At 44.4% G+C, this 142796-nt stretch overlaps 4 protein-coding genes and 1 non-coding gene across 12 annotated transcripts in view; 3 read left to right on the top strand and 2 right to left on the bottom strand.

Moving 5' to 3' along the window:
- Positions 1-53238, top strand: part of RFFL (ring finger and FYVE like domain containing E3 ubiquitin protein ligase) — a 65597-nt gene extending 12359 nt beyond the window's left edge. The window contains exons 1-7 of one of the 8 annotated variants that reach the window (XM_043583707.1): positions 2453-2945; positions 35357-35544; positions 42073-42486; positions 45590-45673; positions 46631-46841; positions 48076-48099; positions 50546-53238. In XM_043583707.1, the coding sequence (XP_043439642.1) occupies positions 35365-35544; positions 42073-42486; positions 45590-45673; positions 46631-46841; positions 48076-48099; positions 50546-50727 (1095 nt within the window). In that variant the 5' untranslated portion in view covers positions 2453-2945; positions 35357-35364 and the 3' untranslated portion in view covers positions 50728-53238. Of the gene's footprint in view, positions 1-2452; positions 2946-7487; positions 7769-34913; positions 35254-35356; positions 35545-42072; positions 42487-45589; positions 45674-46630; positions 46842-48075; positions 48100-50545 lie in introns of those variants that run through there. The other 7 variants (XM_043583706.1, XM_043583701.1, XM_043583702.1 and 4 more) reach the window with 7 other exon arrangements.
- Positions 53239-55633: 2395 nt separating this feature from the next.
- Positions 55634-77579, bottom strand: LIG3 (DNA ligase 3). The gene is given in 21 exon segments (XM_043583700.1): positions 55634-56423; positions 57542-57624; positions 58010-58202; positions 58854-59000; positions 59412-59486; positions 59833-59975; positions 60582-60705; positions 61039-61116; positions 61489-61576; positions 61915-61994; positions 62395-62526; positions 64270-64425; positions 65893-66061; positions 66555-66632; positions 66745-66911; positions 67604-67755; positions 68729-68926; positions 70767-70910; positions 74576-74653; positions 74656-75128; positions 77455-77579. Coding segments are annotated over 20 exon segments (2988 nt in total). The 5' UTR covers positions 75125-75128; positions 77455-77579; the 3' UTR covers positions 55634-56189.
- A 786-nt stretch (positions 77580-78365) lies between these two features.
- Positions 78366-78471, top strand: LOC122486186. The gene has a single exon (XR_006298043.1). It is a non-coding gene; the product is annotated as a U6 spliceosomal RNA (small nuclear RNA).
- Positions 78472-93048: 14577 nt separating this feature from the next.
- Positions 93049-94495, bottom strand: ZNF830 (zinc finger protein 830). The gene has a single exon (XM_043583699.1). It carries the CDS (start codon positions 94457-94459, stop codon positions 93341-93343), a length of 1119 nt encoding a protein of 372 aa, XP_043439634.1. The 5' UTR covers positions 94460-94495; the 3' UTR covers positions 93049-93340.
- A 40-nt stretch (positions 94496-94535) lies between these two features.
- CCT6B (chaperonin containing TCP1 subunit 6B) lies at positions 94536-126142 on the top strand. The gene is made up of 14 exons (XM_043583698.1): positions 94536-94774; positions 96421-96484; positions 97299-97433; positions 103343-103516; positions 105622-105725; positions 110895-111005; positions 111397-111556; positions 113805-113887; positions 114714-114810; positions 115113-115260; positions 121768-121901; positions 124010-124112; positions 125369-125441; positions 125958-126142. Exons 1-14 carry the CDS (start codon positions 94638-94640, stop codon positions 126028-126030), a joined length of 1596 nt encoding a protein of 531 aa, XP_043439633.1. The 5' UTR covers positions 94536-94637; the 3' UTR covers positions 126031-126142.
- Positions 126143-142796: the final 16654 nt, after the last annotated feature.

Below are 142796 nucleotides of genomic sequence, written 5' to 3'. Positions count from 1 at the left end.
TACAGAGCCCAGTGTGGGGCTCAAACCCACGAACCATGAGATCATGACCTAAGTCAAAATCAAGACTCGGATGCTCAACCAACTGAGCCACCCAGGTGCCCCTGTAATTGTATTTGGTGTATAAACCAGTCACCCTTAAAAGCACATTTGGCTAAACAGCTAAAGCTTTGGCTTAGAGAAGGATTTATTGATGGCTTTTCATTTTTCAATTATTTTTTTTCTGGTGGGGGCAGTGTCTTCCTGTTTGTCACTAGGCCTCAATAAATTGCCCTCTACATAAGACATGTAGATATTCTGACTTCCTGTCGTAAATGATAATGGAATAAATGGTGATAGACCATTTTCAGGAGGAAGTCCTGATCAGTATGGAAAGTAAAACTTTGCTCTCTGGGCTTGAGACACATGTCCTGCTTCCCCTACGTATGAAACCCTTGAGGACTGGCTTGAAGAATCACAGAAGAAGCATCATTTAATTTTTTTCTGCTAACCTCTCCCTCACATTTTTGGAGAATGCTCCTGAGACTTTTGTAAGGAAAGCTATTTGTAGTAAGAACCCTGTCACATGTGAGGTGCCCTACCTGGTAACCACGTCTTTCACAATTTCTTTGTCTCGTTGCTGCAGTGTTCAGATGCTTTTGATTTCCAGCAGGGTACTTTCGGCTGAATGCTGAGCTGAAACTACAGCAGAATTCATTCTGTATGGGTTACTTCTGCCTTTTGGCTCATTGCTTATGGCTCTGGGGGAGCTCAGACGGAAATACAGGGAGGGATGAGGCACAGGTAATGCCTGAAATGTATTTCAGGTGGTTGGGCCAGCAACTGATCCATGCTTAGAGAATCTTTTTTCTTTTTTTTCTGGCATGGTAGGAACTGCAACATAAGAAGAAATGTGCTTTGCTTTACAAACTTTTCGCCTTTCTGGGTTCCCCGTGGTGATTGGACAGTTGAATGAGTAATTGCACTTTTATAGTCACATCATCCCTAATCCTTGGCAACCAGCGATCTGTTCTCTGTCTGTATAATTTTGTCATTTCTGAAATGTTATGGAAATGGATTCACAACAATATGTGACCTTCTGAGATTGGCATTTTTAACTTAGCACGATGCCTTCCATGCAAGTTGTGTGTTGTAGTAGCCCGTTCCTTTTTGTTGAGAAGTAGTGGATGTGCCACAAGTTTTTTTTAGCGATTCACCTATTGGTTGTTTCCAGTTTTCAGAATGTAAATAAAACTGTCACGGACATTTGTTTAGAGGTGTTTTGTGTATACAAGTTTTAATTTCTCTAGATTAAGTGCCTAGGAGTATAATTGCTGAGTCGGATGGTTTATATATGTTTATTATTTTATTTTATTTTTATTTATTTATAATAAAATTTTTATTTTATTTTATATTTATAATTCAAAAATGTCTAATTTATGCTTATGTATAATTTAAAAATGTTTATTTTATTTTATTAATTTTTACTTATTATTTTAATGTTTCACTTACTTTATTTTATTAATTTTTATTTTTTTAATGTTTTATTTATTTTTGCGAGGGTGTGAGTTGGGGAAGGGCAGAGAGAGAGGGGGAGTGAGAATTGCAAGCCTGACAAGGAGGGGGGGGGACTTCAAACTCATGAACCATGAGATCATGACCCGAGCTGAAATCGAGTTGGATACTTGGGGGCACCTGGGTGGCTCAGTCGGTTAAGTGTCTGACTTCAGCTCAGGTCATGATCTCACAGTCCATGAGTTCGAGCCCTGCGTCAGGCTCTGTGCTGACAGCTCAGAGCCTGGAGCCTGCTTTGGATTCTGTGTCTCCCTCTCTCTCTCTGCCCCTCCCCCATTCACGCTCTGCCTCTGTCTCTCAAAAAGTGAATAAGCATTAAAAAAATTTTTTTTTAAGAGTTGGATGCCTAACCAACTGAGCCACCCAGGTGCCCCAAATTTCTGGTTAGTTCTTTAGAAATTTGCCTCAGTGAAAATATCCTTAAATATGCTGAAAATTGATTTTACAGTGGCCCTACCATCTTATTCACATAGCTGTTTTTTTGTCAAGTGACCTTAGGTACCCCACTTCTGGTAATATTACTTAGCTTATGTCACTCATTTAAAAATACTAAAATAGCACGAGAGTGTAATATAAGGCAGGAGGTAAACCCCATCCTTATCAGAAGTAACTACTATGAAATGGTTTTAAACTTTTGAACTATATGTGTTTTGTATCTTTTTTCACTCTATGTGTATGTATATTCTGTGTGTGTGTGTGTTCGTGTTCCCATAGTCCCCATCTGCTGTTGTGTTAATGCTTTTTTTGTTTTCAGTGGAGAATGTATTATGGGCATTTTGGCTGTGATTTTTTTTTTTTTTAAGTGCTTCAGCTTGGGATAGTGTTGTTTTCCTTTTTCTAACCCCTTTTGTTTTCTTATAAAAGGCATGAGAGGTACCTTTGAAAGACCTAAACAAAATGTATTTTATTCTTCGTTACATGAGTTTGGGTTGAAATAAGGTTGTAGCTTTATTTGCAAGGAAATCAGCAGAATTCTTGATGTTGGAATCTACCTATCCACTTTATTATAAGTAATGCAAGTTTGATTTTATGAACCTTGAGGGAAGCAAGAGCTGTGAGCACAATAATCTTTGGAGAACGTACAGTCCTTTGGGTATTAGCCTACTCATCAGGGGCTTAATCAGATGGAGTGTTTTCTTAAGTGCTACTGAAATGCACAGTTCAGTCTTTATTTTGAAATCTCTCCTGTCTACTGTCTCTCTTCCATTATTTTGATTACCTTGATGGGACATTCAAGCTGTGCAGCCTTACTCTTTTATTTCCACAGCCTACACAAGCCAGTTTGAAGATTAACTGTAGGTGAACAGGTAGTTTTATCTACTTGGCCAGAAATCACCCATCCAGATGAGACACATGTCAACAGAGGCCCCATAGACTTGGGCACCTGCGAGAAGGTAACTTAAATCTTGTGGCATTTTAGTGGAAACCAAAGTGAAAAGTCAGAAAGTTTGACTTATGGGAGGCAGGGCATGGGTATGGGAGGTGGCAGGGAGTAGAGAGAGAAAGAGGAGTGTGTGTGGATGTATTTAAAGAGGAGAGTCCAGAGGTAAACAGTGAAGAAGAATTGTGAATTCAGGAAATCCTCAGAGTTGAATTACAGAATCTTTGGTCCGAGAGGGTGGTTACTGGGGAATAGGACGTGAGCCTACTAGTCACTTCATTATGAAGCTATGGGAGTTGTTTACGTGATGGAGTTGGAGGACAAGGGCCTGTCCCTGCCCTTCTTCTGTATTAACAACTCAGGAGAGAAAATGAAGAAATAGCTTTGTAAAGGAAATTACACTATCAGACGGTTCCCACATTTCCATCGCCAGGTTTCTAAATTGAGCTGCCCAGGATAGCAGATTGGTCACATTGCTGACTTCCTTTCCCCCCATCTTGTTATTAGGGCCTCCCACTGTGTCCTGTCAGCTTAGGATTCTTCCTTTTCCCGCAGGCTTGCTACTTTTTCAATTCCCTGACATTTAGGGATCTAGTATTTCACTGTGACTGAGGTAGGCAGTTGCTGTACCCTCGATATTGGATACCCTTCTGAACTATTACACCGCAGTGGATAATCAAATGCCCACAATTACATTATAGACCAGATTCTGGTCACTGTACCATCAGGGACAGACTCACATCACGTGCCCTCACACAGCTGGTTGGGGGGGGGGGGTGTTGTTTTGCAGCAAAGTGCTGTGAAGCAGGTTCCCACACCTGAACATGAAAGTGGCTCGTTAAAGATTAAAAGGACTGCCTGGTCCTTCTGGCCCCAAGATGGAATGATCCCCGGCATGGCGACAGCCTCTGTCTCCCAGGAGAGGCCATTTTATACAGGAGGTTTGTGCTTCCAAATGTTACAGTAAGCCTGCATTGGCTGATGCTGTGGTGATAAGTTGGCATTTGGGTACTCTCAAGACATATGAGCTATATAGCATCCCATGGTTTGAATTTCTGGGCAAAACTGCCTCATCAGGAAGTCAAAAGCCTCTACTTTCAACCTGTGCCTTTTGGGAGGTTTTATCCTTTGTTTTATTTGACTATTCTGTTGAGTCAAGTGAACTTTAATCTTTACAGCCATAAAAATTCCATTAAGCCCCTTGTACTGCATCCCAGGTGTGAAAGTGTCTCAGTATAACGACTGTGGGTGACAGCTAAAATCCTTAAGAGTAGTTAGGGTAATAATTGTCTCTGGAGGCTTGAAGAAAATAATGGTCCAGTTGACAAAATAAATACAGTTCAGTTGTTGTATACTTGGTGATTCTTGTGGGTAAGAGGACTAATGTCTGTGGCATACTCAGGGAGACCGTGGCTCATTTTGGTGGTCTTTGAAACACAACTTTTCATTTTATTGTAAACAGTGCTCGGGGAACATAGCTATATGACTGGTATCTCAAAATATTTGAGTCCCACCTGCATCAGAATCATGTGGGAGCAGGAGATGATTATTGAAAATTCTGATTCTGGGGCCTCTCCACTTGGGCTAATCCAGAATGTCTGAGGGACTCGGATGAGAAAGAATTATTTTCAGTAGGCACCCCTGTGGATTCTTAAGTACCCCTAGAGTGGATTCTTGAGTATCCTAAAATTTACTCATTTTTCACATTTAATTTCTGTGATTTATTAGACGATAGTTGATGCTCATCTGTCTTTTTTGAAGGGGAGGTACTCTAGTTTTTTAAAAAAGGTTAGAAGATCCTAGAACTCCAAAGATGAGAATTTGGCAATGTCCCTAACACTCAACAAGCTGAGGCAGCCACTGGTTTCTGGAGACTTGGATTTATCAATTCAATCTCTTCTCCATAAGAGAAAGGATATGGACATTAATAAGATTAATTTTGTTGAAAAGAATAAATGTGCAGTATCCTGTAGGATGTTGAGGGGAAAGTAGGTAAAAGGGAGATGATTAGAGGAAAAAGTGAGAAAGGGAAAAGATTAGTTAATAAATGGTAAAACGTTTAACCCAGTTTTAAATTACCGATACTTGGGGTGCCTGGGTGGCTCAGTTGGTTAAGCATCCGACTTCAGCTCAGGTCATGATCTCACAGTCTGTGAGTTCGAGCCCCGCGTCGGACTCTGTACTGACAGCTCAGAGCCTGGAGCCTGCTTCTGATTCTGTGTCTCCTTCTCTCTCTCTACCCCTCCCCCGCTCATGCTCTGTCTCTCTCTCTGTCAAAAATCAACATTAAAAAAATTAAAAAAAATAAATAAATTACCAATACTTGAATACGTGTTCCTTGTTAAAACAAAAAAATTAAAATTCTCGCGAAACTAAAAATACCTCCTGGATCTCCCATTGCAGTTCCCTCCCTGATGTGTGTATCCTCCCATATCTTTTTGTATGTATTTGGTAATTCTCTATGGATTTGGAAGATGACAGAATCCAGAGATGTGAATTTTTTTTTCTCTTTTGACACCTGGCTTACTTAACGTTTGTAACGTTAAGATCTCTTGCAGAAAAAAAAAGGGGGGGCCTATAAATAGCATTCCATATTCCTGTTCAAGAAAAACAGTGAGTGTGATATCACACACACACACACACACACACACACACACACACACTTAATCTCTCCTGTGACCACCCATAAAATGTACCTTTAGGTGAGGAATAACTTGTCTGAGTTTTAACATAATGCATTGAGAGAACTTAATAAGCACAAAGCCACAATTATTATTCTTATTTCTCGTTTTCATATAACCTTCTAGTTTTCATATAACCTCATAAAACTTCAAGTGCCTGAAGCCATTTGTTCAGATTTAGCATCTTTTGAAAGCCCTAAATCAGTGTAATCCTCAGCCTTTCCAGTCTAAAAGAAGGAACTGGGATGGGTATGTATGGTTATATTTTGGGGAAACTGATTGGAACTGTACAGAATCCCAAACCGGGAAATGATAATCTGCCATATTTCTCTTCACCTGCTAATGGTGTTTATTTTAGCAGAATTAGGAGATTCTCATGCTTCTGGCCCCCGTGTTGCTGTTTATATAATTTATATTTACTTCCTGGGTATAGTACCATCTGAATTTTCTCTTCCTTTTTTACAGTTACTAATATAGAATGAGCCAGAAGCCTCTAACAATAATGTTTTTTCCAAAAGAGGTTTCATATTTGTCCATTACTGTACGAACCTTGAGAGTTGCTCCATACCAGAATGTTGTTTATCATCAACTACAGAAATATTTCTTAAAATGTGGTCCATGAGATAATGGTTGTCAGCTGCTGTAAAACGCTTTTATCATTTGAAAAGAACTAATTAACACATACTGTAGGAAAACTTCTTTTAAACAGCCATTTTCTGAAAAAGAAAATGCTGAAAGGGAGGAAATAAAAGAGAGAACATTTTATAAAACCTTATAAAGCCCAGTGTGGCTATCCTACTGGAATAATGTAATTAAGGGGAATTAAGCAAGTTGGATAAATAACTTTTTTTTTCTTTAACTAGACCCTTGAAAAGGAATAGAATTAAGTAGCATAGTTATTAAACCCAAAATCTGACGGTCTGCACATACATTTTAATTAACCTAATAACATTTACTGAATGACAGGCTGGGCTGGTAGTTATATCCAGAGTTCATAGCATGTGGGATCTGCCTTGAAGGATGGACAAGGCTTGGAATGGGAGCCTTGAATGCCCATGCTAAGGAAAAGCTGGTAGCCGTGGGAAATTTTGAGCAGGCAACAGAAGGATCTGATACGAAATCTCGTTTCTTTCTTATCAAATGAGAAAACACAGAAAGCAAGGGCTTAATCTTTTGTTTTCTTGGTATAGCACCAAAGCCCGTTCTAGCTGGTCAGGGCAAATTGAATAATAATTAATAGCTGTTGATGAACCAGTCATTCTAGAATTGATTATTTAATAAGCTGGCCAATAAATGAGAATCGACCTAGATTTAGGGATTTTTAAATGTAAGTGGTAATACAGTTTTCACACACTCCTGTATTCCTTAAGCATCTGGTAGGTGTGATGGTGGATAATGTAGCTTAAGCTGTGTGTGGCAGCTAATTAAACAAAAAAGCCTTCAGTTATTTCTGTCTTAATTTGAGATTTTGAATTGCCTAAGGAAATAGAAAGGTCAGAGAAGGCCTAGTAGGGAAAAAGAAGAGTGAGCCTGGTCATAGCTGACAAATTCACTCTGATGATTTGACCAGCTAAGGATGACTGGGCAAGTTCCAGAGTCCTCTGACCCAGATGTTCTAATTTGTAAATGCAAAGTGACTTCTTTATCAGCCACTCTGGAGAAATCTTCACGGTTGTGAACCTGCTACCTTCTGTAATCTTGCTGCCCTGAGCCCCGGGCTGTTCTCAAATGAAACTTTGGAAAGTGACCACTGGAGCCTTCCAGGTAAGGGCTCCAGAGGCAGCCGAGCGACCAGCAGGAGGGCCATGAGGAAGCTGCCCCCGGTAATCAGCACTGGATTTAAAAAAAAAAAATCAATGGGGCGCCTCTTCTTTTTCCGAGGTTGCACTTGATTGTGGTTGGCTCAGGCTGGGTTGTTTGGGAAAGAGGAGTTTTGCCTAGCATGAGTCAGCACTGCCCTGGGTAAACCGCCTGCTCTGTTGCAATCTCGCTTACCAAAGATACGTCCCCAGGCGGCACCATTCACTCGGCCTGAAAGCTGCTGCTGTTGGCTCCTGAGATGAGCTCATCTGAAATGGCTCCAAGGACCTCAGCGGCAGGAACTGGAGGCAGCCTGCTCTCTGCTGTGGTAATGTTTTGAAACAGGCAAAACCAGGTAACCCCAGACTGTTTTCTCTTAGTTTCATTTTCATCAGCTAGACTGAGCTGCAGGACGAACTGGGCCAGTCCTTTGTCTCAGAAGTTCGTTAATGCCTTAACAATTTGGATGTCTTAAAGTCAGTCCTTCAGTCCTTTGGAGGGGGTCTGAAGGGGAAAAGTTTCACTTCATTTGGGATCTGGATGTGGTTTTAGACCTAATTAGACCATTTATTACAGAAACCTTAGAGAAGCCAAACACATCAGGCTTACAGCTTTATCCATCTTTTGCTCTTATAGTTTCTGTCCTATGTTTTTTGAGAAGCAGTTTGGTCAAACTGAACCGTTATTAAAGGAAGAGAGAGAAGCAAAGGTATTTTATTATCTACCTAATCATTGGGAATATCGAATTATAGGGAACACTGTCTTATCAGTGAGTTTCCATATTTCTGAGGTACTATGAAGCACCTCTCTTCATCCCTAATTCTGATCAGACTACTATTCTCTCTCCCTCCTGCTCTTCACTTCTAACCTTGTTTAAAAAAAATTTTTTTTTAATGTTTATCTGTTTTTGAGACAGAGACAGAGTGCAAATGGGGGAGGGGCAGAGAGAGGAAGACAGAATCTGAAACAAGGCTCCAGGCTCTGAGCTGTCAGCACAGAGCCCGATGCGGGGCTGGAACCCATGAACCGTGAGATCATGACCTGAGCCGAAGTTGGACGCTTAACTGACTGAGCCACCCAGGCGCCCCTCTCATCTAACCTTTTTAAGTCTTAAGTCTCAATGCTAGGCAGTTGCCCCTCTCAAAGTTTGCTTCTGCTCCTTCCAGTTCCCCCCAAGTGGCGCATGTTCTTTTACCTCAGGCCTTTAAGGCCTTTACATAAGCCAGCCGTCTCTAAAACACCCTGCCCCAACTTAACCTAGCTACTGGCTTTAGCCCGGAAGTCACTTCTTCCACAAAGTCAGAATTTACTCTGACCATAGGGTATATCAAGAATCACCGTCTGTTTTCTTAGACTTCTATCCATATTACTTGGCACATGGCTTTTCAGGGTAGAATGAGGAAGAACGTATAGTGTACTTCCTCAGCTCTGATCCTCTTACCAAACCGTTTGTTATTTCGGCTTCTACCCACATTACCTTGCTCGTGTTTTCCTGAAGAACCCAAGTAAACTCCAGATTACCAAACCCAGTGTTGTGGTTTTAGCCTCCACCTTACTTAATCTCTGCTTGGCATGTGGCAGTGTTGAACCATTCCTTCCCTGCCACCCCCAACCCTCTTCATTTGGCTTTGAGGCTACCTTGTCTCTTCTGAGTTTCCACAGTGTTCTTCTATTATTTCTTTGTATTCTCTTTTGACTATCCCATAAATGTTGAGATACTCCAAGGCTTTGCCTTGGGTGTCTTTCCACTCTTCCCCGTAGCTTTACTCCAAGGATCTCAAATATACCCATAAATTCAGCTATCCTCAGTATGTCTTACCAACCAGCTGTCTGTCCCACGCTTCAGATCCTTATTTCCAACTTGATAGACTTTGTCCAACTTGACAAACCTACCAGAGTGTTCAAAAGGCATCTTAAATTGTTACATACATTATCTCCACTACCCAGTATCAGTTATCTGCTTGTATTGCTGTAGGTTTGAACTCTGTTAATGATGTCTACCAAATCTTCCTATTCATACTTTTTAATGCCTCACATCATCTAAATATGCTAAATCCATGGTTGCTTAAACCCTTTTGATTGTATTATTGGAGTACTGTTTCATGTGTGGTTTTCCTTCATTTCCACTGTATTGCATTACTGTACCAGAGGTCAGAAAGTAGCCATTTTGTTTAACCAGTCCAATGGCTTAAAATGTGTGTAAATAGTTTTAGGCAGGGCCTGCACTCTTCAATGATTACAGGTAACTGGGATGCCTGGGTGACTGAGTCATTTAAGCGTCCGACTTCAGCTCAGGTCATGATCTCACAGTTCATGAGTTTGAGCCCCACGTCAGGCTCTGTGCTGACAGCTCAGAACCTGGAGCCTGCTTCAGATTCTCTGTCTCTCCTCCCCCTTCCCTGCTCACGCTCAGTCTCTTTCAAGAATAAATAAACATTTAAAAAAAAAAAAGATTACAGGTAACCCTTCTCCCAGATGTTAAATACTAAAGATATCACATTTTACCTACTTTGCCTCCAGGAATTTGAGTTTATAACTTGTGGTTGAGACCCTTATCATATCTTTTTTTTAAGACTTTATTTATTTATTTATTTATTTATTTATTTATTTATTTATTTATTGTTTTAAAAAGTAATCTCTACCCCCAATGTGGGGCTCAAACTCACAACCCCAAAATCAAGAGTCTCTACGACTGAGCCAGCCAGGTGCCACCACCACCCCTGCCCCCTTATCAAATCTTGACTGGGGTTTGCCACTCTACCATGGGTCTTTCTCTGCTCCTGTCTCCTTCACATTGTTGCCAAAGTTATCATCCTAAAAGCCCAAATCAAATCTTTTCATTCTCAGGTTTTCAGAGTGCCATTGGTTCCCTGTTACCAACTTATTTTGATAGGTGAAATCCTTCACAATTTGACCCTATCCTACCTGTTTTTGTTACCTGTCTCATCTCCTTCCTGTCCGCAGTCATTTCTCTCCAGCCCAACCCCTTCCCAACTTCTCTCATTTTCTGAATCCCTGGTTATTGCACTTTCTTCTAGGACTCTGTGTCTTTTTCTGGTGGCCTCTCCCTCAGACTAGCAAAGTACTCATCCCCCAGGAGACTTACTTCATATGTGAAACCTTCCCTGCCTTCTTCAAGTAGAGTTATTCCTCCTTATTTGGACTTCCACGGTTTATTATTTGGTTTCTTCCAGTAGACTGTTGAATTCCTTGACTGAGCCTGTTCCCTGGCCTAGATCCTGACACCATCAGACAGTGTTTGAAGTGGGTTCCCAGGGTCCAACCACTAGTCCAAACATTTTTATCAGTCTTGGCAGTATTAGAAAATTCATAAGCTTTCTTATTAGGTGGAAGCTTTTTAGTTCCTATTAGATGAACTTGAGCCCATGGTGCCTATTCCATATATTTCACCTGAAACCATCAGGTAACCATTCAAAGTTGATTTGAATATTTCTTGGGCTTGCTGAAACTTAGTTCTACAATATCACCTACCATTTTTATATAGTACTTTACAAAATTATTTCCCTTGTATCATTTTATTTGATACCTACAATACTCCGTTTTGGGTAGGCTTTATTTATCCCTATTTTACTGGTGATTATAAAGCTACATTTGACATTGAAGCCTACATTCATGTGATACTTCAGAGAGAAAATGTGTTTTTACATTGCTTTAAGCAACGGGTTTGTCTCTTTGTAGTTAAATATACCCTGTTGGGTTTTACAAAAAAAAAAAAAAAAAAAAAAAAAAAAGGTGCCTTTGCTCAATAGGCAAGTGCTAAAGATCTTGCCTTTTACAAGACTGCTTTGCCATCAAGGTGGAAGGAGGTACCCTGAGCCCGCCTGACCTACAGAAAGGCCTTGACTGTGGTTAGAGACCTTGACTGAAATTAATGGCGTGCCCACTCCAACCTCAAGCTTTTCTGTTGTGCTTCCTATATCTAGAATTCGTTAAAATCTATTTCAATAATGGAGTGTCAAACCAGGTTGATGAGTGAAGGGAGTCGGCACAAGATGGAGTAAGCTCAACTTTAAGAGCCCAGAAGTTTTCGTAATAATGTCAGCATATGATTGCATTTGTAGGGTAATAACTTCTGTGGTGCTAACATGCCATATTTGGGACTGTGTGGAATTTGAACCAATACGATGAACCATAGAGCAAGGAAATCTCTGTTAGATGCTGGCATGTGACCTCCAATTTTTGTCCCCCTGCCTGCACTGCCCCAATGTTTGAGAGGATAAAAATGATTACAAAGTTTAAAAACAAGTCCTATCATTGTAAGTTTAAGAAAAAAAAGGAATGATTTTAGCCTACTGAAGGAAAAGCTAAGGGATGGCATGATTACCATTTTAAAGTAGAAGAATAGTTTTTGCCAGGGGGGTTTTGATTAATTGTTCTTTGGTACTTCAAAGATCTAAGAGGAAATGGGCTTAAATTGAAGGAGGAGTCATTGTAATGAATATGAGGAAGATTTTCTTGATCATCCAAGTTGGGAAACATTTGAATGATTGCTAAAAGTGTTGAATTTCTGACGATTTCAGTTTTTTATTACCGTGTAGCAAATCATCTTAAAATTTGAGTGGCTTCAAATGGCAACCATTTTATTGCTTATGAATCTGTGAGTTATATTCAGGGAAGAAGGGCATATTGCTTTGCTCCATGTGATTTGACTTGACTGGGGGATCCAACATGGGTTCACTCACATACGTGGGCCTCTCTGCTAGCTGTTAGCTGAGACATCTTGGTTCTCCTCCATGAGTTCTGACACTCTCTTGGTCTCTCATCATTCATTAATCAAAATCAGGCTCCTTTTACATGGTGGTTGGTTTCCAAGGTGGCCATAATGGAAGCTGCAGGGCCTCTTAAGGCCTAAGCCTGGGCATGTTAATCAGTATCTCCTGGAGGGTGTTGGCACGTATGAGACAGTCTATGTCCTTTCTCTCAGATAACCTTAAAATGAGGGTGGGGGTTGAGAAAGGGAACAAGACTGATCCAGATAGGTACAACATAAGGCAGAATGGTGGGTGCCTTAAGATAGGCCTGCTGGTCTCCTCTTGCTTCCAGGACCTGATTGAACCCTCCGCCTGGTATGCTCTGCCCTCCAGTCTGCCTAAGCTAAATTATGTCTCATTCATTCAGCACATCATTTAAGGAATGTTTTTTGAAACCTCGCATATTTTTTCTCATAGTTTCTAGCACCTTTTTCCTTCATAACATTTTTTGTTTACAGTTTTTACAATTTGTAATATTTGTGTGATTATTTGACTGATATACAGTAGACAAAAATATGTCTGCTTTGCTCTCCAGTAGCTAACATAGTACCTGCCTCATAAAAGGCACTCAGCAAGTATTGTTGAATGAATAAGTGGTTGATTGAATGCATGCCTGAATGAAGTGATACTTGAATTCAGTTTTAAAGGGTAATTAGAATTGTGGACAGGTGGAGCAAATGACTGGGAAATTCATGGTTCTGAAGTGGAGGTGTAGGTTAAATTGCTCATGTAATTCTAGAAGATGAGAGGAACTGGTTTGGGTGGAGATGAAGGGTTTGGTTTTGAGGGTATTTGCTGTGCTAAATTTGAGGTATGGATATCTAGGAAGCATTTAGAAGTCAGGTGCTGACACTGAAGGGTGGAACTGATTCCAGATATTTAGATTTGGGAGTTATCTGACTAAAGTCTGTGGAATCCATTCATTCAACACAGACTCCCCAAGCTCCGACTGTGTGTCAGAAAAACTGTGTTACAGGGCAGGTGAGCTCGAGTCTCGCTGAAGAGGAGCCAGCTTGGTGAAGAGAGCTATGGACAATGTTCCAGGTCGAAAAGGAACCACAAGTGGGCAGACCTGGGCGGGGGGGGCAATAAATCGTCCTTTTCTTTTTGAGGACCTGAAAGGAGGATCACCAGGGGATTAGGGTGAGGTGAATGGGGGAACAGGGCAGCAATGGGGGGCGAGGTAAAGCAGAGAGAAAGGCAGGCCCCATATCACACAGGCCTTTGTGGGCTCTATGGGGAGTCTAAGCTTTACCAAAATAAGCATGGTGGTAGGAAAGTCACTGAAGGTTTTAAAGCAGGAGAGTAACAAGCAGTATGTTTTTTTGTTTTTTGTTTTTGTTTTTTTAATGAAAGGTGATCCTGAGTACTGTGTGGAGAAAAGAGAGTGGCAAAGAGGGGACCAGTCAGGAGGTGTTTGCCCTAGTTCTTGAGAAAGATAATGGTACGTAGGACAGGGTATGGCAATGTATAGAGTGAGAACGGGATATTTGCAGGATAGATTTGAAAAGACCCAGTAGAATTCACTAGAGAAGGAAAAGAAGAATGGTAAGTACAGAGTCCTAGGGGACACTTAGGGGGCAAAAAGGAGGAGCCAGGAAGGACTGGGAGAAAGATTGGTCTTTGAAGTCAAAGGGGAGTCTAGCTACTGCACTTTCAGTGGAAACCAAAGGGGAAGAAGGAGCCAGAAGGAAGAACACGGGTAGGTCATTGGTATATGGCGCTGCAGGGAGGTCAGGAAGGTGGAGGATTTAGGGAAAAGTCATTCGTCCAGCCATCAGATCTTTGGTGACCTTGGAGAAAGGGCTTTGGGTAAGATAGTGGAGCTAACAAATGAGTGTGTGACCTGGAGGTGAAGCAGAGCACCACTCTTTTTTGGAGAAGTAGGGAGTTCGAGAGAAAGGGAGACTAAGCGGAGAGCCCACTTGTGCAAACTTGCACAGAGAAGCATGTGTGTGGAAACAGATTTATAAAAACTTTAATGGACCAGTGTTTACCGAGCATCTACTATATGCCAGTTGCTGTGCTAGGAACTATACTGAGTCTGTTCTATTTATCTTTGTTTTTAAACAGTTTGCCTAATAGTGTAGTGACCTCCAAAATGAATTTCTAGATTCTAAGGTATATAAGAACTTCCTTTGGGGTATGGGAAGGAGACATCAGAACTAAGTTTTTTGTTGTGTGTTTTAATTTTTTTTAATGTTTGTTTTTGAGAGCGACAGAGCGTGAGTGGGGAAGGAGCAAAGAGAGAGAGACACACACAGAATCCAAAGCAGGCTCCAGGCTCTAAGCTGTCAGCACACAGCCGGACGCCAGGCTCGAACTGAAGAACCGCGAGATCATGACCTGAGCCAAAGTCAGACACTTAACTGACTGAGCCACCCAGGCGCCCCAGAACTAAGTTTTTAAAAATATTTTTATTTTACTCTTTGAAATTTCTTCTTAGTATTAGGTTTTAGAAAGAACACAGTAGGGGCACCTATATTACATATAGATATATTGGAGATGTGCTAATTTTTTTTAACTGATGGTCAGAAATGGTGCTCTCCTGGTCTACTAAATAAAGGGGAGTTGTTGAGATGGAAAGAAAAGAAGAGGCAGAAAGGGGGGTGGGGAATCAGCATACCAGGTAGTTTGTACGTTGTTTTAAACCTGTCCAAAACCCTGTGATGCTGTTTCCGCCATTTACAGACAAACTGAGGACCAGAGACTAACTTGCCCGACGTCACACAGCTACTTAAGCGGTAGAACTGGAATTTGAAGCCAGGTCTGTTTTGCTTGAAAGCCTTCTTACCTGACATCTTTTCCCCCTCCCCTCGTCTGCTTGATGGCTCTTTCATATTTTTCCATTTAATTCTCACATCTTAAAATACACATTTTGGGTGTCCGTGGGTGGCTCAGGCGGTCGACTATCTGACTTCAGCTCAGGTCACGATCTCATGTTTTGTGGGCTTGAGCTCCCATCGGGCTTTGCGCTGACAGCTCAGAGCCTGCCTTGGATTCTGTGTCTCCCTCTCTCTGCCCCAACCCCCTTGTGCTCTGTCTCAAAAGTAAATAAACATTAAAAAAAACTAAAAATGAAATCCACATTTTGCAGTTGAAGAGTCTGAGGCAAAGGTAAACGGTTAGCACGTGGTCCCATATCTAGGGTAGGGCACCAGCAGTGCGGCGCGCCTGATCACCGTGCTCTTCCTAAGGTACCACCACTGCCTCAAAGTAAATAGAACCCTGTTGAATTGTTTCGGTAAAGTAGGTGAGGCAGTTGCTGGTTATTCGACCAAGCCGTGGAAGAGGGGAGAGGGATTGGTTGGGCTTACACAAAGTAGAAAACAGTAATAGTTCCCACTTTTTGAGCATTTTGTGTTGTTAAGGGCTCGCATTAATTACCTCATTTAGGGATTCCATTTTACAGAAGTGGACGCGAAGATTGGGAAAGTTTAGCACCTTGACTGAGGTCACATAGGAAGACTGTGAGTTCTGTCTAACTCCAGGCCCCATGTCCCAAAACCCTGCCGAACACTGCTCTTTGGAAAGTTCCTGTGGAGACATCAACTAACGATGAATAAAAGATTTCTGAGGCCAGTGGTGGTTTGGTCCCAGTTGTATGAATTTGTGGGGTACCCAGTAAATAAAGTCTTCTGACGTTTCTGTAATACTTGGTAGCTCAGGTGTGGAGAGGTTGGGGAGTTAGAAGGGAAGAAAACCATAGAATAAGAGTTCAGTAAATCAAGAGAGTTCAATAAATCCTGCCTCAGGGTGTAGGACTGGTGGATTGCAATGGATTGTGGTGTCGAAGAAAGTTGTGTTTGAAATTCATTTTTATAATAAATGTGGTTCTGTTTGATGCAAGGTATGTTGGGATATGGAGGCAAGAATGCAAAGATGATAAGATGGGATCTTTGACCTCTAGAAGGTCAGAGAGAGAGAAAGTGTTTGACTGTGGTGCATGATTGAAGGGTATGGAGCGGTAGAAGGGGAAGAAGTATGGGGAAGTATTCTACAGACTGGCTTGTTGCAGATCGAGGGTGGCACTAGGTAGGGCCGGCCCGGCGGGTGCCATCTGTTTCCTCAGGAAGACCCCTCAGGGTTTCGGTCACTACGTCTTAGGTCTGGTTCAAGGCACAACATTTGTCTTGTTTTGTACCTGGAAATGATCAGTCTTTTGGGGACAGCACTGTATTCAGACTTCAGTGTCTGTGATCAGAAAGGAATGACAACTTATTATTTTAGAGTGACTGAGGCCTTTCCTATTGACAGGAATCTGGATTTTGCTAGGGTATTGCTTTTCTATATCAAGAGATCTGAGAAATGAAATTTAATAATACCACGCTTGCTTGATGAGCATGGAATAATAGAATAGTTTGTGAGGGAAGTTAGAAAAAAAACAAGCTAGGATTATTGATTGCCTGGGGCGCTTAGGTGGCTCAGTTGGTTAACCATCTGTCTGACTCTTGATTTTAGCTCAGGTCTTAATCTCAAGGTTTGTGGGGCCTGTTTGGGATTCTCTCTCTCCCCTCTCTCCTGTCCACCACCCCCATCAAAGTTGGTAAATAAACTAAAAAAAAAAAAAAAAAAAAAAAGAAAAAAGATTGTTGATTGCCTACTATACGCTCAGTTTGGTACTGAGTGCTTTTGCATAGAGTAGGACATTTAATTCTCCCAGTGGGCCAATTATCCTCAGTTTATAAATAAAGAAACCAAAGCTCTGTCTCAGCGGGTAAGAGGATAAACTGAGATTGGAACCCAGTCCCTCCAGTTCTAAGAGCCCATACCCCTAACTGCTGCTGTACGCAGTTCCCATTTAAGCTTCATAAACAGACCTTGTCCCACAGGAGAGAAGATGGTGTGCCACCTAGTTGAAGTATTTCTCTACCTTGGGTTATTCTGGACTCAAAATGGCCCCCTCTGTTTTTTTCTAGGTTTTTCTAAGTTTGTTGACCACATTTTGATGTGCTTGTGTTCTTTTTATTTTTAAGTAATCTCAACCCCCAATGTGGGGCTTGAACTCATAACCCCAAGGTCTAGAGCCATGTGCTGTACCGACTGAGCCAGCCAGGCACCCCAAAGTGGTCACATTCTTTATTTAAATATGTGAATACCATCACCCAAGCCCTTTTGTCTTCCTGTCTTCTTGCTTTTAGTTTGGGAGACATTGTATCTCTTTGGAGGTACTAATCTGTACACATTGATTTTGCATTAATTTTATTATCTTAATTTTATGGGTCATGAGATTCCTCCAGGCTCCTAACTTGTCACCCTCCCTCCTTCCCCTTCCTTCTCCACTGGATTTAAACTCAAATTCTGAGTCTGACTTTGGAATACTTGTCTGGCTCCAGTCCAGCCATCCAATTTAGCTGTGGCTCTGTGGATTGCTAACTGTTATTATTACCATCCCTCCCTTCATGCCCACTTATAGCTCAAATCAAATCCAGTTTCTCACTGTACCTCTATGTCCTTGATTTCATACTTGGGTGTCCTTGCTTTTCTGTTGTGCTTTTGGCTTAGAATGTCATTCTTCCTGTGAAGCCTCTTTGTCTGATCCCTCCCTGGGAGTAATCACTCCTTCCTCTGGGTCTCATAGTAGAGAATTCTCTTTTATGGCACAGTACACTTTCTGCTACATATTTCAATAGTTTGTGTACATGCCTTTATCTCTCCTACTAGACCATAACCTCACTGAATAGATTTATCCGGATGACCTTTGTATCTCCTCTAGTGTCTAATTCAGTTCCCTGCACGTAGTAGGCATTCGATATCTGTTGGATGAATAGGTAAATGGAGAAGCAGAACTAAATTTTTTTTTAAATATTTGCTTAGAGAGAGAGACAGACAGAGCCATGAGTGGGGCAGGGGCAGAGAGGGAGGGAGACACAGGATCCAAAGCACAGAGCCTGACGCCGGTTTGAACCCACAAACCGGAGATCATGGCCTGAGCTGAAGTTGGACATTTAACCAACTGAGCCACTTAGGCGCCCCTCCTGAAGCAGAAATTAAGATTTAAGTTTCTGCTCATTGATTTGGATTCTGCCCCCTGCCCCGCCTTTTTTTTTTCCTTTCTCATTTCTTTTTCTTTTCTGTTAAACTTGCTGTGTTTTCCTTTGTACTGACTCACCGAACTTGTCTTTACCACTCCTTTTTCTTACTCAGATTTTGCCTCATTTTTTCCCCATTAACAATCACTGTGTGGGAGTGCCACAAGCTGCTGGTCAGATTGTCTCCATCCTTTTGTGGCTTTATTCTGTACAGGAATCATATGACCAGCATGAGAACCGAGTGGTGACTACATTAAGATTTTAATAAAAAGACCATGTGTAAAGAGAACAGTCCTTAAGGTTTGTTATTTAGCTTGCAAATGGGAAACTTTCCGATCCACATTTCAAGGGAAGGGAAAAGAATCCTTGGGTACTTGAGAGGTAGATCAAGGCATGTATTCACACTGTGGATTTGTGGGGTGTTGGAGGTGTCTTTTTTGACCAAAGAAATAACGCCGAAAGCCACAGAAGCTTCCTCTCTTAGTGTTGAATCCTGGAATCTACAGCTGGAAGAAACATTAGGGATTTGTGTCATTCAGCCTTCCTATTTTCCAGATGAGAAAACAGACCCTAGGAGGCTAACTGATGGGTCCATAAAAACTGGGATATTTGTTGGCCCAGCATTTATTCCCAACACTGAATTGGCTTGTGGGGGACACCACTAACTCTTTGAAAGCGGTGAAAATTTCACTTCACGTGGAGGCTTCAGGTCTGTAAAACCAGAAGGCTTTTGCTGCCAAGTAGACCCAGATTGGTAGCAGGTTGGGTTGGGGGCAGTGTTCACCAGAAGGGCCCTTTTAAGGGTTGTGATCACTCGGGTGGTTCCCTTCTGGGCATCTGCTCGGTGGGGATTCTGGGCCGACAGAAACCTGTTTCTTCTATATTTGAAAAGAGACCCACGTTTAATAATAAAAACATTTCCAATCTTCCTTGCTCTTTTCCCAGCCTTCATATTTCACGTTTTGTTTCAGGCGTGACTTTCTTATCTCAGCGCGTGTTTGTGTTCAGTTTTTATTATTTAGGTCAGGCGTCAGTAGGAAGCGTAGGAGAGACCGAAAGTGGCTCAGGAGCTCATGATTGTTTTTTTGGTGCTCTTCAGGTGAATCTTTTTTAACCCAACTCGTAGAACAAATGTTGTCAGTGGACTGCTGTTCAGTGAACCATTTGTTGGCAGATATGAAAGGTTACCTGTTTTGTGGCTAGGCAGCAGCAGTGTAAATAGATCAGACTGCCCAGAACAGGAAGTCAAGTGCAAACAGGATGTGCTTGTCTTTACTGTAACTTTGTGTATCTGTGTTTTGAAACTTGGTGTGGTTAAAAAGTCAAGACTTCTAGTATTTGAGCTTGACCAAAGATGTCTCTGTTTCTGGTTTGAAAAGGTGGTAAGGCAACTAACTAGTCCTTTACTGCCCTTGCCTGTATACAGGTACACATCTTTCTTCTAGGGATTAAGCCATTCTTCCTGGTGCATGATGGTTTTTCCTCCCTTACACCGTATTGCATCCATATGTTTCATAAAATGAAACCACTGAATTGCCTGCTGATGTGTTACTTTTGGTAGATGAGGGATCCAAGCTGTGCTTGGCTATTTATTTCTTAATAACAGTAGAAAATCTTAGCCTATAATTCCCCAGCCTTTTAAATTACAGGTTCCTTTTGTTGGATTCCAGGATTTCTAGCACACCTTTTGAGTGCTTCCTAAGTGTGGTAGTTTACAAATTACCCCCAGGCCTTTTTAGTCTTTGAATTGAAAATTTCCTTGTATGTTGGAGGCTGGATCTAAAGCTAACTGCTGAACTGTTTTACCCCTGTAGGCATGTTTCTGGAGAAGAGATTAAATAAGCAGTTTGCTTGTTGGGGAGGTCACTCAGCTGGTAAACAATCTTAGGAACCTCTATTTGATAAACCCCTTCTCATTCCTCATTGCTTCCCACTGCTGAAATCTGCTTTATTACGTTCGTTAGGGAACTGGATGGTCTATAGAATAACTCCCTGTGGGAAGTAATCTTGGGATCTTTGTGGATTATCATAACCACTTGAGCTATTTCAGAACAAGTCCATTCTGGTCGTCTCAAACCATAAACTAATGAATATGGAGCAGGTACAAGTCTGGGTAATGTTTTTTGTGCAATCCACATCCTTGCCACATTGCAGACTATCTTTCCACTTTTCTTGTTTTTAAGTTTATTTATTTATTTTGAGAGAGGAAGTGTGCACTTGTGCACGTGAATGTGGCCAGGGGGTTGGGGAGGGGGTAGTGGCAGAGAGGGAGAGAGAATCCCAAGCAGGCTGCATTTAGAGCCCTATGCGGGTCTCAAACTCATGAACCGTGAGATCACGGCCTGAGCTGAAACCAAGAGTCAGGTGCTCAACTGACTGAGCCACCCAGGCACGCCTGTCCTTCCACTTTGTAATTCCAGGAGCAGATGGGTAAAGTGGCACATGTTGGCATCAATGAGAATAGCATTACAGTATCAGTATTATGATAGACCGATATCAGCACAGGTGTCTCTTTTCTTGACTCTCGCAAGGAGTGGTAAATATGAGCCAGTTTGCACTTCATTGTGGGATATACAGACAGAATAAAACCCGAAGACCAGGTTAAGCACAGGTGTTCTTCCCAAGGAGGGAAGGTGATGAGAACATGAAGGATTTCTTTGTGGTATGAGGTGAACTAGAAATCTCCATTTCTGCCTCTTGGGAGAGATAGTGGACATATCACATCCTGGCAGGAGCAGAAAACATTTCAGAGAGTCAGCATAATTTCTAGATTGAGATCAAACATCAAACCAAGCCAAAGGTCTGTGGGAGGAAGGGGGTGGTTAGTCTGAATTTATCCTGGGTTTATCACAAACTCCCATCAGACTTCAACGCACCACAGGCAGTTATGGGGCGCCAGGTGGGGGCCAGAGGGGGGCAGAGGTGTGTGCTCAGTCCTCTGCATCAGGTGGATGGAAGGGTTGAGCTGAGGGAGAGTCTCCAGTAATTGAGCCGTGGGAAAATTGGCAAACTTGTTGGCAAAGCGGTGGACTTGGGAAGAAGTGTAGCAGGCTGGGCTGCATGAAGGGAAAACCACCTCCAGATCTCCTCTGCCCCTTCTCCAGGGATTATAAAGTTAAGAGCTGGTGGGAGGGGCCTGGGTGATTTAGTTCTTGGAGGATCATTAGAAAACTAGACTTTGCCTGGTGAAAGAAAGGTATTAGCAGGTCTTGAAAAAAGCAGATAGGGGATAGAACAGGTAAATTTTGTCCCTTTAAAGAACCTTAAAACAGCTTTTCTTTAAGTTACTTGTAGCCAGCTTTTATTGAGTACCGTTCTGTGCTAGGCTCTGGAGTACATGCTTGACCTGCATTATTTTAATCCTTTCAATTATCCTTTCAACCTAGCAAGCTCTGTTGTTTTTGAGAAAAATAACGTTTAAAGGGATTAAATAACTCCAGGGGCTAGAGTCCTCAGTTGAGTTCACGCCAGTGTACGTTTAGCCACAGTGACTTTTGTGCGGTCCACTTTGGAAAGGCAGACGGGGTCATTTTGACTCTAGACAGAATTCACGCCCTGAAGCGCTGCCTTTCCCCAGGGCTTTGCATGTGGCAGAAACCCTCTCAGTGAATCCCTGGCTTCCTTATCCTGGTGACTCAGTAGTCCCGTCACTGTGATAGTAGCTCAGGAGAACAACTTCTTGGGTCCAGAATAGCCTCTCTGGTAAATCCTGTTTTCTGCACAAGAGTTCAGAGGGATCAGAATCTCTTTATTCTTGATGAGCTCTGTCATCAGTTTTGATGGAAGAAGGATCCTGTGGTAATTAAACCACAGGTCCGTTTATTCTGTTTTCAGCTTGTTTGAAGATCCTCTGAACTGCTTTCTTTCCTGATTGACTCGCCCTTTGGGGCAAAATGCCTGGGCTGAAATTAAATGTGTAGGTTTCTCTGCTGCAGTGTTCAATCTGTCATCTCTCCTGAACGCCACACTAAGAAGCAGCCATTTAATTGGTCAGACCCCGAGGGTGAGATTTTGGCACAAGGCCATTGGTTAGAATTACTTTTCCCTGAACTTCGCAGCAGATGCTGAGGTCCCTCTGCAAGTATTTGTCATAGACTAGTTGAAACGAGGGAGTTTTCAAGAACATTTATAACTTGGATTATTGTGTATGTTTTTCACTTGTTTACAACAGTTATCACTTCAGGAAAAGAGCTCATGTATTACTAGCGAAAAGTGAAACCTCCCTTCTTTCCCTGTCATTTTAACGCTTTGTGTTCCAAGACCCGCTGCCATGGTTCCTTGTGTCCTGCTTCTCCCTCCTCTTGCTTGAGCTGCGCACATTGGTAGCGACTGGCAAAGCTCTGCTTAGACCTGGGTGGATCTGGTAGAGTCTCTTTGATTGTCTAGCATTGCTTTTCTCTGTTGTTTCTCTTCTCCATGTGTTGATTTCACTTTAATTTGTGTTCTCTGCAGTTCTTATCACTGTGCTATTTATTCCCAACCGAAGCCGCTGGGAGGTCACTGAAGGCTTCTGTGCCTTTTGATGCAGGGAGGGGATGGACGTGCCGATCCTGTTCATCCTCGAGGTTTTCTGGCTTTCTAATGTTATCGTAACTGGCAGTTTTAACATGTGTCTGTTACTTCTAGAAACTCAGTCTGTTACCATTCTTAGCAGACACTTTAAAAACTTAATCCTCAGCAAGTGTGAGGTAGGCATGTACCTATTAAGCCTTTCCCTTAACATACTGCTATGGTCATTTGGGTTTAAAACCCTTAATTTGCTCATCACCCTGTAATCAGGATTGTAGAGTTTTCAAGCATGAATTTCTCTCTCATTCTCTCTCTCTTTTAAAGCTCTGTTGTTGTTATCATTAATAAGACTTCAACAAATACCTGGTGATCACGTTTACCTGGCACTAAGGCTGGGAATTAAACTGTAGACTCTTTTCCTGTTTCACTCCCTAACCACGGGAGAAGAATACTTGAAAAAAAATTACACAAATTGTTAGCCAGTTGATTAAATGCAGTGCTGCTAGAATGCTCATCCCCTCAGAATGTAATCACCATGTGGTGAAGGGACCTTGCCTGGTTTTGTTCCTCTTGGAGTCCCCAGCACCTGGAAGAGAGCTCTGCAGAAAGTAGCGCTAAGCAGACAGTCAGGTGAATGAATTAAAGTTCTTGGGAGGTGTACGAGATGCTGTGGGAGCACAGACAGGGTCAGAGGAGGTTTTCCTGAGGAAATAAATGCTGCATGAGGAGGTCAAGGTCAAGGGTATAGCGTGAGGGAGGTTCCTGAAAACCCACATAAACTTGGTCTTTGAGGGGTCGACGGAATAGCGGCGTAGCTGGAGCTAAGAGCAAGGAGAGCGAGGCCCTGATTGCTAAGGATTTACTTTCATTATTATTTAATGGGTACCAGTGAAAACACTTATTAAAAGGAGAGTAATAGAGCATTAGGTAGTTGAGACAATTAACTGAAAAACCCCTCCTCAGCTGGAACCAAGGTGGGCAAGGATGGAAACCGAAACATCTTAAATATTGATTAAGGGCTCTATCTTTAGAAAGTTGGGGGTCTCTTCATAGCGTCAGTACCCCGAAGTTGTAGTGGGTCAGAAATGCAGATGGCCTACTGGATGTATAAATTAAAATTCTGTATTCCTGGGGATGGTTTGTTTGCCATTCCTTTTACAAGGTCCTCAAGTGTTGAAAGGTTGGCTCAGCGGGTAGGTGGTTTCCACTGTCTCTCCTATGGTCAACTCATTTACCTTGCTCTCCAGCACACAGGCTCTGTTAGTAGTGCTATGGGGAGGGAGTTGTGGGTGGTGAAAGCATCGCCCTCTTTCTGTAGGGCCACAGATTAATCACCCCTAGCTGTATGACCCAACCCGAAGGGCCCAGCCTCTTGATTTACAAAAAGAACATTGTAATTTCGATGTTTGCAGGATTATTGTATCAAATGAGACAACAGATGCCGACAAAACAACTCACGTGTTTTGTAGTGTTTTTACTTTTCCTGAAAAAAATACTGTTTTCTAGGATCATCTGAGAAGGGATTTCTGAACCCCTGAGTCTAAATACCTCCTATTTTCCCCTTGTCTACCCCTGAAATAACAGCACAGGAAATTCTTTCTCTCACCTAGAGCTTTGATCCTTTATATTAAAGTAGAACTTGGGAACTGGAGGACATAGGAGTCCTAGTGTCTTTGAAGTCTGACATCTCAGAATGAATAGGGGCTCTGGGAGCTGGTTTGGAGAGAGGCAAACATTGAATCCTCCTTAGCCCCATGCCTTATTATAAGGCCAGCCATTTACTGAATGTCTAGTACCATCTTCTGCTCTTTTTGTAAGACTAAAAATTAGCTCGTAAAGTACGCTCCCTCTTTATACTGAGCACCTACTCTGTGTCCAGCTTGCGAGGTACAGGCAAGTTTATTCCTGTTCCGCCGAAGCTCAGAGAGCCCACTTTCTCAAGTTCATTCCGTTACTCCTTGTTAGAGTTGGATTTAAGGTCACGTCTGACTGAAGCTAAAACCAGAGTAAGATGTAGTTGGGAATTTTTTTTTCCTTTTTTTTGTTTTTGAGAGAGAGTGCGAGCAAACAGGGGAGAGGGAGAGAGAATCTGAAGCAGGCTCTGCGCTTTCAGCTCAAAGCCTGATGTGGGGCTCGAACCCACGAACCCTGAGATCATGACCTGAGCTGAGGTGGAATGAATGCTCAACCGACTTGAGCCACCCAGGTGCCCCAAGAATTTTTTTTTTTAACTCTTGTATTTTCTAAAAATTTAGCCCCCAAATGAAATGCCTAGCTAGGAAATATGCATTATCCACTCCCCACATCCTAAGGACTGCTTGGGAGGATGGACAATGTCTATTAGGATTTAAAGCCTTTGGAAATGTTTTCGTCTGCTGTGTTCCAGCCTTGTGACAGATCCCTTGTTCATGCCCAGCCCAGACACCACTTTACCAGGGCTGCTGATCTGATTCAGGCCTCGGGTGTTAGAGTTCCATAATATACTTGTTTTCTCTGTGACTTAGGTGTTCTGAATTCTTTATCCTAAAGTAAATACCTCAGAAATAATGTCCGTATCACAGAGAACATGCTTCACTCTCCCACGCCCAGCAAGTGAGACCAGTGTGTAATATGGTGCACTTGTGGGTTGCTTACTCACAGATGCAACAGTGGCCCTGTTTCATGCTCATGGTGTTGTCGCCAGCCCTTTAAACCTTCCCCAGCCAGGGTGGTTACCTTAGGCAGGTTTGCTGGAAAATTCAAGTTGTGACTTTGAGTTTGGGTTTTAAATTAAATAGTTTTGAGGGATTTCAAGTTTCTTTTCAAACTTTAGAAGTGAGCAGCCTTCCAAGTTGAGAGATGATTGTAAATTTCAGGTGAGTTCTCAAGATAAGGATTCTTTGTCGTGTGTGTGGTGTGATCAGCTGTGCCGGAGCCCCACCTAACCCAGTCCCTTAGGTGGTAGGAGACTCAAGCTTTGGGGCATCAGAGAGAAAAAGCGTGAGACGTATGGGGCTTTCCGGCCCATAGTCACTGTTAAACATCTAGGCTGTTGCCATTTTAGAATTGTAACTTAAAGTTAAATGATAATTTCTTTTAGCATGTTATTTATTGATCAGTGATCACTTACTGTGGGTTAGGCACTTTCTGAATATTATTTTTCATCCCTACAATTACCTCCCAACACAGGGATTATCCCTTTTATAGAGGTGAGGAAACAGACTCAAAAAGCGTAAGTCACCTGTCCAAGGTTAGCTACCCTTTGTTTTTGATAAAGGGCTTTTTTTTTTCATAGTCCCTTTATGTCACTATAAATATTGACAAAATGCTTTGGGCCCTAAGGAGAGATAACTAGTACTTGCCTCATTGGCTGTATTGATAAAATACTTGAACGTTCTTCTGACCTCTGTTTGTTCATTTCACCAATTATTTGGGTGCCTGCTGCAAAGTGGTACGGTGCTAGATGTGGATAAAAAAGTGAGGACAGGTGGGGTTCCTGCCCTTGGAGTTTCCAGTCTGTGGGTAGATCAGCTGTAAACAAAGCTTTATAATTGCAGATATCGGCAGTGCTCAGGAAGGAAACTAAGGGCAGTGAGAGAGAGGCAGTGTGACTGAGGAGGACTCCTCTCAATCGGTGGTGTCCGGGTTGCATCCTGAAAGATGAGGAGGAACAACCCAGGCAGGGAGAACAAGCGGAGACCTGGAGGCAGGATGGAGCCGTGTGCTTGACCTCCTAAAGGCCACCATGGCTTGAAGCTTAGCGAGCAGGGAGAAAAGCAGCATGACACGAATCAGAGAAGTGGACTGGTGGCACATGCAGGGTCTTTTAACCATGCAAGGAGTTGAGTTTTCCTTTTAAAATGCAGTGGGACTCTGTTCAAGAGCGTGTGTGTGTGTGTGTTGGGGAGAAAGAATTGGAGAGAGGCAAGAACAGAAGCTGGGAAGCTAGTTAGGATCAGTTCTTCTACCCAAGAAGCCCTTCTAGACTCTGGAATTACAGTAGAGTGTAAAATCCCTGCCCTCGTGTATTTTTTAAATTCTAGTTAGAAAAGCAGTTAACAAGTAAGCCAGTAATACCAGTTCATGCTGTTAGGCATGAGACTAGAAAATGACATTGAAACTGAAGAGTGAATGGCAGGAGGGAGCCAGGTATGTGATATCCTGGGGAGAAGAGTCCAGGCAGAAGCAAGAGCAGCAGATTCAACGTCTAAGGAGGGAAGTGTGCCGTGTGCATAATAGATCAGAGATGGCGGTTGAGATCTCTGCCGTATTGGGGGGGGGGGGGGAAGGGGGGTGGTGACAGGGGAGATGGAGATAGGAATTTATGAATCTTCAGCTTAAAAACAGTACCCAAAGTCACCCGACAGGGCTCCTCTCGGGAGACTATGGATGGAGAGGGTCCCAAAGACAGCCTAGGGGCTCCCAACATTGAAGAGCAGAGGGAGGGGAGAGAGCAGCAAATAGGCTTTGAGCTGGGAGGCAAACCAAGGACACGGAGTTGTGGAGAGTGTTTCAAGGAGGAGGCAAGGGTCACTTGTGTCTGGCTCTGCCAGGAGGTTAAGAGGAAGACAGAGAAGTGTCACTTGGATCTGGCCACTTGGGATTCCTTGGTGACCTTGAGAAGAAGAGATTAGGTGGAGTGGTTCAAGCGAGACTGGAGGGTTTAAAGAGTGAAGTTGATGAAGTGAGTTGAGTATTGGGAGAATTTTTTTTTTAAGGTTTATTTATTTTTGAGAGCAATCGAGCAAGGGAGGGGCAGAGAGAGAGGGAGAGAGAATCCCAAGCAGGCTGCATCGTCGGCTCAGAGCCCTGTGTGGGCTCAAACTCATAAACTATGAGATCCTGCCCTGAGCCGAGGTCAAGAATCAGACGCTTAACTGTGCAACCCAGGCGCCCTAGGCTGATTTTATTATTATTTGACTGATTGATGGACTGTGGAATCAGGACTACTTCTTGCAGCCTGCAGAGCACGGGCTTCATGGTATAAGCGATTTAGTTTCATATCTTGGCTTTACTACCCTCTAGCTATGACCTTTAGCAAGTTAAGTTCTCTGAACCTTGGTTTTCTCACCTGTAAATGGGATGCACTAATCTAATTTGCCTTGCCAGAATTGTGAGGATTACATGATAAAGCACTAGGTAGGTAGTCCCTAGCTCAGTGCCTGACAGATCAGAAGTAGTCTTCAAGTGGAGAATGACTACTTTCTTCTCTACTTCTGAAAACATGTAATTACTTATCAGTTATTTCAAAGAGGCATAGCTAAGCCATATTGATAGGCTTTCATAGCATTTCCTTTCAGAGTCATTGCAATTGTACTTTAATTGCTTTTTAAGGATAATATACAAGATGAAGCAAAACCTATTCTGTATTAATGATCCATAACGTGGGATACTTTTCATAATGCACTTACAGCCTAGCTGCTTTTAACAATTCCAGGAATATGGTAGTGACAATAGGCAAACCTCCCTCACGGAACTGCAGACATTCTTGAAGGCTCGCTTCGTAGCCACTTTCTGATTTGCCCTGTCAGAAAGGTACTTCTTTGAGGATTGTGGGCATTGTAATTAGGTTTTCTAAAAAGGATTTTTGTGAAATCTTACACAGTGGTTCACCATAAGTATGTTAATTCCAGGATGTTGCATCTATGTAAAGCCCGTTGTTGCAGAAGTACCTTGGCACACAGAGCATTTAATTAAAATCAGAACAGATTGGATGAGAACCTTGGGGACTTGACTTTACTGCCTTAGATTTTGGAGGTTAGCAAGGTGGTTTGGAGTCGCATTGCAAACTAGCACTTATTTTACTAGGGCACTGACATTCTGACCCTTCTACTCCATGGGTCCATTCTGACCCTTCCCTCCTCCTCGGTAAAGCCCATGACAACCACTGATCTGCTTAAAATTATTTGCCTTGGGCAGGTGAACGAGTGCAGAAGTGACTGTTTTAAAATTACTTAGGATTCTAGGACTTAATGGGGAGAAATCACATTATCTCTCTTCTTGCCTCTAACTACAACTGTACTCAGCCTACCTGGGATAGATCATTTATCTTAACCCTGTTATTAAAACTGTAATTTTCCTGTTCAGCAGAGCTTAGTCTCTCAAGAAATGCCAGCATACTTGTCAAGCTGACACACTCCCACATGCTGACTAGCCTTCTCGGCCCCGGACCACAGGGTTCCTCCACAGGGAGGAGCAAGTTTTCTTGCTCATCTTGGCCTTACACCTCCCGTCTTCCTCCCGGTCCTGCAGAGCGGGAGAGGAGAGCCTCGCAGGCTTCAAACAAGCTTCCTGGGACCGCGATCAGAGACTGTATTTGGGGATTAAATGGTCAAGTCCGTCTTTTCCGAAGAGAGTGAGGGGAATCGGGGAAGGAATTTTCAAACCCTCAAAGAAGATTTGATCATTTTCTTTCAAGATCAGGAGATTTGCAGATCAGAAAGGGAACTTTCTCATGATGGCGCCATGGGCAAAATTCGTTATACACCCACAGTTGGTTCCACTTCCAGCCCTTTGGTAACATGATCAGATGCCAAGTGTGTGTGTCTGTTTAGGGCTGAGGGATGAAAAAATATTGCCAAGAGAAAAGCGTTTGGTTTGTATGGCAATGTTAAAATTACAAACGCTTTCCTTTCACTCCCTGAGGTAATCCTGAATACAGTTGTAATTTAGGCTTCGTATTTTCCGGTTTGGCAAGAGAGTACTTTTAACTGGCCACATTAGGAAATGGTATTTTAATTATATGTCAAAAAGAGTAAAAGCCTGGTCTCCTGACATTGGTGACAGGGTCACCAGTTACTGAAGTTAGCTACTTCAGCACTGGAGACCTCCCCCCGCCCCAGCCCTTTCTGTAATAGTCCCGTCCCCACGTACTCAATATGCCCGGGATAAGACTCCGTTCTCCACCTGCACATGGGGCCGGGGGAAGAACCCAGAGGCAATCTTCAAGTCTTCTCCCAGAGCCAAGACCTCCTGAGCCAGGCCACATACTTGGATAGGCTGATGGCTTTTCTTTCACAGCTCTTCAGAGGAAGCAGTTAAGATTAGAACCAAAGTTGAGAGAATGAAAATACCGCCGTGGAAGATAGATTGTCTTGGTTCTCGACTGAGGAAGACCTTTCTTAGCTCTTCTGTCAGGATGGCCGAGTTGAGCTGTATAGTTGTGCCTCATTGGGCCCAGAGTCCCCTGGGGGCAAGGACCTAGTCGACCTCACTTTTGGTATTCCCAGTGCCCAGCACAGCGCTGGTGCTCCCTAAGTGCTTGGGAAAGCACAGGAATTTAAACACTGTACAGCTGGCTGGCCTTCTGGCTGTTTTCCTGTTGATCACGCCTTGCTCTGCAGGCCTACCCATCGTGTGGCAAAGTCCTTGGCTCTCAGAAAAAATTGCAACGTGCAGATTCCTTGTGCGAAGGAAAAGTTTGTTTTCTTCTTGTGGTTAACATCCCCCCACCCTTGTCTTTTTACTTCATCCGTTCACCTTTGTCTGCTGGCAGCTTATCTTTGGTGACATCTGTCTCCCCTTGCTTCCAGTCTCTGGTGAAAGAGGTGACCTTTCTCCTCCCCGCCCACCCCCAGTCTTTCTTTCTCCTCCTGGCCCTGACTCCCACCTTGTGTTGCCAGCTTCCCTTCCCCTGTAACCTCTTCCTCTTTGGGGGTCTCCTGCAGTTTCTGCATTTCTCTGTCTTGTGTTAGTAACCTGCATCCTCTTTAGCTCTGGCCTTCTCTCTTCCCTTCATGGCCAGAAGTTTCTTCAGAGAACAGTTAATCCTTAGGGCCTGGCTCATCCTCACATCTGACCTGTGGTTAGCCATCAGGTTCTCCCTTCCTTAACTGCTCGGATGAAGAACATATTCACGTTTTCTTGAAACTGGGGCCTGGGTCCATTGGACATTTTGTATTCCATGCGTTCTACTCTCCGGGTCATTTGACAGCATTGATCATTTCTTCCTGAAACACAAGCCTCTTCCAGGTGCCCCCCCCCCTTTGTTTTTATTTGTTTGTTTTGTTTAGTTTTGGTTTTTTGTTTGATTTTTTAAATTTATTTCTGAGAGAGAGAGAGAGACCGAGAGAGACAGAGCGTGAGCAGGGGATGGTCAGGGAGAGACAGAAACACAGAATCCGAAGCAGGCTCCAGGCTCTGAGCTGTCAGCACAGAGCCCAATGTGGGGCTCTAACTCGTGAACCGTGAGATCATGACCTGAGCTAAAGTCAGCCATTTAACCGACTGAGCCATCCAGGCGCCCCCAGATCGCCCACCTTTGAGCATTCTTCCTTCCACTGTTGTGATGGTTTTCCTCCACTAGCCCTTTAGGTCGGGTCTTCCCCGGGGCACTCCCTGGCCACCCTCTCTGACCCCCCACTGTCTAATTCAGTCTTCTGCCCCGTTCTGTCTTGTCATGCTTCCAGCAGGTTGAGGATTCCCAGACCTTTGTCCTCAACCAGGACTGTGCTCCTATGTGCTGTGTCCATCAGCAAGTCCCCTGGGTACAAAACCCCACTTGTCGTCTTAACTGCCCCCTGCCTTCACACAGACACATGCCTCCTCCTGAGGGCCTTGTCCCTCATTACAGTTAAGGATTCTACCGTGTCCTGTTGTTTTTTTCAGAGACCCCCAGGATTCGTCCAAGACTGCTTTCTCTCCCCATTCTCCCACTGCTTCAGTTCACTGACACATCCCACGAGTTTGTCAGAGATCTGTCTGTGCCTTTCTCTTACGCCGGTGTCCTCGTGTCTTGACTGTACTATAGCAGCTTCCTGCTCCTAGCCTTCCCCTTGCAGGCTTGTTCCCCAGGCTGCTTACCGGCAGAGTGCCCACTCTAAAATGTAAATAAGATCAGAAAACCTGCTTGCCTGAACCCCTCACCGTGTTCCATTACTTGCAGGATAAAGTCCAGATTCCTTATCGTGGTCTTTAGTGGCTGCTCGTTTGCCTGCTGCACACCCCACCCTTACTCTTGACCCTACTGAACATTTTGTAGTTTCTTTTTGTATTTTTTTAACTTAAAACAAATGGTTAATGTTTGTTTATTTTTGAGAGACAGAGAGACAGCACGAGCGGGGAAGGGGCAAAGAGAGAGAGGGAGATACAGAATCTGAAGCAGGTTCCAGTCTCCGAGCCATCAGCACAGCTTGCCCATTTCAAGCGGGGCTTGAACTTACAAGTTATGAGATCACGACCTGAGCTGAAGTCGGATGCTTAACAGACTGAGCCACCCAGGCACCCCCATTTTGTGGTTTCTTTAATGCCATGTTCCATGCAGTTTGCTCTTTCTTGCAAATTCCTTTTACTCTGGGCCAGTTACTCTAACAGCAGGATATGTGTGGCGTCTCACTGGAAAAGTCTTCTCTGGTCATCCCTCCACCCCTGGGGAGTTGATTGTATCTTTGTAGCCTCCCATATGCTGTAGGAACCTCTGTTAAAGCACTGAGCACCCTGAAATTTCTAGCTTTGGCTTTACATTTCTGTCTTTTTAAAAAGATTTTAAGTAATCTCTACACCCAACATGGAGCTCGGATTCACCACCCAGAGATCAAGAGACATGTGCTCTACTGACTGATCCAGCCAGGTGCCCCTGCTTTTACATTTCTTGTTCCCCTGCCAGACTGTGAACCCCTCGAGGGTCAGATTTCTCGCTTTACCTGCCTAGCACTGGAAACAGCAAGGCACTGGCTTCCATAAAGGTTGCGTGTGTGGGGGAGTGGAGATTCTGACCAAAGTTGCAGACCACCCACAGCCGGGCTGCGCTGATCCTCGCCTTGCCCCCACCCCCTTCAGTTACTTGACCCCTTCTGCTAATTTTGTCACAGATGTCCATATCCCTTTTTAGGATAGCCCAGAAAGCCAATGGTAATTGTGGGGGAAATCTCTAGGTTTACTTTTTAATCTGAACCTTGCCAGAGAAATCGTGGCTGAGCTATTGTTATAATGCTTGTAGCAACGACTGATTTGTTTAGTGGCTCCCAGCCCAGAGAATGTCCAGGTGAGAAAAAGGAAGAACAGAAAGGTAGGACTTACTAGAGGCAGGTGTAGTAAAGCAAGGCTTTGGCCCAGGTCTTTTGGTTCCAGATCCTGCATTCCTTACATTACAACACATGGTCCCAGATGCTCTTGTCCAGGTGATTGAGAGAATCGTACAACCCCTCTTTCAGAGGGGCCACTCTGCTGTTAGCGCCATTATCTTGCCAACACAGAACTCATTTATTTAACTGTTTCTCACTTTGTTTTTCCATGTGAACTATTCATTGCAGTTAAGACTGTCTTCTAGGAACTGAGAGGCCTTGGACAAGTACTAGGCCGAGACTAAGGTGTTTGATGTGTAGGAAATGGAGTGAATGCGATTAAAGTTTAAATACCGTGTGTGTTTCATCCTGTAGTCTTTGTTGAGCTATCTATCTGCTGGGCACTGGCTGACTGTCATGGTCCCTGTTCTCAGGGGAGGGAAGGGGGTGGGGGGTGGGAAGAGGCGGATGTGAATCAGACATGCCTGCAAAAGGGAATGAATTCTCCATCAGGAGTATTGGGAAATGCTAGAAGCTAAGAAGGCCCCAGAGTAGTCAGGAGACCTAAGGTTATAGCTGTGTGAACCAGGAAGTGAATCCTCCTGCTGGGCCTCTGTCTTTTCCTCTGTGAGATGACCAAGCTTGAACCAGTCGGCTTCTTACTGTTAGTACTTCCCAGCTTAGCACATGTTTGAACTATGATTTACAAAGGCAGTTTGCATGAGTCAGGAGGCAGAGCAGAAGGTACCATTCTTCTGTGTGACCTGATTATTGAGTAGTAACACTAAATGTTTCATTTATTATTTCTGTAGGCAGAGAATTCAGGCTCAAAATGTCCATATTGACTGCCATAGTGTACTAAGAAAAGCACGCTCTTACTTCATCACGGCAATGCTTGGCATTTCAGGGGACCCTTTTGCAACTTTAGGTTATTCTGACATTTGAGGGATTGGATCTTCTTTGTTCTGTGATCTTAAGCATCTGGGTGGTTCAGTCGCTTAAGCAACTTGATCTCAGCTCAGGTCTTGATCTCAGTTGTGAGTTCAAGCCCTGTACTGGGCTCCGTGCTGGGTGTGGAGCCTACTTAAAGCATTTGGGGTGCCTGGGTGCCTCAGTCGTCTGAGCGTCCGATTCTTGATTTCAGTTCAGGTCATGATCCCACGGTCGTAGGATTGAGCCCTGCATCATGCTGTGCATGGAGCCTACTTAGGATTCTCTCTCTTTCCCTCTCACTCTTTCTCTCTAAAATTAAAAAAAACCAGGGGCACCTGGGTGGTTCAACCAGTTAAGTATCCATCCGACTTTGGCTCAAGTCGTGATCCAGCCATTTGTGAGTTCGAGCCCCTTATTGGGCTCTGCACTGGTGGTGTGGAGACTGCTCGGGATTCTCTCTCTTTCTCTATCTCACTCTGTCTCTCTCTGCCCCTTCCCCACTTACACTCTTTCTTTCTCTCAAAAATAAATAAACTTAAAAAAAATCTATTCCTTTGGACAAAGGAGCACCCCTATTTGATATGTTAAATGGGAATAATATTCCAGAATTTCTTAATAAACCCATAGAGGCACCTCTTCAGCAAGGTTACAAACAATGGTTGAGCATCTTCTGTGTGTAGGACACTGCTAGGATGCAGCACACACATGGCTAAGAAGTCATCCCTGCCCTCAAGGAATTTATGCTTTAGTGGCAGAAAATAGAGGGTAAGAATGTCTGTGCAACAAACTGTTTAAGCTGCTGGGAGAGAGGTTTAGGAAGGACTGGAAGAACAAACGTCAGCAGTTTGCTCTGCTGGCCGGCAGAGGGGAAATCAAGGTGGGTGGCATGGTACAGGAAAAGAACGTTAGGTTTAGAGTCAGAAGACCTGGGTTTTCAGAATCTCAGTTCTCTGTATATTAGCTGGGTGACCTTGACTTCTTTGAGCCTGGGTTGCCTCATCTCTAAAGGAAATAATAATAGTTTCTCTCCATGGTCATTGTGAATATGGGATTATACTTGTGTGTGTGTATGTACATGTATGATAAAGTCCTTTCTTTTTTTAAGTTAAAAAAAAAACCTTTTGTTTATTTTGAGAGAGAGAGAGAGAGAGAGAGAGAGAACGCAAGCGGGGGAGGAGCAGAGGGAGAGAGGGAATCCTAAGCAGGCTCCGAGCTGTCCGCGCAGAGCCTGATGTGGGGCTTGAACTCACAAACTATGGGATCATGACCTGAGCTGAATCCGAGTCAGACGCTTAACTCACTGAGCCACACTGGCGCCCCTGATAAAGTTCTATCTATCTGAGCTCTAGGAGCAAATTCATCTTCCTGAATAAAGCGGGTATTAGGTCACTTACGATTGCTAAGGCAGTTCTTTACTTGAAGTCAGGTCTCAGATTAAACCAAAACATAGCTCAGCAACCTTTCAAAGGTAGGGTGCCATCTCGGCTGTCCGTGTCGTCCTGGTAGATCAGGCGTCTGTCTTGTGTGCAATGGCCACTGGTGAAGCAGGAGGTGGCGAGAAACCTACGGCCCCTGAAAACATGTCTTCACCTCGACGCTCGACTCTGGCAGCAGGTGTGGATTGAGTATCCCGGCTCACTTGTGCCCTCGGGAATGGGGGAATGCAGTAGAGGTGTGTCTTAACTCTGACCCTTTTCCCCTTCCTCCCTCGCACCAGATTTTATCATGTGGGCAACCTGCTGCAACTGGTTCTGCCTGGATGGACAGCCTGAGGAGGTCCCCCCGCCCCAGGGAGCCAGGACGCAGGCCTATTCCAACCCTGGGTACAGCTCCTTCCCCTCCCCCACAGGCTCGGAACCAAGCTGCAAGGCTTGCGGGGCCCACTTCGCGAACATGGCCAGGAAGGTGAGTGTTGACTTCACGGCCTGCTGGGCCGCTACAGCCTCAGGTCCTCGGGCAAGCCTGCCGACCCCTCCGTAATGCCTGTCGCCTTGCCGTTGCCTGATCCCATAATCCACACCTGATCCCTTCACAAGATTGTTAAAGAAAAACTAGCCCAAAGCAGAGCATCTCAGTGTAGATTTGGAGCCAGATAGGCCTGAATTCAGATGTCAGCTTTGCTGCTTACAAGCCATATGACTTAACTTTTCTGGAGATTTTTTCCCCACCCCCGTCTCTAAAATGGGGGTGTAATAGTCATACACATCGGACAGTGTCGTGAGAATAAAATGGTTAGGCCACCAGGGGTGTCCAGCCTGATGCTTGGAACGGAGCAGGCACTCAGTGTTACTCCCTTCATTCGCTGTCGTCATAAGAAGCCCGGCCGCAGATTAACTTGTTCTTTTTATCACTCGCAGTGCCGAGGACATCTCAGGTACATCAAGACCCTGACAGGACAAAGACCGGGGCTCCTTTACTGTAGCGACTTCACTGGCCGTGCGCGGTAGTCATCATGTTTTCCAGATTAGCAAGCAGCAGGGGAGACCAGTGGCTGGGGAGTTGTGCCTGGGTGCGGGCGTCCCTGGTGAGGGCTCAGAGGTGGCATATTCTCCTCGGTCAAGCACGGCCAGGGCTGAAGGTGAACCCTGACCTGGGAATTCCTGCATTCTTCTGCAGAGCGGGCGGTTTGCAGCCCTGGATGTGATGTTAGAATGGCGCTGACGGGGACTTTGAGAGGAAGAGCTACTTTTTAAGCCACGTGCTGTATGCCAGGGTCTGCTGTGAGCTGTGTGGATGTTTTGGTTTCATTTCATCCTCACAGTGTCTCTGTGATAGAGGTTTCAGGGTCCTGAAACTCCCATTTTACAAATGAGAAACTGAGGCTTTAGAGTTTAACCGTTAAGAAGGAGACTGTCAAGTTCCTGGCAGATGGAGTGAGAGGGATTTAACGACTCCCGTCTTTTCCCTCCACTTAGATAGTACCCCAAGACCATGTGGTTAGTAGAGGGCAGAGCCAGGATTCACACCCAGCTCTTTGAATTCCCAAGCTGCCTCCCAGAAGACATTCAGCACGTCAGAGAATTCCTGTAGCGCTGACCACCCTTTTGTCCCCATAAGGTGGAGGAGGACTGGCATTTTGCCTCGTAGGTTGTGTTTTGCCTACGCTCCACTGCAGCGAAGGTGGGCCCTCAGCAGAGCTTTGCTGCGATTTGCTTGGCCGCCCTGGTCACTGCTAGAATGCCACCAGAGAGGCCACTGCAGGTGGCCAGGGAGCTGTGGTTCAGTGGCTGCGACGCTGTTCCCCTTACACTTAGACTGGAAGGTCGAGTCCTTGGACGGAAGCCGATGCAGAGACTAGAAGGAGCTGGGAGTCCTCTTAGTGATGGAGACGGTGGGGTGGGTTCGGGAGCCGAAGCGAGATAGGCAGGAGGCCCATGGGCTGCTTGTCACCTGCCGGGCACTGAGCTTGGTGTTTCAAATGCATTCCCTCTTTGACCCCTTAACACAGCCTATGAAACGTGTGCTATTGTTTGTTCCCATTTTAGAGATGAAGAAATTGCTCTCTCTGTTTAAGGTAGTCAGTAGTTTCCAGGATTCCTCAGGTGCAACTAGAGTCTGTTGGATAGTCCAAGACCTTGCTGTTTTCAACGAGAAATGCTGGGAACAACTGCGGGAAGAAGTGGCAAAGTAACTTCCTGTTCCTTTGGAACAGGAAAGACATTTGTTTCAGTGAGGTTGCGTGAATTTGCTCTAGGTTTGTGTGACCTTTTCTTGAAAACATCAGTTATACCCTGTGGAAGGTGAGTGGAGGGGAGCAGAGAGCGAGCGCAGTGATGGTGATCAGCTCGGGCACCAGCACACTAAGCGTGTCGAAAAGCATGTTGAGAGAACCAAGGGATCTGGCGAGTTCCTGACATTTCTGAGCCAGAAAAGAGAATGAGTGAGCAAGGAAACTGCCCCCCGAGAAGAGAGAATGGCGGGTAGGTGAACGTGGGAGGAGGCTTCATTTTTGTGTATGGTGCCTGTTTCCACCTGACGTAAATGTTTGCCCATGGCCCATCTTCAGAGGTGGAGCACAGGACGGGGATTCTGTTGATTCTGTTTGCAACTCTGTCCCCAGTGCTAGTAGAACAGTGACTGACATGCAGTCATAGGCAATATGATTTTATAAATGAATGAATGACTAGGCAGTTGAGTTGCCAACAGTTTGTAAAGGAGGAAGTAGGCTGGAGAGTTTCTGTTTTCATTACTTCGTGGTTGATAATTCCATGCTGAAGATTTTCATTGAGGGCCCAACTCTGCTGCTGCAGCAGTGTGCTCACAGCTAGAGGTTACAGGTTTGTGGAGACGGAGCTGAGTCGGCCTTTCCCTCGGGGAGCTCCCTGGCTGGCTAAGGAGGCCCTCATAGCAACTGTGCAAGTTGTGTACTAGGGAATCAGGCATTGCTGGTAAATTGAGACACCAGATAATTCTAGCTGGATGAAAGAAAGTTTATTGATCTGCAAAGCAGCGGCTGAAGTAAAGACACCAGAGGTGGGGCAAGTGCCAGGTGTGTTTGGGAACTGTGAGTGGCCTGTTTGGCCAGAGTGCAGGATGCTCGAGGAGTTAGGGTGGACCACGCTGGGATCAGATGGTGAAAGGCCATGACTTCCGCTGGAAGGAGCTTGTCACCAGATAGCAAGGAAGCACAAGAAAGATTTTGAACAGAGGAACGAAAGAGATCAAAGAGATAAGGAGAAAGCTTCTGTAGCAAAAAGAGCTTTTGGGGGGTATGAGAGGAAGAAAAGTTCCAGTTTGAACGGAAAAAGATGGCTATTGGTATGATGTTGTCTTGCCACAAAAATAAGAATTAATTTTGTGTAATTCACAATGGATTTTGTGAATATTAAGGATGTTTTCTCCTAAGAGAATTTTTCATTTGTAACTTCCTTCTTAAGTGGATCAGCATTCATATCTTTAGGGCTTGGCAAATAACAACCACAGGCTTTTAAAACGTGTTTTCTAGAAGTTGGTTGAAAGGAAATGATTACGAGGATCCTGCTGTTTTTCTTTTCTTCATTGTGGTCAGTATCTTCTGAATACTCATCCAGTACAATGCACAGATAACATTCAGGACTATCTGGAGAGAACATAGCTTGTACCCCCTGCCTTAGAGTTTTTAGTCCTAGAGAGGGATGACAAGCCAAAGGTTTTGCCCCAAGCCAAAAACCTCCTCTGTATTTGCAATACCCATGTGTAGTTTGGCAGGGGCCCTGACCGTTTTGGAAAGTGGGGTGGGGGGGCTGGTGCTCAGCCTCTTTAGTTGGACCAGTTGGGGGAGGCTGCGGAGGAGGAGGAGGTCGTACTTAGAAACTGGAAAAGATCTTGGGATCTCAGAGTACTGGCAGAAGCTCAGAGATAAGGCAAAGGGAGAAGGGAATAAAAGGTGACTGTGTTACCTTTTTTTGTGAGTGCCCACCTTATGCTAAGGTTTCCTGTGCATGACCTCATGTAATGCTTTCAGTAACTCATAGAGGTGGGTTGACCTTCTGATGTTACAGGTGAGGAATCTGATGCCCTGGGAACTTGTTTTGTACAAGTTCCCTTAGCGAGGAAGGGACCTGCCAGGAATGAATCCTAACTGTGTCACTCCTCAGGCTGTCCTCTTCCCCCCCCAGTGGGCTGCAGGGAGAAATGCCCATAGGAAGGCTGGTGCGGAGGAGGGGCTGTCCCACCTGTGCCTGGGAGTGTGCACGGGGAGTGGGGAGGAATAACAGAAGGGCAGATTAGCCAAGGAGAGCGACCTGCCCTCCCCCGCCCCCCACGCCGGGCATCCCTTGAAGGGCGGTGCCTGCCTGGAGGTGCTGTACTCTTGGCAATTTTGCAGGGATGTTGGCTCCGCTAACTCATCTTTCATGCTTCCTTGTTACTCAGTTGGTTTGCAGGGGTTGCTAGAATTTATACACACGTGTTGCCTTTGCTCATTCTGCCCATGTTTGTTGACAGCCGTTTTCTCCTTTCCCTTTGTTCTGTCCTGGCTCTGCAGGCTGGTATGCTAGCCTGGAGGCTGTCTCACTCCTTGAGGGGGTGTTTCAGATGCCGGCTGACTTGAGAGTCCCCTGCGAGCAAGGGGATATGGAGAAGCTGGGTGGCTGCCTTTGCATTCTGATCTTGCATCCAATAATCCAATAAGCTGGGCACATTTGAAGAAAGAATAGAGAGTTGTTTAGATCTGGCTGATTGAGCAACTCAGGGCTTTTTAATTGCGTCAGGCTAGGTCTTGTCAAACTGCATTGACTTAAGTAATGTTCCACATCAGGACCTGCAGCTTTATTATACCAAAGCCTCGTCATTTCATGATCAGTCATCCTAAACGTATTTCATTTCCCAATAGAAAAGCTTTAGATCTAAATGAACCCCCCAGGACCCCAAAACATCTATTTTCCACCTGAGTGGCTACAGGTTTCAGGACTGTTATGATGCTCATGCAGCCATGTGTCCTTTTAACTTGGGCTCTGACCATTTTGTTTTCTGGTTATGACTGTAGAGAGTGAGGGAGCTGGATATGTGTCCTTTCAAAACGCCTTCTAAGTATGAGTGGTCAAAACTGGGTGGTAGACATGCCCGTTTCCCTTTATGACACAAATGCCACTTGGAGCCTTCTTCAGCCTGCACAGGGGTATCTGATCTCGCCTAGGAGAACCTAAGTCTCTCGGGCATTCTTGCGAGTTTGAATTCAGCTTTCTATATTTAGAAGAGAGGGAACAGAAATGTTTAGTTAATGCTCAAGTCACCAGAGGATGAAAAGTTTTTAATTTCTTTAGAGGACTAGTAGTGTGTGCTTCTAGGGCCATGCCAGCGTGCCCACGGATTACCTCTGCCGTGGGAGTGTGGCCTGCTCTTGGCTGGGACAGAGCTCAGTCAGATGTTGCTGTGCTGGCTCAGCCTGTAGGGCGAGAGGCTGAGGATTTGCTTCCTGTGAGTTGAGCAAGCCCTTGTGTGCTGTGTGGTCTGCCGTTATGGGAGAGGCTGCTGTCATGCAGTACCTCCTACCTGCTAGGTGCTCTCGTCGTGCGGCTGGGACTCTCTGCACTTGAGCAGATGAGAGCTCCTTAATCGCGTCTGGGGGGCCCCTGTAGCTGTCTGAGTATTTGCCTTGGGTATGCTGCCGTGCGTCTCTGGATTGCCAGCACTCTGGGCCTTCCTGGGGGAGGTTTGGAGATGGAGAGCCAGGCCCTGGACTAGGTCCTGCTGTAGGCTTGACCGGGACTGAGTTAGGCAGCATAGCCTGGTGCAATGGGTGTGGCTGCGGACATTCCACATAGACAGGCCTGCAGTGTGAGTCCCAGCTCTGCTGTTCCCTGCCTGCCCCCAAGAACGGTGCTTAATTTCTCTGGGCCTCGCCTGCTTGGTGAAACAGGGAGGCCTGTTAATAATGATTGATTAATGATTATGTACATTAATACATAATACAGTGATACAGTAGTGCTTTGCGGGGTTGCTTTGAGAATTAAATGACAGGCCCTAGCACATCGTGGCCTCTCAGTAAATTTAATTAATAATAGTAGTAACCACCATCATACATATGCATTTGCTTTCTTTTCTCAGCAGTAAAGTAGAAAGAATTGTAGTTCAGAGTTTGAATCCTGGCTCTCAAAATTATCTCCCATTTCCTAGAAATAATTAAAAGAGTTAACACTTATTGAAGAATCATGTGTCAGATATGCTAAATGCATTCTCTCTTAACTATACAACGGTCATATGAAGTAGATACTATTATTGCCCCCATTTTACAGATGAGGAAACTGAGGGCTAGAGAGGCTAAGTTACACACCCAAGGTGACACCATAAAAAATGGGGGAGAGGGGCACCTGGATGGTTCAGTCAGTTAAGCGTCCGACTCTTGATTTCCACTCAAGTCATGATCTCACAGCTTTGTGAGATCGAGTCCCGAGTTGGGCTCTGTGCTGATGGTGCAGAGCATGCTTATGATCCTGTCTCTCTGTGCCCCTCCCCTGCTTGTGCTGTCTCTCAAAAAATAAATAAATAAACTTGAAAACAATGGAGGGGGAGACTAAATAAAAATGTTGGGTTTTTTTCCGACCCTAAAGTTGGTATTCTTAGTAACCTCTGTTTCTCTATCTGTACAATGAAAAAGTAAGCCTCAACTGGAATAATAAACGTAGCGTCCTGTACATGGATACACAGATGCATATGGGGCGGGGGGAGGTCTGCCATCTGGGGGTGGTGTTTAACCTGAAAAAGGGAGCTGGCACCCGCATCCTGGGGCGCCTGGCTGGCTCAGTCGGTAGAGCGTCCGACTCTTGATCTCGGGGACGTGTGTTCAAGCCCCATGTCGGGCCGCGGGGCCTACTTTAAAATAGCCTAAAAAATAGGTAGCTTAGTACAAGTAGGAGTGATTGGGGGAGGCCTTGCTGGGCATGCAGCCGTAGGCCCCCATCCCACCCCTCTTGTCCTCAGTCTGACATGGTTTCCGCTGCCTCTTGCTCTAAGCAGCAGACCTGCCTGGACTGCAAGAAGAATTTCTGCCTGAGCTGTTCGAGCCAGGTGGGAAACGGGCCCCGCCTCTGCCTTCTGTGCCAGCGGTTCCGAGCCACGGCCTTTCGGCGGGAGGAGCTCATGAAGATGAAGGTGAAGGACCTCAGGGACTATCTCAGCCTCCATGACACCTCCACCGAAATGTGCCGGGAGAAAGAGGAGCTGGTGTTCTTGGTGCTTGGCCAGCAGCCCGTAATCTCCCAGGAGGGCAGGACTCGCGCGCCCACCTCGTCCGCGGATGTCCCCGAGCAGCAGGCCTTCCTGACCCAGCCTCGCGCCAGCACGGTACCTCCTACCTCGCCTCACCTCGCCTCTTCGTCCGCACAGGCCACCTCTGTTCCCCCAGCCCAGGCTCAGGAAACCCAGCAGGTATGCACCGGGTCACGGCCGCCCCTGGCCGGTCAGGGGGCTCAATGCGCTCTCCTGCTCGCTGTGTGCGAGTGGGCGTGAGGCTAAGTGTCCCTTCTGCCTACTGATGCAGGCATGTTTTCTGGACATCAGACCCCGGTTTTGTTTTTTTCAGAGACGATAATGCACAGCATCAGGTATTTTTGTGGTTTTTGTATCCTCTAAATACAGACATATATCCCTGTTAGTCAGTTTTTAAAAACTCATTGTTCCAGAAATACTGTGAGAAAGCTGTTAATTCCAAATTTAGTTCTGTGCAGACTGCACCCCTGCTTATCTTTGTTATCAGTCTTCCTTAGCCAGGTGGGGAGCTCGGTGCCTTAGTAACCGTCACAAGGCACGTAGGAAAAGGCACATGAAGAGGGAAGGGAGAACGGAGGAACACTGCGACCAAAACACGGTCGCTGCTTCTCTCGCCAGTCATCGTTTGGGTCAGGTTGTGGTTGGTATACTATGGAATGGGAGGTGGCCTTGGCATCCTCCCAGGGGGCTTAGAAACAGCAGGCAAAGAGCAGCACATTGGTGGAGCTGTGAACCAGGCCTGGGGAGTACAGAGCTGCCCGTGCCTTCAGGAAGCCCCTGTGAGAGGGAAGGTAGATGTGCAAACCAGCTACTGGGTTAGAGCGAGGCCAGTACACTTACCCAGCGTGTCAGGAGTGGTGGCGCCCCAGAGATACACTGAAGTGCCTCGGTGACCCTTTTATTTTTCTGGCATTAGGACCTAGAAGATCTGGTTTCCATATCCAATCTGTCACTGACTCTTTGGTCACCTTGGGCAAGCTTTGAGCCTTCATCGATGAAATGGGGTTAGCGATCCCAGACCACTTTTGCTCTCACCGGGATGTTGGGAGGACTGGCTGGCGTGACAGCGGGTCTGAAGAGCTGGGAGCCTCTTACGGCTGGCTTAGCACTAGTGTTAGGTCCTGTGCAGGCCGTGGCTGGCCGCTGCCTCTTGCTTGTGACCCCCTCCTTCGCCGGGACTGGGCCCCTGATTCAGCTCTGGCAGGCACTGAGGCATAAAGGCCAGGGTGCTGGCTTACTTCACCTGCAGTAAACTCACTTAGCTCTCTTGGGGGCTGTGGTGTGCCCTCTCCCCAGCTGGAGTTTAACTCTTCCCTACACTGGGGCTCTGTCTCCTGGCAGGTTTTACCCCCTAGTATGACTTCCTCCCTTGGCTGGGTTGAGCACTCCTGTTTATGGGGAGCCTGGAAAGTAACTTGAGGAAATTGCTGTTCCCTAAAGAACTTTCAGGTGGGTTTTTCCATGAAAGGAGTAGGTTCTTAACTTCCTGCCCTTAAGCAGAAGTTCCAGGCTGCACCCGCAGGTCACAGCTCACATCCCCTGTTCTGGTGACATCTGCAGTTTTCAAGCCAGGAGAAGAGACATGGGAAGTCAAGTAACTCGTGCAGACTACCTGCACCTAGGATGCAAATCTGCCATGGCGTCCGCTCCAGGCTTCTTTCCCTTCCCCTTAGCACCCTGGCCATCACTACTAGGGATAGAAGTGGGTGGAATAAGCAAAATAGTGGGTAGACACTAGTTACAGATTTTGATTTAGCCAGTGGGCAAACTGAAAAGACAAGAGCATGCTTTGCAGTGTGGATTCCAGTTTCTCTTTCTAGGAAAAAAGGACATACAGAAGCTGTCTACTTAGGAGGTTAGGCTCGGAAAGGCTTTGTAACTCCAGGAGACTGGTGGGTACCACATCCACCTAAAGCTAAGGGAGAACCAGATACTGTGTTGGGTGCATCCCCGTACATGTATGCTACATGTGTGATCTCACCACCACCTGCCATTTTTGGTGGTGGTGGTGATTTTTACTTTTCATTTCCATTGTAGTTATTGGCCTCTTCTTAATTAGCTCTATGTCATGCATCGTAATCTGGGATGAGTGGTTGGGGCCATGGGGGACTGGTTTCCTGGGCTGTCCCTTTATTGTTCTGAGAGTCTGGAGGAAAGACCTGTGAGCTCAGACACCTGTTCGCTCCTGGCTCACACCAGGGCCTTTGCTTGGAGGGAGCAGTGGGTGAAGAGGCTCTAGTTAAGGGGGTTGTGGCTTAAATGGTGATGCGGGGGTGGAGTGGGGTGCCTGCGTGGTTTAGTTGGTTAAGCATCTGACTCTTGATTTTGGCTCAGGTCCTGATCTCCCACTTTGTGAGATTGAGCCCCGTGTCAGGCTCTGCTTACTGACAGTGCAGGCCTGCTTGGGATTCTCTCTTCCTCTCTCTCTGCCCCTTCCCCACTTATTCTCTCTCTTTGTCTCTCAAAATATACATTAAAAAAATGGTGATGGAACTAGGAGGCTCACAGTTTTAACTACTCTTTGACAAAGCCTTTTGAGAAGTTAGAATTCTAAACTCCTTAAGCATAGACATCTGTCTTTATAGTTTTAGGCTAATAGATTCTCTGGTGCATTAAGGTAATTTTTGACCAGGTATCAAGATAGCTCTTAGTAATAGTGTGCACTGCTGGTCGGAGCACATTTCTAGAATGTAAGAGCGGTGACTGGATGGAAGAGAGGGAACAGAGTGATAAGGGTCTAAAAAGTCTCATCTGGGTCAAATGAGGAAGCCAGGGAGATATGGTGTGGAGGCGAGAAGACATGACGTGAACAATTTGTGAGAAGATCGTGGACATTGGTTCCAGGGGTAGAACCAAGGATGGTGGGTAGAAGTTACAGGAAGGGCAGTTTGGGATCAGCGTCAAGGAGAACCTGGATGGCAGTTAGAGAGCAGCCCGCAGTGCAGTGGACCTGTGGTCCTCCCCTCACTTGGACTGTTCAAGCTGAGATCACATTGATGGTGAGTGGCCACTAATGCCACCCTGGTGGTGAGCAGAAGTAATGTATTGCTTGTTTTTTAGAGTTGAAATCTGTTTGTATCGTTTCTCCCCCCGACAGAGTCAGTATTAAAGAGCAGTCTTTTGTAATGCTGTGGTTCGAGACACCAGATTTCCGGGGGAGATGGGAATACGTTTGGATATGATATGAGCTGGGAAGAGGCCCATGCTGTGCAAATCCCTGGGTCGTCTCTGTGGATGTGATGGCACCTTTCTCTTCCCACAGGCCAATGGCCATGTGTCTCAGGACCAAGAGGAACCCGTCTACCCGGAGAGCACAGCCAGAGCACCTGCTGAGGATGAGACCCAGGTGGGGCCTCTGCTCGGGTCTGTGCCTTTGCCTTTGTTCTTTCACTGGTGTTGCCAGGCTGTGATTGGGACCCTCTCAGCGGACTCAGAAGTGAAGAATCAGCCTGTGATGATAGTCTTACAATTCTGTTTTCAGGGGTGGAGCTTAGTGTTAGCGTTCCAGATAAACCTTGGAAGCCGTCAGTTAAGTGAGGAGTTGTGAGGTCACAGTGGAGACCAGGGAGCCTCGCGGCCCCTTTGTTTCTAGTCTCTTGCCTTTCTGTAAGTCGCCAGAGGGCAGGCTCCTGGTGCTGCCGCGCAAATCTTGTCGTTCTTTTCTTCTGCTTCTAGCATACAGTAGCTATTGTCAGGAGAAGGAGGTCAGAAAATCAGGAGGAAAGATGAGACGGAGTTCAGGCTTCAGCCGTGGCGGGGCCAGTCCAGAGGGCACAGCCAGCAGGGCCACGAAGCTGTGGTCGAGGTCGCGTACAGAGGAGTGCTGGCCAGGGAAGTCTGTCTCTTCCAGAGGGAAGCAGAACTCACTCCAGGGGAGAGGGGAAAGGCCAGCACCATGCTTGGTGGTTTCTTGTGTTGCTACCTTTAATCTTCACAGGAACCCTGTGCGGCAGGACGGCAATTTCTCCTTTACGGACGGGAAGACGGGCTTAGAGAGGCGAGCAACTTGCTCGATGGTGTTTAGCATCAGTCGGTGGAGGAGTCAAAATTCGGGCCGTGTGACTCAAACCGGTGCGCCTTCTGTATGACACCGGTTGGTGGGTTTGGGGCTGGCTGTGCCTGAGCCCAGGACCGTGGGTCAGGAAGAGACTGGGGGCTCTTTTGCAAAGCAAAGCACCAGGCCAGGTCCTCTTCCTGCCTCTGTTCCTACTTACTTCTTGAGGTCGGGCCCAGAAGTACGGTCTCTTGGCGAGAGCTTGGGAGGTAAGAGTTGAGCCCACCGATCTCACCGTTGCCATTGCAGTCTGTCGACTCAGAGGACGGCTTCGTCCCAGGCCGGAGGGCCTCTCTGTCTGACCTGACCGACCTGGAGGACATTGAAGGTCTGACCGTGCGGCAGCTGAAGGAGATCCTGGCGCGCAACTTCGTCAACTACAAGGGCTGCTGTGAGAAGTGGGAGCTGATGGAGAGGGTGACGCGGCTGTACAAGGACCAGAAGGGCCTCCAGCACCTGGGTGAGGGGCCGGCTGCGCGGCAGCTGCACACGGACCCGGACCGCTTGCTTGCTCTCACTCTAAAGCCTGACGGCACCGACCTGACTAGATTTCCATGTTTTTAGCCAAGGAAGGAGTCACCTTACGCATCTGCACCGGCCAGTAATAGCTGCCATTTGAAGTTGAGTGCCAGGACCGGGTTAGGCACCGTGTACATTCATTTAATCCTCAGAGCTGCCTGCGAAATAGGCATGATTGGCATTACCCTTTTATTGTAGAGCCTGTATTTGAACTGAAGGCATCCTGGACGGAGTCCATAGCCTTTCCCACCACGTGTCCCCTTCCCCCCCCTCCCACCCCGCCATACCCCGCCCAGCAATACCCTCCTGAGCAGTTGGGAGATGAGGAGGTGCATCTGCACACGTGGTGCAGGGGAATAGATCTATTCTGCCTGATCGTGGGCTTTCCCTGCAGTCATTTCCCAAAGCATTCTACACGGCATCAGTTTTAGGCAGTGCTCAGTAAAATATCTAGGCCTGTGGTTGAATGAATTTGGGGAAAGAACTTCGTCTCCCTATTACCGATTCATGAGGGACGCCATAGGAAAGGCAGAGAAGTCCTGTGGAAGAGGAGTGTGTATTCAGCTGTTTTTAAACTCCTCTTTTCCTAAAATTTCACCCAGAGCCCTCTCCTCCCCACCTGATTTAGCTTCTGCAATCAGCATTTTGATTCCATGCATGCTGTTGGTGGTCGAGATCCGATTTCAGGCTCTCCTGTCCCACTAGTTTATCAGAGTTGAGGATGTCTGACTAGTCGCCTGCTCACAGACTCACTTTCCTCTCTGGGATTGTCCCCAAAATCCCTGTAGAGTTGTGATGTCCTGGGGAATAGGACATGGCCCCATGGGAGTACCTCATCCAGACTCCTTGGCTGACTGTTCCTTCCTTCTTGATGTTAATGCTGCTTCAAAAGTGATAGAAAAGGATACTGTGCCTGTGCAGGGTCCTGCCTACTTGGCAGTGTTGTTCATCCAAACCAGTGGAATCCCTTTTACCAAGACTGGACCGGACACGCCAGTGGGAGCTGTGTGTGAGCTCTGAGCGTGTGAGCGAGGAGGGCGGGCGTCTGGCTGGGCTCTTGGCCAGCCTGGCTCCCAAGCAGGGAAGTGGTCCGAACACAAAGTGAGGACAGGCTGGTTGGAGACGTTCCTCACGCCATCACACATTCAGACATCTTCTTTTTCTTTCCTTTGCAGTGTGTGGTGCTGAAGACCAGAACGGTACGTAGTTGCTTCTATTTGGGACCATGCTTGGACTCTGAGCTCTTCTGTTTTTCCCCTCTGCTAACCCTGCTTCCTCTTAGCAGGCTAAGAATTGTGAGCGTGTTGGCATCTAGACAGCGTAGGGAAAATTTCACGGAGAACCAGGGCTTCTCAGCATCTTTAAAAACTGTCCTTCTCGCCTCCCTGGGAAAGCTGGGGAAGGTGAAGAGTGGCAGCCTACCCAGGGGCAGACTGATGTGCATGTCTCGGGGTTGCCAGAGCTTGGGAGCCAGCATCTGTAAAATATTTACCAAAGCGAGCGGCGGCGCGTGTCGCATTCGCTTCATTTTTCATACTCCTGCTGCTAAGGCGCTCCTTCCCCTGCAGTTTTCACTCTGTTCTGGTCTGAGTGGGGAGGGTCTTTGCGTGTACCTGCAGAGAAATCGCCTGACATGTTTCACAGCTCCTGGTACCAACCAAAAAGAGAGGGAGGTGACCTGAGCCTTGTTCATACAGGGCTGGGCAGTGGCTGGAGCTGCTCTTGGGATGGAGCAGGAAAGGTGTCACATGTGGTGCTCTCTGACCACAAGACTCCTATACCACCCTGCTGCCACACCCCCACCTGGGTGTTAAAGACAGCCACTGGGCCTGCAGGTACCCCAGAAAGCACTACAGAAATCTGGCGGGGCCTGGGCTTCATTCTAAAAATACCTTCGTTCTGCCTTTTGAAAGCCTCAAGGCTGTGCGATTGAGCTCTGCCCCCAAGAGAGAATGTTCTCAGAGTAGTGTTGGGGCCTGCAAACCATTTTAAAACTTTCAGAAGACTCTCCTAAACTTGTTCTTTAGTAAAATGGCCTTTTGCTCAGATAAATCCTCAAACGTTGAGTTTTCGGCCCCCACAAACCCTTGGGGGTTCTAGACTCACCCCCTCTCCTGGTGCCAAGATCAGGCTAATCCACATGCTGTCTTTTTTGTTTGTTTGTTTCTCTGGGAGAATACTGGCAACTGAGTAGATGGGTTTATCGTTGTTCCTAAGAACAGCAATCAGTATGATATTCTGTAGTTCGCTCTAGATCATTTTATGTATATAGTTCAGTCCTTTCCAAACCCCTGTTGGGGCCAACAACTGCTCGAAGGGGCCAGTAGGTTTCACTGCCTTTCACAGCTAGCCCACCTCAAATGTTTCCTGACTTTTTGAATAGTCCAGGAAACAGAAGAAAGTGCAGAGCAGCAGTGGCATGGGACAGGTGACTGGCACGCGACCAGCTCCCTGCTTATGGCTACCTGGTTTGGGCTACCATTTAAAACATGCTGGGGATGGCTGGGATTTTGGACGTGGATTTTCTGTTTGCACTAAACTAGGATCCTGGCCATGCCCACTGCACCTCATCACTGGCCCAAGCCAGCCAGCTGCTACTAGCCCTGTGCACGGAGCAGCTTATACTAATTCCATAGTCCCTGTCCTTGGGCCACTTGCCCGGAAGGCCTGCCTGCTGGGATTCGAATCCTGGCTCCTCTACTTAGCAGTTGTGTGTCCTTGGGCAAGCCACTTAACTCCTTGGCCCCAGGTGCCAAGAGTACCTACTTCCTAGTTTCTAATGAGGAATCAGAGAGTGAAAATACGCAAAGCTCTTAGGACCCTGCCTGGCACAGCATTCCGCAAACGTGAGCTGCTAGCACTCCTTTGGGAGATGTTCATTTATGAGACATTTAGAGAACACCTATCACATGACTGGCATGTTAGGGATTCAAAGAGAAATACCCGACCTCAGAGCAGACAACAAATGCTAAGTGTAGAACTGCAGAAGTTGATGGAATTTGTTGAATTAAGGAGCTCCTGGTGTGGTGGGGGAGATAAACACTGTGATCCAATGCGAGGAGCAGGCGTCGGGGGGTGGGCACAGAAGAGGGAGCTATGATCTCTGCTGGGCTCTTCTGCCCGGAAGTCCCCTCCGAGGAGGAGGCCCTGGGAAGGTCTGTGGGATAGCACAGGGGGCCCCCCTGATCCTTGGCTATATGAAATTGGGGATATGTTTACCGATAAGCCCTGCCATCGTTAACAAGCCGTTCACTACAGTACCATTTAGATCTAAACTTTTTGGAACCAGTTCTTTATCTTTTCAGCATGTTCTGCCTCAGGGGATAATGAGTCCCCAAGTGCCACTTTCTCACCATATTACATCCTCAACTGTCTGAAAATTCTTTTAAGCTTTGAGGACTTGGCCTTATTTAGTTCTCCTGTGCTGGCTTGTGTTTGATCTCCAAGTACTTTATTCTTCAGATCCGTAGCCTGCCCCACAGAGGCGCAGATTAAGCACGCAGCTGGGATTGAGGACTGGGGCCGGGGGGGAGATGTCTGCCTGGAGCTCCAGTTGAGGGAAGTGTGTGGACTGGGGCGTTTGTTCTCTTCCACACTCACAGCCTCCCCTCCCCTCCGCCCGCTTCCTGCCTGGTGTTTGTACAGGGGGAGCGGCACCGTCCAGCGTGGAGGAGAACCTGTGTAGGATCTGCATGGACTCGCCCATCGACTGTGTCCTGCTGGAGTGCGGCCACATGGTGACCTGCACCAAGTGTGGCAAGCGCATGAACGAGTGTCCCATCTGTCGGCAGTACGTGATCCGAGCCGTGCACGTCTTCCGATCGTGAGGGCTTGCACCGGCTTCTTCAGTGCCTTATGGGGACGTAGCTTGAGGTGTCTGGGCTCCAGACTGGGCAGCTCACAGAGGGGCAGGCTAACAAGAAAATCTGCAGTGCTCGTAAGACCGGGGCAAGCAAGGATGCTGTCACCTCTGGGCATGCCTGTCCTGCCGCGGAGGCGCACCTCTTGGCTGGCAGTGCCGGAGGCCGGTGGAAACCGGAACAGACTGCACGGGCAAGTCCCTATCTCAGTGATCTTGGGGTAATGATGGCACCTGATGAAGAGAGGACTTGCCAGAACTTGGACCGCATCTTCCTCCTTTCATCCGAAAGCCTAACAGTTTCACCCTTGTGTACCCCACCCGTCCTTCTGAGCTCCCTGCCTCTGGCCTTCACCGGTCAGAAGTCCTGGTAGAAATGGTTCTCTTCCTCCCCAGCACATTTGGATTTATTTCTGCTCTGGCTTTCTGTGCTTTAACCTACCTTTGCTAACGTCTCTGGCTACATTGCCTAAAATCCATTTGTTTCTTCAGACCAAAAAGATGTTAGCTTACCAGACCGAGAGTGATCCTCCTTGGGACTGAATTTGGACCGGTAAACTTAGCTCTGGTGAGAAACAAAACTCAACTGCTACTGAAAAATTTCAAAGTCATGAAGAGTTGCTTCCTTAAGTGCTGGGACTGGAAGCGATGAGTCTCCTGACCCCAACCCCGGCTCCCAAACTGCTGGGAAGTTTGAGTCCGTTTGCGTGAGACGGCTGACACAGCCTCTCTGCTTCTCTAGGGCCCGCACGCCATCCCTGTTAGTTTGAGAGAAGGGAAAGTGTTGGGTGGAGGCAGGGGCTTTCTGCTTAACTTTGACTTCTCCAGCAGACAGGAATAGCAAACCACTTTCCTCCGAGAATGAAGTCCCACTCTTTTCCATGGTCTCACTGAAGGCAGAGAGCCTTGCTCTCCTGTAGCCACACTTCTCCTGAAGTTCCTGGAGACCAAACCTCAACACCCGAGGGGTATCTGAAGTTACTGAATGAGACTGGAGTCAGCTGTTGAGCAGACAGCTCCAAGTCTTACTTCCCCAGGTTGGTGGGGACTCTCTACTCCCATTTCCTTTCTCAGAACACTGACTTGAGGGCAGGTCAGGAAGAAGCATTCTCAAGGTCCTTTAGAAAGACCATACATTGAGCTAGAGGATTCTTGAGCCCTTTTAGGGTTGTTCTACCACTGGAAGAGCCAAAGGGCTTAGGTTTGCTGGAGAAGCTTAGTCAAGAACCCACACACATGCTATCGAAGAGCCTTGTGTGTGGCCATCACCAATGGATGAACTACACAAACCCTAGACACCGAGGGCCTTGGCAGACCACCGCCCCCACCCTACTCCCCTGCCGAACAGTCAGGTTCTCTCAGACTGGAACCTAGCATGACTTTGGAAGACGGTGGGAAACTCCAAGGGGACCTGTTTATCGGTACAGATGTGCTTAGGCTTTCCCCCATCATCAACCACTATTCCCCTTCAGAGGAGTGAAATGATTGCATAAGGTGGTTGCCAGTTGAACCACTGGGCCACTTACCTGGACATTACACCAAGCCCTGGATGACTGGATTCTGGGACTCAGCCTTTGTAGGAATTGGGGGAATCAAGAGGTCAGTGAGAGGACCTTTGACCTTTCTGCTGGACAGTAAATATTATGGTTTACAATGCGTACCAGTTTGGCAGAGAATTCCACCACTTCTCGATTCCACTGTGAAACAGGTCTATATTTATGCAACTCAGTTAAGATCTAGCAATAACTTCAGGGCAGATGCTGGCTCTCTCCCTAAAACTTGCTTTCACTGCTGAGGCCTTCCCTCTCCCCACCTCCCACAGTCCCTCTTCCTAGACAGAAGTTACGAATAATGTCCTGAAGGTTAGTAACCTCCGTAAGAATTATAACTGGTATCGTTTCATTCTGGAGACAGAACTTGCCTTGGAGTCTTTTTATCTATTTTGACGAAGGTTTTCATTCAGGAAAAATGGTGTCAAACCACCCCGATTTGTCGTCATCCATCATTATCATACCAAATAAAGGCTGGGAATTCAAGATCCCATTTCAGTTACTATCTAATCTAGGTAGAAAACCTGATTTTTCTGAGTAACCACCGCCCCCCCGCCCCCGCCCCCACCCCTCATGGATCCTTGGGTCTTAATTATCATGAAAACCTCTAATTCTTCCAGTTATTCCATGGCTTTTGCTGTGATTGTTCTGAGATTTCATTTGAGACTTGTTTCAAGACTTAGGAGAGCTGACTGGTTCATAATATATTGGAATAGTTGGATCCAAGCTAGTAAGAATAAGCTGTACAGGAATTCATGCACAATATATATTGTATAAATTGGTTGAAATCTTGGGGACGTGAATGTGTTACTTCAAGTGGCTTATATTAAGAGTCTTCAGAATTACTTGGGTGTTAAAGCAAACCCAAATGTGTATTTTTTGTTACAGAGCTCTGCTTTATAATTTTGTAATAAAATTTCACTATAGAAGCCTGTCTCATCTGGTGGGAGAACACCAGAGGTCTGAGAGTTAAGACTGACAGAGTTGATACACCACAGGCTAATCCCAGGCTGTGTGCACACAGGCATGCTCTTGAGAGACTGCATTATTTGTGGAGATGCTTGGGCCACTGTGGACTTATTGATACTCCTGTTCAACAGATGAGGAAACTGAAGTTTGGTGCTGTTTTGACTTGTTTGAGGTCTCACAGCTAGAGTATGGGAGAAGCCATGGAACAGCCTACGAGAGGACGGGAGCTGCGTAGCAAAAGAACCAGCCTTAAGACTAAATAGCAAGAAACACCAACTGAGTTCAGACACTTGACACTGATCTCATAGAGATGGGCCTCGAAGATGTGGGCAGAAAGGAATCTGAGGACAGCCAGTGTGCCCAGTCAAGACTTCAGGTGACCCTGGGAGACAGAAGGTAGTTTTTGGATACAGCTGTAGTAGTTATGGCTCAGAGGTCACTGAGCCTCGTGGGCAGATGGCTGTGTGCACACAGGCCTGTGTGGGGAGAGCTGGATTCCATGCACATCTACCCTGGGACTCGAGGAAGCAATCTTGCCTGGTGGATGTAAAGGCTGGAGGCTGAGCTGCAGCTATCCTCCTTATTCTGGGGGACCGGCTTGCTGAGCACCCAGGACAACCTCCTGTACGCTGCCAACCAGCAGCATGTAAACAGTCTCCAAGGAGGGCAGGCCTCCAGCACTGTGCTGGGGAGGTGTAAGATGTTGTTGCCCGGGGTCTGGGAAATACGAAGCTGTGTAGACAGTATAATCTCAGCGGCAGAAAAAAAACATGCAGGAGAGAGACTAGAAGGAAACAGACATAGTACCTTGAACAGCGAACTGAAAGAACACCCAGCAAGACCGGGAAGGGCCAAAAAGGGCCAGGCTCATTACTAAGATAATCCCCTGTGGCTGGCAGGGCCCCTCTGCCATGAGGGCACACCTGGAGTCTAAGTGATTGGTAAGGGCAGGTAGGTTGGGTCTAAGTCAGCTGGGCCAAAGGGCAGTGACAGTGTCCTTTGGCAGAATCCCAAGGGGCACACTTTGTTCTGCTGCCCTGTCTGGCTGCTTGGCCCGAGGAGGCTAGAGAAGGGGGTGGAAATTTATGTAGGTCAGCGCTCAAAGGAGCAGCAGCTTTTGTCTCCACAAAGGACAGAATAAAGAGAGTCTTATTCTCAATACTGATGTGAGACTGAATGGTGCCTATTCAGAAACACCAGTGTGCTGGATTAGAGTCAGGGTGGTACCAACCCCTCCTGTCCCTTCCTCCCAACACACTTGAACCAGCAGGTAGACACCCAGATGAGGTTAGAGCTGGCCTCCAGGCCGACTGGCAAGCAGCCTCCCAGCGGAATATCACCTTAGTTGAACACACTGGAGGGGGTCTGGGGGAGGCAGTGGTCCTCAATCCTAGAGACTCAGACACTCCAGCATGTTCCAGAGGTTGAGGCTCATGAACTTAGGAGATGGACAAACAAGCCTGACGACCTGTTGATAGTAAGACAAAAAAACTCACTCTCTGGAGTCTGCAGAATGGAAAACGTGGAAGCTGGTCTGTAAGGAGAGGGCAGCCTGATGAACCTGCGCCAGCCCAGAGCGTGAGCTGCACACACAGACCCGAGGCTGTGGGAGTGGTGTGACCAGAGCTGGGAAGTCAGGGGCTGGGGCACCCTCTCCCAGGTCCCAGGCAGGGAGTGGGCACGCGTGCAGTCCCTGCTCCAGAAAACTGTGGACTGGGCGCTGTGCTGAGTGCTTCACACAGGTTATCCTGGATCTGTTTACTCTTTGCAGCAGCCTAAGGACACAGGCACAAGTCCTCTCCTCACTCCTCTGGGAGGAAGCGAGGCTCAGACGTCACAGCCTCGGAGTCTCAGCTTGGATCTGAACCAGGCCCATCCCTGCACTGTCCAATGTGGTAGTTATTAGCCACTTGGGACCATTTAAAGTTGAATTAAAATGAAAACTTCAGTTCCTCAGTTGTGTTAGCCACATTCTAAGAGCTCCATAGCTAAGTGTGCCTGATTTATTTTGGCTGGTGAAGATTTACAGGGTATTTCCATTGCCAGAGAAAGTTCTACTGAACAGCACTCCTCTACACTAAATTGCTTTCCTTTTATTCAAAGAAACCAGCCTCAGTGGCGCAGGAGCCTTTCTTGGTAAGGACGCTGTGTAGGTTTTGTCCTTGGGTGGGTTTCTGACTTTCAAAACCAGTCTTGCTTCCAGATTTGGAGGAGGCAGATCCTCCTGGAGCCCTGTGTCCCCCAGAGGAGTAGCTCACACAACCTCGCTTCTATAGAAAGGCCCCATTTTCCTACCTGATCCTGGTGCCCTCCCTTCAAACCAGGACCCATACCCTGGAAGAGGAGAACACAGAGAAGTCATAAAATTCATTTTGTTTTCTTTCAAATAAGGATTCATTCCTGGCAAAAAGGGCCAAGTTGAATACAAGTTCCGCCAAGTATAAGAAGCGTTTCCGAAGGCAATCTTTTAAATACAACTTTTAAAATGAGCCTGCAAGTAAAAGGGGCAAGTGGCTTTGTGGACGGCCTTCAATAGCCTTAATCGCTAGGGAAGTTACAGGGGATGGGGGGCAAGGCCAGGGATAACTGCAAGAGATTTTATTTATGGGGGGGGGGGGAGGCGTGGGGAAACTGCTTTTGAAAGAAAACAAAGACAACCAAACCAGCACCCAGATCTGAAAGATCTATGTAAACCAGCAGGAGAAAGTGATTTCCCTGGAGGGGTGCCCACAGCAAGTCCATCCTGGTCGGGAAGAGACCAAGCATGGCTGGCGTGTTCTGAAAATGCACCGCTTGGAGAAGAAATGCCACCCGCCTCCCCTGGTTCCTGGGGCCGCCTGCCTGCCCAGCAGGAGCACAGGCCTGTGGGGAGGCAGAAGAGTGCGGCCAAGGGAGACGGAGGGCCGCGGTCCTAGCAGGGAGCTACCAGCCTCCGTTTCCGGATACACGCCCAGATCCACTCCGGGGAGACCTGCTGGGCCTCAGGGTTCTCATCCCTGCTCCCCAGCACGTGCGTGGCTGAAGCCATGTCAAATTCCTGCACCAGGTCCCCATCGAATGCCACAAAGTAGCGTCTGAGACGGCTGAAGTCCGGCGTGGAGGGTGGCAGGTAGAGCCGCACCCCAGTGAAGATGTCCAGCAGCACCTGCAAACGCACAGGGGTCAGTGCGGTCAGCAGTGGGACCGATGGTCCTCCACAGAGACGAGCACAGGCCAGATACTAAGGGGACTTGAGACACAACAAGAGCCAGAGATGAAGCCTAGTGGTCAGGACACCAGCACGGAGAGTTTAGTGGAGAAAAGGAACAGGCACTGAAACCCATGTCCTCCAGCCACTCTAGAGGAAGCACCCCCCTCCCTCCCTGCCTAGAGGGAAAGGAGGAAGACAGGGTGGGTCCCCATGCGGGGACCTGGAGAAGGGGGAAGTACATGTGTCTGAGAACCATCCGGCAGGCGGGACCAGTGGCTCTCGGACTCCGGGATGCCAGCTGATCGAGCAGTCCACGGTGCCCAACTAGCTAGGCTGCGGGGTCAGGAGCCCTCCTCGGCCATGGACGGATTCAAGGGCTTCGCGCAGGGAAAAGACAGGAACGGTTCTACACATCTTCCAGGGACGGGGCTCAGGGCCTGACTTGCCAAACTTCGGTGCTTGCTTTGGCTAGCGGGGAGGACTGTGTGGCTCCGTCACACGGTACAGAGATCGGGTGTTTACTTCCCACGTCCCCCCTGGGCCAGCCTAATCACTGGCCTCAGTAGGTGCTCAATAGCTGTTGTCAAACCAACGACCGAGAAGGGGCTACAAAAGGCGAAGGGCTCTCTGGGGGACAATCACCAAGCCAGCGCCCTCTCCCCACTCCGCTCCTCGTGGGCTCGGTCTGCTCTGGCCCCGAGCACAGACAGCACAGACTCACACGGCCAGCCGCACTCCACCCAGACTGGGCTTCCTCCCCTTTCTTTAATGTAAATTGTGACTTGGGAGCGGCAGCCCGATGGGTCCCTGCAGCCTCTCAGCGAGGCCCGGCTGTTCTATCTCCTGCCTGCGGGCACAGCTCTCCTTCCTCTCTGCTGGCTGGCCGGCCGCCTCTGCAAGGCAACGAGAGGGCACAGGGTGGAGCAGCGGCGCTGGCAGCCGCGGCGGGGTGGGGTGCGTGTCTGGCCATCAGTCCCCAGACATCGCTCGTCTCTCCGTGTTCCAGTGCAGGGTCGGGAACGCACAGCCCCGGGCCAAGCCGGCCGCGGGTACCCCGCCATTTTCCCCCTCACCTTTGCTTGGCCTGGGGGCTCGTCGGGAGCTTTCCGCTTCTCTCCCACTCTCACGGGGGGAGGCTTCGCTGTGGGCTTGCTACCTGCGGGAGAGCTCAGGGTTAGAACTAGGCGGTGGGGAGGGGAGCGGACACGGACCCCGGAGGTCAGGGCAGCACGCAGAAGGGCCAGGCCCTGGCTCTCCTAGGAGCACGGCTGAGACGGGAGGGGAGCTCAGAGGGAGCTTATCCAAAGGTCAGGTGGGCTCTCCCGGGGTCCCGTCACTCAGGTTTACTGAGCAGATGGAGGGGGCCCAGGAGAATGGCTTCTGGCCCGCGGCTGGACACACAACAGGAACATGGTCAACGTCTGCCACGGCGGATGCAGAGAATCACATGATCTCAGAGCTGGAATGTCAGACCAGGTCCCTGTCCTTCGATGTCTGCCTTCACACCACACTCATAGCCCCAGCCCCTCCCTTCTCCTCACCACCTTGGCTGTCGGGGCTGCTCCGCCTCCCTCCTGCCTTCTTGGCACTGGTGGAGGGCTGCTTCGGGGAGGACCTGGAGGCAGGCCGCGAGGTAACCTCGTTCTCTCCGCTGCTACCCCCAGTAGTGGAGCTTCCCTCGTCTCCGGCTGCCACAGTGAAGTCTGCCCTCTCCTTGGACAGCTGGTACAGTTCCTGAGGAGAGGCACGGAGAATATCAGGTGTGATCCTTCCCTTACCTTCCCAGCCACTGGCCTCTGAGGTGTGTCTTAGGTCCGTGTGGCTAAGGAACAAAGAGGGGAGACAGACAAATAAATGGCAGGGAAAAAAGCAGCTGGCTTTCTTGGTGTGTGTGTGTGTGTGTGTGTGTGTATGTTTTTAAGTTTATTTATTTAGAGAGGGAGGGAGGGACAAAGAGAATCCCAAGCAGGCTCCCCGCTGTTAGCACAAAGCCCAGTGCAGGATCCGATCCCACGAACCGAGAGATCACGACCTGAGCCAAAATCAAGAGTCGACGGCTCAACCGACTGAGCCACCTAGGTGTCCCTCAGTGCTTTTCTAAACTCCATCCCTGTTTCTTAGGGAGTCGGTACAAATCACTGTTCTCTGTCCCCCCGTTCTTCTCAGCAGCACAGACCACAGCCTGGGGCCAGCCCCCGAGCAGGAAGCGGGAGAGCAGCACAGCATTCTCTCTCAGGGTGCTGCAGCTCCTGGCCCTGTAACAGGTGGTCTCCCTCCACTGCCCTCCTGGTCTCAGGGGAGAGAGAACATGTGAGCGGGCCAGACAGCTGGGGTGCCAGGCCAGGACAGCAGGGCAGAGGACACACATGCAGCGTAAGCAGGCACCTTGAGTTTGGGGAGGTCAGTGGCAGATTTCCAGTCCTTATCATCACGGATCCGGGTGCAACGAGGGAATCGGATGGAGATTCCGTCGGCCGTGTGAGCCTCAGATTTGGAGAACTCAGCCCCTGTGATCTCCCACACGGCAGCTTTCTGTCAGGGGTTAAGTCAGGTCACTCGCTGGTGAAGCAGGGAAGCCTCTCCCAACCAGCTAGAAGCAACACAGACCCGTTAAAACCAAAAAGCACTGGCTAACAGGTGCTGCTGACGCTATGTGACCTTAGGGAAGTTCTGGCTCTCCTCCGGGGTCTCAATTTCTCGGTCAGTGCACAGAAGGAACCGGGCCCGGTCACTTCGAGCAAACCCTCTGTCTAGGGGATGGTCAGTGTCATCCTCCCTCTATTGAGGATTACTCAGAGCCGACTGGCCCATCACTTGGCTGCCCGGTCTAGACCCCCATCCTCAGGTGGGCTGTCCGCGAGGTTGAAACGGCATCTCTGTGGCCCTATGGAATCTGCAAGCTTGTTCTGTGGGCTGGAGGGCCTCGGGCCACTGGGCTGATACCTTTGGGTCTGGAACTATGAAGTCCGGGTAGTAGATCTTGTTGATTTTCAGCCAGCTGGGTATCTTGCTGGGATCCTGGAAGACAAAAGACGCTGTGCTGGGCTGTTCCCACGCCAAAACAAGAAGCAGATGCTACTCCCCTCCCCAGTCACAGGCTTGTGCAAAGAGGTGACTGTTTACAAAAGGCTGACCCTCACCCCAGGGGATCCTCCCTGCCCAGAGAGAGTTTGGCCCAAGGAGCAGGCGGGCCGGTCTGCACAAGGTTGGCACTCAAAGACTCTGAAGGCCTAATACTGCTCCCATGGCCAATCAGCAACTCTCTGTGGAGACAGATCAACGATCCCCGCAGTCCCCCAAGCACAGCCAGTCTCAGTGACGATGGCCAGTCCAGAGGCCCGGGCCAAACAGGTCCCTTCCTCACCTTACTGATCTTCACCATGTCCAGTTCCTTCTGCAGGCGGGCAAGCGTCGCATCATCATGGCCTCCCGAACACTTGGTGACCGTGCACCACTTCTGGCTGCCTGGGTCATAGCAGCCCATGAGGAAGATGGACATCATGCCACCTGAGGGGGGTGGCGAGTTAAGTTGCGGATGGAGGGAGCCATTGCTGTCAGCCCCACGTGCCCAGTGAGGGGCAGCCTGCTGGAGGGGAAAGCCCTGGGCCCAGGCATCAGAGCGCCGAGTGCCCCTCCTGGATCTACCTCCTCTACCTCTTACTAGCCGCACAAGTTAAACCTTTATGAGCCCCAATTTCCTCTTTAGTCAATTAGGGACAATCATAGAGAATTTGTCAGATTCCGGTGAGTAAAACAACTTGAACAGTGTCTGGCACATAGTAGATTCATTCCTCAGACCCCAACTTCCCCTCCAGTCAGGAGATTTTGAGATTTTTCTCTGAGTAGAAAGTGGCCAGGCCCCGAGGAAGTAGTTGATGGTGAGCTTCTTAATGCCAGGTAGCATAGGGTACTCTTGCCTGACCTCTCCCTGCCCAAGTCTATAGCTCTCACATAGATGTCCCCACCTGAGGTGACACGGGCCAGTCTGGGGCCCTTGATCCCAGAACCGTGGAAGTCATGATGGGCCGTGCTGGTAGATTAAGCCAGCAAAAAGGCCAGCCTACACCCTGAGTGGTGCCTGTCAAAGAAGTCCCATCCAGAGGCCGCCCTGACCTTTGCTCCCTTGCCCATAGAAGGCCCCAAGGACCACCAGGTCAGCTGTGTCAGCCATGGCCCCCTCATTCAAATAGTCTTTCTTGACTTTCAGCCAGTGCCGCTTTCCAGGCTCATATGTACCCTGAGAGGAAAAAGCAAGAAAGATTCAAACTAGAATGGAACCTGCAGAAGGGTGGGATTCACCTCTTCCTTTGACATTTCAGCTCTACCACAATGCCCGGCCCACTCTGGCCAAGACCCCCCAGCTCGCGGCCCAGGAAACATACACAAACCCATCCTCTAGACACAGAACGGAGCTGTGCGGACCCTGGAAAGGGCCCTGCTGCAGCCAGCCCCGGCCACCTCAGGCTGACGCCGCCCTCTGCTGGCCAGGGCTGGAGAGACCGGGTGGGTGGGGGGGCCCACAGGAGAGAGAAAGAAGGCCGAGGGTGTGAGTGGCTGCTGAGTGGCTCACCTTCACGTCCTTCAGCACCAGCCCTTCCAACCCCTCTCGGATGACCCGGTTTATCATGTCGGCCAAGTCCGAAGCTTTCTGAAGGATAACAGAGAGATGCTGAGGTTAGCGTGAGAACAGACACTGCTGTGGTGGGGAGGTGGCCGCGGTTCCCTTTCGCACACTAGTGCGGGGCCCACTGGAAACACCCCGACTTGAGTACGACAAACCAAGGTCTTACAAAGCAGGGATTCTCCCAACCAGAAAGCTACTGCGGCTGTGAGACATGGGGAGCCCATCGCAGAAGAGTGTTTCATGCCGTGTCCTCCCGGGGGTGACTAGTGGACGACATACGCACGTCAGCAGCCCCCATAAGACAACTAAGACTCGTTCTCCCAGTCACATCTGACCAAGGGGCTGTGTGCCCTTTCAAACCACTAGGCGGCTGTCTGGGGTGTGGTCTTTGCTCACAGTGACTTGCTTCATTTCTGAGAACATGATCCGGTTGGGAATTTCAACCATGTTATCATGAAGAAACTTCCGCCGCTCACACAGAGGCCTAAGGGGGATGAGAGAGCTGAGGTCAGGGTCCTCCGACCCCCATCAGGAGTTCTGAGGAGGGAGGGACTCAGCGACGAACTGCTGCTTCGTGAGAGGGACTGCCATGGCTCAAAGCCTCTCTCGTGACCGAGCTGCGGCACAAAGGCCACTTTGCCCTCGCAGGTCCCGTTTCTGCTTCGTGGAGCACTGTGCGTGTAGCAAGTGTGCTACTTCTTAGCTCCCTCCTCCCCAGCTCTGGGTACAAAGAGGCACAGGCTCCAGCCCCTTCCCCTCCCTCCTTCCCAAGGTGAGCGAGCCCTTGCCTCCCTACTCAGGAGCCAAAAAGAGCTCCCTCACCTGTCCATCAAGCTGATGTCATTGAAGTAGATACAATCAAAAACAAACAGGCAGACGTTAGCATCCTGGAAGGCAGCTTTCTGTAAAGAAAAATGAGATAGGAGATACATGAGGGACAAAAACAAGAGGGCAGAAAAAATGGGGAGTCCCAATCCACTTCTGGAGACCCTCTAAAGCACTGGACAGAAAAGTCTTGACATGCTCTGAAGCCCTGGGCCACAAGGGCACTTAGCACATGGTCCTAAATGGAAATCAATCCAATTCTAAGTTCCCTGTACTAGCTCCTTTTATGTAAAAAAAAAAAAAAAAAAAAAACACATCTAAACTCAGGGCTACATTCAGAAATAGTTCAGAAACAAAGAATAAGCCTAACCTTGAGTGAGTGACAGATTCCCCTCCATTCAGACCAACAGCACGCATACGTCCACGTCTACATGCGCACACATGCTCCTTCCCACACGTGTGGCCCTGAGCCAGTACCTTGTGCACCCCAAGAGTCCCAAAGGGCAACGGTTTGCCTGTCTTAGTGTCGATCAGGAGCACCTCAGAGTCCAAGATCATGCTGTGGCCCCCAGGGAAAGCCTGGGGGATATAGTCCTTAAAGTGGGCCACCTGGAGGCAAAAGGGTGACTTAGGTAAGGGACAGAGGAACGGGCAGCAGTGACCTACAGCCGAGCCAGAAAGCAAAACCCAGGCCCCACAAGGAACGTAGAACATCAACACGGGGAGCCAAACTTATGTGCAAAACAGACCTAAGCCTTACCAGCCATTGAGACCAGAGGAATGGGTATTTCGGACCCAGGAAGAGGTGGGCCTGGGTTGAGTCCCCTGAGCCACGGAGGAGAGTTTGGAGGAAAAAGGAAGAAAAAGGGCGTGGAGTATGCGCAGGAGCAGGTGGGGGTGGACAAACATGAGAGGAGGGAGTGCGGCCAGGCAGACACTTGTGGGGAGAACAGGTCAGCTACAAAGAGGTGGATGGAAAGGAAGAAATGAACCCTCTTAGGAGCAGCGAGGAAACAGGAGGGTCTTCTCTGAGAGCTTGAAATCCACAACCATCTTCAAAAATGAGTAAGAAAGGATGTTTGGAATTAGAGTTTTTCCTGATAGAGGTAGAAACCTAGTCTCTGATAGTTCCAGAGAGGGAGGAGTCCCACCCTTGCTAGCCCCTGCCAAGTGATGCCAGCAGTGAGGTCCAGAGAGCATGACTGCGGCCCGATTCCTCCCCTGGGCCGGGCACGCAGGCCCTTGCTACCTATGGGGCTGGAAGCTGGGACAGGAGAGGCCTGTATACCTGTCCTGCTCTACTTCAATCCCCAACCCACTCTCCACAAACCCGAAGTACAGGAGAGACAAGGAACGAATGAAGCTTTGGAAAGGGCTCTACACTCCGAAAAGCCAGGCTCGAACTTCTTCCTGGGTAACAGAGGTGCCCACTGAGCAGCTGCTCCCTGGGAACAGTTCCTCGGCGGCTTTACTGGGTCCGAATACGCCAGTGAGCCTGCGCTCATCTCCCCAGGGAGGGCAGTGCTGAGCTCTCCTCTGGACATCTGAAATGAACAGCCCGAGGCTCAGGGCTCTAGCAGGAAGGCAAGGGGAGGGGAGCACGGGAGACACCCAACAGGTCCCCTTCATCCCCGGAGCTCTGAAAAATGGAGTCTGAGCAAGGAGAGAACGGGTAGCAAGGACAGGAAGTCCATCTACTCACAAGCTCCTGCGGCCAGATGTTCCAGGTGCTTTCCCCTGAAGAGAGCCCCAAGGCTCACAGAGGCCCTGGTGCTGAGAAGGACTGAGGGGTGAGGTTCTTAACGCCCCTGAATGAAGGACAGGAGTCTGGGCTCCCAGATGTCCCCACTGGACTGTTTCCGTCAGCATGTAAGCCTCCAGGGGGCAAGAACCTTTGCCCATTTTTTTACTGCTGTATACCCACTACCTAGAACAGTGCTCAGCACAGACAAAACACTCGATAAATATTTACCAAACTCATGAACGACAGGTCCACAGCCTTTTGTACCCGACCTGTAATTTAGCTCTGAGAAGCACACGGGCATGGAAATGTAAGAGACAAGCACTGCAAGTCACTTGCAAGGTGAGCTCACTGTCTCAGTGTCACAGTGGGCAAGGGGAGCATCGCTGTCCCCTGGGGCTCTGCTGACTTATCCAAGTCTGGGCTCTTTGGCTGTCCCTACTGGGCAGCCCCTCGTTAATGAGACTCCAAAAACAAACACACGTTCATTCAACAGATACGAGAAAACCCCTGTTGGGTACCAGAGCTGAAATGACTATAGAACCCTGCCCCTGAGAGTCTTAGAGGCGGGAAGGTTAAGAAAGTCCCGGCAGAAAAGAAGGAACCTATACCTTGTGAGGCAGGACAGGCTTGAGGCTGCGGCTGAAGTAGCTGAAGTGGTCTCCGTTCTTATGCACCTGGACTCGCTCCCCGTCATACTTGATCTCAGAGAACATGCCATTAGGACACTTCTTCATCGCATGTTCGATGGACTTGCAGGCCTCGGCCTTGGGGTGAGGAAAGACAAGCCTGGAGACTTACAGGTGCTCTCCCACTGGGGGCTGCTCAGCAGGGACAGCCCCAGAGTCCAGGTCCCGGGGAGTGAGGACCAGAGGATGCCCTCAGGGCTGGCACGGAGCTTGTCTTTTGAAGACTACGAATGTGATTCATTTTAAAAGAGTAATAAACTTCCACTGAAACAGCATTTCATTTTCTTCTCAATAATTTAAGATCTTGCAGGGTCTTGGCTTATTGTTAAACACACCGGTCAGCAAAGGAGGTACGCAGAGGTAAGATAAGGGATGCAGAACGTTGACAGGGGCTGGCAGGGCGGCAGCGGTCAGGGACAGAGGTCAGGACAGGTCACAGAAGTGCTTCCTCACATACCAGGGCCACCCTGCCTCACACAACACTGACTGACTGACTACCATTCTGGGGCTATTCACGGGTATAGATCAGACATAGCCCCGCCACACCCTCCATGTGCTATCTTACATGAGGGACGCTGTCTTAGCTTCATGGTTGAGAAAACAAGACGTTCAAAGAGGTTGAGTCCTTACTTAAAGCTATATAGCTGGTCAATGGCAGGGCTGGTGTTTGCAGCTAGCCCCAACTCCAAAGCCTGTGGGGTTAAGCACTAAGCTATAGAACCCATGCCACTCTTCAAATAAGTGACAAGTTGTACAACAGACTCTGGACAGAACTCTTATAAAAGTCAGAAAGGCCACTACTGCCGGTGACAAGAGTCCTGTCCCCGGGATGGTGAGCTCACAAATTTGGAGCTGGCCATCCCACATTCCCGGGAGGGAGAGAACACTTCTGCGAAGGCGTTAGCAGCACACACAAAGCAGGTTCACAAAAGGCACTGCACCGGCTGGAGCAACCCAGGGACCACAGAGTAGGCCCGGCAGCATATGTGGAGGGGCCTGATGCACAGAAAAACCAATCCCAGAAAGGAAATCCCACATCTCGTGAAATGAACAGAGGCTCAAGATGATCTCGGTCACACCTGGTCTTCATTCCTTGAGCTGTGCTTTCCAGAAGAATATGAGGCCAAGCCACCCTGTCATAAGCAGCTCGGCTCTGCCACTAAGTCTCAGAGCTACTTTGGGGTAGGTCACAGAATCTGAAGAGTTACTTAATACATCCACCTGTTTTCAGGAAAGATGACCGACAAACCATTCTAAGTAGATGCTTCAGAAGATTTCATACATCATTTGTGTGAGGGAAGGAAAAAACTAAGAAGGGCCAAGTAACTCATTCAAGATTCTACAGCTTGCTGGCAGAGTCGGGCCTAGAATTCAGGTATTTCTGCTAGATCACGCCGCCTTCTCTGTTACCTCTAATTCCCTGCGGAAACATACCCCTCCGCAATTCCACTGTTCCCTCCCCAAACCCCTCCAGCATCATACCCTAGCAGATCTCACAAGCACGGGGAGTATCTGGAGCACGTGGGGCCGGAGCAGCATCCTTACCAGCATGGGCTGCACTGGCGTCATCAGTGAAGCCTGGACACTCAGAGCTCGTCTCCGGCCTGGCTCCTTCTCCACCTCCTGCTCATTGCGGAGGACTCGCTCCACCACGTCCTGCAGGTTGCGTGAGGCTTTGAAGGCTTCATAGGCATTGGGGTCAAGGGCATCTAACCTGCCAAGGCAGATGGGAGCAAGGAAACAAAACCCACTGTCTCTGACCTTACTGCTTTAGATAGCAGTCAGTTCTCAGAGAGAGAGCATCTCTCTGAATGCTTCCCCCTCTGAATGCTTCCCCCTCTGAGGGGAAGCTGACGCTCTATTGTCTGAAGGCTTTCACAGGAAAACGAGCTCTTGGAAAACTCAGCATTTTGAGATACTGGGCCTCCATGGGTGCTGCCATGGCAAAGAGGGGGCCGGGGCGGACAAAGAACTCATATTCTATTTTTTGAACATGCTCCATACTTTCCATTTTAACAACTGCGTGAGAAGGGGATCCTTACATTTTACGTGAGAAGACGGAGGCTGAGCTAGGTCTAGTGATGGGTCCCACACGAAGGAATAAGGCAGGATGAGGATTTAAATCTAGATCAGGACTCCAAGGCCCTGACCCCACCTGGCAACAAAGGAAGCTGGCAGTTCAGGCCATCAGAGGGGCTGGGACTTACACGTGTTTTGCACCTGAGTTCATCTTCAGGTCATGTTTGATCAATCTGATGATGCACTTAAGGTCGTTGGCTGTACACCTAGGGGTGAGGCACATTCAGCTTGGTCTCTGCAGAGCTGTGGACCCCCAAAGCCTCCTCTCCTGGTGATCGCATCTCCCCACGCCCAGCCCCACGAGGCAGCTCCCCTGACCTGGACGCGATGTCCTGCAGGGCCTGCTGTTGCTCATCCTCCTTGGTGAGCTTGGAGAGGCGAAGGAGGAACGCATCTACCTCTTGGATGGTGAGGAGGCTCTTGGCAGCTGGAGGGAAAGACTTGCTCTGCTCAAAGAAGACTCTGATCGTCTCTGACACGTCACCCTGTCTCCAAAAACCAAAATGGCTCTGCTGCAACCCCAGAGTGGCCGAGCGTATCTCCCAACCCCCCAGCACTAAAGGTGAGTCAGGGATTTCAATCATCACTCCTATTCCCAGCTCGCACATATTGGGCTCACTTCTTGGAGACTCTATCCCACCCACAGTTCCTGGAAAGGGCACCTCTACCCGCCTTAGGATCTGGCCATCTGCCTTGGCTGAGAAGTGACGCAAGGAAGGACTAATCCAGGATGCAGCCAATTGGGTTCCTGGTAGAATTTGGACCAAGAAACAAATATGGTCATCAGTAAGGGCAGCGCTCGGTTAGAAACTTTCTATGGTGCCAAAGCTGGAGTTGTGAACAAACAAAAGCTGAATGTTATACCAAGTTACGGTGAAAAAAAAAACAAGAAAAAGGAGGGCCCAGAATGAGAACCCAAGGAGAGCCAGTGGGAAGTCTCAAATGCCGTTGCTGAGATCTAGGCCTCTCATGGGGTCGCAGTCCAATTTCCGTCCTCAACCTTGTGACACTAACGGCTGTGGCCTCTAGTAAAGGAAGCTCTCTCGAAAAGGAAGCTTGCTCAAATGGGTTTCAGTTTCCTAAAACAGTATATGCCCCAACCAGAAAAAAGAGGTTGCAGGTGCCTAGCTCGGCAGAGCCCCACCTGGAATGCCGCCCACCCTCCCCTTCCTCTGACCTGCTCTAGGTCTCGTGCCATATCATCTGGGTTGCAGTTAAAAATGCGGCTGAAAAGCTTCACAATCTGCTTATCGTTCAAGTTGTAAACACTCTTAATAACACCTGGCAGCAGCAGCTTCACTGTTAGATACACGTCACCGTGGAAACCATCTGGAGGCAGAAGAATAGAACCCTTCTTGAGAAATGGGAGCTTAAACAAACACATACATAAACTCAAGGAACTGAAAGAGATGTCTACATCGCTGTCTGTGCTGCCACAATACCCCGTGTACTTCATCACAGAGGTAGAGGCTACCGCATCTGGTGGCTCGTGGCTTACGCATCTACCTCCCCGGATGAACTCCCACAGGGCGGAGCCACTGTTTTGCTTTAGTGTCCCCAGTGATGAGCACATTCAGATGCTCAATGATCATTTGTTAGATGAATCGTTCACAAAAACCTTATCCAACATGCAGGATAGTGAACTTTCCTCTTGGTCAAATGCAATAGGTCCTTTCGGCCTTCTGGGGATAAAATAAGGGCAGCAGAAGAGTGACGCCACTGTGCCCCAAGAACAATTGGCTGTGCTCCCTGTGGAGCCTGTAAGAAGTAAAAATGGGGGTGCCTGGGGGGGGCTCAGCTGGTTGAGCATCTGACTTCAGCTCAGGTCATGATCTCATAGCTTGTGAGTTCGAGCCCTGCACTGGGCTCTGTGCTGACAGGTTGGAGCCTGGAGCCTGCTTCACATTCTGTGTCTCCCTCTCTCTCTGCCCCTCCCTGCTCACGATCTCTCTCTCTCTCTCTGTCAAAAATAAACATTAAAAAAAAGAAGAAGTAAAAATGCAGGGCTCCTTCTTCAAAATTATTAAGAATTTCAAGTGGCATCTGGCTGGCTCAGTGGGTAGAGCATGCAACTCTTGATCTCAGGGTTGTGAGTTTGAGCCCATGTTGGGTGTAGAGGTTACTTAAAAATGAAAAATCTAAAGAAAAAAAAGAGAATTTCAAGATGGTATTAACAGAAGATTACATCAAAGCAAGCTCCCCCACTCCCCCCGTGAAACCGTATAGTTCATATGCCCATGAAACCAGTCACGGCTCTGAGCTCTTCAAAGGAAATGCCCATCCAGGATGTTCTAGGCCCCACCTCCTGCTGAACCTTTCCGAAGGAAGTCCTGTATGATCTGGGTCTTCGTGTTGTAGCTAGGATTTTCAGCCACCATGGCACACAACTTCCGAAACTCACGTAGCAGACAATCCTTGTGCTTGGGGTCACATCTGCTTGAGGACAGGCTTGCCTTAGGGGTAGGGCTTGAGCGGGCTTCCCCAGAGTTGTTGGGCTTGGCTGTTAGAGAGAGAAACATGAGGGAGGGTTCACTGGCTTTACTGAGAAAGAAGAAAGGGAAAGTGACAAGCCATCTGCTGGAGCTTCACTTAATCCCCCAAAATAGCCCTGTGGGGGGATACCATTATTCCCACCTTACAGGTAAAGAACAGGCATCACAGCTATTAATGGGAAAGAAACACTGGCCTCACACCCATGCAGGTGCCCAGCTGACGCGCATGTGTTTATATGAGTGCCGCACAGAACAGGTCACCTTTGTGCCGAGAGCAGACCTCAGCAATGGTAAAGCTGACCCCAGAGAAGCAGGGAGGAGAGCAGGAGAAGAAACCAAGTGACATATTAGTCAGTGGGAAATCATCACTACCTCAGACTGTTGGGGCTGGAAGACGCCTTAAAGATGACCTAGTTCAATCTCCTCATACTGATGAGGAACCCAAGACCAGGGAGAAGGTGTTTCCAGCCTTTCGCCACTCCCACCCGCCCATCACCACTCCCACCCGCCCATCACCACTTCTTTATTCTTGCCAAAATAACAGGTATTTGGCTAAATGAGCAAGACTTTCCTCCAGACATCCCCAGATGGTCCTCTCTTACTTCCTTGTGGCTATTTACAAAGCAAATTCTGTTCTGCAAGCTTGCAGCAGATCCATTAGCAAGCAGACTGCTGACGTAAGCTTCCTCTTGTCTGGGGTTTGTAAATTATGAACCCATCCCCATCTCTGACCCGGAGTCTAAAGAGGATTTTAGGGGACAAACTCTCCAAAGTGTCGATGTTCAGCAGGATGTGAGAATTTAGAACACCCCATTTCTCTCAGTTCCTCCCAAATTTCCCTCCCTAGGACCAGGGCCCTTCCAGAAACATGCTGTCCTTATTGCTACCTGAACTCTTCTGTACTTCCATCTCTGGCCTACCACCACACAAAAACCAAATCTCAGAGTTTTAAAACAATAAAACCCCCACAGAATCAGGCACTGTTTTTGCAATCTTTTCTCCATTAGTGCTCATGAGAATACCGGGTGGTAAACAAGGCAGGTGTTACAGTTCCCACTTCACAGATGAGGCCACAGAAGCTCAGAGGTAGAGCGACGTGCTCCCCCGAGCGAGCTGTCACATGCTGGGACTTCTGACTTCAAGCCTATGCTTCTTTCACTCACAAAAAGCCACCTCCGCGCACAACTTCTAAGGCCATGTGTTTGGCTTTACTTTCTTTACCTGAGTCACAGAAATGTCTCCAAATGATAGAGGCAGCAGGGTGCAGGGAAAAGAGCACAGGCATTGGAGTTAAACAGACTTTAGCGTAAATACTAATTCCATAATGAACGCTGGACGTCAGCTTTCTCTTTCATAAGACAGGCCTCGTAAAAGTACTTCGTAAGGTTAACTGAAGAACAAACCAAATTACATGGACAAGAGTCCCTACCTAGCCCAGTGCTACCTGTTACACAGGACACACATGCCACCTCCCTTCTTCCATACTTTCAGCTCTGGTTTGGGCAAGGTTAGGGATGCAAGTTCTCAAACTTCATTCAGTACCAAAAAACAAGGAAGCTTTAGGGCAGGGTATAATCATCTCCATCCGACCCAGGTGACTACTTCAAGGGCAAAAAGTCCTGCCAACACAAAACCTCTTTAGGCTGTCACAGAGAGTCACATATACAAAGAAATGGTTGCTATACAACTAGAATGCTGAAAATTAGCCATTACCTGCCTCTGCTCAGAGGAAAGCGAATTATGAAGGAGGCCAGATAGATAGCACAGAACTTCCACTCTTAGCCAGAATCCCAAATAGGATTCCAAACTAAAAGAACCATAATGGCTAAAGCAGCCCTAATCTCTCACCTGCAAAACCAGAAAATTTCCGAGGATTGGTATTGGTGACAAATGAGGCACCTTTCACTGGAGACGTCACCTGGCCAGTGGCTGTCAGCTTAGCCTGGACAACAGCTTTCTTCTTTGGTGTGCTTGTTGCCTTGGAAGACAAATCTGTAGGACCCCAAAAGAAGGGAAAATATGTTTCAGTGAAAACTCCCTGAGAAAAGCTTCCAAAGAACCTCACAACCGCTCTTACAGCCTTACTTGGTAAGTTACTACCATGGCATTACAAAGGTTGGCTGTGGACTGATCTGGTTTTGTTTCAAGTTTATTTATTTATTTTGAGAGAAACAGAGGGAGGGAGGAGCAGAGAGAGAGGGAGAGGGAGAGAATCCCAAGCAGGCTCCGTGCCAACGTGGAACTCGAACTCACAAACCATGAGATCATGACCTCAGCTGAACTCAAGAGTCAGACACTGACCGGACTGAGCCACCCAGATGTCCCTGGACTGATCTTTTTGAGTGAAGCTAGTGGGTAACAGAATACTGGGGGCAGGGGAAGAAGGAGCAGGTTCTGGTGACAAAAGACCCCATTACTCTGCCTCTGTTAGTAACTTATGTTTTCATCAACACTCTCTACTTCTTATCCCATATATAATAATCTCCAGATTTGGGGAAAATCAGAAATCACATCTTCACAGATAAAACTTGGGGACTCAGCTCCATGGAATTAGCCCCCTGATTTATAGATGAACAGGAAAGTAAAATAAAGATGGAAAACAGAGCAGGTCAGGTTGGCACAGGCAGGAAAAGCCCCAGCTGCTGAGTTTTTTGAGCTGTGTGACAGTCTGACTCCACCTTGTATTTCTCTTCCTCTGAAGGAGATTAGTTAAGAAGTGACAAAGGCTAAGGCCAATGGCCAAGTCAGGACAGGATGGGGAACTTGAGAAAAGAGTATATGTGAAGTAGCTTTCTCTCTTGGAAGTCTTCTCTCCTCTCCAAGAACAATGATAGATAGATGCCCACTTTTTTTTTTTTTTTTTTTTTTATCTTTTTGCCCATTTTTAGAGCCACTGCTATAGTTCTCCTTCGGTGACCAGAACTATACTTAATTGAAGATAGGATTACTTTAAAAATGAACACATGAAGAGTGCCTGGGTGGCTCGGTCAGTTAAGTGTCTGACTCTTGATTTTGGTCATGATCTCATGATTTGTGGGTTTGAGCTCCACATGGGGCTCTGCACGGACAGCACCGAAACTGCTTGGGATTCTCTCTCTCCCTCTCCCTCTGCCCCTCCCCTTCTTGTATGCTATGTCTCTCTCAAAATAAATAAAGTTAAAAAAAAAAAGGTCAAAATGAGCACAGGAAGGTCATAAAGGACTAAATGGATTTGGAAATACCAGTGTAAGATTTCTAAAATATGCACACATGTAAATATGTACGTGTGCATATAGATGTATCTGTGTATGTATGTGCAGGCGTTTTTGCATATGAACATACATTTTCTAGTTCTGTCTGCTAAAAGAGCTTAAAAGCAAAGATACCTCATGGTAACAAGGATACAGAGCATCTAGATTTTGTTCTTTAAAGCCATTCCCCACTAACAGAACCAGGACTCTTCAGAGAAATGGCAGATTCCAGGGTTATGGTAGGATACACATGAGGTAAGCCTAAGAAGGGCACCTGGGTGGGTTAGTCTGGTGGAGCACGTGATTTCTTTTTTTTTTTTTTTTTTTTTTTTTTGAGAGAGAGGCAGAGAGAGAATCCCCAGCAAGCTCCACACTGTCAGCACAGAGCCAGATGTCAGGCTCGATCTCATGAACTGCGCAATCATGACCTGAGTCAAAATCAAGAGTCGGACACTCAACAGACTGAACCACCCAGGCACCCCAGAGCATGTGACTCTTGATCTTGGGGTTATAAGTTCAAGCCCCACACTGCGTGTAGAGATTACTTTAAAATCTCAAAAGTAAGAGCCGCCTGGTGGCTCAGTCAGTTGAGCATCCGACTTCAGCTCAGGTCATGATCTCACAGCTCCTTAGTTCGAGCCCCGCGTCAGGCTCTGTGCTGATAGCTCGGAATCTGCAGCCTGCTTCAGATTCTATTCCTCCCTCTCTCTCTGCCCCAACCCACTCGCATTCTGTCTCTGTCTCTCTCAAAAATAAACAAACATCCAAAAAAAAATTAAATAAAACCTTAAAAATAGTAAGGAAATAAAATAAAAAAATAAAGTAAGCCTAAGAGCATTATGCCAGAAAATTAAGGAAGTACTTTAAAATATTTTATTTTGTTAATATAATTTATTGTCAAATTGGCTAACATACAGTATGTAAAGTGTGCTCTGGTAAAATATTTTTAAAAACAGGCACCTGGGTGGCTCAGTCGGTTGAGCATCCAACTCTTTTTTTTTAACTTTTTTTTACATTTATTTATTTTTTTGAGAGACCGAGAGAGACAAAGCACAAGTTGGGGAGGGGCAGAGAGAGAAGGAGACACAGATTCCGAAGCAGGCTCCAGGCTCCGAGCTGTCACCACAGAGCCCGACACAGGGCTTGGACTCACAAACCGTGAGATCATGACCTGAGCCAAAGTCGTACGCTCAACCGACTGAGCCACCCAGGCGCCCTGCATCCAGCTCTTGATTTGGGCTCAGGTCATGATCCCAGCATCATGGCATCGAGCCCTACATTGGGCTCTGTGCTGAGCGTGGAACCTGCCTGAGATTCTCTCTCTCCTTCTGCCCCTCCCCCCAACACGTGTGCATTCTCTCTCTCAAAATAAAAATAAGTTTTTCAAAAAACATTTTAAAAAATGATGAGGCATCTAGGACACAGAAACCAGCTCAAAGGGGTTTCCCAAGTGGCCAACTATGGGATAAGTACCAAATTAATAAAATACAATAAAATTACAAGCCACCAGGAAAAAGTAACCTGTGAGTCCATAGGATAAGAAGTTGAAAGATAAGAGGGTGTGATGGTAGGTACTCTAGTCTTTAAGAATATCAATGGCATTTAAAAAAAAAAAAAAAAAAAAAAAGACTACTGAAATGTTCCACATTAAGGAGGACAAAGAGACAACAAAATGCAATACTGGATCCTAGAGTGGGATTCTGTACCAGAGACAAAAGCTATAAAAGATACTGTTTGAGGGGCGCCTGGGTGGCTCAGTCAGTTAAAGCGTCCGACTTCAGCTCAGGTCACAATCTCGCGGTCCGTGAGTTCGAGCCCCGCGTCGGGCTCTGGGCTGACGGCTCAGAGCCTGGAGCCTGCTTCCGATTCTGTGTCTCCCTCTCTCTCTGTCCCTCCCCTGTTCATGCTCTGTCTCTCTCTGTCTCAAAAATAAATAAACATTAAAAAAAAAAAAAAAGATACTGTTTGACCAACTGACACAACTGAACACAGATGGTGGATGAAAGTATTACATAAGGCATCGATTTACTGGAGCTGATAACTGTTACGGTCACATAAGAGAATATTCTTATTCTTAAGATAAACACACTGAAGTACTTCAAGGCCAAGGCCATAACGTATGCAACCTACTCTAAAATGGGTCAGGAAGAAAACTGCGCGCGTGGACAGAGAGAGTAACAGCACAGGAACACAAATGATAACGCAAAGACAACGAAATGGTAACAACAGGTATGTCTGGGGAAAGGGAATAAGAGCTTTCTTTTTTTCTTTTTTTATCCTCACAACTCTTCTGTGAGTTTGGAAATGTTTTCAAAAAGTTAAAAAAAAAAAACCAAACACAACAAAAAAGAAGAAGGCAGGCAGGGAGGAAAAAAAATGGGGTCCTACTCTCCCCCCCCTTTCTCTCAGCACCAGTTCCCCACCCACCTGCAATGTGCTGGCTTATCTGTTCCTTCTCATTATCTTCCAGCTCTTCCCAGCCTTCCAGCTCGGTGAGGTCCTCAATTTTTTTGTGGTGGCCCGGGCCCGCTCCAGTTTCTCGAACATGCATTTAATGTGATACCACTCTTTCATATCACCCCCGGACTCTGAGAAGGGGTTGGGCACCACTTTGCCGATCCGGCATACGCCCTTCACGATCTTTTCCTTGCACTTTTTGCAGCCGGCCGTGCCACGCTTGGCGTAGTCCACACAGAACCGTTGCTCGGCCATCTCACAGGGGCCACTGCAGAGTCCCACATGCGACCCTGGCAAGAAAACAAGGCGGGTGGCACGTGGTCTTAGACCGCCTTTCTGGGATGACAGAACTGCCTTTCTTCTCTGGAGGAGGCCGTGCCCATGAAACAGCTCTGTTTCTGACCAATGGCCGAACTGTCTTCTGTCAGGCCAGCGATGTTGTTCTCCGAAGAGGCAGAGTTCTTTTCGCCCGAGTGCGCGGAGGGTTGGGAGGAAGAGGATCTTTAAAGTCAAAGTCATACAGCTGCATGAAAAAGAGGCAGGAAAAGTGACATATAAACCAGAAGCTAGGCTTCGACTGTCCCCAGAGGCCAGAGTCCTAACACAGTCCATGCTGACTAACTAAACATTTCCCAAAGTATTAAAGATTTATTGCCTACAGGATGAAGACAAGTTCAAAACAGGAAAATTCAGTTTGCAAAAGGGTGTTCAAGTATCTAATGCACACATGTACATCTAGTAAATCATAATCAAGGGGATCAAATCCAAATAACATAAAAGCTTTTCTCAGGCCATCAGCAACATCCGATACTCGTAATGGATGATGACTGGTAAGTATTACAAGCTATCCTGAAGTTTCTTTTTAATCACCAAGAAGAACTGCATTAGGTTTGTGAAGGTTTTTTTTTTTTTTATTAAAAAAAAAAATTTTTTTTTTTCCAACGTTTATTTATTTTTGGGACAGAGAGAGACAGAGCATGAACGGGGGAGGGGCAGAGAGAGAGGGAGACACAGAATCGGAAACAGGCTCCAGGCTCTGAGCCATCAGCCCAGAGCACGACGCGGGGCTCGAACTCCCAGACCGCGAGATCGTGACCTGGCTGAAGTCAGACGCTTAACCGACTGCGCCACCCAGGCACCCCAGGTTTGTGAAGTTTTTAATGTGAAGCATAACATATATGCCATCCTCTGAAAATAATTCACTATATAGATTTGTGATGTAATCAGATGACCTACTTTGAGAGGCCATTAAGTGGAGAGCCTAGAACCAGACTGCTTGGGTTCATATCCCAGCTCATTAGCTGCGTGACCTTGGTAGGTCACTTAATGTCTCCCTTCCTCAATGTCCTCAACTGTAAATATGGAAAACGATAGCACCTAACTTGTCATTCTAAGAGGAAGGCCCAAAGAACAGAGCTGGGCACACAGCACAGGTTCAATACCCATTGGAAGCACTTATTCTTTAAGGAGAGGCTCCCTCTGTGCAATCAGCCTGTTCATAATTTATAGCACCTCGAATCAGGGAATGTTGAAGCAACTGGACGGCAAGAATCAAAGGAACTGATAGATCAACCCGCATGGAAACAAGGGATTATGTCTACCTGGTATCCCCCCACCTTTTTATATTCACATTTTCTAAAGTATCTTCATTGTTCTCATTTTAAATATCCTGGAAATTCTTTCCAGCCCGCACATGCTTTGCAAAAGGGAAATAACGTTAGCTGTTTACAATGACAGGCAGGCTTTACTTCCTGTAGTGCAACACGAAGCAGAGGAAGGCAGGTGGATCGGGATCAGGGATGGGAGTGCGACTGGCAGTGTTCAGTTGAGTGACTATATTATTTTTGAGAAAACCCTAAACTCCTTGGTGTCCCAGTTTCTGTTCTTTCCAAAGTAGGGAAAACAATACCTACTCCACAGGATGACTGGGAAAATTTAAAGGAGTCCATGGATGGGCTGGGGGAAGGGGCTCTGAACTCCCTGAAAACGTACACAAAGTGCGCAGATTCATCAAGGGGCATTCTCTTGGAGAGGAGGTCTGCAGAGGTGAGTTATGTGGGCAGGGCAGGCCCATCCGGGGAGCCCAGGCCGAATTAGGTCTCCACGCGGTCCTCAGAAGAATGTTTGGGAGGCGCGCCCCCTCGCTCCGCACGGAGCCGACCGGAGAGCGCGGCGCAGCACCCCACCCTCCGCGGGGCCCAAGGCCCAGGGCGAGCTGGGCCACGAGGAGGCACCACGCTGCTCGGAGCAAGCCCATGTGCTCGCAGCCCCCAACGGCCGCCGCGCAGCGTTTCCTCCAACGTGGTGGAGAATGAAACGGCTGGGGTCCGAACGCAGCCCGGGCCGGGAAGCGAGCGCGCTGAAGCCGCTCTTCCCGGGGGGCCTTCCCCGACGCCTTCGCGGGGGTGGGCTGAGCGACTGGCCGGTGCGAACGCCCGGGGACGGCCGCGGAGGAAGCGGGGAAGCGAGTTCCTCGGTTCGGACCGGCCAGGGGCGCGAGGACACGGCCCGGAGCTGGGGAAGGGGACGCAGCCGGCAGAGAAAGCCTCCCGACACGCACGGACGGGCACGGACGCACACCGGCCTCGGCGCGGCCAGGGTGGTTCCGCGGGGGCCCCGGGGGACCCTCCCGCGCGCGGAACCGTGGGGGTCCCCGGGAACGACGGGCCAACCCCCGTGGGTTCCCCGGGGGCCGCCACGTCACGGAGGGTGTGCCCCGGGGCTCGGCGGGCGGGCGGGGGAGGAGCCGAGGGGGCTGGCTCCCGGGCCGCGCCGAGCCCCGGGCCCCCGGCCCCCCGGGCCGCCTCCCTCCCCGCTGCCCGGCCCCGCCGCGCCCGCCGTTCACCTACCTTCCCCGCTCCAGCGCACACCGCAGGCCTCGCACCGGGCGCCCACAGGCCGCGCGCCGCCACGACGGTTGTAGCGCCTGTCTCTTTAAATCCGGGTCCTTGAGCCCGCGCAGTGCGCAGGCGCAGAGGTCCGGGCCCAAGGTGCTTTACGCGTCCCCGCCCCCCCTGCCACGTGGGCGGTGGTCAGGTTCCGCCGAATGAGGCTTTGGGAATGGTGTTGGGGTTTGCGGGTGGTTCCCCGCCTGCGGTGGAGGTCAGGAAAAGTGGAGGTGCCGGGGGCGGGGGGGGGGGGGGGCATGGTGGTAACTGGGGTCGCACCCTGGCCTGACCTTCAGAGGACCCCCCCCCCCCACCGCCCCGATGCGTTCATAATGTTAGAGATGCTCCAGTCCTGAAATCGAATGGTTGAGAAACTGTTTTGTAATGAGCTTGGGGAAGGCAAAGGAATGCGTCATTCAACCTCTTTTTTTTGAATTTATTTTTCTATATTCCCTGTGTCTTGTGTCCTGCACAATGCCTAGCACGTTGTATTCAATAAATAGTATTGAGTTGAAAAGCACTAGATACGTGGACACACATTAAAAGTGTAAAGGAGTGTTGGGGAGAGTAATCCCTTGTGTTGCTTAAACCTCAGGTCAACTTTTTGAGGGATTAGGATGGCTAGTTTTACAAAAGAGCAGCAGGCTCAGAGAACCTAAGCGAACTTGTTCAGGGTCTAGGAACAGCAAACAATCGGGCATTATTAGGCAAACTAAAATCAGATTCTGGAGGGAATTCTGTGCTATGTGCAAAAGAGCTTGACTTTTACTGTGTAGGGGATGGGCAACCATAAAGGGCCTTAGGGAATAGTAACTACTTTTGAGGCTGGGTCAGGGAGAGACTGAGGCAAGGGAAGAATTGAAAGGTTCTTGGTGCTTGCTGAGGCAGCACGTAGACTAAAATGGGAACATACAGAGAAGATTAGCATGGCCCCTGCACAAGGATGACACACAAATTCATAAAGAGTTCCATATTATTAAAAAAAGACAATTTTTTCTTTTTTTTCCCCTTTTTTCTTTTTCTTTTATGTATATGATGGTGGATGCTACCCAAACTTACTGGGTAAGTTTTATAAGTTTCGCATTCATTTCATAATATATAGGTCAAACCATTATGCTGTGTACACCTTAAACTTCTGTAGTAATGTATGTGAATTACATCTCAATAAAGCTGGGAAAAAAAACAAAACATTTCTGGTAGTGACCCATGTGAGAAAGTGGCCTGAACATGCTCAGTTAGTTGGGATGGAGAGGAACAGGCATTTTTTGAAAAATAAATATTCGGATTTTACTTTTTATTAAAAAAATTTTTTTTTGAAGATTTTACTTTTACATAATCTCTACACCTGACGTGGGGCTGGAGCTCACAACCCTGAGATCCAGAGTTGCATGCTCTACTGGCTGAGCCAGCCAGACGCCCCTAAAATAAATACTTGGATTGGATAAATAAATACTTGGATACAATGCTCATTTACCTAAAGATGAAATGAGAATGACTTGAGTGAGCAGGAGATAATGGTGCCATCAACTGAGATACAAAATGAACAGGGAGAAGTAGGTATTTGGGGTAAAAGGATGAGTTTTGTTTGGACATATTTGATTGGTTGAGGACAACCACAATCCCACTGTTTGGAGTGGGGCAGTCTTTAGTGTGCTGCAGAATGAGCATGGTTTTGGGGTTTGGAAGGTCACTGCAGGCTCAAATTTTAACGGGCAGTTGAGGAATCCTGATTTCTATCACTGCATTTACTACATTGTTTTGAGAATCCCCTTGACTATACCTTTTTCCCAGGCCCTGTGCTGTTGGCTGCTGTCATTGCTAGCCACATGTGGCTATCAGGCTCTTGAAGCATGGCCGGTCCAAATCGAGATGTGCTGTAAGCATAAAATACACACTGATTTCAAAGATGTGTTGCCAAACAAGAAAGGACTGTAAGATATCTCATCAATTATCTATTTGATTCCATGTTAAACTAATCTTTTGGATAAGTTGGGTTAGTTAAATAAAAATATATTAAAATTAATCTCAACTGTTTCACTCTTTTGAAAATGTGACTAGAAAATGTAAAACTGCATACTCCACTCACTTGATACTTCTGTTGGACAGCACTGCCCTGGACTTCAGTGTTTGTGGAGGGTGACATCTGTGCCTTATGTGTCTTTTTATCGTCACTGTGGAGAATTATACTGGGCACATAGTAGGCACTCAGCAAATATTTATAAATACATTAATGAAACCCATGAGTGAATGCAAGGACTTGAAACTCTGACATTGATCAGCTCCCTCAGAAGAATGTTTTATTACATTGTATCTTTGGCAATGTTTGATGTAAATGTGCAAAAAGACTCAGGCTCTTAATGCTTGTTTTGCTTGAATACAGCTCCAAGGAACCCCTAATCTCTTTGATTCACCCTCCATTCCCCTGTCCCCCAGTATAAAACAGAACTAGGTGTGAAAGCTGGCAGTTGCATTTCATTAGAGAAGTGGGAACTGTTACCAAGGAGGGTGAAGTAACGTGTAGTGGAAATAGCAGGGCTTTGGAATAACAAATTTAGGTTTGAACTAGGCTGTGTAACTATTTTCTTAACTTCTCTGGGCTTCAGTTTTCATGGTGAAATGGGGCTAAAAATACCTTCTAGGATTGTGTGTGACAGTTAAGTGATAGGATTTATATTAACTTGCAAACTGCACTTAGAGGTATTTCACTAAATGTACATTCTCCTCCACTCCCCAGCCTGGATGCATCCATCCCACTGCGAAGCGGAATCAATCAGGCAGGTATCAAATGCCTATTCTGTGTTCGGGACTATTCCAGGAAGTGGAATACAGCAGTGAAACAAAAAGGGGGAGGTAGAAAATAAATAATAAATAAAATGCATAGTATGTAAGGTGACATTGAGTGCTCTGGAGGAAAAGAAAGCAGAGGAGGGGGATAGGAGGTGCCAGGCAAGGTGGGGATGGGGGTGCAGTTTTAAACACAGTGGTCAAGCAGCACCTGAGTGGCTCAGTTAAGCTTCTGACTCTTGATGACTCAGGTCATGATCTCACAATCTGTGAGTTTGAGCCCTGCATCGGGCTCTGCACTGACAGTGCAGAGACTGCTTGGGGATTCTCTCCCTCTCTCTGCCCCTCCCCAGCTTGTCCTTTCTCTCAAAATAAATAAATAAACTAAAAAAAAAAAAAACCCCACAGTGGTCAGGAAGGCCTCACCCCCAAAGCGACAACCGAGTAAAGACAGGAAGGGTTGAATGAGAGCCACGTGGTAGTCTAGGGTACAGGGAATAGCAATTAAGGCCCAGAGGCCAGAATGTGTCAGTCAGGTTATGAGATCAGCAAGGAGATGGGCGTGCAAACAGCAGCAGGAGTTAAGGTTGAGGAGCTGGAGACAAGGTCAGGAGGGTATCCGGAGACAGATCCTATAGATCTGGTGCCTTTTATTGCAGGTAAAATGGGAAGCCAGTGGATTGTATTAAGCAGAGAAGTAACATGATCTGACTTAGGTTTACCAGGATTGCTATCATTCTGGCTGCTGTGTGGAGAAACTGAGAGATGAGTTAGTTGGCTACCATAAAAATACAGGGGAAGATGAAGGCAGCTGGGGTAGTTAACAGTGAAAGAGTAACCAAGTATTCATGTAAATTTTTGTAAGTGCACTTTTCTTTTTATTTATTATTGAGAGAAAGATAGCAAGCTGGAGAGGGGCAGAGAGAGAGGGAGACAGAATCCCAAGCACTCTCTGCGCTGTGAACACGTAGCCTAATGAGGGGCTCGAACTCACAAACCATGAGATCATGACCTAGAGCAGAAACCAAGAGTCAGAGTCTGAGCCACCCAGGCGCCCCTGTAAGTGCATTTTTCAAGGGAGTGCTTTTATTGAAGTCCTAAAGCAATTCCATGATCCAAACCAAAAATGACCTTGGTGACAAATAACCAGGGTACCTCCTACCTGTTCCTAGTTATTCAAAGTCCACATGATTAAATCCTCCCCTTGGATGTTGCTGCCAAACCCTCCAGGGCACCGATTCTGTTGCTGTCTCCCAGAGCTTCTGCCACCCCCTTTTAAGACTGTAACATGGGGTGCCTTGGTGGATCAGTTGGTTAAACATCCGACTTCGGCTCAGGTCATGATCTCACAGTTTGTGGGTTCGAGCCCTGCATCGGCTCTATGCTGACAGCTCGGAACCAGGAGCCGACTTCAGGTTCTGTGTCTCCCTTTCTCTCTGCACCTCCCCTGCTTGTGCTCTGTCTCTCAAAAAAAAAAAAAAAAAAAAAAAAAAAAAAAAAAAAAAGGGGGCTCCTGGGTGGCGCAGTCGGTTAAGCGTCCAACTTCAGCCAGGTCACGATCTCGCGGTCCCGGAGTTCGAGCCCCACGTCAGGCTCTGGGCTGATGGCTCGGAGCCTGGAGCCTGTTTCTGATTCTGTGTCTCCCTCTCTCTCTGCCCCTCCCCCGTTCATGCTCTGTCTCTCTCTGTCCCAAAAATAAATAAACATTGAAAAAAAAAATTAAAAAAAAAATTAAAACAACTGTAACATCCCTGACTTCCGGTTTAAGCTCATTAGGATTGTTAAGGAGAAAAAAAAAAATCATTGATTCTGTTCATTTTTTATGCTACTCACTATGGAAGCTTGGCAGTCACAGGCAGGAGTAGGGAAAAGGCTTCGCACCTTCCGAGAGACAGTGTGGGGCACTCATGAAGCTAGTTTACACTCAGTAGATTCCCTTTTTTAATAAGCTCTGGTCTATGAATCACATAAATCTCAAGCACTGAGAGCCAATTTTACGGTTTGGTTTGCTTAATAGTCACACAATTAAAATAAGTTGTAAAAAACGGTGATGGTGTTTGCCAGGATAAATATTTAAAAGGGAACAGCTGTGGGAAGATGTAATAACTCACATCAGCTCATGGCTTTTTATTTTCAATAAAGGCTGTGGCGGTTGGTTCTTAACCAGTGGGGTTTCTTGGCCTCTCCTTGGGATAGCTTTGTGTTGTAGCTGCCAGGTTGAGGTAGGACAGAGATGAGTGGAGTCAAGTGTCTCGTGTGCCTCCGGGAATAGCTGATCATGACACAGAGACAGGGGCAGGGTTTAGGACGTTCGATCCCGACAGTTGAGGTCACAGATACGGAGTGAGGGGCCTCAAAGTTGCTACGTCTTCCCTAAACTTCAGGGGTGGGTTTTCTAGTCACGATTTTTAGGAGGCAAGTTAATAATTTTCAAAAGGGAAATTTATAAAGAGATGAGCCTATCTGGGAAACAAACCTAAGTTCTGTCTCCTCCAGTGGACTCTAGGCTGGCTGAGAGGTGGCCTTGGTGCCCATTGATTTTCCAGTTTGGGTATGATGGTACAGCTTGAAGATCAGGTCGAACGCTTCCTTCCTCTCTCGTGTCTCATGCCATTCCCTTTACATCAGGAGAGGGCCTACCCCTCTTCTCTCTTCTGGGAGCTTCCACCCATGCCCTCTTACTGAACCTTCTGACGTGCAGCCTGCTGTGCTCTCCCTCTCCCGCCTTCGGCTTCGGTCTTGGTGTTGGTGATAGTAAAGAAAAAAACCCCAATTGCTTCCACTTGCATTACAGACGATACTCTGAAGACTACTTCACTTGTGACACCAGACATGGGTTTTCTACATCCAGCAATGAAAGGGTTTCGGGTAAGGGCTCAGTCCCACGAGACTGCTCCCTGCCCCCACTTCAGATGCCAGTCCCAAGGCCAAGTTGTCACCTGGGCTTCCGACTGACCACCTGCAAGTCAGAGCTTCCCAGACCCCCCTCTGTGGGTTTGATAAATGTGGTAGAGCAACTCAGGAAAAGTTTACTTCCTGGATTATCCGTTTATTATAAAAGGATGTAATCCGGGGCACCTGGGTGACTCAGTCACTTCTGACCTCAGCTCAGGTCGTGATCTCATGGTTTGTGGGTTCGAGCCCCATATCGGGTTTCTTGCTGGCAGTGTGCGGTCCGCTTGTGATTCTCTCTCTCCCTCTCTCTCTGCCCCTCCCCCACTTTCACTTTCTCCCTCGCTCCTAAAAATAAATAAACGTTAAAATAAAGAGAGAAATAAAAGGATGTAACTCAGGACCAGCCAGGTGAAAGAGATGCGTAGGGCAAGGTGTGCGAGAAGGAGTACAGAGCCCTCTCTGGCCACGCCACCCTCCCGGTATGTCCACATATTCACCGACCTGGAAACTCTCAAACTCCATCCTTTCGGGGTTCGACAGAGGTTTCCTCACAGAGACACAATTGATTAAATCATTGGCAGTCGGTGATCCAACTGAATCTCTAGCCCCCTCTCCCTTCCCAGAGATGGGGGAGGGGTGCTGAAAGTTTAACTTTCTAATCGCAAGCTTGCTTCCCCTGGCAAGCAGCACATAACCTTAGGGGCTGCCCAGAAGTCACCTGATTATCATGAACCCTGAGGTGGTTGAAAGGGGCTTGTTTTGAGTAACAAATGACCCCTTTGTCACTCTTACCACCCTAATCACTTAGGAAATTCCAAGGGTTTTAGGAGATCTATGCCAGAAATGGGGACAAAGGCCAAAATATATGTCTCTTTTTTTAATTTTTTTTAGCATTTATTCAATTTCGAAAGACGAAGAGAGAGCACGAGCAGAGGTGGGGCAGAGAGAGAGGGAGACATAGGATCCGAAGCAGGCTCCAGACTCTGAGCTGTCAGCACAGAGCCGGACGTGGGGCTCAAACTCACAGACCGAGAGATCATGACCTGAGCTGAAGTCGGATGCTTAACCAACTGAGCCACCCAGGTGCCCCAAAATATATATCTCTTATTTTGAATCACAATATCACAGTGATAGACCGATGTGGGAGGGGTCTTAGGGAGTACCCAGATAGCATAATACCCAGAGATGGTAAAACTGAGGCTTGGAGAGCAAACTGACTAGATAAATAACACATAACTAGTCAGTGGGAAGAGTCAGACTGAACACTTTTGATTAGCTCTCTTTCTACTGCCTATACCAGTAGTTTAATAAAATAATTGGATCCTGCTCAATTTCTTTTTTCTTAAAAAAATTTTTTTTAATTTATTTTGAGAGAGAGAGAGCACGGAGGAGAGGCAGAGAGAGAGGGAGAGAGAGAATCCCAGGCAGGCTCCCCGCTGTCAGCGCAGAATCTGCTGCGCTGATTGTAGTTTTCTTGAATCTAAGGGTCATGTCTTCACTCATTTATTCAAAAGCATTATGTAAAATGCTTTTACATTTTAAAATAAAAAAATAATAAAAAAATTAAAAATCTATATGTAAAAGCATGTACATGCCTTGAAATTCACTTAATCCTCTCAGTAATTCTAGGAGGTAGGAACTGTTACTTTCCCTGTAGTTGTGGAAACGAAGGGTGAGATCACTTACCCAAGGTCGCATAGTTAAAAAGTGGTGGACCACAGGGCATGCTCTGTTATTTCCTAGTTGAAATGTCTGGGAACTGAAGTCATTATTCTTGCTCCCATCAGAGACCACTAAAGAGTAAAATTTACTGGGGCGCCTGGGTGGTTCAGTTGGTTGAGCATTCATCTTCTGGCTGAGGTCATGATCTCAAGGTTCGTGAGTTCGAGCCCTGCATTGGGCTCACAGCTGTCAGCGGGGAGCCTGCTTTTAAATTCTCTGTTCCCCTTTTTCTGCCTCTTTCCTGCTTGTGCTCTCTTTCTGTCAAAAGTAAATAAAAGATTAAAAAAAAAAAGGGTAAAATTTATTGCTGGTGAAATGGAGGAGGGTGGGGCAGTGTGGACAGTCTGTTAACAACTTCAAAAAATATAGCTTCCAACCCAGCCAAGGTCTCTGAACAGTGCTGAGTTCTCTTAATGTTGATAGCAAACTTCCCTAGTCTTAATTCTTGCTATTTTGGGGGATCTTCTCCCCTTTTCCGCATTTCTCTATTAAATAGTAGAGGGAATCAAGTTACATCTAGTCTTACTTTAGCAATTGCTGAGTGACCTTGGACAAGTCATTAGATGTCTAAAATGGAGGCGATAGCAGTTGTTTTACCTCCGGGGGGCATTGAGACTTGAAGAAAACTGATGTGAAGGCAGTGAATAAAAGATACGCTCACCATGTAAATGTAAGGTGATGTTAAATAATAATGATGCAGGGTAATAGTGAGGACTTTGGGATTGTTGCCCTGAGCAAGTTCCTTCACTTCTGAGCATCAATCTCATTTGTAAAATGAAGATATTACATACTTACAGGGATGTTGGGAGGATTAGAGATAGTGTATGTCAAACCCTAGCACAGAGCCAGACACATGGTAGGAATCCAGTAAACGGTAGCTATTATTAATAATAACCTGACAACCTGGCTTGGTCGACACTCTCTTATAACCACATTCGGCACACACGCACACAACGAAAACAGCAATAACCCCCACCATCAACCACCCCACCAGTGTGGTCCTCTGTGCTCCCCTAAAGGTGACGGCTGGCTCCCAAGTGCATGTGAAGCTGGCCAAATGCCGTTAGCAAAAGGGAGGTCTAGCCAGATGGAACTCCTTTTCTCCTCTGAGAGACTGGGGGTGATTTTAATGAAGGATGGCTGAGTGCAGACTCACCCTGAAATAGCTTTGACTGCCAAGTGACAGGAGGAGGGAGCCAAATGAAATGGCGGTGGCAAACAAGAGCACCGAGGGCTGAGAGCAGCTGGGAAGCAATGTGTCCTTGCTGACTTTTTGATCGCACTCTGCTACAGAATCACTTTACTCCTCCTTTCCTCCACTTAAGGGGCCTCTAGGCAAAGAGGGCTGCCCACTAGCTCCCGCTGACATACGGACATCTCTGGACATCCCTCTTTGCTTGTTTGGTGCCATGAGGAATTCTCATTAGCTGCTAAATGCGGGGGTGGCCCATCGCACTCCAGAGGCTCTTGTGGATACTTCTTGTACGGCTGCTCTCAGAGTAGGTAATGACTTCTTGTGCAAGACAAGGGATACACAAGGTAGGAAAAGATTTCTCAGCCCTTTAGGCCTCTGAATTGACTTTTGTTCTGGTTCTGGCTTCCATGAGTTAGCTTGGTCTTCTCACCACGTTTCCGAGCAACTTCCTGCTATGTGGGTGTTATTCATTCAGTGGATATTTATTGAACTCTATGATTGCTTGGCATTAAGTTGTGGGCAACACAGATGAGTCCCCTGCCCTTGTGGAGTTTACATTCTGGTTGGGGAGAGACCTAATTCATGTGCAAATAAACAAGCTAATTCAAGATAATGGTAAATTTAATGAACCCATAGAATGATGTAACAAGAGGTGGAGAGATGGCTGTTTATATCATCTGAGAAAGAAACATCAGGGCTGAGAACAGAATAAGATTGCCATGCTATTTGAAGTCAGGTTCTAAGCAGAGGGTCCTGTGAGGAGGAGGTCCTAAAATGGCATGTCTGAGGAACAGAAAGTTAGCCACCAAGAATGGGGACATGGAGAATAAAGGGGGGAGAGTGTAGCAAATGAAGTTAAAAGACAGGTCACAGAGTGAGATCCTATGGATTACCTTTAGCCTACAAGATGTTTTTGAGATTTCACTAAAAACAAAAACAACCTTGACTTGTAATTTCTCCAGATAATTAAAAACACATGGCCATGCCAGCCCACTATTGGAGGACAGTTGATTTCGACATAGAGCAGTTATGCTCTCCTGCCCTTTCCACCGCCCTTTAGTGGGGCTTGTGGCCCGTCATTAGTTCATAGGCAGTAGACATTCAAATCAGCAAAGCTGAGCACCATTTGAGCTTAATAAGGACCCGGACTGTTTTCCCCCAAGTGTAATGGAAGCATGCAATGAAGGGTTTTAAGTGACAGTGACTCGACCTAAATTCAATTTTTTTTAAATGTTTATTTATTTTTGAGAGACAGAGAAAGACAGAGTGGGAGTGGGGGAGGGGCAGAGAGGGGAGACACAGAATCCAAAGCAGGCTCCAGGGTCTGAGCTGTCAGCACAGAGCCCCATGCCAGACTCGAACCCACGGACCGTGAGATCATGACCTGAGCCGAAGTCGGACGTTTAACTGCTGAGCCACCCAGGCGCCCCATGCCAATTTCCTGTTAATGAAACATGCTATCTCCATTGAGATCATCTATTCCATGTTCATTAGAAAGTGGTTTTTCTTCTTATAAAAATTTTAGGTGAGTATATATACCTCCAGAAAAGGCCAGCATTGAGGGTGAAGGGTAGGTGGGGGGCACTATTCATATTATGCCAAGACAAACAGGACTATGCTGGGCAAATCTTGTAAGTAAAAGCAACAGTACTTTAGCCATCTGTCTCCAGATGATCAATTGAATGACTTTAAAAATGTTTAAAAGGTGAGATGCCACTTGTCTCATGGCAAAATTAAACATCTGGAGTTAAAAAGAAATCTCAAGTAAATCATTACTCTAATTACCTCAGTTGCAGAGAAGAAATTAAGGGGCACTAAATTATTAGCCTAAAATGAAGTTAGCATGGGACAGGGTAAGACCAGTCCATCTTCCTTAACTTAGGATGGGTTTATTAGGACGTAACTCCATGGTAAATCCCAATAAAGACATCATAAGTTGAAAATAACTGTAAGTGGAGGGGTGCCTGGGTGGCTTAGTCGGTTAAGTGTCCGACTTTGGCTCAGGTCATGATCTCATGGTTTGTGAGTTTGAGCCTCACTTTGGGCTCTGTGCTGACAGCTTGGAGCCTGGAGCCTACTTCTGATTCTGTCTCCCTCCCTCTTTGCCTCTCCCCCTCTCATGCTCGGCCTCTCTCTCTCTCAAAAATAAACATTAAAAAAAAAAAAAGAAAAAGAAAATACTGTAAGTTGAAAATGGATTTAACACAGCCAACCTACCGAACATCATAGTTTAGCCTAGCCTACCTTAAATGTGATCTGAACACTTACATGGGCTCACAGTTGAGCAAAATCTAACACAAAGCCTATTTTATACTAAAGTGTTGAACATCCCATATAATTTATTGAATACTTCAAAGTGAAGGACAGAATACTTGTAGGAGTACAGAATGGCTGTCAGAGTATTGGTTGTTTACACCCACGATCATGTGGCTCACTGGTAGCTGTGGCTCACTGCTCATGCCCAGTATCACGACAGTATCATACTCCCTATCACTAGCCCAGGAGAAGATTCAAATCACAATTCAAAACAAATTTTTTTTTTCTTTTCTTTTCTTTACAGAGAGAGAGAGTGTGTGTGAGCAGGGCACAGGAAGAGAGAGGGAGAATTTTAAACAGGCTCCACATTCAGCACAAAGCCTGATGCAGGGCTCAATCCCACGACCCTGGGATTGTGATCTGAGCTGAAATCAAGAGTCGGATGCTCAGCTGAGCCACCCAGGTGGCCCACAGTTCACAATTTGAAGCAGTTTCTACAGAATGTGTTTTGCTTTCCCACTCTTATGAAATCAAAACTTCATGAAATACAACTTCATGTAGGTGGGGGACCAGACACTTATTGCACTTCAATTTATAAATCCCTGTCATATGCGTGCGTCATTTGACCTGTAAATGATGTATCGTCATTTGACCTGTAAATGATATATCATCATTTGATGTAGGGTGTACTAAGGTTTAGAGATGTGACTTGCCCAAGATTACTAACCATTAAAATGTAGAGTGGGAACTTGAACCTCAGTCTTCTGTTCTCTTGCCAATTTCTCTGTTCTTTCTATTGTTCCATAGGAATCTAGTGAGTTACTACTAAAGGTTTTAGGCCTAAATTATTTTTTTTCTGGAATTCTCATTCCACAGCCTCTTGTTTCCTTGTGTGTAGTCATTACTTTCATCATTATGTGAAATACAAATGTGAAAGCATTTGGAAAGTTGTAAGGCACTGGGCAAATTTACACTTGAAAGCTAATTAAATCAGCTTTTTTCCCCCTCAACCCAGGGGAACTACAGTAAATTGGCAAGTGAATTGGTGAAGAGGATTACCTCTGTAGCATTTACAGTAACTCTGATATACTGTTGGCTAAATTAGGAGGTTCTCTAAAAAAGAGAACAGTGACTGGAAGAAATCTGTGGGACTAAGTCTTAAGATTTGGGAACTTCAGTGGATTTACAGTCTAATGCCAGAACCTCTTTGACCCAGTTCAGAGAGGCATAAAGGAGCTCTCCAACGTGTGGAGGATCTGAAAGGATCCACTAACCCCTATAGCTATTTACATTGATCTCGGACCCAACAAGGATTCCCTGGATTTTGTTCAGGGCCCCACCACTCATTCTCTGGGATGCAGAGCATTGGGAGATTTTGAGAGCTTCCGTCCCTCTTGAACACCCAATGCTATTTACATGTGTAGTAACACATACCTAGCACTTTTTTTTTTTAATTAAAAAAATATTTTATTAGGTTTCAGAGAGAGAGAGAGAAAGAGAGAGCACGCGAGTGAGCACAAGCAGGGGAGGGGCAGAGAGAGAGGAAGACAGAATCTGAAGCAGGCTCCAGGTTCTGAGCTGTCAGCGCAGAGCCTGACTCGGGGCTGGAACCCACAAGCTGTGAGATCATGACCTGAGCCAATGTCAGACGCTTAACTGATTGAGCTACCCAGGCGCCCCTATACCTAGCACTCTTTAACTGTGTTACAGTTAAGGCCTCAACAACCTCAAAGATACTCAATTGTTAACTTAGAGAAAGTTCCAACTCCTTAGAGCATGGCATTAAAGACCTTCCACAACAGTTCATAATCTAGCTTTCCAATCATAGCTTCCACTGTTGTCTGAAATGAACATTCTGCTCTATACTGGTCTGCTTGCTACCTCCTGTGCATGTTTTATTTTTCTACCTGCACACCTTTAAGTATGTACTGTCCTTTATTGTAGCCATCCATCACATATGGCTCACACTTGAAATGGAGCCAGTCCAAACTGAGATGTGCCAGGTTTCAGAAATGTAGAACCCCAATTGTAAACTATTTCATTCATGGTATTTAAATATTGACTATATATTGAAAAGTGAATGTTTTGGGTATAGTGTATAAAACAAAACACATTGATACTAATTTCACATTTTTTACTTTCATGTGGCTCCTAAGTAATGTAAAATATATATGTGGCTTACATCTTTTTATTTTTTAAAAGTTCTATTTATTTAATTTCGAGAGAGACAGAGACAATGCAAGTGGGAGGGGGGGAGGGAGAGAGAGAGAGAGCGAGAGAAAGAATATCCCGATGTGGGGCGTGAACTCACAAAACCGTGAGATCGTGACCTGAGCCGAAACAGAGTCGGATGCTTAACCGACTGAGCCACCCAACCACCGCTATATCGTATTAAAAAATTTTTTTTAAACATTTATTCATTTTTGAGAACAGAGAGAGACAGGCTGCGAGCAGGGGAGGGGCAGAGAGAGAGGGAGACACAGAATCTGAAACAGGCTCCAGGCTCTGAGCTGTCAGCACAGAGCCCAAGGTGGGGCTGGAACCCACAAAATGTGAGATCATGACCTGAGCTGAAGTCAGGCACTCAACCGACTGAGCCACCCAGGCGCCCCACTACACCGTATTTTTAAATGGACAGTGCTCTACTAAATCATCAGCCTAGCCTCTTAAGCCAACATAGAACAGGACCTTCTACTCAAGCCCACCTTAGTATTTCCTCATTCTAAAATAATAAAGTGATGGATGATAGAAAACTGTGAGTACCTGTGGTTTTATTCATTTAAGGCAGGCATGCGCTGTTATCAAATCGAAGTTGCTATTACCAGCTGACAGCTCAAGAAAACACTCTCTGGCAAAGACAGCAAAATAGTTAACATGTTCAGTAAGTGTTAGATTGCCTTTAGTCACCCACGCTAAAAAAACCCCAAATCCTTGAATTCCATCTTTATCCCTGTTTTTCTTCTATATCCAGTTACTAAAATGTTAGCCCTTCCTGTGAAGTTTTTCAATTTTATTCCTTTTCTCTCGTAACTAATCCAAGTCTTGCTCACCTTGCTTTTAAAATTCAGTTTCCAAGTAGTCTCCCAGCTTTTCTCCCCTATCCACATTTGTTCCATTTTAAAGTCTATTTTTTCTTTTTTTTAGAGAGCACAGAGTGAGCGTGTGAGCGGGGGGTGGGAGGGGGCGGGAGGGAGACAAAGAGGGAGGGGGAGAGGGAGGGAAGGAAATCCTAAGCAGGCTCCACACCATTAGCACCGAGCCCCACGTGGGGCTCAAACTCATACGAGCTGTGAGATTGTGACCTGAGCCGAAATCAAGAGCAGCTTAACCGACTGAGCCACCCAGGTGCCCCTCGTTCCATTTTATATATTGCAACAAAATCATCTTCCATAGTATTTTTTTGCAAATATAATTCTCTGCTCAAAAACGTCCACTTTTCCTACGTTGCCCAAAGGAAGATTCCTTCATCTAGCATTCAAGGCAGGCTTTTTCATTCCTTATCTTTTGGTACTATCCTCCATAAAACCTGGGCTTTAGAGCAACTAGACTGACTTTATGTAAAGCACTTAGAACCATGCCTGGTTTATACTGTAATAACTATATATCTTAGCTATTATTATTATTGCTGACTTTCATTTGAGTAAGCTGTATGCATTTCTACCTCTGGAACACTGCTAAATCCTTTTTCCTATTTGAATAGGTCTGTCTGCAAAGGGAAAAGTAGTGATTTAAACAATCTGATTGGCACAAGCCAATTGTTAACTCCTTGAGAAAACAACTTCTCTTCCTGCAATAGATAGAAACTGTGAACAATAATTTTCTTTTCTTTTTTTTTTGAGAGAGAGAGAGAGAGAACGAGAACCAGTGGGGGGTGGGGTGCAGAGAGAGGACAGAGCATCTGGAATGGCCTCTGTGCTGACAGCAGAGAGCTTGATGCTGGGCTTGAACTCACAAAACGCAAAATCATGATCGGAGCCAAAGTCAGATGTAATAACACTTAAGACTAGATGAGATATAAATAAAAGGTAGTATTTCTTGGGGTGCCTGGGTGGCTCAGTTGGTGGAGCATGCAATGCTTGATCTCAGGGTTGTGGGTTCAAGCCCCATGGTGGGTGTAGAGATTACTTAAGAAAAAGAACATCTTTAGAAAAAATAAAAAGCGGTACCTAAAAAACAGGCTGAAAAAATATGTGTTCTGGATCTAGGGCCAGATGGCTCTCCAACTTCGGTGTATATTAGAATAACCTGGGAAACTTTCAAAACTAATTTAAATGCCTGGGCCCCACTCCAGGTTTATTGAGTCTCTAGCAGTAGGCCTCAGGCACATGAATTTTTTAAAAGCTCCAAGGCGACTCATATGCACCTTTTCAAAAGCTTGGCGGGTCATCTTCCTGTGCACCTACACCCAAGAATCATTGGTTTAAACAAGAAAAACTTTTGGGTTAAGGAGGCTGGTCATGTTTGGCATGTTTTCACCATGTTCCCCTGGCACATTTTTGAAACAGAAAATTCAGAGAACTGATTTGCCCTGACTTATGTGTTTGAGTAGTGTTCTTAAAATAAAAAACATCCTCCACCCTTGAGTTGATTTAGGGGATCAGAAAAGAAAAAAACCAAATACATCCCAAATACTACACTTGATTTTTACCTAAAGCCTTCTCTGCTAGCCCGACTTCTATTAATTTATAAATTTCAAAACAGAATTACTTAAGTAAATATATATTTAACTATGTACATTTACAGCTTACAGACTTAACTCAAAATTATACACTTGAGTAAATGTGTAAAAAGTTGGCAATATAGTATGTAATACTTGAAAAGTTTCAAAAACAACTTTACCTCAAAAATATTTTACACCAACTTTCCAAAGTGCTATCTTCACAGGTTCATTGTATCTTAACAACCCAGTTAGGCATGAAGTAACCAAGATCATATCCAGAGACAGCACTTTTGGTACCACTGTAGAGGGTGTAGAAATCTTGGGTCTTTGAAACCCTATAATAAAGCCCCTTTTACCCTCCAATCCTGAGACAACAAATCTTGTAGTTCTCCCTCATCATCGCTGTCAACATTCTCCTCTTCCTTTTTCTGCAGTTCTTTTATAGTCAGAACCTCTTTAAGCTTATTTTTAATTTCATCCTGGCGATTCCGAAGCTTTTCCACCCGACGGTAACATTCTATCTGCTCATCGATCTCCCCAATTTGCCGGTCCAACCGTCCCTCCTCATCCTCTTCAGCAACTATGGCTTCAGAAATGGTATTGACCTGTCTCATGGCCTTTTGAAATTCGTCCCACTCTTTGTCCATCTGATCCTTTGGGGCATCAACCTTTCGAACCCTAGCGTCTATTTCAGGGTCATCAAAAAAGCCTTCGGGTAATGCTTCCGCTGTGTTTTCTCTCCTTTCCACTACTTTTTCATGTATTTCTGCTTTCTCAATGGACCCTGAATGAGGAATTAAAGGGGCCTTGGGAGGATTTGTATCCGAGAAGCCGCTTGGCAGCATACTACTTGTTGCCTCCCTCGAGGAGGAAAGCGAGTGTTCCTTGCCCTGTGCATCGGGCGGCGGCTTGCCGGCGTCTCCCCTTTTCCCTTCTCCTCCCTCCTCCTCCTCCTCCTCCTCTTCTTCCTCATCTTCATAATCAGGGAGTAAACCGAGTCCTGAAACCTTAATGAGGGTCGCTCTAGTGGACTCCTTCCCTGCTTTGTCAAAGTTGGTGGACAAAGCGGATGTGGAGGGCTGTACCTGGGGCAGCGGGGAGGCCTTGGGTCTTTTGGCATCTTGACCGTCCGCCTCCGACACCTTCCTCTTGGCTGACTGAGGCACTGAGCTGGCGGACGGACCCTGGGTGGCTTCCTTCGCGCCTTTCAGCTCGGCCACTTTCTCCCGGTGCTGCTTTCCCAGGACGTGAGTCTGCCACAGGAGCTCGCTCTTCACCGGGGTGTTGCACAGGGCACAGCTCAGCTGCCCCAAACGGTTGTACTTCGCAAATGGAGATTCTATCCGTTTCCGGTTGGTGCTCAGACGCTGCTTCTCCTTCATCAAGCGCCGCAGTTCGTCCTGATTCACCACTCGCTTCCCCGCCGGAGTGCGAGCGGAGGCGGAGGACGCCATCTTGGCGCCCTGACCCAAGGTGATTCTGGCTTCCGTGCGGGCGAGGCCTGGTAACGTCACTTCCTGTGCTGGCGAGGATTGGCTGAGGGTTCGCGAGCGCGGGCGGTGGCGCCGGGATCTCCCTCAGGATCCGCGCTAAGGCAGTCTTTGCCGGCCGGGTCGCACGCTCAACGGTGCTATGGCTGCGATCGCGGGGGTGAACTCCAAGGCAGAGGTGGCGCGGGCCCGGTCGGCCTTGGCCGTCAACATATGCGCCGCCCGAGGGCTGCAAGATGTGCTACGTACCAACTTGGGGCCCAAGGGCACCATGAAAATGTGAGGCGGCGGTTAGGGAGCCGGGGGCTTGTAGGGTGTCGCTGCGCGCTCTAAGGCCGACGTTCTATGAAGGGCCTGGAGCGACGGGACGCACCTGTGGGCCTGGTTGTCCTCGTTCTCATTCTTGCCCTGAGGTCATCCCTGGCCTGGGGCGGGAGGAGCCCGAGGAAAGGGCCCCCAATGAAGCTGTGACACCCACTCCCCACCCCCTACCCCCCGCCCACGTTAACGCTCTTGTGCAGTTGGAAAGTCATTTCATCTGGTGTCTCTTTAGAAACTTAAGCGGTTTAACTCCCCTGCTGTTTGAGACTATATGCCCTTAGGTTGGTTTGTGTTTGGCAGTGTGTTGTAGCGTTAAGGGCACAAAGACCTTGCGGTTGCAAATCCAAGTTCCCCTTCCAGCGTGCGTCCTTAGGCAACTTAACTTGAACGCTTCGCGCCATCAGCATGCATTTACTTAGTATCACAAGTTTCTTTAGAAGAGTGAGGAAAAAAGAGCAAAAAATTTGTAAGGGGGAAAGATGCATTCTAAGAGGAATGAGCAAAATTAACATTAACGGTAAAAGAGAATGCTTGTGTACTAATTGGGTGCTGGGAACACAGATGGTGAAGGTATCATATATGTTATTGATCATATATATCGCAAATATAATACTGAGGAAAGGGACTAATTACTGATGGTGGTAGGGAGAAGGAAAAACCTCCCGAAAACAGATTTTTGATCAGAATCTTGATAAGTTAGAGTTCACCAGTTGGAGAAGGGAGTAAAGGCCTCCTGGTAAGTTAAGGAATGAGAAAGTCCAGTGGTGTAAATCCAACAGAAGTGAAAACAAGCATGACGTATTCAAGGAACCATAGTATTTTCCCACCAGATCTCATTTGGTAGATGCCAGGAAAAATGGACATAAACCAGTTTGGGAAGGGTGAACTAGGTCATTGCCAAATAGTCTGGATTTTACCTTGAAGGTGATGGAGAACATGAAATTCATTGAAAGATTTTTTCCCCATGTTTGTAAGAATCATTGAAAGATTTTTGATCAGAGAACTGACTGAGCCACATTGCCTTTTAGAAAGATAAATGTAGTGTGGAGGGTAGATTCAAATTCAGAGATATTAGGATGCTGCTTAAGTAGTCCAGGCTAGAGATGTTGACAGTTGAACATGGAGAGGAGGGAGTAGATTCAGGAAATACTTAAGTTGTACAATTGACAGAACTTGATGATCTAATCAATGTGAGGGATGAGGGAAGAAAGTAAGTTGAGTAAATGAATGGTAACATTTCACACACACACACACACACACACACACACACACACACACAAAACCTACAGCAAATTTACAAATTTGTGGTTTGTAGACTTACAAATACTCTTCTTGGACCAAACTGCCATTCATAACTCATCAATTTCTGTTATCCTTAAACTTGTAAATGCTGCATTTGGAATGAAATTGCTATAGCAGTCCACATGGGGAGAAGTGATTCTGTGGGCTGTACATGGTGGTGGTTACCATGGAATCTCCCTGTGGCACATAGATGTTTTGAAGCCCAGTTCCTGATATCAAGGATTGTACACTGGGAAGAACTGAGAATATCTTGCTTGACCCTTGCCATCTGAGGTTTAATAACATCACTGTTTTCTGAACAGGCTTATTTCTGGTGCAGGTGACATCAAACTCACCAAAGATGGCAACGTACTGCTCCATGAGATGGTGAGCTGATGCTACTGACTCTAAGAAACCTTAATAAGCCTAGAACATAGTACAAATTGTATATCCTCAAAAAAAAATTTTTTTTAATGTTTAGTTTTGAGAGAGAGAGAGAGAGAGAGAGACAGAGCACGAGTTGGGGAGGGGCAGAGCAGAGAGAGAGGGAGACATAGAATCTGAAGCAGGCTCCAGGCTCCCAGCTGTCAGCCCAGAGCCCGACGCAGGGCTCGAACCCATGAGATGTGAGATCATGACCTTAGCCGAAGTCAGACGCCCAACTGATCAAGCCACCCAGGTGCCCCACAAATTGTATATCCTTAAACCAAGGCTGTCAGCTTGCTCATACTGCAGTCATGAGTTATACTTGCTGGGTTAAACCTTAATAAAAGATATTTTTGGTTGTTTTCAAATCTTCATACAGATCAAGTAATAGCTTAGAGATACTTCCAAATTAGTTCCATCTTTTAAAGCCACTGTGTTATGTTCTTTGTAATCATGAAAATATAAAAAATCCTTTGCAATTTTAGTAAATATATTCATCTTAGAGATTGAAGGATTTAATGTTATTTTGGAAATGTCATTGCATTCTAAAGCAAAGACTCTTCTAAAATGTTCAAACCTCATTAGTTCTCAATTTAAAAATTTTGGGTATTGACATTTATTAAGTATTGATACTACAGAATTTGTGAACGTGTAGAGTGAGGCTTATTTCATTTCTTAATTTTACTGGTGGCCCTTAGGTTATCTTGTTTGCATTGGACTGTTTTTTTTTTTTTTTTCAATCTCATTCTTTTAATCTGTTGCTTGCTTTTTCCAGCAAATTCAACACCCAACAGCTTCCTTGATAGCAAAAGTAGCAACAGCCCAGGATGACATTACAGGAGATGGTACTACTTCCAACGTTCTAATTATTGGAGAGTTACTAAAACAAGCTGATCTTTACATATCTGAGGTATTAGCATATTACAGAATTCACATTCATGTAGTACTTCACTGTTTTAAATGTTTGTTTATTTTTGAATCGGGGGGAGGGGCAGAAAAGGGGGGATAGACAGAGGCTTTGTCGCCAGACTCAAACCCACGAACTGTGAGATCACGACCTGAGCTGAAGTTGGATGCTTAGCCGACTGAGCCACCCAGGTGGAAATTGTTGTTTTCACTCGTACAGTGGTTTAATTTTAGAGGGCAAAAGTTAATTTTTATCAAGATACTTAAAAAAAATTTTTTTAATGTTTATTATTTTTTTTTTTTAATTTTTTCAACGTTTATTTATTTTTGGGACAGAGAGAGACAGAGCATGAACAGGGGAGGGTCAGAGAGAGAGGGAGACACAGAATCGGAAACAGGCTCCAGGCGCTGAGCCATCAGCCCAGAGCCCGACGCGGGGCTTGAACTCACGGACCGCGAGATTGTGACCTGGCTGAAGTCGGACGCTTAACCGACTGCGCCACCCAGGCGCCCCTAATGTTTATTTTTTAAATTAAATTTTATTTTTTTAATTTACACCCAAATTAGTTAGCATATAGTGCAACAGTGATTTCAGGAGTAGATTCCTTAATACCTCTTACCCATTTAGCCCATCCCCCCCTCCCACACCCCCTCTAGCAACCCTCTGTTTGTTCCCCGTATTGAAGTCTCTTATGTTTTGTCCCCCTCCCTGTTTTTATATTATTTTTGCTTCCCTTCTCTTGTGTTCATCTGTTCTGTGTCTTAAAGTCCTCATATAAGTGAAGTCATATGATATTTGTCTTTCTCTGACTAATTTCGCTTAGCATAATACCCTCTAGTTCCATCCACGTAGTTGCAAATGGCAAGATTTCATTCTTTTTGATTGCCGAGTAATACTCCGTTGTATATATATACCACATCTTCTTTATCCATTCATCCATTGATGGACAGTTGGACTCTTTCCCTTCTTTGGCTATTGTTGATAGTGCCACTATACACATTGGGGTGCATGTGCCCCTTCAAAACAGCATGCCTGTATCCCTTGGATAAATACCTAGTAGTGGAGTTGCTGGGTTGTAGGGTAGTTCTATTTTTAATTTTTTGAGAGACCTCCATACTGTTTTCCAGAGTGGCTGCCCAAGTTTGCATTTCCACCAGCAGTGCCCAACAGATCGTCTCTCTCCACATCCTCGCCAACATCTGTTGTTGCCTGAGTTGTTAATGTTAGCCATTCTGACTGGTGTGAGGTGATGTCTCATTGTGGTTTTGATTCGTATTTCCCTGATGATGAGTGATGTTGAGCATTTTTTCATGTGTCGGTTGGCCATCTGGATGTCTTCTTTGGAGAGGTGTCTATTCATGTCTTTTGCCCATTTCATCACTGGATTATTTGTTTTCTGAGTGTTGAGTTTGATAAGTTCTCTATAGATTTTGGATACTAACCCTTTATCTGATTTGTTGTTTGCAGATATCTTCTCCCATTCTGTCTGTTGCCTTTTAGTTTTGCTGATTGTTTCCTACCCTGTGCAAAAGGTTTTTTTTTTTTATCTTGATGAGGTCCCAATAGTCCATTTTTGCTTTTGTTTCCCTTGCCTCTGGAGACGTGTTGAGTAAGAAGTTGCTGAGGCCAAGATCAAAGAGGTTTTTGCCTGCTTTCTCTTCCAGGATTTTGATGGCTTTCTGTCTTATATTTAGGTCTTTCATCCATTTTGAGTTTATTTTTGTGTATGGTGTAAGAAAGTGGTCCAGGTTCATTCTTCTGCATGTCACTGTCCAGTTTTCCCAGCATCACTTGTTGAAGAGACTGTCTTTATTCCATTGGATATTCTTTTCTGCTTTGTCAAAGATTAGTTGGTCATACGTTTGTGGGTCCATTTCTGGGTTCTCCATTCTGTTCCATTGATCTGAGTGTCTGTTTTTGTGCCAATTTTTATCAAGATACTTTAGTACAATTGTAAATTTTCTTTTTTTAATGTTTATTTATTTTTGAGAGAGACAGAGACAGAATGAGAGTGGGTTGGGGCAGAGAGAGAGAGGGAGACACAGAATCCGAAGCAGTCTGCAGGCTCTGAGCTGTCAAAACAGAGCCTGACGTGGGGCTTGAACTCACGAGCCGTGAGATCATGACTTGACCTGAAGCCGGACGCTCAACCGACTAAGCCACCCAGGCACCCCGGTTTTAGTACAATTGTAAATGGAAGTAATAATGAACTCTTTTTTTTTGCCAAAATAATTCCTTTCATTGGAATGATATCCCTTTTTAAAAAATGAAATATTTAAGGTATATAAGAAGGTAAAAAATTAGCCATATACCCATGGATAATGACCTAAAAAAGAAAACATCACTGATGAAGTCTAAACCAAATTATGCACCTTTTAAAAAATAACTGGGGAAAAATAATTGAAGGTTTTCACATTGTGAATTTACCTACCTTTCTATTTTATTTTCCTTATAAACCATCTACTCTAGCCAGACTCCTCCAGTCTACTCACTAGCCTCTGAAATCACTACACACATTTCTATGTCACTGCCTTTGTTCAATCTGTATCCTTTTCTTGGCATTATTTATCTGTCTAATCTAATTAAGTATTTGGGTTTTTTCCTTTCTTTCAAGAACCATTTCAGCAAAGCATTACCTGGCCCAAGTGCTAAGATTAGTACTTCTTTGCATTTCATTTAGTATTGGGAATTGTCTAACAATTCAGTACCTGCAACGTACCTCATTTAGGATGCCTTTGGCTGTAAGCAGTAGAAACTTGACTGAAAGTCACTTAAACAGTAAGTTATCTCCCATTACAGAACATCCAAGTTTGGTTGATTGAAAATGTCTATTAGTCATCAAGTACCCTGGTCCTTTCTGTGTCTTAGCTCTTCCATTTATAGTGCTGTTTCATGATAAAGCTTATTTCTGTCCTGATTATAAGACTGTCAGAGAAAAGTAGGGCTACTTGCTTCCTTTAATAACACTCAGCAGGAGAGGGAGGATAAAGCTATTTGCCCAATTATGGAGTTTAACTCCTTCCTTTATAATATAATTGGGCCAACCTTGATCTGTGTCCATCCCAAATCAATAACAGGTTTTAGGGGAATTGACTTAATCCAATCAGGATCCACCCCTTGAGTTAGCTAGAGAGGGTAGCTTCCTCTGAAGACCTGAGGAAGAGATACCTAGACAAGATTAGGGTTTGGTTAGGGAAAAAAAAGTTTGGGAAGGGGGAGATGCTGACGGGCGTTGACACAATTGTGAAACTGTGGCAGTATAGTGATAGACCTAAGTACCAGATGTGATAGAAACACTGAGGAAGGAGTGATAGCCTAAACTTGCCCGAATTAGGAAGCACTCTTTGGAGAAAGTAAGACCTGGGTTAATTCTTTAGAATGAGAGGCAGTGAACCAGTGGAAAGAGTGAGGAGCAAGGAGAAAGACATTCCAGGCAGAAGGAACAAAATTAACAGAGGCAAAATTAACAGAGAAGAGAAGCAGCATGGTATGTGTGTAAAGCTGCAAGCATTTTGGTGTTGGCCAGACTTTAAAGTGCTGTGGGAGGGCAATGAAAGGCAGGAGAAGTAGGTGGAAGCTGGATTACAGAGGGCATGTGGTATACTAACCACGAAGAATGTTCGTGTTAACATATTAATGACTGATCTGGTCAGATTGGCATTTTAAATATTCGAGGGACAGCTTTAAGGGAGTCAAGACTAGAGGATCATAGTCCGGGTGAGAAATTGTGAGATCTGAGACTGAGGAAGTGTTTTGAAAATGTTTAATAACATCCAGGGTCTGGAGTCAGGCTTTGTAGGTTTAAATCCTGGCTCTACCACTTAATATCCTGGTGATCTAAAGCAAGTTACATTATTCTTATAAACCTCAATTTCCTCATCTGTGAAACAGAAATAATACCCACTTCGTAGTGTTGAGAGGATTGAATGAAATAAGCCTTTTAGATTAGAACCTGGCACAAATCCTTAAGAAATGTTAACTTTAAAAAATTATTGTAGGACTGATGTAGAGGAATGGAGGAAGGGAATAAATTAGACCCAGTTCCAGCTTTCAATAAGTTTATATATTTTTCCAGAAAAGACAATTAAAAAAATTATTTTGTTGGGGCACCTGGGTGGCTCAGTCAGTTGAGTGTCCGACTTCGGCTCAGGTCATGATCTCACGGTCCGTGGGTTTGAGCCCCGCGTTGGGCTCTGTGCTGACCGCTCAGAGCCTGTTTCAGATTCTGTGTCTCCCTCTCTCTGTGACCCTCCCCCGTTCATGCTCTGTCTGTCTCTGTCTCAAAAATAAATAAAAAAAAGTTAAAAAAATTTTTTTAAATAAAAAAAAATTATTTTGTTATAATATCAAGCCTATAGAAATGTTTCAGGAATATTCCAAAGAATAACATTTCTCTCTTTCTCAGATATAAACGTATATATGGTGCATGCATATATGTATGTATGTACATATTTTTTTTGAATGGTGTAAGTTGCAGACATGATCATCTAAATATTTCAGTGTATGTTTCTTAAAAAAATTTTTTTTAAAATTTTATTTATTTTGAGAGACAGAGAGGGAGAGAGAGAATCCAAGCAGGCTCCAGTGCTGTCTGTGCAGAGCCTTATGTGGGTCTGGATCTCACAAACTGTGAGATTGTGACCTAAGCCAAAATCAAGAGTTGGACACTTAACTGACTGAGCCACCCAGGTGCCCCTCGGTGTATATTTCTTAAAACCACGATATTCTCTTATGTAATCACAGAATAGTGATCAAAACCAGGAAATTAATATTAACATTGATACATCGATACAGTAGTATAATCTATAGATTTTATTCCTATTTTATCATTTGTCCCAGCAGTGTCCTTTATAGCAGAAGAAAATCTACGTTCATGCATTACATTCAGTTGTCCTATCCTTATAGTCTTCTTTATTTTTTAATTTTTAACATTTTCTCAAAAATTTTTTTTAATGTTTATCTGTTTTTGAGAGAGAGAGAGAGAGAGAGAGAGAGGGAGCGCGCATGCCGGGGAGGGGCCAAGAGAGAGGGAGACACAGAATCTGAAGCAGGCTCCAGGCTTCATTTATTTAGGGGTTCCTGGTGGCTTAGCTGGTTGAGCGTCTGACTTCAGTTCAGGTCATGATCTTGTGGTTTGTGAGTTCAAGCCTCACACCAGGCATGTTGCTGTCAGCCTATCAGCGCAGAGTCCACTTTGGATCCTCTGTCCCCCCTCTCTGTCCCTCCCCTCTTGCACTCTCCCAAAATAAATATATCTAAAAAAAAGTCAGATGCTTAACTGACTGAGCCACCCAGGTGCCCTCCTTTAGTCTCTTTTAAACTGGAATTATCCTGAGCTGTCTTTTGTGTTTTATGACATTGCTACTTTTAGAGTACAGCCAATTATTTTGTACAAAGTCCTCAATTTGGATTTGACTATCACAATTAGACTCAGGTAATAAACTTCTGGCATGAAATACCATAGACGTGTAGTAGTGTTCTTAATGCATTGTATCAGGAGGCACATGATGTCTATTTGTCCCATTGCTGTGATGTTAACATTTGGTGAAGGTGGTGTTTGTCTGTACTTTCCTCCAAATCAGCGTTGGTTCTTTTCCTCTGCATTAAAGGAGTCTTTTCTTTTGTGCCCATTCGGAAGGGTACCACATGACAGTGTGTCATAATTTTTGGAAATAAAGAGGAGTTTTGTAGTGTTTTGTCCTGGACATAAATTTTTTTCTGTAAGTTTGAGGTTGTTTTAAATATGAAGCACTGAAAAATTACTTTCATAAGTTATGTACATGCATTTGTCTTGAGTGCCATTGATGTGGGTAATATTACTTTCTTTGGACATACCTATTAACAGTAGAAGATGGTTACTTTTACTTTGGATGACTTACTTTATGATTTTTAGTTTTATGTTGATGTGACAGGGCCTGCATCCTAGAATAATAGCTGAAGGATTTGAAGCTGCGAAGATAAAAGCACTTGAAGTTCTGGAAAAGGTTAAAATTAACAAAGAGATGAAAAGAGAAATCCTCTTAGATGTGGCTAGAACATCTCTACAAACTAAAGTTCCTGCTGAATTGGCTGATGTGTTAACAGAGGTTTGTGATTAAACTTTTGCATTCAGAACAAATATAGACTAATGCATGATGATATTTTTATTTTTCCTATAAGAATCAACTATCGTATGTGGTTCTTTTGAACATGAAATAAAATACAGAAGGCAAACATTTATTCACTTAGTTATAGTCTATACTTGATTGGTCAGAACAGTATGTGTAATTTTTCAAAAGTGTCATATTAAACCTTCTTTTAAGTTAACATGAAAGTTAATGAAAGGGGTCTGGCTGCCTTCTTAAACCTTCTTTTATTTTTATATTAAATATAATTTATTGTCAAATTGGTTTCCATACAACACCCAGTGCTCATCCCAACAGGTGCCCTCCTCAATGCCCATCACCCACTTTCCCCTCTCCCCCACCCCCCATCAACCCTCAGTTTGTTCTCAGTATTTAAGAGCCTCTTATATTAAACTTTCTTTTAAGTTAACATGAAGGGAGCTTGGCTGCCTGTGGATCAACCCTTGTGGACGTCATTGGGGTGAGGTGCTGGTCTCTTAAAACCTAGAGGTCAATATTTATTATGTGAGGTGACACATAGGTTGTTAAGGTTACCACTTTAATGAAGCGTGATTGATTTGACAGATAATCTTCACATCTGGGAAATGCGTATTTGTTTTGTTTATTTCTAAAGGTAAAATGTATGTAATTTAAGGAGTAGATTGGGTATTTGGGGAAGGCTTTTATCAGGTGGCTATAGTTTGATATCATCATTGTTCCTCAGCTTTGTATTTTCTGCAACTTGAATATATTGGTTTATCAGGAATGATGAATTCATAACCAAAATCACAAGGCATTGATATATAAATCAGAATGCTGTCTTGCTAATTTACTCTGAGAAATATAAATGACAAATGGACTAGAACACCTGATTTGTTTCTGGTCAATTCCCCTTACCAATAGGAAAACCTACTTTGCAAATCAGATTAAGATCAGACAATTTCTTGCTCAGCAGAGTTCAAATAAAGACTACAGTATTTTCTCCTGTTGGAGTACATATATCAAGTGATCCAGAATCTTCATGTTATCTGGTTAGTGCGCCCATTCTCTTTTGGAGTTGTAGAAACACTGATACTCTCATTATCCTGTGGTCTTTGTCATTATTCCCTGTTAGGTTCCAAAACCAAGTATTATGTTATCTCAGGTAAACTAAGGTATAGTTTTTTGCTTTATTTATATTTTAGGGTGGTTATATTGTAATACTTAATTGATGTAATTTCATATTACTTTCTTTAAAAAAAATTTTTTTTTAACATTTATTTAGTTTTGAGAGACAGAGCATGAATGGGGGAGGGGCAGAGAGAGAGAGGGACATACAGAATCCAAAGCAGGCTTCAGGCTCTGAGCTGTCAGCACAGAGCCCGATGCGGGGCTGGAACCCACGAACCGTGTGATCATGACCTGAGCTGAAGTCGGACATTTAACCGACTGAACCACCCAAGGTTTCTGAGCTAAGCAATAGGATATATTATTGTACCATGCTATATATCCCTGGGGCTATGTGGCAGAATAAATAGCACATGTCTTTCTGGAGTATCAATTTCACGCTGCAATTTTGGGGAAAAGCATTACTTTCACATTAAAACAAATGTATATCATGGCATGATGTAGAAGCTTTTCATGATAAAACACAAAATTTAAGACACTTCGTGTTAGTGTAACCAGAAAATTTTAGCTTTTACCTCAAATTGCATTTCCTTCTTTTCCATTAAATATGTCTTTTGGTGGAAAAGTTTGAGTAGTGTTGGTAGTAGAGCAGTGGCTTGGCAGTTAAAGAAAACGGAATTCTAGGTCTGGCTCTGCTTTTAGACCTTGTGTTAAGTCTGTAAATTCTTAAAAGTTTCAGAGTTTACTTTACTTAACTGTAAAATGAAGGCTTTGGGCCTGATGATCTCTGAAGTTCCTTCAGGGTCTAAAGTACCCACTGGCATTGATTATTACTAATGTCCATGACAGAGTGGCCTTTGTGGCCTTGCCCTATATTTTGGGGCCTGAAGCCCTTTATCTGTTTAGTCTGATGATTACTTGGGCCAGTGATTTCTTTTAATAGACCAGTAATTTACTGTTCTCATTCACTTCTCTTTCAGGCTGTGGTGGATTCTGTTTTGGCTATTAGAAGACCAGGTTATCCTATTGATCTCTTCATGATAGAAATCATGGAGATGAAGCATAAATCAGAAACAGATACAAAGTAAATTACATACACTTTTTTTTTAAGGTTTTATTTTTAAGTAATCTCTACACCAACATGGGGCTTGAACTTACAACCCCAAGATCAAAGTTGTATGCTCCTGCGACTGAGCCAGCCAGGTGCCCCTAAATTACATAAACTTTGACAATACATGGATTCTAGAATATTTGGTGTCGTTCAGATACTTTTTTTTCATTAATTTCATTAGTTACTTTAATTCAATATCAGTCTATTTTTAAAAAAATGTTTATTTTTGAGAGAGAGCACAGGTGGGGGAGGAGCGGAGAGGGAGGGGAACAGAGGATCCGAAGCGGGCTCTGCACTGACAACAGTGAGCCCAATGTGGGGCTTGAACTCATGAACCATGAGATCATGACTTGAGCCGACGTTGGACACTCGACTGACTGAGCCACTCAGGCGCCCCTCAACATCAGTCTGTTAATTCAACATATATTAAGTGAATACTTACCCTGAGGCAGTCATTGTTTTGGGTGCTGGGAATGAAGAGTAATACAAAACAGAATTTCTTTCTCTAAGAAGATCATGTTTTTAGTTGTGGGAGATAATAAATACATAAGTGATAATAAATGCTGGGAAGAAACTAGAGTGAGAGCATGTGTGTGATTTTGGAGTGCTCAGGGAAGATCCTTGTGATTGGAAACTAAACTCAAGAGCTAAGGAGGTGTCTGAAGAAATAAGGGAGTTAGCCATGTGTATATTTGGATGAAGAGTTCTAAGTCAAGGGAATGACGGTTGAAAAGGCCCCAAGGCACCAGTGTGCTGGGGTGTCCCAGTGTGCCTGGAGCACAATAAGTAAGAGGAAAAAAGAGTAGGATTTGAAGTTGGAGAGGAAAGAGAGGTCAGACAATTGACATGGTCTGGGTAAGTATGTAGTCAGAATATGTAGCATGTTGTTGATTTTGGACTTAATGAATTTTAAACTTTCTTTTATGGAAAATTCTAAACACACATAAAAGCAGAAAGAATAGAATAGTGAACTCTCACATACCTGTCACTCATGTTTATCAATTTTCAATCTGTGGCCCATTTTATTTTTCCTTTTATTTCCCCTTATAAACTCCTCTTTCTCTTCCTCATCCCAAACCTGGATTATTTTGAAGCCAATCCAAATATCATATTTCATTTGAAAATACTTTAGTTTAATATATGTGTGTGTTTGTGGATCTCTTTATTTACTTATTTCTTGAAGTTTTATTTGGTTTTTCTTAGATTGGCCATTGCACTTTTTATGGTGTCTTATTCCCTGCAGATCTTTCCAAGCCTGCCTTTTATTATTAAAAAAATTTTTTTTTAATGTTTATTTATTTTTGAGAGAGAGAAAGTGTACGAGCAGGGGAGGGGCAGAGAGAGAGAGGGAGACACAGAATCTGAAGCAGGCCCCAGGCTCTGAGCGGTCAGCACAGAGCCCAGCGTTGGGCTCGAACGCACAAACTGTGAGATCGTGACCTGAGCCAAAGTTGGACACTTAACTGACTGAGCCATCCAGGTGCCCCTGTGTTTTGTTTCTATATGTGCCATTCATCATGTTTGAAAAAGGTATTTGTAGAAATTATTTGACACCTAGGATGAAGGTGCATTTCTGCACAGAGGATTTGAATTTGTTGTTGCAAGGAGCCTGGGGAATACTTTAAATTAAATCCACAGCTTGAGGGTTTTGTTTTTGTTTGTTTTTAATATCTAGTTGTGTTTAAAAATTTTTTTTAATATTTATTTTTGAGAGAGAGAGAGAGAGAGAGAGAGAGAGAGGCAGACTGCAAGCAGGGGGAGGGGCAGAGAGAGAAGAAGACAGAATCAGAAGCAGTCTCCAGGCTCTGAGAGTCTCCAGGCTCCGTCAGCACAGAGCCCGATGCGGGTCTTGAACCCATGAACTGTGAGATCATGACCTGAGCCGAAGTCAGTCACTTAACCGACTGAGTCACCCAGGCGCCCCTAGTTTTGTTTTTTTTAATGTTTGTTTATTTCGAGAGAGAGAGAGAGAGAGAGAGGAAGCGTATGATCAGGCAAGGGGCAGAGAGGGGGAGAGAGAGAATCTGAAGCAGGCTGCTCGCTGTCAGCACAGAGCTCCACACAGGGCTTGATCTCATGAACCATGAGATCATGACCTGAGCCAAAACCAAGAGTCAGACACTTAACCCAGTGAGCCACCCAGGCATCCCAAATATCCAGTTGGTAGTTCTAACTGCTGATTCATATGAGGACTGCTTGCTTCTAGTTCATCCTTCTGGTTTATGCCCTGAGTATGTAGCCCTTTGGTGTTCCTACTTAAAGTGAAGAGTGTCTCCTATTAGACCCTCTACCTTCGATGAGCCCTGAGCTTTTCATTCTGTCCCCCTCTCATAGTGAGGTTGTTGAAACCCAAGTTCAGATTGATCTGAATTGTCAAGTGACTTTAGGATAAGAGTACTTGCAGTTCTTTTCTTATCCTTTGGAGTTCATGTTTTCTTTACTATTTTAAAGCTCTCCAGTGTTTTTAAGCATTTAATTTTTTAAATGTTTATTTATTTTTGAGAGACAGAGACAGAATGTGAGTGGGGGAGAGGCAGAGAGAGCGGGAAACACAGAATCTGAAGCAGGCTCCAGGCTCTGAGCTGTCAGCACAGAGCCCGATGCAGAGCTCAAACCCACGAACCTGAGCCAAAGTTGGACGCCTAACCAACTGAGCCACCCAGGTGCTCCTAAGGTTTTTGTTTTTAACCCAGCATTTTGCTTTTGGTAGTAGGTCCAAATTAGTCTACTATTGCTGAGGGCAATAGCAGTTCTGATTTATATTTCAGAAGTATCTCTGTGGTTATTGTGGGGAGAATGCACTGTGAAGCAGGGCATTTCCCAGGGCAAGGGCAGAAGTGGAGCCCAGTCAGGAATCTGTTGTAATACGGGTGAGGGGTGAAAACACTTTAGATCAGGGTATACTTAGAAGGAGCAGTAGGATCTGTTGATGGTTTGACATAGAATGTGGCAGAAATAGTGTCAAGGATGTCTCTTGGGGCTTTGCATGGAGCATCTGGAGAAGGGGAAATGCCATTTCTTGGGATGGAAAAGACTCGGGGGAACAGATTTGGGGAAATAAATCAAGAGCGCAGTTTGGGAAATGTTATGTTTTAAGATGCCTGTTAGGCATCCATGTGTGAGTAGGGAGTTGGAGAGGTGTGTCTGCAGTTCAGAATAGAGGTCTGATCTAGAAAAATATTTGGGAGTCATCTGTGTATAGATGACTTAAAGCTTATGAGAGGTAGTGAGATCAGCTGAGAAGTGAATATAGATAGAAGTTTAAAGTTGGTGCCTGGAAACTCAAATGTTTAGAAATTGAGAAGACAAGGAGTGCCTGGGTGGCTCAGTCGCTTAAGTGTCCAACTCTTGATTAAGGCTCAGGTCATGATCTCATGGTCTGTGAGTTTGAGCCCCATGTCAGGCTCTGTGCTGACAGCATGGAGCCTGCTTCGGATTCTCTCTATCTCCCCCTCTCTCTGCCCCTTCCCTGCTCACACACACTCTCTCTGTCAAAATAAATAAGCTTAAAAAAAAAAAAAGAAATTGAGAAGATGAGAAGGATTCAGCACCAGAAGGGATGGTCACTGAGATAGGAGGAAAGCCAAGAGAAAGTATTGTCCCAGAAGCTAAGAGAGGAAAATGTTTCAAGGGGAGAATAATCAAGTATGTCATATGCTGCTGAAACTTAGAGCAAGTTGTTGTGGATTGAAAATTGACCATTAGATATGGAAGGCATTTAATGTTTTTGGTGACTTGGATGGGAACTGATTCAATAAAGGAGTAGGTGTGAAAGTTGGACTGAAGTGGGCTTGAGAGAGAGAAGTGGTTAAGGAAGAAGTGAGGGTGCAAGCATACACAGCTCCAAGGAGGTTAGCAGAGAAACGGGCAGTAGCTAGAAGGGAGGATGGGAAGGGACTTGAAGGAGAAGCATTCTTTGTTTTAAAGATGAGAATTTTCATGGCAAGTCTGTGTCCTGACGAGAATGCTCCTGGAGGCAGGAGGAACTGACATGGGGGAAGAGGGGATGATGCCGGAGCAGAGACCAGAAAGGGAATAGAGTACACACATGCAGGGGTTAACCTGAGAGAAGAGCATGGACAGTTTGCTCATAGGAACAGGAGGTTCAGGGTCAAGTGCAGGTGGACTGGTAGAGGTAGTGATGGGACAGTGTATTTTCTCAAAGCACAAGGTCACTTGCTGAGAATGGGGGGAGGGGGGGGAAGAGTAAAGAGACCTGGAGAGTGACAAGTGTTGAACATATAGTTTGCTTGTTTTCTTCCTAAAGAAAAGCTCTGCACTTTCAGCTGGGAGTTGGATAATTAGATTAAAATGTTGTAGTCAGATTAAAATTAGTAGTTAAATTAAAAGTTTGAAAACTTCCTTATAATTGTGTTTAACTATTTTAACAATTATTTCTTTTATGTTTATGTATAACAAATATTGGTTATAAAAGATTTGTAAATAGAAATACCACTCCCTAATTGGGTATAAATGAAGTTTTAAAAGTTATAAAAATATTTACTCTTGAAAGAAAATTTCAACGATAGGAAAAAAGCGTCTCCCACTCCTGAATTATCTGTATTCCTACCACCCAAGCATAACTCTACTCTTAATTTCTTTTCATTTTTTCTTGTCAGTACTGAGGTGCTTATTTTCTGAAAGAGTAGTTATAATCATGCTTTATAGGTAGTTTGCTATTCTGTGTTTGTTTATCAGCTACCACTGTAAATATTTTTCCATGTCATTACATAGTTTTCACGACCACGAAATAGTTGGGTCATTTATTTGCTGAACAATGCCTTATTATTGGACATTTAGGTTAACAATGTTTGGTGGTTCCATATAATTATTTTGAACAAATGTTCCTAAGAAACTCACTGTATGCCTACCTTTCAATACTTGACCAGCTGTGTCATACGTGTGAGCCACATAATTTAGAGAATAATTCTGGGTTGACTTTTCATTGTGACTTCCCAGTCACACTGTGTTAAAATAAATTTTCTTTTCTAATTTTGCTAATTATGTGTTAGGCTTAAAGTTGGTGCAAGGAAACAATGTGTGCCCCAGTAGTTCTGTTACAATTTTAAGAATACAATCCTTATTTTATAACAAATTTTAGAGTGTATATTCAGAGGAAGAAACATTACATATTTTTAATAGGTTGATCAGAGGATTAGTTCTGGATCATGGTGCCCGTCATCCAGATATGAAGAAACGAGTAGAAGATGCGTTTATCCTTTCTTGCAATGTATCACTAGAATATGAAAAAACGTACGTGTCAGTTACTCTTTGTGAATTTTGAAATTGTATTTTCTTTTTAAATTTTCTTTTAACATTTATTTATTTGAGAGAGAGACACACAACAGAGCGTGAGCAGTGGAGGGGCAGAGAGAGAGGGAGACACAGAATCCGAAGCAGGCTCCAGGCTCTGTGCTGTCAGCACAGAGACCAACACAGGGCTCGAGCTCCCGAGCTGTGAGATCATGACCTGAGCTGAAGCCAGATACTCAACCGACTGAGCCACCTAGGCACTCCTGAAATTGTATTTTCTAAAAGTGTTTTTTTAATCTCTTGCTTCCCTGCCAGATGTTTAGTGTAAATGCCTTCTGCCTTTTCCTCCTCTCTCTTCTGCCTTTACTAGCTTGTTTTATTAATCTTTTAGAGAGGTGAGCTCTGGTTTCTTTTATAAGTCTGCTGAAGAGAAAGAGAAACTGGTAAAAGCTGAAAGAAAATTTATTGAAGATCGAGTACAAAAAATAATCGACCTGAAAGACAAAGTCTGTGCTCAGTCCAGTAAAGGATTTGTTGTCATTAATCAAAAGGTGAGAAAGAAAATTTTGATTTTAACTATGTGTAAATGTTTTTCACCTTTTCTCAGAGTGTGGTCTGTGGATTCCCGGGAGTCCATAAGACCATTTCAGGGAGTCTATGAGGTCAAAATTATTTTCATGATAACAATAGTAATAATAATGCCTTTTACGTTGTGCTGACATTTGCAATGATCATGCAAAGGCAACGTTAGGTAAAACTACTGGTGCATTAGTACAAATCAAAGCAGTAGCCCCAAACTGTACTAATAGTCATTATATTCTTTTTCCCATTCTACCGTACACTTGCGGTTAAAAAAAAAAGTTTCATTTGAGAATATCTTGATGAAGTGGTAAAACTTATTAATTTTATTGAATTTTGATCCTTACATAGGCATCCTTTTATAATTCTGTGTGACGGAGTGTGAAATCTGCACATCAGAATATGGTTATCTTGAAGGAAAACTCTTGTATAATTGAGTTGCAAGCTGACCTAGCCACTTTTTTCATGGAATGCCATTTTTACTTTAAAGAATAACTGACAGGGGCAGCTGGTTGGCTCATCGGGTAGAGCAAGTGACTATTGACCTCAGGGTTGTGAGTTCAAGGCATACGTTGGGCAGACAGATTACTTAAAAAAAAAAAAGTAACTGACAAACTATGGTTATTTAGATGTGGGTATTTGGCAGGTTTTTCTCAAAAAGGAAGAAGTGGTTCTGTCACTTCAAGGAAAACAGTTGACAGTATTTGTTGCCAATAAATTTGAGCTTTCAAGCAAAAATTAAAATTTTGGAAAACTTGTATCTGCCATTGTGAATGTCACAGCTCTCCAATACTTAAAGGACTTTTCTGATAATGTTAATGGTGATATTAGCAAATGTGATATTTCTGATATTGTAGAACTATGAAATGTATCAGCATTTGGAAGCTCTGCTTAACATAGTGAACCAATGTTTTCTTCTTTTTTTCTTTTCAGAGTTTTATTTAAATTTTAGTTAGGTAACATACAGTGCAGTATTAGTTTCAGGAATAGAATTCAGTGATTCATCACTTACATACAACACCCAGTACTCATCACAAGTCCCCTCTTTAATACCCATCACCCATCTAGCCCATCCCCCACCCTCAATGTTTTCTAAATGACAAAAAAAACCATATGATTTAACAAAATCATGCATGGGTAAATAATACACTCGAAGTATAAGACAGGCAAGTGGATTTGATTTTATTATTATTATTATTTTAAAATTTATTTATTTTTGAGAGAGAGAGAGAGAGAGGGAGAGAGTGAGTGAGCATGAGTGAGCAGGGGAGGGGCAGAGAGAGAGGAAGAGAAAGGATCTCAACAGGCCCCGCACTGTTAGTGCAGAGACCTACACGGGGCTTGAAATCATGAACTGTGAGATCATGACCTGAGCCAAAATCAGGAGTTGGGCGCTTAACTGAGCCACCCAGGTGCCCCAGACAGGTGGATTTTCATATGAGAGAGTATGGAAATTTTGTTGAGGGGCCCATGGGTGGCTTAGTTGGTTAAGTGTTGGACTTTGGCTCAGGTCATGAGCTCAGGGTTCCTTAGTTTGAGCCCCGTGCTGGGCTCTGTTCTGACAGCTCAGACCCTGCAGTCTGCTTTGGATTCTGTGTCTCCCTCTCTCTCTATCCCTCCCCCGCTCACACTCTGTCCCTCTCTCTCTCTTAAAAATAAACATTTAAAAAAAAAATTTAAAGAAGAAAAGCTTATTGGTAAGTTCCATATTTCACCTCGAAACTAACCTTTAAGAAACTATTATTTATTGAGTTTTGGTGTAGTATCAAAGAAGAACACCCACATTTATCTGAAAAGTTATTAAAATATTCCTCTTTTTCCCAGTATGTATTTGTGTGAGGCCAAGCTTTCTTCATATACTTTAACCAAAACAAGATATCACACCATATTGAAGGCAGAAGCAGACGAGACTCCATATGTCTTCTGTTAAGACCGACATTAAAACGATATAAAAAATGTGAAACTGTGCCATTACTTTAACCTACATATTTTTTTGTTTATGAAAGTATAGTAAGTTTTCACTTAAAAATGTTATTTATGTTAACATAAAATGAGTTTACTATTATTTTGAATTTTAATTTATGATAACTTAGAGTCCACATAAACAAAAGTTTTTTGGGTTCTTAATTTTTAAGAATGTGAAGCAGTGCTGAGATAAAAAAAAGTTTGAGAACTAGTGGCTTAAGATGTGCTTATAACTTTTTGCTAATTTGATTTTAGGGAATTGATCCATTTTCCTTAGATGCTCTTGCAAAACATGGCATAGTAGCTCTTCGCAGGGCAAAAAGAAGAAATATGGAAAGGTAAGCTTGCAGATAATTATGTATCCTAAGTTTTTAGCAGATTAAATTGAAATGATTCCATGATATTCCTTTTAACTTGCATGTAAACATTGTTGAACAGAGTAGTAGCATACATGTTCCAAATTTTGTTTTTAATTTCAATAAATAATGGAAATGTCAAAAATCAAGATTGTGTTTTTTTTTTTTTTAAATTTTTTTTCAACATTTATTTATTTGGGGGACAGAGAGACAGAGCATGAACGGGGGAGGGGCAGAGAGAGAGGGAGACACAGAATCCGAAACAGGCTCCAGGCTCTGAGCCATCAGCCCAGAGCCTGACGCGGGGCTCGAACTCACAGACCGCGAGATCGTGACCTGGCTGAAGTCGGACGCTTAACCGACTGCGCCACCCAGGCGCCCCAAAAATCAAGATTGTTAACCTACGTCAGAACTTTGTTGCAGGACAAAGGTTTTCATCTTCTTAAAACAGATTTTAGGGGTGCCTGGGTGGCTCAGTCAGTTAAGCATATGACTCTTGGTTTCAGCTCAGGTCATGATCTCATGGTTTCGTGAGTTTGAGCCCCACATTGGGCTCTGCACTAAGAGTGCAGAGCCTGCTTGAGATTTTCTCTCTCTCCCTCTCTCTCTGCCCCTCCCCTGTGTGCTCTCTCTCTCTCTCTCTCAAAAATAAATAAATGAACTTAAAAATTTTTTAAAAACCCAGATTTTAAAAACAGTACAATAAAGTGACAACGCAGTCTTCTGTGTTAGGTATTTTTTCACCTTTGAGAAATTGAGTCTTTCATGCTTACCATAATCAAAGCTACGATGACCTCTGTAATTTCAGACTCTCTCTTGCTTGTGGTGGAATGGCTGTGAATTCTCTTGAAGACCTCAGTATACATTGTTTGGGGCATGCTGGTCTTGTACATGAGTGTACATTAGTGAGTATATCTGTGGGCAGTGGTTATAAAGTGAAGAGTAAACTTTTTTTTTTTTTTTACATACTAAATCTTTTCATTCAGGCTTTACCTTTTGATATCTGAATAATCCCCAGGATGTATTTTACAATTTATCTTTCTAAATGTTTGTTAAGAGTTCAAATATAACTTAACTGCTTTTAGTGTCTATTTAGTTATGTTTGATGAGAAAAATTTGCAAGATTGGATTCTAATATTATAAACTAGGACTTCACTTCATAATGACATTAAATATTAGAGTTATATCTTCTTGGATTACCCTCTAGGGTGAAGAAAAGTTCACTTTTATCGAGGCCTGTGTTAACCCTCGTTCTGTCACCTTGTTGGTTAAAGGACCAAATAAACATACTCTCACACAAATCAAGGATGCTCTAAGGGATGGACTTCGTGCCATCAAAAATGCCATTGAAGATGGTAGGCTCTTTTTTATGATGGATGTGAACCTTATGTATTTTAAAAGTGGTACTAAATCTGTCATGGTACACACAGTATTTTAGAAGATATGACTGATTACTCTTCTTTATTTCACTTTGGACAATTTATAATTTGGATTGTGAAGATTTTTCCTTTGCATTATTTGTAGTGAGTTTGCTGCCCTTTTAATTAGCTTCTGTTTATGAAATGAAAAAGCACTTAATTTAATGCTATAGTATCTTTTTTTTGATACGTTATCTTAGTTTATTCAAATACCAGTGTGATTACACATGGTCCAAGAGGGCTCAAATAACAAACCAAATGTAAATAGATGTTAAAGATTGGTCTTCAAACATTATAGCCAATGATGCCGTGCTTGCCTATGATCTTACCGACATAAAACCACATCCACACCTCAGTGGCCTCCAAACCAGTCAGCGAGATTCCTTAACTGTGAACCTTTTGAAGCTACCAGTTTGAGTGCTTTTGGCTATTTTTTTCAAGCTCTGAATAGCTGTAGGGATCTCAGCAGGAATTGGAGGAGCCAGTTTAATTTGGCATAGCGCCAAAATGTGGCCAGTCGGGGCTTCAGGTAAGATGTGACCTTACCAGCACCAAATGCTGGTGTTCATTCACCAGCCCTGGGGCCTTCTCTGCAAGGTTATGGACAAACTAGGCCATAGTTCCAGGATGGAAAGACTGTTACCCCACACTATAATAAAGTTTTTTTATTTTTAGAAATTTATTTTTAAAACCATGAAAAGGATTTAATAGCTTAGAACTCATTCTGTTACCTTAGATGTAGTGTAATCTTAAGAATGATTAGGACAGGGGCGCCTGGGTGGCGCAGTTGGTTAAGCGTCCGACTTCAGCCAGGTCACGATCTCGCGGTCCGTGAGTTCGAGCCCCGCGTCAGGCTCTGGGCTGATGGCTCAGAGCCTGGAGCCTGTTTCCGATTCTGTGTCTCCCTCTCTCTCTGCCCCTCCCTCATTCATGCTCTGTCTGTCTCTGTCCCAAAAAATAAATAAACGTTGAAAAAAAAATTAAAAAAGAATGATTAGGACAGAATATTAGCATTTATTATTTATTGATAATTTATCAATTATCAATTATCAATTATCAATTATAATTGATAATTTATACCTTCTAAAAGGAGTTGAGGTAGATAATTCAATAAAAAACAGACATTTAAAATAGAACGATAAGCACATGGAAAATGCTCAACATAGTCATTGGGAAAATGAAAATGAAAGCCATAAAGAGATACCATTTCACAACTGTTAGGATGGCTATAAATCAAAAAACCTGGATGATAATAAATGTTGGCAAAGATGTGGAGAGATTGGAGCCTTCAACATTGCTGGTGGGAACTGTTGGAAAATAGCTGGGAGTTCCTTAACAAGTTAAACACAGAGACAGGGTGCCTGGGTGGCTCAGTTCGTTGGGTGACTGACCAGCTCAGGTCATGATCTCATGGTCCGTGGGTTCGAGCCCCGCGTCGGGCTCTGTGCTGACAGCTCAGAGCCTGGAGCCTGTTTTGTAGTCTGTGTCTCCCTCTCTCTCTGCCTCTCCCCTGCTTGCACTCTGTCTCTCAAAAATGAATAAACATTTAAAAATTTAAAAATTAGGGTCACCTGGGTGGCTTGGTCAGTTGGGTGTCCGACTTTGGCTCGGGTCATGATCTCACGGTTTGTGAGTTTGAGCCCGCGTTGGGCTCTGTGCTGACAGCTCAGAGCCTGGAGCCTGCTTCAGATTCTGTGTCTCCTTCTCTCTCTTCTCCTCCCCACCTTGTGTTCTATCAAAAATAAATAAACATTAAAAATTTTTTCTTTTTTCAAAGTTAAACACAGAGATACTATATGACCCAGCAAATCAACTCTTAGGTATACCATAATATACCTTTGATCAAAGTTTTCCAGCTACGTTTGTTGAAAAGACTCTTCTTTCACCAATGCGTTGCTTTTGCATCTTTGATGAAGACCATTTGTCCATATTTGTGTGGTTTTATTTCTGGGTTTTTATTCTGTTCCACTGATCTGTTTGTCTGGCTCAATATTAATATACTATCCTGATCACTGTAACTTTATAATAAGTCTTGAAATCAGCAATGTTAATCCTCTCATGTTGTTCTTTTCTAAGTTATTTTGGTTATTTAAAATCTTTTGCATTTCCATATGAATTTTAGAATCAGCTTGTCACTACTAAAAAGACTGCTGAGATTTTGATTAGAATTTCACTGAATCTGTGGGACATTTTGGGAATAATTGATATCTTGATATCTTAACAATATTGAGTCATGGTATATCTATTTATTTCAGCCTTCTTTTTTTAAAATAAGTTTATTTTTTTAAGTTTATTTATTTTGAGAGAGAGAGAGAGAGAGAGAGAGAGACACGTAGGGAGAGAGAGAGAGGTGGAGAGAATCCCAAGCAGGCTCCACATTGTTAGTACAGAGCTTGATGCGGGGCTGGATCCCACGAACCAGGAGATCATGACCTGAGCCAAAATCAAGAGTCAGACTCAACTGACTGAGCTCTCCAGGTGCCCCTATTTGGGCCTTCTTGATTCTGTCTCAGCAATATATATATATATATATATATATATATATATATACACACACACACACACATATGTATATGTATATGTGTGTATATATATATGTATATATATATATATTTTTTTTTTTTTTACCCCAGCAATATTTTGTGATTCTTCGTGGCATATATTTTTTTCAGATGTATCTATGTATTTCATGAATTTTGATCCTATTATACATGATGTTCTTAAAATTTCAATTTCTGATTAACATATAGATACTGCTTTTTGGTTACTGATCTTGAATTCTGCAACCTTGTTAAACTCACTTATTCTAGTAGCTTTCTTACAGATTTAATTGAGTTGTCTGTATAAATAATCATGTTGTCTGCTAATAAAGACCGTTTTACTTGTTTCTTTCCAATCTGGATATCTTTTATTTCCTTTTTCTCTTTATTTCATGGGCTAGAAGCTGCAATACACTGTTGAATGGAAATAGTGAGAGTGGGCATTCTTTCCTTGCTCCTGATAATGGGGGGAAAATATTCAGCCTTTCTCTATTATGTATGATATTTAGCTGTAGGGTTTTCATAGAAGCCCTCTGTCATATTGAGGAAGTTCCCCTCTCTTGCTGAGACTTTTTATCATGAATAGATGTTGGATTTTGTCAGTTGCTTTTCTGTTGATCTATTGAGATGATTACATGTTTTTTCTCTTTAAGTTTATTAATGTGGTAAATTACATTGATTTTCAAATGTTCAACCAAACTTACATTCTTGGGGTAAACCCTACTTACTTATGATGTATTATTTTCTTTAAAAATGGATTACAATTTTTAAAATTATTTTTTTAAATTGTGGATATAAGTATATAGTTTGTCATTTTAATCGTTTGTACGTATTACAGTTCAGTGGCAATAAATCCTTTCTTTCACACTGTTGTGTAGCCATCATGATCATGTATCCACAGAACATTTTCCATCTTAAGTACTGAAACTTTATACCCATTAAATAATAACTCTCCATTCCCCTCTCCTCCCAGCTCATGGAAGCCACTATTCTGCTTTCTGTCTCTATGAATTTGACTATTCTATGTACCTCATTTGAGTGGAATCATCCAGTATCTGTCTTTTTGGGCCGGCTTATTTCACTTAGCACGATGTCTTCAAGGTTCATCCTTGAATGATGTGTCAGAATTTCCTTGCTTCTTCGGGCTGAATAATACTGTATTGTATGTATAAACCACATTTTATTTATCTGTTTATCCAGTGATGGAAACTTAGATCACTTCATCTTTTGGGTATTGTAAGTAATGCTGCTATGTATTTCTATATATTATTGGACTTGATTTGCTAATATGCTGTTAAGAATTTTTTTAAGTTTTATTTATTTATTTTGAGAGAGAGAGGGAGAGAGTGCAAATGAGGGAAGGGCAGAGAGAGAGGTAGAGAGAGAATCCTAAGCAGGCTCCATGCCCAGCGTGGAGCCCAACGTAGGGCTAGATCTCATGAACTTTGAGATCATGACCTGGGTGGAAGTAGGACTCTTAACCAACTGAGCCACCCAGGCGCCTCTATGCTGTTAAGAATTTTTATATCTATGTTCATAAGGGGTACTTGTGTATTTTCTTTCTTGTAATGCCTTTATCTTTTTTGCTGTTAGAATAATGGTGACCTCATAGAATGAGTGGGAAAGTATTCTCTCCTCTTTAATTTTCTGAAAGTGTTGAAATCTTGTGTAGAATTGGTATTTATTTCTTAAATGTTTGGTAGAATTCACCAGTAAAGCTATCTGGGTCTGGAGTTTTCTTAATGGGAAAATTTTACTATGAATTCAATCTTTTTAATAGAGACAGGGGTATTCAGGTTATCTGTCTTTTTTGAGTTTGTGTCTTTCAAGAAATTTGTCCATTTCATCTGTTAAGATGATCAAACTACTGCCCATGAGCTAAATCCTGTTTGCTGCCTGGTTTTGGGAAATAAAGTTTTATTGGGGTACAGCTATACCCATTCATATATGTATTGTCTGTGGCTCTTTTTGTGCTATAGTGGCAGAGTTGATTAGTTAAAAAGAGATGGTGTGGTTCATAGAAACTGAAGTATTTATATCTGATCTTTTATAGAAAGTTTGCTAATCCCTTAACTTTTCAAATTTATTAGCATAAAATTGTTCATAATATTCCCTTACTATTATGCTTCTCATGTCTGTGGAATCTATAGTGATATTACCTTTTTCATTTCTGGCATTGTTTATTTTTTTTTGGACACTGTTCATTTTTATTTCATTGATTTCAACTCTATTTCTTTTTTCTGTTTATATTAGGTTTTATTTGCTCTTTTCTAGTTCTTAAGGTGAAAGCTGAGGTCATTGGTTTGAGACCCTTCTTTCTAGCATAGGTGTTTAGTGATATAAGTTTCTCTTCAGGTATTGCTTGAGTAGCATCCCACAAATTGTGATATGTTGTGTTTTCACAGAATGGGATCAGGGAGGTTTTCAAAGATACTGGCAATGTTCTGTTTCTTAAGCCAGGTGAGAAGTACATGAGTACATTTATTTGTGCATTTATTCTTTGTACTTTACACATATAAATATTCTTTTGTGTATATTCAATATTTCACAGGAACTTAAAAAAGTTTTTTAAAATTATGTTTTAATTCCAGTATAATTAACATACAGTGTTACACCACAGGGAACTTTTAACTTAAAAAAAAAATTTTTTTTTTAATGTTTATTTATTTTTGAGACAGAGGGAGACAGAGTGCGAGTGGGGGAGGGGCAGAGAGAGAGGGAGACACAGAATCTGAAACAGGCTCCAGGCTCTGAGCTGTCAGCACAGAGCCCAGTGTGGGGCTCGAACCCACAAACTGTGAGATCATGACCTGAGCCGAAGTCAGGCACTCAATAGAGTGAGCCACCCAGGCACCTCGGGAACTTTTAACTTTTTAAAAGTGTGAATGGGAAGCAAGGATGCAATCATTTTGTGGGTAGACAACTCTTTTGAACAGTTTTGTTGTACAGAGAAGCAGACGAAGGAGCTAGTAATTAAAAAATGATGTGGGATAGGGACACCTGGGTGGCTCAGTCATTTTAAGCATCCTACTCTTGATTCCGGCTCAGGTTATGATCTCACGGTTCATGGGTTCAAGCCCTGCATCGGGTTCTGTGCTGACAGCGCGGTGCCTGCTTGGGATTCTTTCTCTCCTTCTCTCTCTGCCCCTCTCCTGCTCACTCTCTCTCTCTCTCAAAATAGATAAACAAATATTAAAAAAAATGATGTGGGACAAAGGAGAGATTCTTCTTGTTTTGTTTTAAAGATGGGTGATTCCAAAACAAATTTGCTGATTCAAAGGAGAGTCATAAACTTTATAAAACCATACCAGCAGGTATAAAAGTCATATCCTGTTGTGAAAATTGATGTTTTTAAACAGAGCTTTTGCCTTAGAATAATGAAAACACCTATATTTTTTCCTTAGGTAGCAGTTTGGGTTTTGCTTCAGTATAGAAAACAAATACTTCATTAAGTCCCAAGAATTCCATACCAAAATGGTGGCCAAATCATCTTGGCCTAAATTTTTTTCAAATCGGATGTTACAATTTGTTACCTGTCCCTATACATGATAAATAATTACCTTTTGCATGTAGTCATAAAAGAATAAGATGAAGGTGGGAAGAATGTCTACTTTTACAAACAATTAAATAAACTGGTTGCAGCCAGTTGTCTGTACCATGCCTAATTTTTTAATGGTATGTAACTTCAGGATGCTTCATAAGACATCTAAGTAATCACTGAACTATGCAACTTACTTTATTTCTGTGTCTACTTAGGTATATTTTAGATGTAGGCCATATAATAGGTAATAGAACACACCTGAATAGCTAATTGCTTTTTTTCTCTATTTTTTTTTGTTTGTTTATTTTGTTTAATTATTTTTCCCTGTATGGAATGCCTTGCCAATCTTTTTTCCTCCAATAGGTTGTGTGGTTCCAGGAGCAGGTGCAGTTGAAGTGGCAATAGCTGAAGCTCTTGTTAATTACAAGCATAGTGTAAAAGGAAGAGCTCGTCTTGGAGTACAAGCTTTTGCTAATGCCTTACTCATTATTCCTAAGGTACAACTATCCTAATGGCTAAAGAACAACTGGTTAGATCTAAGGGTGTTGGATTACAAATTGCCCACATTATCTAACACCAGAGTAGAGAGAGTTTTAATTTGCATTTCCCCACACAGTTTTGTCTAAGATATTTTACAGCAAAAGCAGGGAAACTTTTGGGATAATAGCTCAGAATCCTTGTCAGAGTTTCCTGAAATCACTAAGTTACCCCCTTGCTAATCTCTGAGCTCCAAAAGTGGAAGTAAGTCCAGAAATTTCCTTCAAAAATGGTTTATGATTAATCATAATGAAAAAGTTTAGAACTTAAAATTTAACCAGACTTTTGCGTAGATTTTTGTTTTGTTGGTGGTATCCAAAGTATTAATTATTATTTTAAACTGTGGGAATGAGAACTCCAAATACTAGCATGCTTTTGTCATTTTCATTATAATTCCTGGAAAAGGAGAGATACCAGGTATTTTTTCCATGTGTTAACAAAGGAAACAGACTACATTCCTTTTCCTTTGCCTTAATCTGGTTGTGAACCACTTAGAAACACAGAAGACCATGTCAAAGATGTTATTACCATGAATTAAAAACATTAAGAACAATGCTAGCGGCGCGCCTGGGTGGCTCGGTCGGTTAAGTGTCTGACTTCGGCTCAGGTCATGATCTCATGGTCTGTGAGTTCGAGCCCCGCATCGGGCTCTGTGCTGACAGCTCAGAGCCTGGAGCCTGTTTCAGATTCTGTGTCTCCCTCTCTCTCTCTGCTCCTCCCCTGTTCACGCTCTGTCTCTCTCTGTCTCAAAAATAAATAAACATTAAAAAAATTTTTTTAAATAAAAAAATAAAAAAAAAGAACAATGCTAGCAAAGTCTCTTTGGTAATTGCTTTAAATTATTCACAATTTGTGGAATCTTTGAGAATCAGATATCTATTTTTCTCTTTCCCCAAAACAGCAAAGTCAGTTAAGTAATGATCCTGTAGTTGACACAAACTGGTAAGCCTGGTATACAGTGGTGGTTCCTTACTTATCAGCTGTTGGTTTTGTACTACTTGGAAATAAACCTGGTCTGGAGTGCTATTAGCTCCATTCCTGTTGTCACAGGTCATGACTCTCTTCATGTTGGTGAGGGACACAAGCATCCTGCAAATATGAAGGGTTCTTTTAAAAATTTTTTTTTTCAACGTTTATTTATTTTTTGGGACAGAGAGAGACAGAGCATGAATGGGGGAGGGGCAGAGAGAGAGGGAGACACAGAATCGGAAACAGGCTCCAGGCTCCGAGCCATCAGCCCAGAGCCTGACGCGGGGCTCGAACTCACGGACCGCGAGATCGTGACCTGGCTGAAGTCGGACGCTTAACCGACTGCGCCACCCAGGTGCCCCATGAAGGGTTCTTTTAGCAGGTATCTAGGAAAAGCTGGAAAATGTGTGGCTAGAGGGACGAAAAGAAGCCATACCATTCTACTTCTTTACTTTATCTATCTATCTATCTATCTATCTATCTATCTATCTATCTATTCTCTACACCCAATGTGAAGCTCTAACTCACAACCCAGAGATGGAGTTACACACTCTTCCAACTGAGCCAGCCAGGTGTCCCTCTTTCCATTTTTTAAGAGATCTTTTGCAAGGAGGGAAATTACTGTAGTGGGGTGGGGGTGGGGGTACTATAATGTCCTCAGAATTTAGTGTGATGTACATATGGAAAATGTTTAAGTAAATATAAAAACTGCTAGAGACATAAAATACTAATTTGTTTTAGATTAAGGACAGAATTCTTCAAGGGTACCTGGGTGGCTCAGTTGGTTAAGCATTAGACTCTTGATTTTGTCTCAGGCCATGATCTCACAGTTGTGAGATTGAGCCCTGAGTTGGGCTCTGTGCTGGGCATGGAACCTGCTTAAGATTCTTTATTTCCCTCCCCCTCTGCCCTTTGCCCGCTTGCTTGTGTGCATGCACTCTCTCTCAAAGAATGGAATTCTTTAAAAGGAGGGGATTATTGTATTATAAGTGTGTTTTCACAAGACTAGAGAGCAGTGCCTTATTTATTATCTTTGATATTCAAATATATGTGTGAAGGTATTTCATACATATATTTATTATTATTTTTATTCCTAAAGGTTCTTGCTCAGAATTCTGGTTATGACCTGCAGGAAACTCTAGTAAAAGTTCAGGCTGAACATTCAGAATCAAAACAACCTGTTGGCATAGACTTGAATACAGGTAAGAAAGTGAAGAAAAATTAGCTGCTCAGTAAAGAAAGAGGTTATACTCCAGTGACCCAGAAGTTTGCAATTTAAAAAGAGAGGGTGGTCAGGGTAGAGCTAATTGAGAATATGTCTGTAGAAAGAAATCAAAGGAAGTGACGAAGTAGCCATGTTGGGGAACTGGGGAAAGAATATCCTAGGCAGAGGGAACAGCCAGTGGAAAAGCCAGGGTTTGAAGTTTTTGAGGAGGAGGAAGGAGATGAGAGAAGTAATAGAAAGATCATGCAGGGACATGTGGGCCAGCCCAAGGACTTTGACTTTGACTGTAGTGAGATAGGGAGCAATTTTTAGTAGAGGTGGGACATGGCCTAATTATGTTTAAAAGGATCACTGTGGTTGTTCTGTGGAGAAAAGTCCACTGAACAGCTGGAAGGTTGAAATTGCCATTAACCTCATTGAAGAACTGTGGGTGCAGCAGGCTGTGTGGGGGGAGGTCAGCACTGAGTTTTGGCAAAGCTAAGTTTGAAGTGTCTTTGACTTTCAAGTGAAATAGACAATTGGAAGTATGAGTATGGAGCTCAAGAAATAATTCTGGGTTGGGGGCACTTGGGTGGCTCAGTTGGTTAAGCGCCGATTTCCGCTCAGGTCAAGATCTTCTGGTTCGTGAGTTCGAAGCCACCCTGGGCTCTGTGCTGACAGCCTGGAGCCCGGAGCCTGCTTCAGATTCTGGATCTCCCTCTATCTCTGCTCCTCCCCGCCTCGCACTCTGTGTGTGTGTGTGTGTGTCTCAAAAATCAATAATTAAAAGAAAAACTTAAAAAAAAAAAAAGAGGTCTGGATTGGAGATAAAAACTTGAGAGTTGCCAAAGTGCACATGGTTTAAATCAAGAAGACTGGATGAAATCACCTAAGGAGTGAGTGTAGAGAGAGAAGGAAAGAATCCAGGACTGAGCTTTTGGGTATTCCAAAATTAAGGGAAGAAGAGGAAAATCCAGGAAAGTCAACAGAAAAGGAGCCACTAACAAAAAAGAAAAAAGTCAGGCTGAACATGGTGGCCTGGGAGGCAAGTGAGAAAGAGTAGTGAGGAGGCCGTGTTAAATGTTGCTTATAGATGAGGCCTGAGAACTGGCCACTGGATTTGATTTGATACCATGGAGTTCATTGTGACCTGGACACTATAGTTTTGTTGGTACATTAAGTACTGTTAGAATATATAACCAGTATTAACAGAATATATCAAGATTGTATTGTTAACATTGTTTTTATTTGCAGGTGAGCCAATGTTAGCAGCTGATGCAGGAGTTTGGGATAACTATTGTGTGAAAAAACAACTTCTTCACTCTTGGTAAATTCATATTAATAAAAATAAAGACTTTTAGGGACATAATAACATTAAAACTTGTCTATTATTTTTACCACTCTATAGTAGAAAAATGGTTAAGTGTATGAAAAGGTGTGGTATCCAGTTACTAACACTAGCTTCCGTCATTTTTCAGTCCCTTTTCCATTTTAATTCTAGTAGTGTGATATATAAGAAATGTTTATCTTACTGTTTATTTGAGAGGGAAGGGAAAGAGGGAAATTAACTAAAATAGTACCACATGCATAGGGGGGAAAGGCAAATGATGTGCCAAAAATGAGCTCAGTTTTGCTACAATTTAAAATCAAACTTTTACTTTATCAGCAAAGGAGTTGAAATTACAATACAAGAGTTGATGTTTGTATTTATAATAGCTTTGTCTCATAAGATCTCATACCAACATCATTGATGAACAAAGTACTTTTAGTAGCTAAAGATTGCCGGGGGAAAAGATGGGAGTGGGTTGGTAGACTCTACTCACCCTATTATCTTTTTCCTCAGCACAGTGATTGCCACCAACATTCTCCTGGTTGATGAAATTATGCGAGCTGGTATGTCTTCTCTTAAAGGGTGATTGAGTTCAAAACCAACTCTTCTGGAAGCTGAGATTTAGTATACCTTATATCCAACTACCGTTATATACTGAGCCATTCTCAAGTTCTGTAAAATAAATCCAGTTTATATTTGTTGGTCTTAGCAGTCTCAATAATACTTCATCAAAGTATAAAGAATACAAGAAATATTTTCACAGTAAAGGAATAATAGTGAAAATATTTGTTCTTAAGAGTTCTAACATTTGGGGCACTTGGCTGGCTCAGAAGAGCATGTGACTCTTGATCTTGGGGTTGTGAGCTCGAGCTCCACATTGAGGGTAGAAATAACTTAAATAAGTATATATAAAAAAAAGATTTCTAACTTCTTACCCTTTATTGTATGTATAATATTATGAAATAGTAGAAATATGTATTTGGTCTTCATCCTCAGTTCCTGGCACAAGAGCTTTTAAAACTGTAATTTCCTGAGGAATAGGGGTGATAGGAGCTTTTTTTTTTTTTTTTTTGGTTATAGTATTTGGTCTTAGTTTCCACTTCCCAGCCTGGAGAGCTTCTTTTTTTTTTTTTTTATTAAAAAAACTTTTTTTAAATGTTTACTTATTTTTGAGTGACACAGAGAGAGAGAACTAGCAAAGGAAGGGCAGAGAGACAGAGACACAGAATCCAAAGCAGGCTCCGGGCTCTGAGCTATCAGCACAGAGCCCGATGTGGGACTTGAACACAGAAACCACAAGATCATGACCTGAGCAGAAGTTGGGTGCTCAACCGTGGAGCCATCCAGGCACTCCCAGTCCCAGAGAGCTTCTAACACCACTGGAATCTCTGAAATTAATGAGTGGTTTTTTTGTATGCTAATGAGTGACTGATGGGCCCTTAGGAGGGCAGTTGGATGCCAGAGGGACCAACCTTGTGATGGGAGGGTTAGAACTTTCAGCCTCTACCCCACACCTCCCACTCTACCCCTCTACCTCTGGGGTAGGTAGAAGGGCTGGAGATTGAGTTGCTAGGTCATAGGTCATGCCTATGTGATGAAGCCTGTGTAAAGAGAGTCAGTGTGCTCCAACCCTCCTGGGAACAGAGGCTCCTGGGTCTGGGAACCTTCTGACCTCACACCATGGACCTCTTCATTAGGTTGTTCATTTATATCTTTTATAATATCCTTTATAATAAGCTACTAAATGTAAGTACGTGAGTTCTGTGAGCTGCTGTAGCAAATTATCAAACATGAGGAGGGGGTCATGGGAACCCTGATTTCTAGCCCTGTTGGACAGAAGTGTGAGTTACATGGGTACCCATTACTTGCAATTGGTGTCTGAAGTGGGAGGTCAGTCTTAATTGCTTCTCGGCCTTTTGGCTAAGATCAGGTGAAGTGGGGGGCAGTCTTGTGGGAGTGAGCCCTTGGTCTGTGGGGTCTGCACTAACTTCAGGTAGTTGGTGGTGTCAGAATTGTTTGTAGAACACCCACTTGGTATCTGGAGAGTTGTAGAATTGATTGCTGTGTGAAAACCCCATACACATTTGGAGTCAGAAGTGTTGTGAGAAGAGGAAACAGTTTTCCTTTCATAGGCTACTGTACTTTTCATAAAATAGAATCCATTATGATTCTTAGACCTTTTGACAACTTTTAGTGAACAAAATAGGGAGCACAGGTTTTCTAGTACCCAAGTCAATTTCCAGTTTATCAGAAGATATAAATATAACAGGCAAACATTTTATTCTCTCTCGAAAGTCCTTCAGTAACTTCTTGCTGCCACTCGTTTCTCTTACAAATATGACATCACTTTGTGACTATAGCTTTGGATTTCACTGATACATGACAGTTTATTTTGATTGTAGTATGTTATATTTTACCTGGGTTTTTGGTATATATGATCAGCAACTTATGCTTCTGTGCTAGTTCTCCGACTGGATGGTTAAATAGAGCAGGTTTCATCTGCAAAGGTGGGGATTGTTGGCACCAACATTGGGAAATAATTGTTTTTGGCTTTGAATGCAGCTCTTCTGTTTCAGTATTATAGCAAAAGCTTTCTTGTTTGAAACACTGGAATGAATCTATTGTACTTCTTATTATCATTGGGCTGCTTGTAGTTCATTTCTTTCCATGGACACAAGTTGATAAGGAGATTAAAATATGGCAGGTGCGTTAGTGGGACTTGGGCCTCTGTTAGTGCATATGGGAGGTTTGTTTAACCATTTCCTGACTTTTTTGAAAACCTATACTTTTGGGGCACCTGGGTGACTCAATTGGTTAAATGTCCAACTTTGGCTCAGGTCATGATCTCATGGTTCATGGGCTCCAGCCCTGCATTGGGCTCTCTGCTGTCAGCGTGGAACCCGCTTTGTATCCTCTGTCTCCCTTCTCTCTCCGCCCCTTTCCCACTTTCTCTCTCTCTCTCCAAAATAAAACATTAAAAAATTTTTTAAAAAGAACAAAAACCTATATTTTTATACCCCTTTTCCCCCTGACTTGGTATGTTGTCAACATCTTTCTGGGTTAATAACCGTGCTTCTGAGCTATATAATTTTTTTGTGGTTACATGACATTTCATTGTATGGCTATTCTGTGATTATTTAATTGAGTTTTCAGTTTTTTTTCCCAGTAAAAACAAACATCTCCTCCTTTAGCTTCTATCCTTGTTTTATAGGATAGACCTTTTAAGATGTGTATATCATGCATACTGCCAGACTTTCTCTTTTCTATGTAAAATGTTTAAATTATGGAATATTTCAAATATATTGAAAAGATTGAAAAAGTATGATTAACACCTTTGTACCCTCCACCTAGCTTTAACAAATAGTAACATTTTGTCATGTTTGCTTCAGATTTTCTTTAAAGAAATAAAGTGCAGATGCTGTTAAATTGCCACTCTTTCCCACCCACACCCCATCATTTGCTTTTCCCACTCTTTCTCCCTAGAAAAAGACTGCCTAGAGGTAGTCTTTGATCTTTGATATGTATCATCCTCATGCACTTAAAAAAAGCCTTTTTATATGTATGCATATGCCTGTAGCAATGCAAATTTTTCTTTTTGGGTTTTAAAAGTGTATAAAATGTATATACTTTTACTGCTTAAATTTCCTACTTGACATATGGTTTTGCGATTTATCCATTCATTCATTTATCCTTTCATTTTAGCTGTTTTCAAGTGTGTTTCTATACTATAATGTACTTATCCATCAATGGACCTTTTGGTTATTTCTAATTTTACATCATTTTAAACATTGCAGCATTAAATTTCTGTGTACATGTCTTCTTGGGCACATATATGAGAGTGTTCTTGGAGATTATGCCTAGAAATGGAATGGCTTGGGTTTAGTGTTCCTCATCTTTATATTTACTAAGTGATTATTTCACTTTACATTCTCCCCAGCAATATATAATAGTTACATGCCCTTATAACCTTACCAGGTCTTGGTATTTTTAAAGTTGTAATTCTTGCCCACCTGAAGGGTATAAAATTATATCTTGTCTTGGGATGTCTGGGTGGCTCAGTCGGTTAAGCGTCCGGCTTCAGCTCAGGTCACGATCTCGCAGTTCGTGAGTTTGAGGCTGGCATCGGGCTCTATGCTGACAGCTCAGAGCCTGGAGCCTGCTTCAGATTCTGTGTCTCCTCCTTTCTCTCTGCTCCTCCCCTACTCATGCTCTATTTCTCTCTATCTCTCAAGAATAAATAAACTTAAAAAATTTTTTTTAAATAAAAAAAAATTTATATCTTTGTCTTAATAGGGATTGCTGTGATTACTAGTATAATTGAACATATTTTCATAAATCTGTTGGCCATTTTCAGTTCTATAAAATTGCCTATTCACATTGTTGTGTATTTTTTCATTGGATTTGTCTTTCAGATTGGTATATCTATCTGTCTGTCTATCCATATTTCACAATATTTTCTCCCAGACTGAGGTCTTCTTAGCTTTGCAAAGTACACAGAATAATTTGACACACATATTTTTATTCTTATATACTGAATTTTTTGCACCTGTACTTCAGCAATAAAGATATTTTCTTATATTTTATGAGTTTTCAAATTTTATCACTTTTAGGCCTTTAATTCATTGGAATTTATTTTAATTTTTGTATGTGTTGTGGATCTATTCCCGCCCCCCCCCCCCCATAGCCAACCAAGTATTCTCAGACTGGCTGATTTATGATATCACCTCTATCATACATTGCATTGCCTTGAATTGATCAAATTTTTAAATTTGTGTTTATTTCTGGTTTAAATATTTTGTTCCCTTGGTCTGGTAGATTTTTAATTCTTAAAACTTTATAAAAATTCTTGATATGTGGTAGGATGGTCCCCCAACCCCTTCTTTATTTTCTTCAAAATTGTTTTGGCTCTTCCTGGATCTCATCTTTTCTTTCTTTCATATGAATTTTAGGATCAGTTTGTTGAGTTATGTGTTTTGATTAGAACTTTAATTATTTTATAGATTTTTTCAGGTAGAAATTAATGTAGAATATATATACACACCTCATAAATATTTGATATCACTTCATTTATATCTTACTAAGTGTTTCAGTTGTTTTACATTAGTAAATGTTTTGTTTACAATAAAGCTTTAGATTTTCCATATAAAAATGTATCTTTGGTTAGATTTATTCCTATGTGTCTTATTTTGGAAGCTATTATGAATAGGATGTTTAAAAAAATGTACTTTTAATTGTTTGTCACTGTACTATTGGCCCTTTATGGAGGTTTATATATTGGCTTTTGTATTCCACAACCTTGCCAAACTCTTACTATTGCAGTAGTTTTTCTGTAGATTATTTTGGATTATTTGGGTTGGTAATAATAGTTCTTTTGTGTTACCAATCCTTGTACTGCCTCTGCTTTTTTTCTGTTGCACTGAAGTTTCTGAGACCTTACATGTTATAATATTAAATGGAAGCAGTGATGGCAGTCACTTATATTTTGTTCTTGCCTTTAGAGGGGTATGTTTCTACTATTTTACTAGTTTTGTTTGTTTTTGCTGTGAAATGTTGGCAGGTAGCTAGCTATAAAGGCTTAAGTCTGTTCCTTTCTATTTCTGTTTTGCTAAGAGGTTTTTTTTTTTTTAAAGTTATGCTTATTGAGTTTTATCAAATGCTTTCTGCATACATTGAGATTTTTTTCTTTAATCTGTTAATGTGGTGACTTACTTTAATAGTTTCTAATGTTAAACTATTCTTGTATTCCTGAGATAAATCCTGTTTGATTTGATATACCACATTTGTTGATTCTGAGATGCAGATTTTTCACATTTCACATTTCTGTCACATTCTGTTAGAATATATTTCACAGTCAATGGCATCTTCTAATTGCTTTTGTTTGAACTTGGTCACCTGTAATTCTTTAGTGTTTTAATCAGCAACCATGTAAGGATCACCTGAGGAAGAAATATGAGTCCTGATTATTGACTGAAAACTTTTGTTGTTGTCTTCTGGTACGGTAAAGAAACTTTCAGCATCAAAACTTTCAGAATGTGTGCCAGTGGCTTAGAAGAAAATGCCAGAAATAGCAGTAGAGTATCTTCAATGAAATGTACCACCACCTCTTGATGGCAAGAATGAATATCAAAGACTGAGTTTAAAAGTGATTTAGAGGAGCTAGACTGTAAATATGGGGATCTTACCTTTTTTTTTTTTTTTGCTTATGTTTTCCTTGTTATGGATGCATGAGAATGATAGATGACAAAACCTATGTGAGTCTAAAAAAGCTTCTTCAGTTAAGTATGGAATAAAATGTATGAGTGATAAGAAAGCATTATGTTATGGTTGAATGGCAGCAGATTTTCTTTCTTAGTATTTAAAGTAATGGTGTATCTTACAGTCAGTGACATTTTGGATTCAATGAAATTTTGTATTAACTTTTTGTATGTTGCTGCACTTGATGCTAATATTTATTTAAATTTATGCATGTGTTCATAAGCAGTATTGGTTCTACTTGTTCACTACAGCCTTTCCTTGACTTATGATGGAATTAAATCCTGATAAACCCATCATAAGTTGAAAATAAGTTGAGGTGTGTCTGGGTGGCTCACTCAGTTAAGCGGCCGACTCTTGGTTTCGGCCTGGGTCATGATCTCATGGTTCGTGAGTTCGAGCCCCGATTTGGGCTCTGGTCTGATAGGGCAGAGCCTGCTTGGGATTCTCTCACTCCCTCTGTCTCTGCCCCTCCCCTGCTTGTGCTCTCTCTGTCTCTCAAAATAAACTTAAAAAAAAAAAGAAAAGAAAAGATCCTAAGTTAAAAATGCATTTGATGTACCTAACCTACCTAACACCGTGTAACTTAGCCTAGCATACCTTAAACATGCTTTTGCAGCATTGTGAAGTCAAAAAATTGTAAATTGGACGATCGTAAGCTGGGGACCATCTGTATCCTTGTTTGGTGTAAATGACATATTAACTTCATAAAATGAGTTGGGAGTTATTTCTCTTACTCTTTTCTTTGGAATAGTTGAGTCATTAAAATGGAGAGTTCTCTCTGGATAATTTCTGGACAGTTTTTATTTATTTTTTTATTTTGTTTAAAAAAATTTTTTTTTCAACATTTATTTATTTTTGGGACAGAGAGAGACAGAGCATGAACGGGGGAGGGGCAGAGAGAGGGAGACACAATCGGAAACAGGCTCCAGGCTCTGAGCCATCAGCCCAGAGCCTGACGCGGGGCTCGAACTCACAGACCGCGAGATCGTGACCTGGCTGAAGTTGGACGCTTAACCGACTGCGCCACCCAGGCGCCCCTCTGGACAGTTTTTAAATGGGAGGAATAGATTTTTGACTACTGATTTTTTTTTCATTGTTATAGGTCTTAAGTGTTTTCTTTTGAGTCTGTTCTGATAATTTATATTTTTATAGAAACCCTCTATAAATTGATGCTTTTTCCTTTGAAGTCTTGTTTTGTGTTACTGTAGAGATTCTGGCTCTTTTAGCTATGATGGGGTGGATGGGGTGGGTGGAGAGAAGTTAATATTTTTCTTTTTCCATTCTTTTACTTTCTTTGTTATTAAGTTTTAAGTATGACTCTAAAAACAGCCTATAACTAGATTTTTATTTTTAAAATTCTGACATTAAAAAAATTTTTTTTAATGTTTATTTTTGTGAGACAGAGAGACACAGACTGCAGGCGGGGGAGGGGCAGAGAGAGAGAGGGAGACACAGAATCTGAAGCAGGCTCCAGGCTCTGAGCTGTCAGCATAGAGCCCTGTGTGGCACTTCATCTCATGAACTATGAGATCACGACCAGAGCTGAAGTCGGACGCTTAACCAACTGAACCACCCAGATGCCCCTGACAGTGTCTTTGTAAAGTTTATCTATTTACTTTTGAAAGAGAGAGAAAGTGCAAGTGAGGGAAGGGCAGAGAGAGAGAGAGAGAGAGAGAGAGAGAGAGAGAGAGAGAATCCCAAGCAGGCTTCACATTGTCAGTGTGGAGACTGACACGGGGCTCAAACCCACAAACTATGAGATCATGACCTGAGCTGAAATCAAGAGTCAGATGTTTGACTGAGCCACCCATGTGCTCCTCTGACACTTTTAACTGGCAAGTTAATTTTTTATGATTATTGATATATTGGATTTATTTCTTCCATATAATTTTGGTACTTTCTGCTTACCTCTCTTTTTTATGCTTTTCTTCTTTTACTTCTCTTGGAATGGCACAGTTTTATAGTTTATTCCCCCTCTTTTACCTCTGCTAGTTTGGAAATCATCTATCTTATTATTACTTTAAAAATTTTAACTTGCATACTTAATGTAGTTACTAACTTTCTGCTCCTCCCTAGCATTATAAACTCGTTAAAACATTTTAAATATAGTCATCCCCTCTTGTTTTACATGTGTTCTTATTCAGTATTTTGTTCCATCTTATTTTTTAAATCCCCTTAGTTAGTCATAATAATAATTATTGTTTTATATAGCCAGTTATTGTTTATAATTTCCATATGCTTACTCATTTCTTTGTTCACCATTCTTTCTTGTAACTATCTTTTTCCATCTGGGCTCACTTTCTTTCTTACTGATGCATATATCCTTAGTCCTTGTCGTGTGAGTCTGGCAGCGATATTCTCGGTTTTGCTTCCCTCAAGAGGTTTTTTACATTGCCCCCCTACCACTGAGTGGTAATTTAGCTGAGTGGAGAATTCTAAGTTAACCATTATTTTCCCTCAGCACTTTGAAAATATTATTTCCTTATTTTCTGCTATAGTATATGCTTTGCAATTTCAACAATGTTTCCAAATTCCCCTCACTAAGGGTTGTACCAGTTTGGGTTCCCATCACCAATTTATAGAGCATGGGAACTCACTTTTACCTTTTTTAAAAACTCCGGTAGCATAAAGTTCTTTTTTTTTTTTTTTTTTAACAGTAAGCTCTATGGCCAATGTGGGGCTTGAACTCATAGCCCTGAGATCAAGAGTCACAGGCTCTACCAGCTCAGCCAGCCAGGTGCCCCATCAGGTAGCATAAAATCTTCATCCGAGCCTGAGCACGGTGCAGACTTCGGGCTTCAGTTTCTTGTAGGACCCCTGAGCGGAGCAAGTTCCCTTACTGCTTTGCGTGGCAGTAAGGTGGGGAGAGTTTGTGTAGCATCACAGAGAGGTGGCCTTTCCAAGGCCCTTCTCTCACTTAGGGCCTGGTATCAACTCTGTCCTTCGAGGATGGCCATGTTTCTGTGTGGGCATCAGAACTTGACACCTGGACTGGATCTTATGTCTAGTTTCTTATTTTCCTGGGCTTCTATCTACTATTCATCTTTAGAGTTTATTACTCTCTGTGGGTTTTCTCATGAGGCAAATATGCCTCTCTTTTAAAGTTCAGTATAGTTTTTATTTTTTGTTTGTTTGCTTGTTTTCTGCTATTATTCAAATTGTGTAAAATATGCATAACATAAAATTTACTATTTTAATCATTTAAAGTGTACAGTTCGGTGGCATTAAGTCATTCATATTGATGTGCAGCCATTACCACCATCCATCTCCAGAACTTTTTTCTTTCAAAACTGAAATGCTTTACCCATTAAACAACAACTCCCTGTTATCTTCTCTCCACAGTCTCTGGCAACCACCATTCTACATTCTGTTTCTATGAGTCTGACTACTCTAAGTACCTCATATGAGTAGAATCATATCGTATTTGTCCTTCTGTGACTGGCTTATTTCACTTAGCATAATGGCTTTAAGATTTATCTCTATTATGGCAAGTGTTGGAATTCCCTTCCTTTTTAAGACTGAATAATGTTCCATTGCATAGGTACACCACATTTCATTTATCTACTCATCTGTTGGTGGGCACTTGGGTTGCTTCTACCTTTTGGCTATTGTGAATAATGGCTATGAACATGTGTATATAAATATCTCTTTGTGTCCTTGCTTTCAGTTTTTGAGATATATACCCAGAAGCGGAATTGTTGGATCATGTGATAACCTGTGTTTAAATTTTTGAGCTATCACCATACATTTTACATAACTACCAGCAGTACACAAGGGTTCCAATTTCTCTGCGTCCTTGCCAACACCTGTTCTTTTCTGTTATTTTTATTTTGTTTTATTTTATTTTATTTTGTTTTGTTTTGTTTTATTTTGTTTTGTTTTGTTTTATTTTATTTTATTTTATTTTATTTTATTTTATTTTATTTTATATTTTATTTTATATTTTAGAGAGAGAGCGAGCAAGCAGGGGAGGGGCAGAGAGACAGAGACAGAATCTGAAGCAGGCTCCAGGATCCAAGCTGTCAGCACAGAGCCCAACATGGGCCTCGAACCCACAAACTGGGAGATTGTGACCTGAGCCAAAACCAAGAGTTGGATGCTTAACCGACTGAGCCACCCAGGTGCCCCTGTTATTTTTTTTCCATAATGGCCATCCTAATGAATATAAAATAGTATATCATAATGTGCTGTATAGTTTCAAGTATGCTGCATTTTATCTGGCATTTTTTTGTGTTTTTGAATTGACGGGAGGTCATCCACATCAGCTAAATCTTATATGTGCTACAACTGCCAGACCTATCCTGTTTTAATGCAAATAGCTTAACTAATTTTCTGTCTTCTGTAGAGTAGCCAACTTTTAAATATGTGAAAATTTGTAACAATTCCCTTAAAAATAATTTAAAAAAAAGACTTTATCCCAAGTTTGTTTCATAAACCTCTCAGTTTCAGTTAAAGTATCATGAGCCAAGAATGTTATCCCCCTGTCTGCCATTCTCCTAACAGTTTGTTTCTTACCTATCTTTTTTTTTTATAGTCCATTCCGTAACAATAACTCTTTCTTTGAGATCACTTTATTGGTGCCATCACTATTGCTTTATGTTTTGATCCTGTCTGATAGTCATACATTACTACCCTCCCAACCTCCCACAATACACTGCCATCCCAGGGTTTTGGCTCTTGAACATAATTCAGTTTAATATCTCTAAGTATTAAGGCCTTGTAACAATCCATTCACTCTTCCTTTACAGCTGCCTATATAATTGTCAAAGAGATCTAGGGGAACAGGGATACAATCATTAAGGACATCCCTAGTGACTCTGTAAATAGACTTGCTTTCCTTATCCTATTCTAGATTAAGGTCTTTAAGCTTATCAACCAGGAAATCAGGTGCCTCATGAATTAGAGTTAATCTTCAATCATACTTTTCCTGGCCAGATGTTTAGGCTATATGGGAAAGGGACAGGAATGGGAAACTGGAAGATCAGTGTTTTAGAATTTAGAAGATCAGTGATTTAATGCCTTAGTGAAACACAAACAGCTGCTGCTAAGCTATTTCTTTTTTTTTTTAATTTTTTAATGTTTATTCATTTTTTTTTTAATTTTTTTTTCAACATTTATTTATTTTGGGGACAGAGAGAGACAGAGCATGAACGGGGGAGGGGCAGAGAGAGAGGGAGACACAGAATCGGAAACAGGCTCCAGGCTCTGAGCCATCAGCCCAGAGCCTGATGCGGGGCTCAAACTCATGGACCGCGAGATCGTGACCTGGCTGAAGGTGGACGCTTAACCGACTGCGCCACCCAGGCGCCCCATGTTTATTCATTTTTGAGAGAGTGAGCAGGGTAGGGGCAGAGAGAGAGGCAGACACAGAATCCGAAGCAGGCTTCAGGCTCCAGGCTGTCAGCACAGAGCCCGACATGGGGCTTGAACCCAGTCTGTGAGATCATGACCTGAGATGAAGTTGGGTGCTTAACCAACTGAGCCACCCAGGCCACCTGCTGCTAAGCTATTTCTAAAGATTGCCTTACAACATACACTTGATTATGAATTCTTGATTACACTGCTCTTTAGTTTTTTCATAAATATTAGCCTTTTAAAAAGGAGACTTGGGCATCTGAGTTGGAGTCTTCACTGAGCCTTTACTGGGCATTATGTTTGAGGACAGAGAGAGAAGTACCAGAGTGCTGATATTTCCCCAGAGCCTACAAATGGTAAGAATGGTTTTCCCATGATCAGGTTTGCCATGTTCTCTGTGCTCTTGATGGTACAGAACTGAGCTGATGACAGTCACAATGAGCAATGACTGCAGTTTCCTTCCTTCTGAGACTTTCTTAACATTTTTCAGTTGCTTTGTCCCAGAGTCAGCTGGCATAGCCCCGTGTCTGCTAGTTCCCTGGGCCAGGATGGAGCCAAGTGTCTTGTTGGACAAATAGCCTGTGGGCCTAAATCTGGCTCCTGCCCATGCAGGAGATAAATCTAGATGCAGAGGTTGAAGAACAGGTTCGGGCCATATGCTTGCCTGGCAGGTACTTCACAAAAGCTCAAGATGCATAGGGTAAGGCTGTGAAAGCAGTGAGCTTAAAAGGACCTTTCCTGTTGCCTCTTTCTTCTCTAGCCCTGGAGTTGTATGCAGTGTTTGTTAGTGGGGGGTGCTGTTGACATATGGGAGTCACCATTCGTTGTGCTTGACTGTCCTATCCATTGGCGATGTTCCACATTCCTAGCACTCAGGCAGTACACCCCCATTCCTTGTGGCAACTATGAATGCCCTTACATTTCCAGATGTCCTCTGGAAGATGGTACCACTGAAGGAAACTTTCTTCAGGAATCTACCCAATTGTATATCATTTGTATTACCTGCTTCTTTGTCTTCACTAACAGCCTCAAGAAGTTCTCTTTTCTCCCTCACCCCCGATCTGGCTCAGAGAATGTGATGGGCTATCCTATGGGAAAGAAAGTGTTGGAGACTCTTTCTGTCATGGAGTTGTCTTTGTAGAACTGGGTTGTGCTGGCAGTTAAGAATTCTGGCTCTGGAACCAGAGTGTGTGGGATCATATTCTGTCTCGACCATCTATTGGCCGTGTAACCTGGGGCCAGTTAACTAAAATTTTCTCATCTGTAAAAGGGGGACAGTATTGTACCTATCTTACAGGATTGTTGTGGGCATAAGTTAGTATGTATAAATTGCTTTACAGAGTTCTTGGTTCATATTTTGTACTTAACAGCTGTTTAGCTATTATTTTAATTACTATCAATGGTATGCATAAGAGAAGTGTTAGGGGCATAGCTGGTGACATAAATAGAGTAAAATCAACTAGTGACAATAACCCTGGAAGCTTCTGGCTTTAGCTGTTGGAGCTCAAGAAGGGTCAACATTGCTTTGACTGTGGGACCAGGATCATGCTGCCTGGAGACAGGTTGGGTGCCTGAGAATATGCCAAAGCGGTGAGTCAAATGAGTGTTTTCTTTCCTGTTTCCCCATTTGACATGCTGTCAGTCTCTACCCTAGACTATGACTGATGAAACTTACATAGTTTTTTTTTTGGGGGGCGGGGGCCTAATATTGCTGAAAGACCATAAGGCCTGTGAAGCCATTTTCCCTACAGTGTAGGGAAAATATTTCTGCTTAAGCACTGTGTGACATGAGTTGGGAGTTCTTTTCTGTTGCTCCAAATTAAATTTTCTGGAGATGCAGGCTTGATCTTACACACACATGTGGGTAAGCTGAAAGAGTATGGTCTCAGGGTACCAACAATGTCCTGACACTCAAACTTTTCTACCTCCTGTGGGTAAAATTCCAACATCAGCATTTAATTCTTTTGTATTAAGCATTATCAGCTTTCTGGGTTTTTGTTTAAAAATTTTTTTTTCAACGTTTATTTATTTTTTTTGGGACAGAGAGAGACAGAGCATGAACGGGGGAGGGGCAGAGAGAGAGGGAGACACAGAATCGGAAACAGGCTCCAGGCTCTGAGCCATCAGCCCAGAGCCTGATGCGGGGCTCGAACTAACGGACCGCGAGATCGTGACCTGGCTGAAGGTGGACGCTTAACCGACTGCGCCACCCAGGCGCCCCATCTGGGTTTTTGTTTTAAATGCAGGTGTGTAGAGGGGTGCCTGGGTGGCTCAGTCATTTAAGCATCTGACTTCAGCTCAGGTCATGATCTCACCGTTCGTGAGTTTGAGCCCCACATCAGGCTCTGTGCTGACAGCTCAGAGCCTGGGGCCTGCTTCCGATTCTGTGTCTCCCTCTCTCTCTGCCCCTCACTGCTCATACTCTGTCTCTCTCAAATATAAATATAAAAAAAAATTAAATGCAAGTGTGCAGAAAAGAGCTAACATAGCAGGCCTGACTCCTTTCAAAGGCCTGCTTCCAAGATTTGTTTCTAGTCAACATCCAGTAGCTTGGATTTGGGGGTGTTCCCACCACCGTAACTGGTAAGAGTGGCTCACTGTGCCTAAGATAAGCTGTCAATAATATGGTTTATGCTGAACATTTGCTTTCCTTTTGGGAGTCTGGAACTTGGGTTTATCTCAGGCATAGGGCACCCACGTGACCAGCCTCCAGTAAAAACCCTGGTCACTGAGTCTCTGATGTCCTTCCCTGGTTGGCAACACTTCACAGGTGTCACAGTTTTTTGCTGGGAGAATTAAGAGCATACTGACTGACTCCAGTGAGAGAGGGCCTTGGAAAACTTGCACTTGACTTCTTTTGGACTTAGTCCCATGTGCCTTTGTTGATTTTGCTTTGTATTCTTTTTCTGTAATAAATTATAGCCATGAGTATGACTATATACTGAGTACTTTGAATCTTCTTAGTGAATCAATGAAACTGAGGATGGTCTTGGGGGCCCCCAACACAATATTCCTGATATCACAAGAAAACTATAGAACAATATCTAAGCAGAAATCCTCAATAAATATTAGCAAGCTGAATCCAGTATCACAAAAAAGATTATGCAGTATATGACCCAAGTGGGATTTATCCCAGGAATGAAAAGTTGTTTTTATATTAAAAAATCAATTAATATAATATGCCATATTAATAGAATAAAGGGCAAAACCCATACAATTATCTCAATATGCACACATAAGGAAGATCATTAACAAATTTCATGGTACAACTCAATAAACTTAGAGTAGAAGGAAACTTCCTTAACCAAAGATGTCCACTCACCTCTTTTTTTTTCCTTCAAGTTTTATTTATTTATTTATTTTGAGAGAGAGAGAATGTAAGCAGGGGAGGAGCAAAGAGAGAGAGGGAGAGAGAGAGAGAGTCCCAAGCAGGCTGTGCAGAGCCCAATGCTGGGCTTGAACCTATGAACTGTGAGATTATGACCTGAGCCAAAATCAAGAGGGGGAAGCTTAACTGACTGAACCATCCAGATGCCCCCGCTCATCTCTTCAATTTAACATAGTATTAGAGGAAGAACTGTGTTCCCAGACAACATTGTCTGGTATCTAGAAACTCTAAGGAATTAATAAGCACAAGGTGTCCTAAGAGAAGATTGTCAAGTTTGTATGAGAATGGGTTTGGGGACTTTCTTCCTGGAGTCCTGAAGAACCTGGCAACTTGGGACTTGGAGACAGAGGAGGTATTGAATGGGAAATTAAAAATCTGCCTGCTACCTGGTATGTGGTTAATTCATCTACTAGAGTGTACGGGTAACTGGGAAGACAATCTGCTCTGGTGTGTATCTCTAAGACAAGAACAAGGGATGTAGGGATGTTGGCTGTTTAAAATCGCTGTAATGCCTGTGCCTTCTCATGAATTACTGAGAGTGAACAGGGAGGGCTCTTACCAAAGGGACGGGAGGGGCGTGGCTTTTGGAAACAGACAGATTCAACTTTGAATCCTGTTTCTTTCCCTTACTTGGCTGTGGGATTTGGGACAATGTGTCAGCCTCAGTTTCCAGATGGGGATGATGGTAATAACCATTGTATCTGTTAAGGCATGCATTTGACTGCCAGCAAATGAGATGAGGAATAGTAGTAACTTGATTAATAATAAAGAAGTTTATTTCCGACCCATGTTCAGAGACAGGGAGATCAGGCTTGTATAGTGGTTCCTCACTATCATCTGGGACCCAGGACCCTACATTTTTTGTTCCACTATTCTGAACATAAGATTCCCATCCTCAGAGTTTCCTTTATGATCCATGATGTCTATTAGATATTCAGTCATCATAACTGAGTTCCAGGCAGGAAGCAGGAGAAAAGGAGAAATAGCCCAAAGGGCCTACCTCAGAGTCTGTTCGATTTAAGGATCTTTTCCAGAAGTCTCACACAATGACTTCTTTGACATTTTGTTGGCTACAACTGAGTCTTATGGCTATACCTAATCGAAGTAGAGACTTTAAAACGAGTCTTTAGGCTCATTGACACTCTCTGTAAAACCAGAGTTCTCATTCTCCAGAAGTAGGGAAGCATGACACTGGATTGGCCAAGCAGCTCCAGCCACATCTACCTTGCTGAGCTAGCTGATGGAAGGACTTTGTGATGTAATACACAAAAAACCAAGCTCAGAGCAGGAACTCACGAGTGTTTTTCCCCTATCTACCCCAAGGCTGTCACTTGCTTCAGCCAGGAATGAGATGCATGTTCCTTATGGGGCCGAGTGAAGGATGTAGGAGACGGGCACAAACCAAGGGATCCTTCTGAGAGAAGCACCTTTCCCATGTTTGAATACTTGGTTCAGTGCCTGCCACTACGTAGATGCCCATAAGTGCTTTTGGATGAATGAAAGAGCATGGGATTTGGAGTCAGGCAAAGCTCGTACTTGAATCTTGTGTTTGCCACTTCCTGGTAAGGTTACCTAACCTCTTGAGTCTCAGTGTCCTTGTCTATAACTTGGGCATGATGATGAGTTTCTTCACAACCCATGAAAGGATCAAATAGGAAGAAAAGCACTTTGTGAAATTCTCAAGTGCTGAATGGATAGCATCATCATTGAATTTCATGGGGAGAAAATCAGTATGGGAGATAAGTCACCCCTTGAGCTCCCTGCCCCCCCTCCCCCCGCCCCAACCTTGCCCAGCCTGCTTCTCTTCAAGCCATCTTTGTGCAGGTCCCTGTCCCTATATAGCATCTTCCAAAGCCGTGAGCATGGACCGTAAAGCCAGCCAATACGGGTTGGGTCCCTGCTCTGTCCCTTCACTGGCTTACTCTTTGAGTAAGTTACTTAACTGCTCTGTGCCTCAGTTTCCTCATCTGTAAAATGGCATCATCATAGTTGTTGGCCTCACAGAGTTGTTCGCAAGATGAAGAGACTTAACACAAAGCTTTAAGAACCACTCCCCGCACGTGCTGTTAAGCTGCTCTTTTTATTTGGCATGTTCCTTCTCTCTGCCTACTTTGTCTACACTGTGCACCCTTTTCCCTTCCCCACTGAAATCCATAATCCTCTTGTTTCTTGTGAAGAATGAAGCACCTCTTCTCCCGTCCCTGTGGCCACCTCGGCGGCCCTCCCTCACCACCTGCTTCTCTTTGGCGATGCCTCAGTGGATGACAGAGTTTGCCACCTCCTTCTCCCCACAGAACCTTAAGCGGCATCAGAGTGGAGCTTGGGAGTAGATGTGTTGCTGTGGCGGCAGCTGG

This window comes from Prionailurus bengalensis, chromosome E1, assembly GCF_016509475.1.
Source record: "Prionailurus bengalensis isolate Pbe53 chromosome E1, Fcat_Pben_1.1_paternal_pri, whole genome shotgun sequence".
Classification (NCBI taxonomy): domain Eukaryota; kingdom Metazoa; phylum Chordata; class Mammalia; order Carnivora; family Felidae; genus Prionailurus; species Prionailurus bengalensis.
Note: the sequence above shows the minus strand (reverse complement) of the source record. Positions and strands in the feature narration are given on the sequence as shown.

Bases quoted from the DNA above. Each gene is read 5' to 3' on its own strand.
- ZNF830 (XM_043583699.1), bottom strand. From the start codon at position 94,459: ATGGCGTCCTCCGCCTCCGCTCGCACTCCGGCGGGGAAGCGAGTGGTG.
- CCT6B (XM_043583698.1), top strand. From the start codon at position 94,638: ATGGCTGCGATCGCGGGGGTGAACTCCAAGGCAGAGGTGGCGCGGGCC. The intron at 113,888-114,713 runs GTAAGCTTGCAG...CTGTAATTTCAG, and splicing joins AAAAGAAGAAATATGGAAAG to ACTCTCTCTTGCTTGTGGTG. The intron at 115,261-121,767 runs GTAGGCTCTTTT...TTCCTCCAATAG, and splicing joins CAAAAATGCCATTGAAGATG to GTTGTGTGGTTCCAGGAGCA.